Raw genomic sequence first — 107,497 nt, 5'->3', positions numbered from 1 at the left:
AAAAAAAGGGACTTGCAACAGTGTCGACATATTGGAAGTCTCCAAACCCTTGGTTTAAACGCGGTAAGAACCCATTATTATAATGTTTAAAACTTATAATAATGGGTATAATAAATAATAAAAGGGTAAAATAAACATATAATAATGGACATAATAATGGGTATTATGTGTTTTAATTCAAATGCCTATGATAAAAAGGGGGGTTAAAAAGGCCACATCGAAACAATGAGTGACTTTCCAGGCTACGTTCACTAAAAACAATATAGATGGCGTTGTTCACTTTAAACGTGATAATTACCTAACCATTTTCTCATTTATTTATTTAATAAACACACGTAACAGGTTACAGACACAAATCTTATGAAATAATACACTTTTTGAGGTACAAAAACATCATTACTTGTCACGGTCATTACTCGGGTACATAATTATTCCAAAATACAATGTAATGGCAGAAGCATACCTATATAAAAATATATATGTCGCTTGATATTTGGATCACTATTTTGTATAGAATTACGTTGCTACATTATTGCTTTTCTTTCTTTTGAACAGAGTAATAATTATGGGTGGAAGATTATACCCAAAAATAAAAAATAAAGATGTATATGTCTGTTAGCCTCCGTGGTTAAGTGGTTAGAGCATTAGGCTCACGATCTGGAGGTCCGGGTTCGATTCCCGACGGGGACATTGTCGAAATAATTTTGTGAGACTGTCCTTTGTTTGGTAAAGACTTTTCAGGCTTGAATCACCTAATTGTCTATGTCTTCATTGTTTCATTATAAAATATCTAAAATATTGTGACATAAAAAATATCAGTTTTAAAATAACAGTGACTGAATCCGAGTACATCACTGGCCGCAAGTGATCTCAACAAAGCCGTTTTTGGTGTGTTTTTGATTGCAGTTTAGTCCCGATGATAATTACTTTTGGGAAAGGGTTGCTCGGTTATTCCTCTACAGGGGGATGCCGGTCCGTTCCCAACTAGAATTATGAAAACACCAAAAAAGAAAAAACGTGCGATAGAAATTGGAAAAGTTCGGTTTTGGTTATTAAACTACCTAACTGGATGTCGCGACGGGCTGTTAGTTTGTGAAGCGGGACGAGCGGGCTAGCTACTGATATTTTTTGTGGTTTCATTATTGGGTTCCAAAAATAACCTCAAAACCAATATAAAAAAAGGAAAAACTACTATCTCAGCGATAACGAAATAATGTCGTTGATGTCGAGTTGTTGATACTCACCCCGCCGCGGCGCCGGCGTGGTCGACGATTTCCTTCATGCAGCGCTTATCGCTATCGACCCGCTAGAGTTGATTAATTCTTTCAAATATTCTTCCTCTCAGACGACGCGACGCCCTGAGCCAAGGTTCGCGCCCAACCAGGCCTGTGGCCGGTCAGGCCTGTGGCCGGTCAGGCCTGTGGCCGGTCAGGCCTGTTGTCTTAAATTTTGTACCGGGTGAGAGCCCTCAGCGCTTCTCATTTGTCCGGCCAAGTAAAAAAAAATGCCATTTACGGCAAATCTACAATAAGTCACGTCAAAAAAAAGGTCATCAAATGGATATGGTGCTCACTAGAGCCCTCCTATCATGCACCCAAGGTTCCTGAAGTGTTTGGTGTCGCGAGCTGATTGGCTGCCTCTATGGCTAGAGTAATCGAGTCGTCGGGATCGTATATTACGTCCTTCGGACGCCGATACTTTTCGGTTCCAGTTATGACCACGTGCCAGAATCATTGTCACTCTACACAGTCGTTTGAGGACACCCTGTATGTCAGGTTATTGTCGTAACTATACGGGGCAAGAGGCGGGATATACATAAGTTATGACATTACCTACTCTTGATGTGTGAAGTTTCTGTAAGACCCATGCCATGTAAGGCTAAATTAGTTGTGTGCCTGTCCTTAGACTGAGGACTTGGAAGTAAGGCTTAAAACTGTTATGTTAGAGCAAGCAAGTACTTGTAAAAAAGAATCCGTTTTAGTACTGACGTACTATAAACAAATAAACTCACAATCGCGAAGGATTTTTTCTAAAAAAATAATGTAATTCAGCCTGCAATGTCCGAGCTACACAGGACAGTCTTACAAAATCATATTGACAATGTTCCCATCGGGAATTGACCCTGGATCTCCATATACGGAACTCAACGCTCTAACCACTTGACCACTGAAACTGTTGTAATATATATTTAAAGAAATAGGCTCGCGTTTGACCACAATCTCACCTAATGGTGTATGACGATGTGGTCTAGGGTGAATCACGTTTACCTAGTAAATGCCAAGCTTTAAAGACTCCCAGATTTTAACGAGTTGCAAACATATTAAATATTTATAAATAAACCTATGTAACAGCTTCCGTGGTCGAGTGGTTAGAGTGTTAGGCTCACGAACTGGAGGTCCGGGTTCGATTCCCGATGGGTCGACATTGTCGAAATCACTTTGTGAGACTGTCCTTTGTTTGGTGAGGACTTTTCAGGCTTGAATCACCTGATGCTCCGAAATAAGTAAGTCGATTCCGTGCTTCGGAGGGCACGTTAAGCCGTTTGTCCCGGCTATTAGCCGTAAAAACACCTCCACAAACCCGCATTGGAGCAGCATGGTGGAGTACGCTCCATACCCTCTCCAGTTGATTGAGGGGAGGCCTGTGCCCAGCATAGGGACGTATATAGGCTGTTTATCTAAAAAAACCTATGTAAAAATTAAAGGTATGTTATTCTTTCTGTGCTAAAATTCCAGCGCGACGAAAGGGTAATAGAAGAGTGTGTAAAAAAACAGAGTTCCCGATCACTCGGTGAGCGCATGAAGTATTTGTCGGATGCGATGGACATTCGGGACACTCTACTAGGAAAAAAATGTCCTTCACAGAAGTGCATAGTTCGTGAAGCGATGTCACAACTATTTACACCGTGGATGCGGCATCATACCAAAGAGTTTTAAAATTATTTAGGTTAGGTTATCAAAATAGGGGTTAAAAAGGCCACATTGAAGCAATTCATCTTAAAAAGCAATATTGCTATTTGACATTTGTTTGTATTGCGCACTTAGTTGTAGGTATATGCGCAAATGTCGAATTGCAATATTGCTTTTTAAGATGAATTGCTTCAATGTGGCCTTTTTAACCCCCCTGTCGTTCCGTTTCGCTCCTATTTACTACGTTATTAAGTAATAGGGGTATTTGACTGGGTCAAAGATAGACAAAAGTCAACCTTATTACTTTTCGATTTATTATCGAAATTATTTATGAATTACTTAAATAATAATGAGTAAGAAGTGTGACCGGATTTATTGATGACCACAGTGACCTAAAACGTTAGAAAGTCTATTTTATTTCTCTAGAAAACAAAAAAAAATATTTCATGGGTTCCTCAACATTTTATTTTCTACGTTTTGTTAATAGGCTACTTGACAACCTAGACAAATGAGATACTTTTTACGAAACGTTAAAACGACAGTTTTGGAGTTTGTGTGTAAATGTGTCTAGTACACGACCCTTAAGTAAATAGTTTAAGATATTATTATGAAATTCTAAATAACACATCTAAACGTGACAAAAAAAAAATATGATGATAATGATGTGGTAAAAATGTATACTTTTTCTATTTAACTTATTTATAAATTTTAATAAATAAAAATTAAATAATAAGTGCGACATTTTGTCACTTTTTCTATGACGTCACACGGTTGCTTTTTCGTACAAATTCCATAGTAATTTCATGTTTTAAGTTGGAAACTACCCTATTGTTATGGGTGATATGCTGATCCCCTGTCACCATTAGATTCATCACATCTGCAAGTGCTAATAAATGGTTGCAAGTTGTATTTTATTGTCTGTGCTCTATCTACCCCAATAGGGTTTAACGGCTTGAGTTTATGTATGTACCTATGTCAAACCATCAAGTCCATGTTGAATCTTAGATCCGTCATCGTGCATTCATCACGGTGCGTTCTGACGCCAAGGCACTTAGGCTCAATGTACATAGAGGCGTTGCCGGGACAGAACTGGAGGCGAGGTTATTTTTTTAATGATAATTTTTTGGGGTTTAGTAATGTTTGAGTTTGTACGCAAGCGTTCACACAGAAATGGCGCGCCGCGGCGCGATTTCATACAACCTGTATTCTTGAGACCCGACTTTCGTCTTTCGTTTTCAAAACGCTCTTTGCGATTCCGTGTGGATTGAGCTTAAACCGGACTAGTCTTTGATGGGATCAACACACGTAACCTAATGTACCCGAACGTACAGAACGTAAAGCTAATTCTGCCGTGGGTCAGAGAGTGACAGACGGCTGGAAAATAAACCGCCTAACTCGACTTGCATAGGGTAGGTTTCCCATCAACCGAATCGCAAAACCGAAAGACATGAAATATACTTAAATAAACAGTATTTTGGAGCTGTAACTATTACTATTTCTTGTTTCGACAATACGATGCGCAGAGGTGATGACAGTTTAGAGAAACTGATTGTAGGTAGTTGGGAAGAGTGAAGGCAAAATATCGCGTGGTCGTTCACCAACTATATGGACTGATCAAGTGAAAGACTCGTCGTCATCCAAGTTCTACACAGTAGTAAGGGAAGCGCTGGACAGGAACCTGTGAAGGCAGATCATCCGCTTCAAGGTGCAACCCTGATGCTGACCACGATCCTCAGATATGAGGGACCGACCCAAGAGAGAGAGAGAGAGAGACTATTACTCAGGCTGTACATATTCCTAAATAAGTGAAACCCAACTGTGACTAAGTAATATTGATGTAGGTAGATTCTTGAGAGTTCCTACTTTACAGACTACTTAAACATCTTATGCAAAAGATCTCTTAGCTGTAAGTTAACTGTATTTTAAAACATAATAACATTAAGTGAACTCCACTCCCACAGACAAACCGAGGAATTGGTTTTGTGTGGTTTTTATTGTACCAATATTTTCAGTATTTTTTATGAAAAATTATCATTTTACTTACTTAAGTTTAGGCTATGATTGGCAAGTTAAAAGACGTTTCGAATTACAAAGAGGGACTTTTCAGACTACGTTGCCTAAAAACAATATAGATGGCGCTGTTCAGATTTAACGTGATAATTACATATTTTCTCATTGTTCGGGGCACATAATTATACAAAAACATAATGTAATGGAAGAGATAAGTATAAAAATAATTGTTGCCTGATATTTTGATCAGATATGGTATAGAATTATGTTGCTACTTATATTGCTTCTCTTGATTTTGATCAGAATAATAATGGCAGGAAGATGTGTTGTGCTTGGGTGTAATAATAAGGGTCATCATTTCATAAAACGAAGATAATCCATAACGGCTTCATAACAGCCTCCATGGTCCAGTGGTTGAGCGTTGGGCTCACGATCTGGAGGCCCCGGGTTCGAATCACGGTGGGGAAATATCACAAAAATCACTTTATGATCCCTAGTTTGGTTAAGATATTACAGGCTGATCACCTGATTGTTCGAAAGTAAGATGATACGTGCTTCGGAAGGCACGTTAAGCCGTTGGTGCCGGTTACTACTTACTGATGTAAGTAAGTAGTCGTTACATGAGTCATGTCTGGGACCTCAGTAATAACCCTGACACCAGGGTTGATAACGTTGGTATTACCCACACAATAAGATCCGAGGAAGTCGCTCATTGAATTTAATTTCGTCTGCTTATATGACATTTCTTTATTTGGTTAAATAACACGTGGAGCAGTACACATTTGTCAGTAAAGATCCCCCAAGTGCTTTCCTTAATTTACTCAACTTCGTACGCCCAAAAAAAGTATAAAGATAAAAAACAACAAGGTAAGTAATTAGTTACGCGATAAATTACATGAAAATTATGTAATTGAATTAGATCTGGACCGCGTACCCTAGCATGCGGGGTACGCTGGGGTACGCCGAGATATGGCGAGGGTACGACGAGGTATGGCTAGGTATGGCGGGGTACGGCGAGGTACACTGTGGCGGGTGGCCATGTAATCGGCATCCTATGGCCTCTATAAAATCACATTAAAGCCACTGCATACGCCTCGGGGGCCCCGGGTAACCATCGAACTGTAAGTTACCGGAAGAGCCACGATCCACATTAATTAACTGTAGGGTTTAGCATTTGGTTTTCTTGTAGTAAAATTGTAAAGCTGTTTTTTGAAAGGCTTTATTTAAATATGTGTATCTCAGTTAAAATTTTTAATAGTTAAAACTTTGTATTAATTTTTACCCGGACTAACCGAGGTTTTGTTGAAGATAATCACATCTGAATATGAATTTTCAAAAAGGCTTTTTTCGAGGTGACTTATTGTAGATTTTCCGCAAAAGGCAGTAACTACTTGGGCGGAGTTTCAAAAAGGCGCTTATGTTGTGCTTCTTCTTCTATCGTGTGGGTTGTGAGGTGGATTACCAACCTCAGTAACCCTAGTGTCAGGGCCGCCAACGGCCTCTGACATGGCTCATATACTACTTACATCAGTAATTAGTAACCGGGACCAACGGTTGAACGTGCCTTCCGAACCACGAATCATCTTACTTTCGGACAACGTTACGTTGTGCTACTATTATATTACACGAGATCACTTCCAGTCTTCAAAGATCCATCCAATCCAACTTGTGCTCACGTTTTTGTAGATTAAGAACATAATTAATTTTTTATTGTGTGCTCTACTGGCTTGGGTAAATGTTGTTTTTATTTGGGTGTGCCAACACCCTCTGGGCACGGCGGATTAGCGAATTTGTTTCTTGCGGGCTCTGATTAGAATAGAATAGAATAAAAATTGTTTATTATAAAGAGACGTCACAAAAAGAAGACAATAATATCACTTAAAAATTTCACAAAACAATTACAAAATTGTAAAAAGGTCATCAGTCGTTGCGTGAAGTACCAGACGGCATCAGACATAATCAGATCAGGGGATCAGTGGAAATTGAATCAGGGAAGTTTTACCCATTGAACAATATCCACGAAGCAACAAGCTTTTACATCACCCCTCTAACACTAACAAATAAAGTCGCTAGTCCCGTCAAAACTCACTAGCTTTATCGACAATCGAAAATGAATGGTACACAAGCTGATATAAAGTAAACTTTACATCTTTTTTATTAGTTAGTTTAAATCGAGGGGAGGCTTGCAGGATCAATGTTTATTTCTCTCTAATGGCAAACAAAAAATCTGCAGATGCACATTTCACGGGTCGCAATGTACTTAGCGGCTTATTGCCTTTGATCTCGGCGCGGTCCTTTTGATTGACAGGTGGCTGGAAGAACTTGCAATTGGCTTACTGGCTACCCCGTGGCCGGAGTGTGACGTTGCGATGACGTAATAGACTTTATATCTATCACGTTAGTAAGGCCGTGATCTAGTGACAATGTCGTGTCATAAGGGTGGTTGTAAAAGGATTTGGATATTAGTGGCTTTGAAATAAAATTTAATGTGAGGATATCAGGATGACATAACACATAAACATAAACAGCCTATATACGTTCCACTGCTGGGCACAGGCCTCCCCTCAATCAACCGGAGGGGGTATGGAGCATCCACCACGCTGCTCCAATGCGGGTTGGTGGAGGTGTTTTAACGGCTAATAGCCAGGACCAACGGCTTAACGTGCCCTCTGAAGCACGGAATCATCTTACTTTTTCGGACAATCAGGTGATTCAAGCCTAAAAAGTCCTTACCAAACAAAGGACAGTCTCACAATGTCCCCATCGGGAATCGAACCCGGACCTCCAGATCACATATACAAACTGATACATACATAAACTGACGCATATTTCCCACCGGGGTAAGCAGAGACTATGGAATTCCATTTGCTTCGATCCTGACACACTTCTCTTGCTTCCTCTCCATTTATTAATCGTTTCATACACGCACGCCGGTTCAGAGTAGATCGTACTGAACCTTTTTAATGACATCTACAGTTTGGTGAATGTACGTCCTTCTAGGTTCGTACGCCTAGGTTCAATACGTTCTTCCTCTGCCAGCCCTACCAACCTTCGCTTCATATACCGCTTTCGTAGTCTCAGGATGAATATGTGGGGTTTACAGTTCTGAAACGGATACATAGTAAAGCGCAACTATTTCTTTTTGGTAATATAATTAGAAACTGGCACAAACCACTACGGGCGTAATACATGTATGTATGAAAGCAAAAGCAATCATAGAATTCCTTGCATAACTAAATAAAATAAATAATTGATTTATTTTATAAAATTGATTTCTACAATTTAGGTTTACAATTTGGGTTTACACATGATTGCACTACGTAACTACAACTGGGTAGTTAAAATGGCCACATCGAAGCAATTCATCTAAGAAAGCAATATCGCTATTTGACATTTGTTTGCATTGCGCGGTTACTTTTATATGCGCAAATTGCAATATTGCTTTCTTAGATGAATTGCTTCGATGTGGCTATTTTAATACCACTGCACTTGGTAATGTGTTAGTTAGGTTAGTGATTATTTAGAAGATATGAAAGCATGGGATTGTCTGGAAACTGATATAAGGAAGCCAAATTACTAAATTGCATAACAATACTTAATTATGATTTTTTTTAAAGAACGTCTAGAGCCCTATGGCGTGGTTTTTCTTGCAGCTTCTTTTCTCCGGCTAAAAACAGGTTGTGAGAAGCTGCAGTAGTTTTAGGCGGATGACATGATTCAAAGTGCAACTATGTTACATACTGAATAAAAATTTTGGAATTTGAATGATATAGTGATGGCGATTTATGAGTATTTCTATCTTTCTTTATATGTAGGCAAGTACTTATATTTGTTGTCACACAGTTTAATTAACTACAGTATATAAGTACTACAGTACAAATGGGCGGGCTTAATGCTCTGAAGTAATTTCTTCCAGGCAACCACTGCCAGGAATCAGCGATAAAAACTTAGACGCCGGGTGGTGTAACATAGGAAATTACAGTTTATTAATTGTTATTATATAGAGGAGCTCGGTGGCGCAGCGGTAAACGCGCTCGGTCTGCGATTGTTGAAGTTAAGCAACTTTCGCAAAGGCCGGTCATAGGATGGGTGACCACAAAAAAAAAGTTTTCATCTCGAGCTCCTCCGTGCTTCGGAAGGTACGTTAAGCCGTTGGTCCCGGCTGCATTAGCAGTCGTTAATAACCACCAATCCGCACTGGGCCCGCGTGGTGGTTTAAGGCCCGATCTCCCTATCCATCCATAGAGAAGGCCCGTGCCCCAGCAGTGGGGACGTTAATGGGCTGGTGATGATGAATTGTTATTTAAGAATATAAAGACAAATAGCATTATGTACGTCCCACTGCTGGGTACAGGCCTCCCCCCAATCAACCAGAGGGAGTAGCAAGCATAATACTCTACCACGTTGTTCCAGTGTGGGTTGGTGGAGGCATTTGGGTTAGTAGCCCGGGACCACTGGCTTAACGTGCCTTCTGAAGCGCGGAATTATCTTACTTTTTCGTGGTGATTTGCCAGCCCGCTTTTCTAGCCAAACAAAGGACAGTCTCACAAAGTGATTTTGTGTCCCCATCGGGAATCGAACCCGGACCTACAGATCGTGAAGCACAAGTGTTCTAACCACTAGACCATAGAGGGTGTTAGAGAAATAGACTACACACGGTTCGGCTTATTTAAACTACTTGTTTTCGTTTTTATTGCTATATGTGTAAAGCTATGATACTATTAGCGAGGGAGGATTATTTCTATTAAATCTTCTATAAGAAATTAATTCTAGTTAAGTATGTAGAATTGTTCGGCACTCTTCCCCTCGACAGAGGTAACGAGTAATGTAACCTAATCGATTTCCAACCCCCTTCTGCATGGCCGTGATGCTGCATTTGCTCATAATCATAACAGCAAAGTGGGGTATGTTCGTTGATGTTATTTGATCTAATATTGCCACTTTCGAAATAAAAATGTGAAAATTACTAATTGAGATTTTTATTTACGGATATTTTTTTGGATAATTTTCTGTTTAGAAACTTATTTGTTGGCCTATAATAAACAATAACACTCTACGTATTGGTACAGACGTGGTAGCGCAGTTGAAAGAACGCTCGACTCTTATAGTAAGGTCGCAGGTTCGAATCCAGCACAGGCCTAAACCTATGATTTTCGAAATCGATTATCGTATTCACGTTTGGATCATAAATGATTATCACGTGCTCAGCGGTGAAGGAAAACATCGTGATGAAACCCACATACCTGAGAAATGCGTTTCGGAGGTATACGACCTAACCTGTATTGGGCTGGTTTTCCCTTCGCGGGTTGGAAGATCAGACAGGCAGTCGCTTCTTTAAAAAACCGGACCTGTCAAATCTTAAGGTTCGGTTACCGGACCCTATGAAAAGGGGATAACGCTAGGAGATGAGTACCTACGTATTGGTAGAAAGGACACTCTTCACCCCGCACCAGTAACAGCTTGTAGCGAGCTTGATTTACCTCACCCCCCCGATAGGAGCCGTTTTAATCTATTTAAACCAAAGAAGCGCGCGCGCGAACTGCGTGTCTCCCTCCCACGTTCGAAGTAAGGCACACGGTATTATCTTTTAGATAAGTTGTGGATAGGCTATCAGATACTTATCAGTAAGTGGTGAAACAGTCTTAAGTCACGTCAAAAATAAGTGCACTCGAAGGCATCCGTGTTGCTCTATGACTCGAAGGTGACTTATGCTTATCCCTAATCCCCACACTACGGCTTACATTTTATTGCATTCTACCGCCGGTCTATTCACCCCACATAATTGCGAAGGCGTGTTGTTGTCAATGTCACAGTCTAATTTTATTCCCATTGTGATCCCATTCCCGTGGACCCTAGCCCCACATATGAGGCCCCATATCGGGGCCCCATACTTGGCCCTTCGGGGTCCATTTTTTGCTAATCATTGTTTGTTGACATTTATTGTTCTTATCCTATAAACTTTGCGTTAGTCTTTTATGGTGTTTTTTTATTTTATGGACAACTGTTTTGTTTGATTCTCGTAATCATTTATTTGTATTACTTACTTACATTATTCGGGGCGTTGTGTTGTAACGATAATCTTTCTAGGTTATATTCTTCTTCTTCTTCTAATCCTTTTATCCCTTTCCATTCCTCGCGATCTTTTTCAGCCTCTGTAGCTTGCTCCCATGAAATGCCGAGACTTTTCAACTCTCGGTCAACCGAGCGTCGCCAGGTCTCTTTGGGCTGCCCCCTTTAGCTTTTGCCACGCGCACACCAGGTCACGGCACGGTACACAGGTGCGGGACGGCACGGGACTATTATTTAACATATTATATAAAATATTTATTATTATTTGTTTCCCTTTGTGGGTTGGAAGTTCAGACAGGCAGTCGCTTCTGTAAAAAACCGGACCTGTCAAATGTTCAGGTTAGGTAAGCGGAACTTGTGAAATCGGTATGAAAGGGACATGATGATTTATTATTATTGGACGCCATGTAAAATTTACACAATATCTAGAAACAATAGAGTTGTCGGTCAATATAATCATATATCGGGTGGTAGACATTCTAATAAATGTATAATATTATGTGTATGTTGTATTTAGGTTCCGAAGTTATAGGTACATATTACATTTTGTTTGCATGTTTTATTGTGTAAAATGTCGACTGTTTTTAACTAGGTACTTACTGTAAAGAAACTCACCGACGAAGTTTTCTGACTGAATTTTTTGATCGTTGAACAAAAATGAATTCAATGAACAAATAAAGTAGAACGAATATCGTGGGGTCCAAATTAAATTTTAAATTCTCTGCTTACATCGGTGAGAAATAGGCGTGTGTATATTTACTTATGTATGTATCGGAGCCAAATCTATAAGTAACGTCAAAAAAAGTGTTTGAAAAGCCAAGTTGTAACGGCTTATTATTTTATCATTCCGGTGGGTTTGAGTCGGTTTATAATGTCATTCCGGTGACAGACGTACTGCTGGACCGTTTCAATTTACACGGTCTTGGCAATTTCTCACCAAAACTTTTCATCCCCTCGTCCATTTGTTGGAAAAAAAAAAACAATTGCCGAAGTTCAGTTGCTCCCGGCTGTCAACGAATGGCACTGCTCAACAAAAAAGGAACGACGGAAAAAGTAAAATTAAATAAACGTTATAAATAGCACAGTTAATATTTACTGTGGAAATGATTCTAGTTTTCTCTATGGTTCTAGGAACAGATTAGTATTTTTCCGAGAATTGGGTAGTTTCCTAGGTCAAAGATAAATTATGAAATTGTTATTACTTACTAAATAAAGACAGATCTAAAGGTGACAAACACGTTTTCTTTTTTCTATTTAACTTATCATAAGTGCGACATTTTGTCATTTTTCTATGACGCCACAGGTTGCTTTTTCATACAAATTCCATAGTATTTTTGTGTTTTTAGTTTTGACGTTCAATAAAAATGTACTGATTTGACTAGTTGGAGACTACCAATTGCAAAAAAATATTACACTTTTTTGTATTTATTGAAAAGATATTCTTTTAGTTACTAAATAGTGACTATTATTTTCTACTTCTACTAATACTAAATACCTATACTTAGTATGTTTATTGAAATTCAGAAAAAGCTGAGGTAAGAGTAAATACTACTAGCTAGAATGCAAGAAGCGATTGGTAATGAGACCAAAATATCTAAGTATTAGTAGTTCATTTTAATCCCATATTTTAAAAGTTCCAATTGGTTCAAAACGTTCGAGAGAAGTATGATGTTAATTTGTGCTAATACCGGTTACCGTTGAAATAAATATTTTTTTTACTTTTCTTTCAAATCTTGAAAATACTATTTCGAGCATCTCCCAGGTCCTGGCAAAGCTTGAATTTGCCTCAGAATGGTATCATAAAGTGACGTAATGCGCGAAGAGACCTTAACGATGCGCCGGCGAAGCCTTAATCTCGTAAATAAAATATTAAGAAGAAATCAGTTGAGGGCCTACTCTGGGGGGAGAGCCCAGATTGGCGGTATTTATATGTACTGTAAACTTCACGATCTATTGTTATTGCAGCTCACTGTGTTTTCTTGAAAAACTGGCATTGTGTAGCAAAATAACTAATTTTGTTAGGCTTACACTCGGTAATAAGTTGTCGCATTGTGTGCAGAGAGAAATACTTAACATACCGGTAAAAAATAAAAAACAATTAAGGTGTTTACAAATGGTTATATCTTCTCATTTATAATACGTTAAGCATGTCGTTTTCAATTTTTTATTCCTTTTATTAGTGGGAGTCTCCCCGAAGGCGTCGTGAGCGTACGTCTCGCTGCTCGGAGTCATTCCGGCAGCGCTCCACCACTTCCCTAAGGTTTTTTCTCATGAATTATTCCCGTGTCTTTTGCCTCCACAAAGACATAATTAAACCCCACGGATAACGATTCGGTTTAAACGACCTCTTATCCGTTATTCCCTTTAGACTCCAGTCGCTTAAATTTTAAATGCGCGCGCGTTGTTTCCCAAGAATTTCTGCATAATGACTCGAGTATCGGGACTGCTGCGTGCTGGTATCACGGCCACTCACCACTTACTAGCTCTCAACTTTTACTTTGTAATTAGTTAATAAACTAATGAGATCACAGGCTAACTACAGGCGACTCACAACCGTTGCAAGGACTATGAGCTTTTAATCATCACAGCCTGAGGACGTAGTTCGTATAATCACAAGTTAAACGCTAGGGAGTAGTGCCCGCGTTATGATAATTATATACGATTTACATTAAAAGGTTTAGCATAATACCAGCAAGTTGATGACGATAGCCGCCCAAAGAAACCGATGAAATTGCTGGAAAATTACACGAAGCTGTGTTATTAAGCTATTAGCTTAAATAGGTAAAAGAAATGCAAGTAGAAATGATTAAAAAATGCCAGGATTAAATCGCTGAAAACGTGCGGAGTTCGTCGAAGTATCAGGGAAAAGGAATACGCTCTAGAATAGGACTGAAGAGGGAAAAATGGGATTTGAACCAAAATTGTAAGAGCATAAAGTCTAGATTTCTTAGAATTATTTAGGTGTTGTTAACCCTAAAGTATTCCTATGGTGCAACATTGTTGACCCTAGTACGTTCCATCAATACACAATCAACTACACTACACATCATTAATCGTTCCCAATAGGGAAAAAGTCAAATAAAATATTTATTTTACTGACAGAATAAAAAAGAAATACATTTCAAAGATATAATTTTTGTAACGCAAAAGTGAATATTTCAATCCGGAGCGAAAAAAGTAGACAAGCATTTGACGGCCGACGTCAAATTAGTGAACTACAAAGTAATATACTTGCGCATTCTCATGAACGCGCCAGGAAAAATTATAATAATGAAGAAATAAAAATAAGTGGACTAACTTTGAGAGCGGCCGGGACACTTTGACCTGATTTTGTTAGGGAAAATGAAGGCTGGAGGGGTCTGGGTGTGGTGGTTAGGTTGAGGGTGGAGTTTGGATCGGCGGCGCGTGCCCAACACGTGCCTACCCTATCAGGCAAAGTTTACATCACAATTAATGTCAACTCACTAATAGTTGATGGCGGTTTGACGGTTATTGGGAGGGAAACGAGATTCCCACTTTTCAATGATTAGAAGGACTCTGAGAAGTGTTTCCTGGGAATTCTAACGTTTCAACCTTCAGTAATATTTCAGATTGAATCGAACCGTCTTTGAAAAGTTCGTCAATTTGGATTGGTAAACAATGTGTTTATTAATTTAATTCTCTGAAAGTTCAGCTCTACGAAAATAAAACGAATTAAGTACTTGCGAGACGGAGAGATTTATTTCTCAAATGATATTTTGATACCGCCGTCGATTATAGGACGTATCCTGTCTAGAGATGCTTATTTACGGAGGTTCAGAGTAAATATTCTAAGGGAAAATAAACGCCTAAAATGTAGGCGTTAAACATTCATAGGTATAAGTACTGACAAGAAACGTTCCAATACTACAAATGTTTTAGTTTTTATGTACGTTTTGATGTATCAATGCGCCCAAAATAATTTTGGAATTGTTTGAGAAAGTAGCCAGAAAATCGACATAGCGAAAAAAGGCACACTGGGCACAAGCCTCCCCCTCAATCATTCGTAGGCGGTATGGAGCAGGCTTCACCACGCTGCTCTACTGCGGGTTGATGGACGCATTTCAGCTAGTATCCCAGGACCAGCGGCTTAATGTTTTTTCCGAAGCACGCGACCATCTTACTTTTTCGGGTCGGGATTCAGCCTGCAATGTCCTAGCCAAATAAAGGACAGTCTCACAAAGTGATTTTCTGTATTGTCCCCAAAGACAAAATTGTGGCAATGTGTGGTGATCAACACATCGCCTACAAGTACAACGCATGCTTATGCGCATGATAGGTACGAATACTTATATTACACTTTGCAAACTGATACCACTACCTACATGCGTATTAATTTTTTTCTAAAAAAAATCTGTTTAATCCAAACGAATTATGGGCGTGAGTTTCACTATACAGTTTCTCACACTATTGCAACCGTTCATTATTTATTCATTCATCCAATTTCATGTGACAATAAAAATATTGGGACTAAATAGTTTTTTTAATCCCAACAAAAGCGAAGGGGTTAAGTGAAGTGTAACTTAACACTGGTTCTGTAATCTATGGCTGTTTAATCTATTTGCGCATGTCCTTTGCGTCACGTGCGTGTCGTATGCGCCTCGAGAGACGCGCATATATTTTTTGTTTATATCATGGTGTAATGGGATCCAGACCTACGGGGTATAACGTGGATCCCTTGCCCAGGGATACAGGTGAAGACCTCAACGGTTGCAGAGGCGGAGATTGGAGCCATCGGTACGGTGTGTTTTGTTTGATTGTAAGTTGTGTGTTACTCCGTGTTTTAAATTATATATTTGTTTTATATTTGTAACTGTGGTGTCCCTTTATAATAAACGTTTCTTTCTTTCTTTCTTTCTTTCTTTCTTTCAATGCGGGATGGAGCTGGCAAGTCACAGGGACTGCAACCTGGTACCTGCCAAGCAGCAGTAACTGTCAGTACTATTCAGAGGCGGAGGACAGATGTCCTAGTACGGCTTTGAAGTAGACTACTCTGGGCGCCATTCCATTCACGTCAAACAGAGTACTGCGGGGCGGAAGGCAAGAGGGAAACCACTGCACTATTTTTCTCTAAAGAGTAACATGGAGAATTCTACACCGACAAGAACGTGGCTCTTAAATTAGTGATGATGATTGTAGATTTGCCTATGTGGCCGGACAAATGGGGAGCGCTGAGGGCTCTCTCCAGGAACAAAATTTAAGACAATAGGCCTGAGGGTACACAGTTGGGCGCGGACCTCGTCTTAGGGCGTCGTCTGAGAGGATAATATTTGAAAGAATTAATCGACCATAGCGGGTCGATAGGGAAAAGCTCTGAATGAAGGAAATTGTCGACCAGGGAGGTAGGTTCGCGGTCCTGTTTTTTTAACGTGGCTTATTGTAGATTTACCGCAGCTGGCATTAATTGCTTGGACAAATGGGAAGCGGTGAGGGGTCTCACCCGGAAAATAGGGCCCTACATTGCAATCGTTAAAGTGCTTAAGCACTAGTAAGCGATTGCAACTTGGCTACCTCTGGCCCGCCATCTCACCCTCACCTAAACAAAATGTATTGCCTCTCGTATCCCAATGCTCTAATATCAGTAATTCACAAATTGCTATACAAATTATTTTAACCCGATACAGCGGTGTAACCGAGTTAGCGACGCGTGCGCGCCACGCGTCCGCCACGGTACAAATGCTATAATCATATAGATTGAGACATGCTCGCTTGCACTCAAGAAAAAAACAATTAAATAAATCGCCCCAGGGCTGGGGTGCTTTTAAAATATTACACTGAGTTTGGGAAGTCAGAAGCGTCGGTATTTGACAAAACGAGCACCCGTTATAGCATAATCGGTACTACGGTACTTACAGTGTTTGATTGCCAGGCTAAGATGGAAACAATGACAAGAAAAACTGCTTAGTTCTCTATATGATTTGAGTAAACATATAACATATTGTTTTGGTCATATGATTTACGGAAGAACTTATTTTAAATTTTCAATAAATACTGCTTTTTTCCTTTTCATAACTCATCCTTCAGCCAGGATTCATAGTACTTTGCACCACATTTTGAAATTGGAGAACTGTCAAAATTTATTTTGAGCTTCTAGTTTCTATGCATTGGCTACTTGTAACAATAAAGTATGAAATATGTCGGATATGGTAGTTTGTCATTTAATCCTTTCACGGGCAGAGACCATGGGTTATTGATGGTTCATAATAGATAGTATACCTTGGAATCGGAACGTCATCATTAGACGTTCTGTCCTTGAAAGTGTTAACGATAATTATCCTATAGCTTTTATATTAAGATAATTTTTAAATATTTTATTTTTACAAATTAAGAATGCGATTTCTGTGTATTACAAGACTCGACACATGGGCGGCTATGGTCGAGTTTCGTGTGACGTCACATATCACAAAATAAACAAAAACTATCTGTCAGGTTTCAAGTTATACTATTTGACAGTTTCTTTATTTATTTAAATGGGACGTCTCTGGGCAAAATATTACGTGACCTACCGCTTTCGCGCGAAATTTGAAATTAATGAAGAAAGATAATATATGTTTTTTCTATTATGTAAAGCTTTCGAGAAATTGTTATTTCACTTATTTATGAATTTCATTAAGAAAAATGTAATAATAAGTGAGACATTTTGTCACGTTTTTCTACGTCACATGCTTTTTCATAACTGATTTGACTAGTTAGAAACTCCCCTATAAGGTACATTTATTGCCAATGCTTGTGGCACTTGTTACTGACAACGAGAGAAAGTGATAGAGTAAAAATAAAATAATACAGGTTGGTGTAGCCAACATACATCACCCATGAAGACTCCATACGCGCTGCTGTTATCATTCAGTGGAATACTTGAATTTAACAATACTTACTATAATTATTATTAAAAAAAATAACGGCTTTCCAAAATCACCGCCGGAAGCGTGCCCTTTGGCAGTAATTCGGCATTTTATTGTAGTAATGTTTTGATAATTTGCGGTGAGGTGCGCGTGCGACCCACGTGCCGACATCCGCCGCTTCCGGCCTGTTGACCTGCGGCACGCGGTGCTTTGTGCTTCAGGGAACACGTTAGAGAGCTGAAATTATTTAAATATTGAATCATTTCTTATTTAAATTCGTTTTTTAATAAGTATTTCATAGAATAGAGTATCTACTATTATATTGACCTTTCCAGATGAAGTTCTTTGAAAATCACATAGGTGGCGTTGAGTTTAGAATGCTAACAGTACGGCTAACGGACCAAAGTAAAAAAAAAAAACCATGAAGTTCTTTGGCCATAAAGTATTGGTTTTTTTATGGAATTTGAAGTTTTGTACTCTGTTTACCGCTCTACATGAAGATCTAGCTGCTACAAACTGTTTTTTTTCTATGATATTTTTGAGCTATGGTTTACTGGCTGTATGGCCTATGTTCCCTTTGCCTGTCGGAGGGACACAATAACAAAAAAAGACTATTGTTTATAACAATATTGATTTTTAAAGAATTAAGCTGGAATGTCTCTCATTAGGACATTGCAGGCTGAATCCCATGATTGAAAAGTCGGTGGCCCCTAGGTAGTCGGAAATGTCATCGCAGATGCCTTTGGTGGTTGACGATTTTTATTCTTCTGACGTGACTTATTCTAAATATGGCGCATATAGCATTAACTACTTGGCCGGAATAGACTAGTTTCCAACTAATCCAATCAATTACTTTTTACTAAACGCCAAAACACGAAATTACTATGGAATTTGTATGAAAAAGCACACTGTGACGTCATAGAAAAACGTGATAAAATGTCGGACTTATTATTACGTTTTTTCTTGATTAGAATTCATAAGTAAGTTAAATAGAAAAGAGAAAATGATTTTCGTCAGTTTTAGATCTGTCTTTATTTAATCATCAGAATTTCATAATTTATCTTGAACCTAGTACACGACCCAATTGTCACAATTAGCGACTTTAACACAAAGTAGTCGTTGGTAAAATCGATCACAGACCTACAGTCTCGGTTGGTTCTTCTTTTTATCGTGTGGGTTGTGAAGTAGAGTACCAACCTCATCAACCCTGGTATCATGGTTACTGTTGAGCCGCCAAAGGCTCCTGACATGGCTCATGTAACGACTACTTACTTACATCAGTAAGTAGTAACCGGGACCAACGGCTTAACGTGCCTTCCGAAGCTCGGATCTTACTTTTGGACAATCAGGTGATCAGCCTGTAATGTCCTAACCAAACTAAGGACTTCAAAGTAATTTTAGTGATATGTCCCCACCGGGAAACCCAGGACCTCCGGATCGTGAGCCCAACGCTCAACCACTGGACCACAGAGGTCGTTAGATTAGGGTCGATAGATTCAGTGTTCAAAAAGACCATGGAAACTAAGAGTTTTTCGAACCGTGAGCGCAGTCGAGGGAGGTCGCTTGTTTCTATATACAAACCACAAATCCGTATTTTTCACATACGCCGGAACTTGAAAGGGGTGTGGGAGGGTTATAAAAGGGAGAAAGGGTAAAGGGGGATGAAACAAAAACAAAAGAGACGGGTAATTGAGATTAGCGCGCGCATTTAATACGGCAGTAATTATGATTTTAATTGAGGGGCAAATAACATGTAGCCGGTTCAAAGCTTGCCACATGTAGGGTTAGCAAAACTGTTAGGCGAGAATGTATTATGTGGTTGTTTTGTGTGATTGTAATTACTGAGTTTGTACTGTGACTGTGGCGTCCTCTAATAATAAATACTTTCTTTCTTTCTTCTTCTTTCTTACTTAAGAATTTTACTATCTTCTTCTATCGTGTATTATACAGGGTGTTAGTGACATCGTAATTAAAACTTTAGAGGTGTATCATATGGAATTTTTCACTGCAAAAGTATAGATTTGAAAATAATTTTAAAAAGTGATAAAAAATAAAGAATTTTGCGACGGATTTTTTTTATATTAACTCATTCAGAATCATGGTCTGAATCATCCCTCAAAGTTTTCGTGACGATGTCACTAACACCCAGTATAATATTATTATTACAATTTAGCCTACAGATAACCATGATCGAAGTCTACATGATAATTGTTCATAATGTGGTTTGACATTGTTGACAGTGATTACTTACTTATTTTAATATTCTTGACATTCACGACAAATGCGTTTCGGAGGCATGTGACCTAAGTGTATTGGGCTGGTTTCGGTTTCGGTTTCGGGTCGAAAGGTCAGACAAGCATTCGGTTTTTAAAAAAACCGGCCCAGACAAATCGGCACGCTTAAGCGGGCCCTGCGAAAAACGGATGTCGCTGGGAAGATGATGAAATAACATGACATAAGCACACGATTATATCCCAAATGGGGTGGTCAGAGGTACATACATCGCAAGATGAACTAAGTACTCACACCTCATCTATCTTTCTGTTACTGTTACTCAGACCATCGTGGTTGGTGGTGAGCTTTATTGTTGAAAATCAAATGTGTGTGTGTGTGTGTGGATTAATTTAATTCCTTTATATTTTTTCTGTCCACCATATTGTATCTGCGTCGGAAGGGCTCGGCAGCTTCCGCTCCCCACCCCCCCCGGGGACCACATCCGCCGGATACTGCAGTACCGTAACGGACTCTTGTCTTCGCCACTTCGCATTTATATACTACATTATATCGCCATGTTGTTGTTTTTGTTCAACAATAACGTGTATTCTTATATTTACTTATACATATATTTACATATATACTTAATTTAACTTTATTTTTAAATCAAATCAAATCATTTATTCATAAAATATTATTCATTATACGTCATACAGGATTATTTTTAAGACATCCTGCATTAGACAATAGTCTTAAAAATAATATCAATAAAAATAAATAAATTAATAAGTATTGAAACCAATAGGTAATAAATTAGTAATAATATCTATATTTATCGTAATTACTAACAATATATAAGTCCATCAATTCAGATTTATAAATTCATCGTAGCTATAGAACGATTGTTCAACGAGCCATCGTTTTGGTTGGACTTTGAAAGATGCCGTGCTCGGAGCTTTTTTAATGGATTCCGGAAGCCTGTTGTAAACGTGTAATTCTTATCCTTAATTGTATAACTTATGTACGCCGTAATTGTCATATATATTAGGTTTTTCTTGCAGCTTCTTTTCCCCGGCTATACAGGTTGTGAGAAGCTGCACAGTAGTTTTAAGCGGATGAGACGTCGTTATGTAACAATTGACGATTTAAAGTGTAACTATGTTTCCTACTGAATAAAGATATTTTTGAATTTGAAGTGGAATACCGTTATCTTCTAAATGTAAAAATGTTTTAATGTATGTGATGTAGCTGTACTTTATAAATAAATCTTATAAGCTAGCATAGGATTTTATAGCTCATACATCACGCCTGTACGTTCAGGGATACTTGAAGGGTTAGGCAGAGATGTATAGTTACAATTTCCTTCTTGAATTGTAGCGTTGACAGCGACTTTCCGAACGGCGACCCGCGCTACGGCGACTCTCTTTACGGCGAGTGGCCTTGTTTTCCCTTTACGTCGAGCGAGTTTTGACGTTATTGTACAGTTATGGTAAAAACTGTTTTGCTGTTTTCTTATACTTTTCAGTTTGTTGTTTTTATATAAGTAGTAGTGTTAGACCTATTCTTTTTATTTATAATTTGGTTTAAATAGACAAATACTTACAATTATTTTTCATCTTATTATTTTCCTAGTTACTTACCTTTTAAGAAACAAAATAATTATAGGTATGTGGAGAAAATGGCTGCAACTAATGAAATCCATTTTGATATAATAATTATACTTTTATAAACATTGTTTTAAAAAGACCAATACCTTCTTTATATTGTGAAATAATACAATAGTTCTACGGTAGAACTGATCAGTTAGAACTACAGGTAATAAAGGACATAACATAGCATCACGTCTGTATCATCGAAGGGGTAGAATATTGAAAAAAATATTTAAGTACATTTATCATGTAAATACAGGCTGGCGTAAACATAGGCCTCGTTAAGTTAAATTCTGCTTTAAAAATCTTGTAATGGATATTTCGAAGGCTGAAACTTCCTGCGTAGCCTATGTGTGGGGATGAGCCCACCCTACTTCTAGGACGCCGTCGGCAGGGCATTGAGAAAGGGTTGGTCCCAGGGCATGGGTGTTAGTTGCCGAACTCAGAGAATAAAAGGGATCTTAATAGAGTGCAAAAAAATAGAGAGTAGGATTGGGCGCCTTGAACAGGATACTCTCCTATTGCAAGCAAAGCAAAGGGGATGGAATTAAAAAAATCACTTTTAAAAAATGTATACTAACATTACTTCTTCTTATAAGTACAGGAAAGAGTTTAGCACGTCTAGGTTATTTCATGATAACACAAATTTAGGAATAATCCTGTTATTACAATCAAGCAAAGATTAGTCAAACCACTTAAACGCTAAAGTTTCACCCAAAAAGTGATATATTAAGTGCCTGGACGGCAGGTCTTAGGCAAAATCATGAAGCAAACCGCTGGATAGCAGGTCCTAGACGAAAAGCATGATGTAGATGTAGAAGACAATTACTCCGAGTGTAAACACAACATGATCTTAATGGGGAAATCCCCAGGTAGCCCTTGAAGATAGACATCCAAGTTGGACTTTGAACCCTGGAACAAAACGACATATTACAGATCTGTCTACCCCGTTAAGACGCGGAAGCATAGGTAAACCACATTACGTGTGACGGTATAACAGCATGATCGATAGTCAATGTACTAAGCCATTGTTTTTAGGTGGTTTTACACTTATTATTCTGAGGGTTTTACACTGAAAGAAAGATAGTGAGGTTAAGCCATTGTCATGGACATGTGGAACTTATTTTTAGCCAAAGTTCAGAGATAATAACCACAAAAAAAACTCGCCAGAAGATCTTAACATCATTTCAATATCATTGACGTGGCCTATACACCACTTTAAAACATAAGGCATGCAAAGGGAACTTAACCCATACAGCCTAGTCTTTGGTCATCTTAATCTTTTTTAAGTTGCCATCGTCATTCGATAATGTTAATTTGACACAACTTTTTCCAAGCGCGGAGGCACACACTCGCATGCGATTCAGCCTTGTCGGAAATCTAAAAACAGGTGTTACAAGAATACCAAACTATTATGTTTAAGTAGGTACCGTGATTATAATCATTAAACCCGTTGCCTGAATAATATAAAATGAATTTTGATTTAGATAAGTAATACTTACCTAATCAGTAAGTAAGTACCTAAAATATTTGTCCCTGGCTCCAAACGCGTGGAGAGTGTTTCTTCTATATGTAGTACTATTTATTAGTTATTGCTGTGCTGTAACGTAACACACAATCAAACTCACTTTCGAATTTATTGTTATATTTATTAGTTAGGATCAAATAAAATTGAACAATTTTAATAAATTATCATATCATGTAATCTTCTTTCAATTTAATTTACAGTTTTTGGTATGTATGTTTGGACTGTTTAGTATATTATAAGTAATAAAATTAGAAATAATAAATAATGTTCCTGTCATGTCCAAGTCATGTCAAGCATTTGTCATGTCTATTGTTATTTTTATAGAATAAATTTCAATTTCATTGTAAAAATTCAATAAAAGTGTCAAAAAATTGTGAAACAAGGATGAAACAAAGTACTCCTATTGTGTGGTTATCAGTGTTTGGAATTATTCGTTGATATTTTTTGCCAAATAATCAAGAAAAAGATTGGTCGATACTGGACTGGTCGAGTTACCTATAGGCTAAGGTTGAACGAAATTCATAGAACGTTACTCTCTGATGTGAAAGTTACCTATACATAAAACAGTTTTTCAAAAATTTTCGAAAGTTGGAAGACAACGAATACCGTTTACCAATTTGAGAGTTGATCAGAAGGAAAGGTTTGTCAACAAGGTAATTCGGCTATACTTACCTTTGCTATTAAAATATATATGTAAATACCTAGGTATCCACTTTCATTTATTTTTACATAAAAATACTCGAATAATCGAAATAATCGAATCATTGCTGCTTATCATCGTTATGTATCATAAAGAGTGTCACTCTTCCCTAGTAACACAAGTTGCTATTGATCTGTTAAAAGCCACCAAGATTGCTCATGATCCAACTTAGTGCGAACTTACTTGTATGCTGAGGTAGTGAGGTGAAAAGTCTTAGTCCGGGATAAGAATTTAGGCAATGCCTGAGAGTAACCACGTGGGCGCAGGATGATGTTGAAGCGATATCGGGCCTGAGTGGACCTATAGCAGCAAGCACCTAACAAGTACGGTAAAGCCGTCTGTTTGAGGAGTGCTTCAGGTGGGATTCATCTATTTTTACGTGTATAAGTAATTAACGAGGTGATGTTCTCCCAGCGAACCCGCTGCAGAGTTTATAGGTTCTTCGAGTACTAGAGAGATATGAGAACACGCCACACAGTGTACGAGAAGAACGCGAAAGGACGTCGAAGCTTATGTGTTTGCGCCTGTTCTATAGACACAGATATTGTACTAAGAATTATTAAAAACATAAAACGTTATATGTATAAATAAGAGTCTATTGGTGACAATGTGTTTTATTAGTTTAAACCTCTCCACATCGGTTCTTAAAAGTTATCACATCATCATCCATCATTGCTGCTACTAAAACTATCATTTATATATTATTTGATAAACTTAATTATATTCTTAATTATACCTAACAGTATAAAGTTCTACCTACGCAATAAGGCCGCTTTTGTAACAACTATTACTCTGAAACTGTTTAAATAATGTGTTTCTTCAGTATCCAATAAGCACTTCGTATTGTATTAATGACAGACTTAAATGAGTTTGGGCTGGACATGTTTGTCGCATGCACGCTGAGCGGTACGCACGGATCGTCACGCGTTGTGTCTTATGATGGCGCAACGACATGGACGCTTGCCGGAGGGACTGGCCGGAGTGCGCTCAGGATCGCGATAATGGGAAGAGGAGAGGAGGCCTTTGCGCAGCAGTCGGATCTTGTAGGCTAGATTAGGTTAGATTGTATTGATAATTGAAAGTAGGCGCCAGTAACCAGCCATCCGAAAAAAATATCGAGTTAAGATGTAAGTATAAATACCTAGTAGCTTTGTATCACATATTTAATCCCATAAGATTACTGCATTTATAAAAAAGGCTGGAAGGTTTCCAAAAATATGAAACAAAAATGAACCAAAAATGCAATTATAAGTTATAACAGTGGAAAAAAATATTGTATGTAGCGTGATTAAAATTGTGTTTTGAACTGTACATGTAAATGACAGATGTGATGTCAAGCAGTCGCCGTGCGGGGAATCGCTGTCCACGCTACAATTCGTTTATATGCGTCGCTTCAAAGTGAAAACCGTGTAACTGCTGTTTTAAAAATCACTTTCACGCGAAAATTAGTGGAGTTATTTTTTACCCCCAGGACCGCAAAAAATGGAAAGAGGAATAAATCATCTGATGATGATCATGTGACAAAGTTTGTATTGTATTTTAAGTCAGATATAAGCATAATTCATGTAAGCAAACGAAGTCGCGAGCATTTAAGCTCTTCAATATAAAAGAAGAAACCGAATGGCTGATTTATTCAAATTCAAATATATCTTTATTCAGTAGGTAACATAGTTACACTTTGAATCGTCAATTTTTACATAACGAACGTCTCATCCGCCTAAAACTATATTGATCAACGCGCCGAAATTATTGCACCTAGCATTGAAGTTTGGACAAATGTTCCTTAAGTAACACAGGTGAGTTGTGAGGGGAGATTTTAAGAAGTTCATCCTCTAAAGTATGGATCAAAGGGATGTTTGTACAAAGTCTACACGGACGAAGTCGCGGGCAGTAAGCTAGTAGATAATAAAGTGGCTGTCGATGCGTGATTAGCAGTGTAATTTGGCGTGCGGCAACTGCAGTCGTTCGGGCCGACTGACGCTCTCATACGCCCACGGAACCCTAAAAAGGGTATACAGTCAGTTTATGCTTTAGGCGAAGAGCTGAAGCGGATTTGAATTGAATATCAAATATTTTCTTTAGTAAAATGAACCGGCATTTGAACATTACTTACAAACCAGTTGAATAGGTACTTAAAATACAAGGAATAAAAATAAAATACACTAAACATATTACCGTTTCTTACTCCGTATGCTGCTATATTTTATAATTATTGGTCTGTACCTTAGCACTAGAAGTTTCCGGACTCGCTGACCCCTCAAAATACAGGTTTTCCTAGTTTGGGAGACAGAAAATCACTATCTGTATCAAAACTCTGTACGATCAACTGCTATTGTGACTTTTCGTTTGTGTTATTTTTGGAAATAAAAAGCTTATTATTATTATATTATTCCTCCCTCCCGCTTCAGCGTCTGCGCCCGCTATCTCTCATCACTTGCAGCACATACGTCAAGTCCCGAAGGAACCGCAGTCCGCGATAAAAGCATCATGCATAATATACGGCCGTCCGAAATCGAAAAATTAAAACTCTACCATCTGTCGCCTGACGGACGGGTCTGGTGCCCTACTTGCGTGGTCTGTTGGTCAGTACAGTACCTACCTGTACAATAAGTCAAGTCACGCTACCCGATATTTTGTCCGGCCAAGTAGTTAATGTCATCTGCGGCAAATTTACAATAAGTCAAATAAGTCATTCAGTCATTTGTGAAATAAAGAATATATATTTTTTTAAGTCAAGTCAAAAAAAAAGCTACCCGATAAGTCGCGTAGCCCCGTCTTGCGCTTGAATTCGAAGGCTTGCAGGCCCGCCTATGTAGCATAGCATATCGTAATGAAATATATGCAGAAGGAAATATATGCATACCTGCGTTTGTAAGTACGTAATTTATTCTTAATTTTATCTAAACAAAGTCGTCAAACCATGTCGTTAAATTGTTTCTAATGACGGAAAATGCGATAGTTCGCGTGAAATACATTATACATCTTACCTTGCAGATATCTAGCAGTGAGACGTATTATATAAATAAGTAGGCTGTATATCCGTGTTATCTGCTTTCCTCTAGTGCTATTATGTATCTTTTTTCGTCCTTTATTAGGGAAACATGTTTTATTGTTTGTCAACAATGCACCTCTACAGTTTGCTCACAATTGCACGCATTTAGGAACCTTACTAAGTACTTAACTCGTTTTAAATAGCGAATTTCACCTTAGAAATAAATGTAGAAAACAGCCAAAATCTCACTGGCACAATACAGTATGTTCTAATCAATATTTTCGCAAATATCTCGTCAGACTGTGTGTAGACTGTGCGCTCGACGGGCCGTGTGTCTCGGGAGGTTAACGCGAAGGTCTGTGTTGTGACGTGCGCGTACGAAGCGCGCTAATTATGCGCTGTATCGCATATCATCACAGGGATCCCCGGAGACCACGCATTTGGCGGGATTTAGACAAAAATAACGGGGCTCCGATGCACTTTGTTATCGTTGTGTACTATATATATGTAGTTGGAATATAATTAAATTAGTCTATGTATATTTAATTTAAAAAACGCCTATAATATTAATATTGTCTTATTAATGAAATTGTCTCATAATAGTGGTCTCAGATTACGTCAAAAAAAAATAATTCACCGCGGATTCAGAGGATAATAACTGCCTATTTCTCCCATCAGGTGTCGCTACTGTTGAGTGTTCCGAAATTTTGACAGTTCCCCATAGTATTTAAGTAAACAAACACACTTATTGTTTGGTTATATTTTTACACTATAACCCTTTGCGCAGCGTTTCACTGTAAAATCATAGTGATATTCGTTTTCTAAACATCGAACAGAAGAAAATTTTGAAAATCTTATTTTCAATTGATCCTTTTTCCAACTGGCTGCTTTTTTTTTTCGTAACTCATCCTACAGACGGGATACACTCCACGTTACTCCACATTTTATAGCAATTTAGGGGGAGGCCTATGCCCAGCAGTGGGCGTCGTACGGCTGATGATGATGATATCACGAATTTTCATAGATCCACACGGACCTCAAATTTTAGCTGCACAGTATGGAGAACTGTCACAGTTTAGGAACACTCAACCGTGCTGCCGCCCTACATTTGAGCTTCTAGTTTTTTATCCCCCGTGAATTCTCCTTCTGGAATGAGCTAAGCGGTGACGCCTTAATAAACATTGACTTTAATTTAAATAAGTATATTAAAGATTTCTTTATATGTACAACGAAGAATAAAAAAGACTAACGATTTTGGTAGAGTTTTTCAGGTAGAGTCCGTTGATTCCGGTAGACTGTCGTTATATACAACTTATAAACATAGCTGGGCACAATATCAGATTAATTAACTAATATATGTTAATTTTTCATAGATTAAAAAATAAATTATTTTAAAAAAATGTTATAGGTTTCATTAGAAAACTTACCACAATTCCGTTAATCGTTATTTATATACTTAGTATTTGCCAAGCTATTTTTTTATAAAGGGAATAAATTATTTGATTAACGGTGCTCAGCTATGCCTAAAGACTACTTTTTTAAGGTTATGGCAATGGGCCGCTTAGATATACGACCAAAATCCTATAAACAACTTAACACTTTATGATTTGCGACTTGATATAGGTACATATATAGACTTTAAAACATTCAGAATGCAGTTACAGTTTTAGATTTCATGTGCGTTATAATAAAAGACCTGTCGTGTCGTCTCCTGTATGGGGCGTGGATGTGACACCTCAATTGAGGTCCAAGCGTTCAATAGTTTAAATATTTCACAAAATAACGCCACGAGTGACGTTTTTCCAATAATTTCCTCCATGTGAGGCCTAAACTAAACTTCTCTGCGAAACTTCACGTCAATTAATATCAGACAACTTGATTGCGGTTTACCACTTGCCACCGCTATAGAGAAATAAAACGAAATGTTATTTACACATTCTGCACGACGAAGATACGATATGATCAAATGAATAACCAGGATTTCTAGTCTCAAAAAAATTTGCAAGAACGACATGTTTAAAAGCTATCACCATGAGACATCACTACATAACAGTCAATCATGTTAGATCATTTCCATATCGTTGGTTCCTAGGCGACGGGTTATCGCCTGTCACTACGTAAATCAAAGGAAATTGAAAAAGCAATTTCCGCTCAGCTCGAAGCTCATCGGAATTAATTTCCAGATCATTACCGAGTCCACGTGTAACAACCTTCAATTTGGCCATTTACTCGGAAACTTGTAAATTTGTTCCCCCGAGTTATCGATTAGGATATAATTAGGGAGCGTGCCAATCGCGTCACGGGCCATCCGTCAACCTTTTTGGAGTTAGAAGCGTGAAAAGGTAGTAGGCACGAGAAGTGAATGGACCAATTACATAATTCAGTAATTCGTGGAGCGCCGGCGGCGGCAGCGGCGGCGACGTAAACATGCGTGCGGGGTTGGGGAGGGGCCAGTGGCGCGCGGCGGGGCGAGGGCGTGGCCGGTGACGTCACACGCCGCCGTCACTCAGTCGGTCAGCAGCCGGCGCTGGTAGCGGTCGTGCCGCGTTTTCGCCCCGGAGTACGATAAATTCGCCAAGATTTTCGACAGGCAGTACCACTCGCCCTCCAAGGTGCTGAAGTTGGAGGACGACCCTTGGGGGTCATGTGCCATGTACTCCCCGGAGAAGATGAAGTCGGGCGGGGGCCTGATGGCGCCGCCAGGGTGCTTCCCTGGCCGCTACAGCCCCACGTACCGCACCTCCGACCCACGCCGCTGCGTGCCCAACCCCTCTGTGAGTACCATGCTTTATACTCTATGGTTGCCATCACAAGACATCACCAGTGCTTGTGCGTCTGCCTTAACCGGCGACGAAAAATCGACCCTCGTACTTCACTCTCATCGAAAGATAAACATGTTTACATCGACCATGATACACTAACAATGACGTATTATAAGACCACGTCTGGTCGGTACGGTGCCAGGAAACGTTCAATCTTCTCGTCTCTTCTTATTTACGCCACGTCGTTCTGATAGCACACGTGTCTACCCGCATTTACACCGTTTTGACGTTGACGTGATATCTTTGAGACACATTGATCATATTTTGACGTTTATTCGGATCAACACAAAACAAAATCTTTAATAATACTTTCCGTATTCTGTTTTTAAAACACGTAAAGAAGACCTACTACAGTTTTCTGTAGGACAAGGTTTTTCAGAAAGTGTACTAACATTATTTTTTTTCAGGTTCTTTAATAATTATGTTTATTTTCTTTGCAATGCGATTGTTTTTCGCTGGCTGCTGTGCGATCGTATTATGGAGCTCCATAGAGGTTAGTTTTCACTTAAGCGATGTTTATTTCAGTTCTTAATGCACGGTGTTCGAGTCTACGACTTCAGGGAAAAATAAAAAAAAAACCTCCATTATAAAAATGTAGCCTAACCAATAAAATAAAAAGAAAGTTCTATAACAAAGTCGCAATAGTTCAATGGTTTAGAGTTGTAGCTGTTACTGCTGTGGTTGCAGGTTCAATTCCCCGTTGGGCTATTGAGTCATGTTAAGAGTAACTTTAATAAATAACTGTAAGTAAATGGCAAACGACCAATAAAAAAAAGATGATAAAAATATTAGATTAAAAAATAACACTTTACAGTAATAATCTTAAAAGACACGAGTTCAATAATTTAATTCTTTAATTATAGACAAAGTAAATTTACTTCGATTAAAACAAAAAATTAAAACGCTAAACTAAGCCAAAATTTTATAATCGACAGAATCAACCTACCTATTTAACAAATTCTACATCTATTGTAATTTTAATTTGTTGTTCTTATAATTATTGTATAAATGATGCCTTAAATATTTAAATACTTACAATAAGGATTAGGTTCTTGGCGAAGTAATTACTTCTATTTACAAAATGTCCGAGAGTCAGAAGCATAGAATTGTTAGTTATACCTAATCTTAAATATAATCAAATCATTTATTTAATCCTTATCATAAATATTTTTTGAATAAAGAAATTTAAAATAAATGCGATTTTAATAAATAAAAATGAAATTGATTTCGTTTTAAAAACAAATAAATATAACCCAGGTTAGGCCTAGTTAAAAGTATAATCAGTTTGTTCGAGTTGGAATTCGTATATTGAATTACAGGCGCTGAGGTCTGTAATTCGTATAATAAATAGGCGCGTAATAAAAAGTTACCGACGGCGCCGGCGGCTCCCTTTGATTACAGTTCAATTGTTTTATATTCAACGTTTCATTTTACGTAATGTCCCACATTTCTCAGTCGGACTTTTGCTGTTTTTGTTTCTCTCTTTTACTTCTTTTTATTAATAGGGTTTTGTTTTAAAATAAAACAATAAACAATATTATTATCTAGTTTTGTAACGGTGTTCTATGGCTTTGAAGTTGTTTATGGGTCATATCAGTGCTTGACTTAGTAAAATAAACAAAAACGTTGAAAATTATTTATGAGAATAGTCTGTTATTTGAAAAAAGACGTTATAATTTAAAAAAAAGCATTTATAATTTATACAAAATTGATATTAGTGGCCGCGAGTGTTGAGTGCGGACACGGACGCGTAGAGCGCCTGCTACGGCGTAACGACGTAGAACGTAGCAACCCCGTTACGCATTTATGCGTAACTTCTGTGAAATACAAACAAGATCATTTTAGTTTTTAATAAGTTTATTTAATTATTTTTCTTTTTTAAAGATGATATTATTTGTTAATTGCTATTTTTTTAATTAATATATTTTCACTTTTGGAAATAGACTTTATATTTTAAATTATATCATAGTAATTGTAACGCAAGGATATTGTTAATTAAAAAAGAACAGTGTTAAGAAGTTGTACACTACAATAATCATTTAAATACAAATATTTCCGACGGTAAGGTACTCCGGAAATTTATTTGAAAATAATAAGGAAATACATAAAATTATTAATTAAAAAAAATAATTTAAAATCAAACAAATAGGTAGCGAAAATTTTTGTTAAAATAATTGAATTAAAAGAATGTATTCATTTTAATTCGAGTAAAAAATAATCTTCGTGTATTTTTATAACAATTTGACAGAAGACCGTGCATTAAGACATTTTATTTGCTTCCTTATAAGGTATGTTTCAGAATACGGACTGAAAAAGGTGTTCAGACTGCGGCGGCGGCGATCACCGACGGCGGAAGACATAAATACAATAAAAAACAAACCCTTTTATAAACATAAAATTAAATTCGTTTTGAGAAATTGAAAAATTAAAATAATTTTATAAACTTTTACTTAATTATTTATAAAATGGGCGATTTAAATTTTATTTGTCGAAATAAAAAGCGGCGGATTAATACGTGTAACGGTATTCAAATTACTTATATTAAATTATACACGCATAATACATTGAATGCAATAAACACACATTAGTTATGTTTTTTTCTAAAACTAATAGATTTACAATAAAACTTAAAATAATTTTAGTAATATAGATATTTTTACCATACATATAAGTGATGGATAGGATGATGCCCATCGCTTTAAGGTACTTATATTGATTTATATTTGAAAAAGCATCCTTTATGTCCATCTGCCTGTCTGTATAACTACGAGTAACTTTGAAAAGTACCGGTAATATCCGCAATCAGAAATATTTTGAAAATTAAGAAAAATGAACTGTTTGGTTCTGTGGTACACCGCGGCTTGCTTCTCAACCAGTTAGCACTGGTTCAAACCCCGCGCGGTATCGGACTTGCATCAATGAGTTATTAATTTATCTTAAGTGCTGTTTTCACTAACGCAGTTGGCTCGACTACTACAAATAGCGATACGGCTCACCACCTACCACCTTGGTCTAACAGAAAGCTTGGTACTTAGTTCATCTTGCGATGGATGCGCCTCTGACTACTCCAATTGGGATATAGTCGTGAGCTTATGTTTATATGTAATAAATGAACTTCCAGAAGCTTTTAGAAAACTAATCGTATTCTATTGCAGTAAATATGCAGTTTCTCTGCAGTTTAGCAGCTGGCTTGCAGTTAAAAAGCAGTCCGTTTTTAATACCCTTAGATCCATACATACCTACTTACATACATTTATAATATACTATCTCCGAACTCCATACTACATCGATCTATTTACGTGTTCTTTCTCGAAATCCACAGACTTAGTTGTAAAACTTTTGAGTTTATAATATTTAAGTATAATTGTATTACATAGTCGAATTGGGATTGCCTTTTATGTCTTTGTAAATTGTGAATAAATAAATAAATAATAATAAACTATTGGGGTGAGCAAAGCCTTAAGTAGTTAAAAGATAACTTGTTACCACTTACATTTTGTCACCGGGATAAGCAAAGACTATGGAGTTCCATTTGCTTCGATCTTGACACACTTCTCTTGCTTCCTCTATATTCATCAATCGTTTCACACACGCCGGTTCAGAGTAGATCGTGCTTAACCTTTTCTAAGGACATCTTCAGTTTGGAGAATATATGTCCGTGGATGTATTCCATCACTTTAACCTCAGGAACCCAAACCTCACCTCAGGCGCAGGTATTCAAAGTTTTATTAGGTGATCACAATTCATTGTGGGACACCAAACGATGCGTTAAGTATTTCAAACACCATTACCGAGTGATCTAATTTAAAACTCGCGAGCATTAGGTCGTAACTTGAGATATACGAGTACGTAAGCACGTCATTATCATAATCGCAATGCAGTAAAATATATTTTTTATACTTATACAGTGTTTTAGTGACAACGTAAAGGACCCCGATACCGCCCCGCCGGCTTGGTCGACGATTCCTTCAATCAGCGCTTACCGCTATCGATCCACTAGGGTCGATTAATTCTTTCAAATATTTTTCCTCTCAGACGACGCCCTGAGCCGAGGTTCGCGCCCAACTGGGCACCGTCGGGCCTGTTGTCTTAAACGTTGTACTGGCTTAGAGCTTTCAGCGCTCCCCATTTGTCCGGCCAAGTAGTTAATGCCATCTGCGGCAAATGTTTAATAAGTCAAATAAAAGAAATGTGATAACGTAATTAAAACTTTGATGATTCAGACCATGACTCTAAGTTAAACCCGTCGCAAACTCATGTAAGTACTTTTTGTGTATTTTAAAAAATATTTTCAATTCTATACTTTTGCGATGAAAAATTCCACTTGATATTAACTCAGAATCATGGTCTAAATCACCCCTCTCAATATCCGTGACGATGTCTCTAACACCCTGTATATTGATGTATTGAGACCATGTTTTTCAACGACATAATTATAAAAGAAGAAAATTATAAAACGTTTTCATATTCTTATTAGTACAATAATGCGGGTAAATACATATACACGCCTTTATTACCAATCGGGGTAATTAGAGCTACATTATAGTTATATAGTTTTTATACCAAGTAGTAAGGGCGGAAGGCAAGAGGGAAACCACTGCTCAATTTTTCCCTAAAAAGTTGCATGCAGAATGCTACACAGACAAGAGCGTGGCTTTTAAATTAGTGATGTGACCAAATAGTATACTTTCGTATACGGTCACGAGCATTAATATGTATACACTTTGGTACCATGTCATATTAACTTTTTTGACAAACTTAACTGTAAGTCTCTAAATGTCAAATATGTTAGTGCGACAGAGTCCTAAAGTGGGTACATTATATTGCTCATGACTGTACATTATACATTTACTAACACTTATCATAAAATTAATTTCTCTAAAGCAATTTCTTCCAAGTAATATGTTTTGGTACATGTTTTTTCCGAAAATGCTTCAGGAGTAAAATGATGTATGAGGGTTTTGATCGGAACGTCATCATGGAAAACTGCTCCGCAGCAGGGAGTCACCCTACGGCCTGGCAAAACTATAGCACCTAGAACTTTTTTGATTTCACGAGACCTAATTAAGTCTTGGTCAAATTCTATCCCGGTAAAAAAACAAAATTAGTTACGCGTTAATTATTCAGTGACACTGAAATAATTGATTTGATTTCCTGCGGTTTAAGCTTTACATACAAAACCGTTCGACAACAATTACAATTAAATTACTTATGACTTCCTTCTCCGATACTTCAGATTCCATTCGAACTTAATAATAATTTATTAATATTTACCATTCGAAAAATATAATAACTCATGATATGAGTATCACGTGTCCAGCGGCGAAGGAAAACATCGCGAGGAAACCCTCCCGAGACATGCGTTTCGAAGGCATGCGATCTAACCTGTATTGGGTTGGTTTTCCCTTCACGGGTTAGGTCAGACAGGCAGTCGCTACCTAAAAAAAACGGCCCTGTCAAATTTTCAGGTTAGGCAAGTGGACCCCTTCATAAGGCTAGAGAGAAGTTGATGAAAATATAAATATATAGCTTGATAAACTATCATATTTTACAATAACGTAAGGGAATCAAATATAATACTTATAATTTGTTATCCAAAATTAAATGGAAAATTAACACGTGCGCCAACCGTTGCGTTGGCTGTACAAATAAAACAACATATTTACAGTATAAAGCTCCCGAACTATAACCTTCTATATAGCAACAAATCTCCCGTATAGCTCCGGTTTTATTGCATTTCACTCGTATCGCCTTCTCTTTCTCTCTAACGGCCGAACTGCCGGGCCAGAGCGAAACAGTTAGCGCCAGCCGTAGCCATCTTATTTTATTCATGGAGGCGCGAAACACACCGCGGCTGTGAGACGGGTATACCCAAACGTCCTTGTGGCAGACAAGGAGAGAGAACGGCTCTCAAGACCGTCTACAAACAAAACGCAGACGGGGGTGAGCGGCCAACGATTGTTATTCGACTTATATAGTAACGGTGTCTACGTTCATAAAAGGAGGAATGATAATAATAATAAAAAAGGAAAATGCATCTATTGAATCGTTGCGTTCAGAAATATGTAAATATGTAAACAGCGGCCACTCGGCGGAAACATTCCGGCTCGTTAGGTTTAGAATGAAATTGTGAATGTTGTATACTTATATATAGTAAGAGGTGAGTAAAAAGTATTGTAAATAGAGTCGGGTGGCTGTACCTGCTATGTGGACGAATGACGGGAGCGATCCCGAATATTGGAAATGTATTTTGAATTTTAAATTGTATTGTAGAGCAGCGTTGGATTTGTTGTTATAAAACATTGTTCTCGTGGAATTATCTACTTAAAATTACATATTATTATATATTATTGGTCATCATTAATTTAAGACCCACGCTAAAAAATACATATCCTAGAACTACCCTTATATACGTGTAATTAATTATTATACCTACTTATTGTTAAAGTTTGATATTGGCCCCGATTCCTGGAGACACCGTCTAATTTTATTTTAAGTTATATCTGTCATTTTCATATCCGTCGAAAAGGAAAGGGACGGATGATTCACAGCTCTTAATTTTAGGAAGAATGATTAAATGAACGTGTCGGGTTATTGACTGATGTAAAATTTTTAGACGGTTGGTTTAGATTTGTGCTTAAAATTGACGTGTGTTCCATAAATTTTATGCTTGTCGATTACCCGTCCCTTTCCTTTTCGGCGGATAAGAAAATGACAGATATAACTTAAAATAAAATTAGATGGTATTTACAAGAATTAGCACCATTATGCTAATAATTAATATTTGATATCAAATAATGACTGTGATCGGAACATGATAATGAATCGGGTACCTATTCATTATAAGTACACATAATACTTATTGAGAGTTGTTGGTTAGAAGTTCGGTTTACAGATCCCTTGATAAGCAAGTCCGACTTGAACTCGCTGGGTTTTTTAAGTTAATATAAAAAATTGATGACCTCCTTCTTTTTTGAAGTGGGTTTCAAAAAAAGTAAAATGACTTGCAGCTTACGAAAACTTTAATACGAATAATAAAAATTTGATCACTTCATTTATTGGATATATTTTTGATGAGTATGTAATTATAAATAATTCATTTTCTACATTTGCTGTAAAGTAACCAAGTGTTCTAGTTTATTTGAAAATATTTCGTTTCCTTTAATCTTACTCACCTTACAGTGTACGAGAAAGTTGTAGAGCGTACAATTCTGTACAAATTTGGTCTTGCACAATATTTACCATATTCAGCCGTTCTTGAGATACAACGCGTAGAATGGGGCGCGTACATAGCTGTTAGTATGACAACTCTTGAGGTACTGAGCCTTGTAACTTGTCTTAGTAGTCACTAGTAACATACATTAATGGTAATAGGCAAAGTAACATATATCATTATACATCAATGGTAATAGATGTCCAGACGTAATTACACATATACAACCTATATAGTACTTCCCACCACTAAATAATTAAAACATAGTAATTAATTAATTGAATGTTCTTAAAATTGTAAAATATGGGGCGTCTCTTACATGGAATGAGTAAAAAAAATATTTTGTATCTAGTCTATTGTGATAAGATGTTGTGAAGTATTGTGAAGTCTATTGTGAGTGAGTTTCAACTGACAAATTGCCAACAGTGAATTGAATACAATTGACAACATTTCAAATTTTTAAGCCGTGGTTTTTTGTGCTATTTCGAAAGTACTTGTTTAAATAGAAGACACGTATTTTTTCTTTTCAAGATTTTTCCACCAGAAGTTACAAAACATATTTTTTGAAAATTGGACTCTGCCATTGATAGAATGAAGGCAGTATAATGTAATGTACCTTTGCATGCGTATTTAAAATAAGTCGCAAACAAAGTGTCATGTCATGTATGACATTTACTTTTTTAATATTTTTTATGTAAAGGTCTGAACTTATTATGCCTTCCTCTTCTGACCTCGTGGATTTTTCAATATATTTCTATTATTACTGAATTAAAAAATCTGAAAAAATGTGTTTTGTGTAAATCATAGAAATATCTCGAAATGGTTTTCGATTTAAGGCACCTTAGTAAAAATGAAATGTTGTCAATTAGGGGTAAGTATAGTATATGAATGTAGGAAAGTGAGTAGAACGGAACGTAATATGAGTTTCCAATTAGTCAAATCAGTTACTTTTACTAAATGTCAAAACACGAAATTTGTATGAAAAGCAACCCGTGACGTCATAGAAAACGTGCCAAAATGTCGCAATTATTATTACTTATTAAATTACATTATGTCTGTATTAAAGATCATAAATAGGTTAAATAGAAAACAATCTCATTTTTACATAACCCCTTCTTCAGAAAATAAAATTATATTTTTGACAAGACAAAGATTATTAATACCATAGAGAACGTAATGAGTCCATGGATCTCATTTACATATACATATAAGTATATATAATTTATATATACAATTGTTAGCAAACTCTACAATAAAACGTAAATATTAGTAGGTAATCAGTAAATGTTAAGTACTTACCACAAATATCACTCTTATTACGGAAACCCAACATTATTACTACAAATTATAATAAGAAATATTAATACAAAAGAATACAGCAACTAGTCTTTCAGTTTTTCGCTTCTCTCGACAATAATCGTCTTCACTTGTTTTTTTCTTCGTAGTCCCAGACGGAACACCCGCCAAAACTCTTTTCTCTTAAAAAGTGACGTGACGTTCCTTTTTTGAAATTGCCAACACAATTTCAGTTTTATATACTATAAAATATTATACATAAAATTTCAGTAAAATGACCCTCATCTAAGTGACGCAATGATGGCATTCTCCATTATCCCAGGATTAGAGGGAGCTTTATGCTTTGCACTAAGACGCATTCACTCCATTACTCCATAGTACCCGTTATAACGATCTATGTATCCATACTACAGAACATATAATTACAATTATACCTTTCGCTACTCCAACCTCTCCCTCACAAAACCAACTATTGACTAACCAAATTGAACTATAATCAACTGAACCTAAAACACAATATTGCATAACTGAGACTAAGGAACTTGGAACTCAAACAGCGCTTTGTCTATGCAGACTATTGTACCCAAGCGACAGAGCCGAAACTCCTTTGAAAATTCATGCCATATCTCTAGCAGTTTCAAGGTGCATTATAGTACACTCTGCCAGCGATTTTAGTCCTTAAACAGTTTCGAGGGAGAAACGAGGGGGAGTAAAAATATTTTTATGAAAGGAAGAAGTTTATAAATAATGTATAAGTGCTTAGTTCTGTTTGCGAAGTAAATTCAGGTTTGTTATGCCTTTGAACAACGATCTGTGTTGTCTTTATAAAGAAACAAAATTACCTATACTTGTCAAAGAGGCAGTAACAATATAGAAAAGACTACGCAACTAGTTGAAACAAAATAAAAGTACATCAAATTAAGAATAAAAATCTTACACAAACCGACAGGAACTCAAAATAAAACAAAATCAAGAATGTGTTTATTATAGGTATTCATTACGATGTTACTAACACCCCGTATTCACTACTAGTCATCTTATTATTTAATTTCTAATCAAAGTAACTTGTGGAACTTCACTCGATCAAATGAATTTATTATTAATTATACATTAACATTCCTAAGTTCATTCAAAGATTTGTTTCCTTAACCTATGACATGTCAATGCTAATGACATTGACACTTGGACGCGGTATTACTTATTAAACATTGTAAAATACTAGGGGGGTGTTAAAAAGGCCACATCGAAGCAATTCATATAAAAAAGCAATATTGCTATTTGACATTTGTTTGCATTTTTCTTCTTCTCATCGTGTGGGTTATGGGGTGGATTACTAACCTTATCAACCCTGGTGTCAGGGTTATTATTGAGCCGCCAAAGACCCCTGGAACAGCTCATGTAACGACTACATACTTCCATCAGTAAGTAGTAGTGATGTGCCGGATCGTTAAAAATGTATATCCGCGGATACGGATCTGAATACGGATATTTAGTGTAAAGATCCGCGGATACGGATACGGATACGGATCTTTATTTTCTTAAACAAAAAGATTAAAGTTTTAGTTATTTCATTGTTATAAAAGTGATATTTTATCTTGCTTTCATTATAAAGATCTATCTATCTAAATGTTTGTAATATAAAGGTGCCAAATATTTGATTTTAAGAAATAAAAACAAACTGAATGGAATTGTATAGCCTTTTTATTTAATAATTCTATTTAATCACCTGAAAAAGATCCGAAAAAGATCCGCGTGAAAAGTAACACAAAAGGGACACGGATACGGATACGGATTTTTATTTTATCTCGGATATCCGCGGATACGGATACGGATACGGATATTCGGAACATCACTAGTAAGTAGTAACCGGGACCAAAAGCTTATTGTCCCTTCCGAAGCACGGATCATCTTACTGACATATTTTAAGTAGGTTTGAGAATTTCAAAAAATAAAAAATAAAAAAAATAAAACTAGTTAAGTAATGAAGTCCAATTGAACTGTTCTAAGACTGTTAGGACAAGCTTTTAATTATATATACATATAGGTACATACACATGCTTAAAATCACGCTTATTTCCCGTTGGGGTAGGCACAGATCACAGAATTCCACTTACTACAATCCTGACACACCATTTTCGCTTCTTCCACTCTCATCAATTTAAAAAAAAAATCTAATAACCTATAACCTGTCTAAAGGTACTATAAATACTACTATAAAAAACACTTGCTTTAAGGAGGGGACATTCCATCCAGTCTACGTTTATGGGTACTAATCACGTGAAATCTGTACACCGCCATCTATATTTTTTTTGGGAAACGTGACCTGGAAACTCCCTCATTAAAAAGTAGTTTTTTTAAATATTTTAATTATTGAATACAACGAAAAATTTACAAAAAAGAATAAAATAACACCGCTAAACCCCTCACGGGTTTGTCTCGGCGCTATAATCCGCTTACAATTACTTAGTGCAATAACATATAAAAAATAATAATAAAATAAATAGAAAAAATATTATTAAAAACAAAAAAAGACCGAAACGGTATAATAATAAATAAATATTAACATCGGAGGCATACACAAACTACAATGTTTGCGAAAACTTTACCTACGTATTGTTTACAAGTTAATATTCATCATCATCATCATCATCAGCTCATTAACGTCCCCACTGCTGGGGCACGGGCCTTCCCTATGGATGGATAGGGAGATCGGGCCTTAAACCATCACGCGGGCCCAGTGCGGATTGGTGATTAACGGCTTAACGTGCCTTCCGAAGCACGGAGGAGCTCGAGATGAAAACTTTTTTTTTGTGGTCACCCATCCTATGACCGGCCTTTGCAAAAGTTGCTTAACTTCAACAATCGCAGACCGAGCGCGTTAACCGCTGCGCCACCGAGCTCCTCAAGTTAATATTATTGATTTAAAATTATAACGTTATAATTTACAAAGAGTTTATAAATAAAGTTGATGTACCAAGGACGTGCTCTTCCATACTAATATTATAAATACGAAAGTGAATGTGTGTGTCTGTCTGTTTGTTTGACGAATGACTTTTTAAGTGGAGATAGCTAAAGGGATGGAGAGTGACACAGGCTGCTTTCTGTCTCTTTCTAACCCCCCACTTCCCTAAAATGGGGGGACGTTTATATAGAGCATTCTGCAAGTTTCAAGGTTCAAAGCTAACACTTTGTATGTGGACTATTTTGTGACTCACAAAAACATCGTGCGTCATTTTTTTGGAAATCTGTCCCCAACCCCTTCAAAGAGGGGTGAAATGTTATTTCGCAGTTTTCAGGTAGGAAGCGAAAAATTAGTACATTAGGAAAGTAGAACCGTGTTGCCCTTAATGTAACGCGAGCGAAGTCGCGGGTAAAAGCTATTAAGGATATAAATAAATAAAGCAACGGAAGTCACCCTCAGGTCCGCGGAGCTTACCTCGTCATAGGCAGATCATCACATCCTCAATCGTAGATCGTCACAGATAATCTTTGACATCATTTTTATCACTAGATAGTTCACCGACGATGTTTAGTTGGCGAACGAAGTCGTCTTACCACAGACTTATAACTTATTAACTTCTTTCACCCTAAGGTTGCCTTGCAGAAATTGCCGTTCAGCAATAAGGCCGCCTATTGTGCTTATTTTTATTCGAATATACATGTCCTGTGAATATGTTTTGTGCAATAAATATCGCGAATCGCGCAGCTGTTCACAGAACATAGCTAAAATAAAAATACGTAAGCGGCTAACAAAATCATTATACCGCCTACCACGTTGGTCTAACAGAAATCTCGGTGACGTATAGTTAATTTTGACTGACTACCCCAATTGGGGTATAGTCGTGAGATTATGTTATGTTAGATAGAAAGATAGAAGAGTTACAAATTTAAATTCAAAAATATCATTATTATTCAGTAGGTAACATAGTTACACTTTGAATCGTTATTTTTTACATAACGAACGCCTCATCCGCCTAAAACTACTGCAGCAGTACTACCGACTATACAGGTTGTGAGTACACAACCTGTATAGCCGGGGAAAAGAAGCTGCAAGAAAAACCTCGGCACAGGGCCCTAGACGTTCTTTAAAAAAATAAAAATAACCTTAAAATATTGGTAAGTATACAATTGAGTAATTTTGCTGCCTAATATCAGTTCTCAGACAGTTAATCCCATGCATTCATATCTTCTAAATAATCACTAACTTTATAATAACCTTTTTTGTAAAGTTTTTGTTTAACTACTGTCTTAAAACAGTTGGCAAACACAACAGGCAAATTCTGAATGTCAATGGGAATCTTATTGAAAAACGTATACATTGCCTCTTAAAAGATTTAGTAATCTTATGTAATCGACTGACTTGTAAAGCAAGTTTATTTTTATTCCGGGTATTAACAATGTGCCGATCGCTATTTTTTGCAAACAATCCCTATAAAGAATCAAATGCGCTGAATAAAGGCGCGTGAAACAATTAACGCGGCTAAGAAAACGATATAATTCCAAGTTAGTCAGTTACGTACACTCAATTATAACCGACTGCATGCCAGCCTGGATGTGTCGCTAACTGCGGTGTAAATATTAAACAGTTCGGGTCGGGTACACCGTCGCGGATATACGTATGACATTGTATGAGCCTTTAGTTGTCTGGAGGAAATTTCTATAGTGTTTTTTGTGGGTACAGGACGTTTTTGATAACGAGAGGCAATGTTTAGAGAGAGTTCAACAGTGGGACAGAGATTACTTAAACTTGACGGTGGTACATAATAAAGAGTTGATCTTACCGTTCATCGCCTTATCTGAATTTTTAAAATATTAATAATTTTATTAGTTTTTTTGCTAGCATACTTAGTGTACCACTGTAATGAATATGCCTTAAAGTGCCTCCACAAAAAATCTTACCATTTCAAAGCTATATCGTAGGATTAATATATTTAAGTAAGATTGAATTAGTGTTATGCATAAATATTAAAATTAATGCTATTTTAAAATGCCAAGTAGGTCGGTGAACGGTTATATCAACTCTATATTACGGACTACCGTAAAGTTTAGGTAAGTATACCATCAAATTTCATGTATACTTGCAGTCAGTTTTGATATGAACTCCTAAGATAGCTATGATGAGCCGTATAGTCCATACCTCTCTGTCGGTTTTTACGACATGACCGGAAAGATAATCACCTAAATGCGTTCCATGTTTTTATGCGCTTCCAATACAATATGGGGTTGTTTATTATTATAAAAAAAAACAATCTGTGATAGCCGTAGGAGATAGTGACATACAATGTAGGGTCACCGGGTGAGAGCCTTCAGCGCTTACCATTTGTCCGGCCAAATAGTTAATGCCATCTGCGGTAAATCTACAATAAGTTACGCCAAAAAAAAATGTTCGAATCCTGGCTCGGTCTTAAAGCTTTATGAGCTTGGATTTATGCTTGGTTCATATGTAGTTGATATCACGTGGTTTTCAAGATTTGTGCCCAGATAATGGGAATAGGCTCGCCCACCAATTTGGGATAACATAGCTTACGAGCAGTGGGTACTGGCAGTACGAACGTAGTAATTACGTATGGTGGCGCGATGTCCGTACTTCACTCAGTACTTAGGTCTCACGGAATACCAGCGACGCGGCTCACGCCGCGGCGTAAGCTGAGTGAGGACCTTTTATACGGGACACCATCCACTACACATGGGTAAGCCGACATGACGTCACATTTTAATTTAGGTATAAGTTTCTGTGTTCGTTTTCCATGTTCTTATATAGAAAAATTACATGTGTGCGATATTTGTCTTTTGATGTGATGTCATTGTAATATTGTATAATATATGTAACATATATGTAATCCGTGTGGTGTCCTAAATAATAATTGTTTCTTTCTTTCTTTGTTATGTTATTATAATTTGTTCACCAGGTTACTTGTTAATCGCTTGATAACAGAATAATATTAAACGGATAATATGAAAAGTATATTATCAACGTAGGTATTACCTACTGTATAACATTCCACGAGTAAAGAGCTTATGCGAAAACGTTTCCGATAATAGGAAGATGATTTTATATTTATATTTCATTTGAAGCCGTCTGTCTGTTACCTGTCAAGAGTTTTTATTCAGTTTTCCTATTATAAGAAATACGCCCGTTTTGTAGATTTCAGTCGAGCGAGTTTTATCTAGGTTAGGTTATTACGTATATTTACCTAATGATTTTTATTCGAAGTCTAAAATTATTCTAGAGACACCGATGAATAGGGTCTTCTTATTCTTGTTTTGTTTTCTTCAGTCACTCTTGCTAAAATGGGAGGTAGAATATTTATATAATAAAGAATATTCTCGAAGCATGTCATGGATATTAACTTTGAAGCTAACTTTTGCATTTAAATAAGTATAATATCTATTTCCAATATTATAAGGTATTCGTAATATCTAAGATTTAGAGATTCCGTTAACTTTATTCCACTTTTATTTAATTTTCCTGTTTTACTGCTCTAAATATCATTGTATCTATCAAACAAGGAAGTCTGTTCTATTCGGATCTGATCCCATTAGTCCGTAATGTAATGTTGCGTCCCTTAGTTGAGTTATTTTTTATTTAATATCGCTTACAAAAATATTTAGTGAGCATCATCTTATATAAAAGTGTTTAGTAAGCTGAATGCAGTCAAATGAACATAAAAACTCCTGACCTCGCGCGGGACCTTTAGAGTCACATAAAGGTATCGATTTAGCTACCTTTTGAGCTAGTCTATACGTGAAATGCAACAATTAGCCTCAAAAGTTACAGAAAGTCACTGAACGTTTATAAAGTCGCAAAATGTTGTACCACGAAACTAACTTCGGCGTGGATGCACCATTAGTTAGTTATTCCGAGTGAGCGATCTAATCTGGCTAGTTCTGTAGTTCGGTTACCCGGTTAGATAGCAATTGACGTTCAGTGTTGGTCTGCCTCTACATTAAAACTTGCCGACTAAAAGCCGACTACTAGCAGTTCACCTACAACCAAACTATTCTTGTAAACCATTGGACCCTGATTGTATATTCAGCTGAGTTTGTTATAACAGATTGTCGAACGTTTGACACATTGGGATTCCCGTTTCGATAAATAGAAGCCCAATCTTGTTCGAAATTAAGTGACTTAATAATACTTAGTCACCATGTCTACAGTGCCATAATTGGAAAACAACTGGCAACCGCTTTGCACTAAGATGGATTTAATAAACCTTGTATCAGAAATTTCAGGTTTGAGTCTGTATCACAGATCACAGAAGGTCGATTTTTGTTAAGTTACTTCACATAACATATTACTTATACATAAATGTGTTAGTTTTCCCGCCACATAGCGGAAAATTTACAATAAGTCACGTCCAAAAAAAAAACAATGAGTTATTTTCACGCTCTGTTACATTACGCGCTAAAATTTTCTAATGACGTGATCAGTTTTTGCAAATGACCAAAACAAATATTGGCTTTATCTGTTCTGTAAAATGATTATAACTTCGAATAAAACTGCAAATACTGACGCGCATGCATTGCGGAAGAATTTTGATCTACTTAGTTTCCGCCTTAAGTGGTTTATACCGGATTGGGAGGGAATTAAAAACAACTTGAAACAAACATTAATCCTGTTCAGAACATGGGGGTTAAAATGGCTACATCGAAGCAATTCATCTAAGAAAGAGCAATGTTGCTATTTGACATTTGTTTGCATTGCGCACTTACTTTTAATGCGTAAATGTCAAATAGCGATATTGCTTTCTTAGACGAATTGCTTTGATGTGGCCATTTCAAACCGATTCGAAGACTGACCGCACTCGAAGTGACGACTCTTCAACTTTGTTGATCTGAAGGCTTACATAGGGACGATTGTTATCCAAAAACGTTATATAATAAATTAAAATGATAATAACCGAAGTAAAAACTGTTGAACAAAGCAGGTCTCTTGCTTCCAACTTTTGCCGTTGGAACGTACTCCGCAAAACCTATTAAGCGGCAAGACGCCATATTTTAATAAGTGAGCGCAGCCACTAGGCAAACTTGAAATTAACTTAGGACTCGAGGGAGGAATTCACTCCGGTATGAATACAGCGCTATTGTTAGTTCCAAGGTGTTCTTCAGCTATACCACTATGTGGTGCTGGCGTGTGATTAGCTGCAAGGGTTACGATGTACTTTGTGCGCTCGCAACGTTTCAACGCCAGTATATTTACTTGATACATTTATAATAAAGTTTTGTGCGCACTTCAAATTACGTGACAACGATTTTAGGACGGGATTTTCGTTCCTCGTTTATTGATTTATTTTGAATTGTTTTTTTAAAGTTGAGATAAAGTAAACATAAACAGAACACGTACGAAATGAGAAGATAAAATGCAGATTAGTCGCGTCACTCTTTCCTAATTCATCGCTGGAATCTTAGCAAGAGGGTTAAAATGGCCACATCGAAGCAATTCACCTAAGAAAGCAATACTGCTATTTGACATTTGCTTGCATTGCGCACTTAGTTTTACATGCGCAAATGTCAAATTGCAATATTGCTTTCTTAGATGAATTGCTTCGATGTGGCCATTTTAACCCCTGAGATCACCGTATTATTATTACGTCTATATTTTACGATGTAAGATATCGCGAATCATTTTTACGAGAGACCGTCCGTACGTTTGGGGTTGATTTGTTTATGCACTCCGGAGTTTTATGTACTGTCCTAATCTAATCTGGCCAGGGAAGCGGACTGCTTTTTTGAAAAGAAATTCTAACGTATTAAAATGGTTACGTTGTAAAATTACTTAACAAAAAAACAGACGAAACAAAAAACTTTACATAACCCAGTTACAGACCCAGTTTTAATCCTAGATGACGTACGTATAGCGAATTCAGTGTAAAACATAAATAAATGAGTCTTTTTCTCATTTAAGTAAGTACTTACCATTATTTCTGAGCCTTTATTTTATTTTTGCCAATGTATTTTCTTTAAATTATTGATAAATATACTTTGTTTCTGTATTTTTTCTTATACTATTTATTCGTAGTATTTTTGTTACAAATAACAATAAGCTTAGGGGTCTTCATTTTATTTTTGCCACAAGAGGTAAAATAATAATGTATTTTCTTTAAATAATTGATTAAATATTCCCATACGAAAGTATTTATTTTATTTCTGTATTTTGTTACATATAAACGTAATGGTAGGGTTTTGTTGAATAATAATTAAGTATATAAGTCACACTTGGTAATAATTTCTAGCGTCAGAATATAATTCGCAAATATATTAAGTAAATGATAGATCTCAACCAAAACATAAATGTGAAAAAAGCCATAAGAGAGAAAGTATTATTCTAGATAACTAGGAACGTGTTGTATGTACGTGATATCGGTATCGGTGTCGACTTGAATCTGGACCTGGATAGTTATCGGATCCCGGATATAAATAATCTGAAGCTGAAATCTTGACACCGGGTTTGACTTCAAAATACCAATAACTTGTCAAAAAAATACACCTCGCACAAAATATAAATGTGAAAGAAAGCCAAGTTGGAGGTGTGATGGAATGAGTGGCACCGAATGGTTCTTCTTCTTCTTCAGGTGCCTCTCCAACTAGTGGAGGTTGGCCATCAGTTCTGAAAATGTATCTTCATTTCCCGCGAGGCGGAACAGTTCGACCGCACTCGTGATCCCGGTCCACTCCCTGATATTACGCAACCAGGCCAGGACTTCTTCCTCCGACCCACTTTTCTTTTTCCTGCGACTTTGCCCATCATTGTGAGTTGCAGCAGCTCGTACCGTTTGCTTCGCGAACTTGGTTGACATACTTCCGTCTAGGTGTGACGGTGCTGGCGCGTCGCTGATATTAAATCAAAACTCGATCGGGAATCGAGCCGATCGATGGTCTGGGTGTAAGCCATTCTTCTTCTATCGTGTGGGTTGTGAGATGGATGATTAACCTCATCTACCCTGATGTCAGGGTTATTATTGAGCCGCCAAAGGCCCCTGACGTGACTCAAATAACGACTATATACTTACATCAGTAAGTAGTAACCGGGACCAACGGCTTAACGTAGCACGAAGCACGGATCATCTTACTTCTGGACAATCAGGTGATCAGCCTGTAATGTCCTAACCAAACTAGGGATCACAAACTGATTTTTGTGATTTGTCCCCACCGGGATTCGAACCCGGGACCTCCGGGATTTCTATCAACGAACGGTGTAGCCATTACGAGTATACATGTTATCTAGGTACTTATTTAATAAAATCGTAGTAAGTAGTTTGTAGCCTATGTAGGTAGGTATCTGTATAAAAAAAACCGACTTCAAACGCAAAACTAAAAAGCAATAAATAAATTTACTTCGCACAAAGTAATTAGTACGTATTTTCAATTAGTTAATTAATTTATAATTCTGAAGCCGGTGCCAAGGAAATGCTACAACGAAGTACCGATTCATATATTTTTCAATACTGATTGTTTTGTAATATTTTGTTTGACATTGTTTTGTAATTGCTTTGATATAGGTATTAAACAATATTGTGTGTACATAGTAATTTGATATTGTAGTAGGGTTGTTGTAGCATTTACTTGGCACCGACTTCAGAATTATAAATTAATTAACTAATTGAAAATACGTACTAATTACTTTGTGCGAAGTAAATTTATTTATTGCTTTTTAGTTTTGCGTTTGAAGTCGGTTTTTTTTTGTTAAAAATTTTATTTTATTTTACGATTTTAAGTGATGGTTAGACCGAGCAAGGATGCAGACAGACAGATTTTCTGATTTATATTCATATATAATAATATAATATATTATTAGTAGTGATCACAATTATTATTGATGAACATGTTTACACACACACTCACACACGCGCTAACGCACACGAGCACACGCGCACGTACACACGCACACACACAGATACACGCACACACACAGACACACGCACACACACACACACACACACACACACACGCGCGCGCGCGCGCACACACACGCACACACACACACACACATGTGTATGTGTACATACACACATGTGGTTGTCAGTGGAAGCTGCTATCATACACACTCACGCATACATATAGATACAGTAGATTTCGCGTGGTTCGCTCGCTGCTAAAGCAGCTCGCGTGTCCTGTTTATTCGAAACTGTCCCTCTTCGTATGGCGGCCATCTTGTTTTTCAGCCATTTTGTTTTTTTTCACCGGCGACAGAATTTGACCAAGATTTAAATGGGTGTCGTGGAAACAAACAAAATCCAGGTGCAATAGGTTTGCCAGACCGTAGGATGTCTCCCTGATTGGGAGCAGTTTTCAAAGATGACGTTCCGATCACACCCCTATACATCATTTTTACCCCCAAGACATTTTCTGGAAAAACAAAATTTTGTATGGCGGCCATCTTGTTTTTTCGCCATTTTGTATTTTTTTCACCGGCCATTAAATTCGACCAAGATTTAAATAGGTTTCGTGAAAGAAAAATTGGTTCAGGTGTGATAGTTTCGCCAGGCCGTAGGGTGTCACCCTGATGCGGAGCAGTTTTCGAAAATCAGGAAGTATTTCCATACTTAACATGACGATCCAATCACAACCCCGATATATATTTTATATCCCGAGACATTTTCTGAAAAAACAAAATTGTGTATGGCGGCCATCTTGTTTTTCCGCCATTTTGTTTTTTTTTTACGCGCTATGGAATTTGACCAAGATTTAAATAAGTGCTCTGAAAGAAATATTGGTTCACGTGCGATAGTTTTGCCAGGCCGTAGAGTATCTCTCTGATGCGGAGCAGTTTTTGGTGACCAGAAAGTATTTCCGTACTCTACATGACGTTTTGAGTAAGCGCCCCATACATTATTTTTACCCAAACGGGCTTCTTCCAAAATCGACAAAATTTTGTATGGCGGCCATCTTTTTTTTCCGCCATTTTGTTTTTTTGCACCGGCGATTGAATTTGATCAAGATTTAAATACGTTTCGTGAAAGAAAAATTGCTCCAGGTTGTATAGTTTTGCCAGGCCATAGGGTATCTCCCTGATGCTGACCAGTTTTCGAAGGTCGGGAAGTTTTCCCGAAGCTTAAAGATCGATCCGATCAATATGACTTTACAAACGCACTAGTCGCTCCTACGATTTTTGAAAATTCCCCTCGATTTCTCTGGTCTTCCATCATCAGATCCTGACTTCCTTGACATGGGACCCCCTTGGGTATATCTCCTTTCAAACAAAAAAAGAATTATCAAAATCGGTTCATATACGACGAAGATATGCCCGAACAAACATAAAAAAAAAAAAAAAAAAAAAAAAAAAAAAAATATACGGTCGAATTGAGAACCTCCTCCTTTTTTGAAGTCGGTAAAAATTGCTCCACTTGATTTCGGTAACAAATCCCGCGCGAATCCAGGAAACTGACGCGACGTAGTTGTAAAGCCTCGTCATAAATATTTACAATGATTTTCATGATTATATGTGATGAACAGTCACATTGTACCCCTTCTGTATCGATTACGTGTTGGTAGCAAATTGGCGGTTGTTTGGGATCATTATAGGAGTATGGTTTCGTTGGACACGTGCCGGTTCTCAGGGGCGGTCACGCATTGTACACGTACTTGTACACTTGTACAACGCATGCAATTGGTACTGGACTTACATGGAAATTGCCCCGAATTAACTCACTTAGAGAGGCCACACACGCGTAGCCGATATGTTGTCGTACCGCTATGATTTCAACGTACAGCGGCCTTAGCATCGTAAGCACGTGACTCTTTCTCGTCGCGACAGAGATCATCTGTCTCTTTCTGTGCAGTCCTGTGGGAGAGTGACGGCTGACGTACGTCGAGGCGAGAAAGAGTCGCGCGCTTACGGTGCTAAGCCCGCTGAGCGCCAAAGGCGCAACGCATCTTGTAACATGTCACAGACATCGATTTTTTCGAAGCAAGGAGACTATATCCACAAGTCCACCTACTTGTTTCTTACATCGACTTACCACGTCACCACTGTCATGTTGTCAACGTCAGAAATTCCCGTACAAATCTAATATTTTACAATTTTATAAAAACATCTCCAATGAAAATTCTTAGTGTTATATAAGAGAGATAATGTAACGTTCAAAGACAAAATTAATACATTCAAAATTCACTATGATTTTTCGGAATACCTGGAACGCGGGGAAGTTTATGAAAGTGTGGCGGGCTCCGGTGCCGGGGCCGTGGCAGCGAGTGTGCTGGGGGCAGCGGCACACCCGCAGTGCCAGCGGCGGCCCGCGCGGGCCTGACCCCGACGCCCTCAAGCGGCTGCTCCAGGTGGACGCCGTCCCTTTATACACGCGAGGAGTACTATTCAAACCCCTCCTCTTCACCGTCGCAGTGTCCGCCGCCACTGTCGCCACATGCGCCATATGGGAATACGAGAACATATACAGAAAGTCCTGGGCCGGCTCCCAGAATAATCCTTTCTTTTCCCTGAACAAATCCGACACCCCCGCCAAGGGCTGGTGGGGCACGCTGAAGGACAGCGAGAAGGTGTTCTACACGATCCTGTTCACTAACGTGCTGGTGTTCATTGCGTGGCACGTACGCGACATGCAGCCGTTCATGGTGAAGTATTTCTGTTCGAATCCGGCGGGGCGCGCCATATACCTGCCGATGCTGTTGTCTGCCTTTAGCCACTACTCGCTGCTACATCTGTTCACCAACATGTACGTGTTGGACAACTTCATGCCGGCCGCCATGAGTGCTCTCGGCAAGGAGCAGTTCGTGGCCATGTACATGTGCGGGGCCGTCTTCAGCAGCTTCGCCAGCTTCGTGTACAAGGTGGTGCTGACGCAGCCGGGGCTCAGCCTGGGCGCGTCGGGGGCCATCATGTCTGTGCTGTCGTACGTCTGCGTGAGGTATCCTGACACGAAGTTGAACTTTATCTTCATGCCGTCGTTCACATTCCCGGCGAGTGTGGCGCTGAACTTCATAATCGGCGTGGAGGCGGCGGGGCTGCTGCTGGGGTGGAGGTTCTTCGACCACGCGGCGCACCTGGGCGGCGCGCTGTTCGGCATCGCCTGGTACCGTTGGGGCAGCCGGTACGTGTGGGGAAACCGCGACAAATTCATCCACTATTATCGCAGCGTCCGAAGCAATGACAGGTAGCATTTTGTGAGCTGTTCGTCTTGTGAACGTCAGTGTAACAAAATTTTGGATGGTTTCAAACATTTCAGTTAATTAAAAAGCAAGAAATTAGTATTCCTACCAAGTAATAAAAATAATAAGCACTGATTATACGGCGTTGCATTTTACCGATTGAATTACTTACTTAAATTTAATGAAACACTCTATGGTAAAATTATTCGAAATCTTAGATTCATATTTGTGAAAGTTCAGTGTTCGGTAAATATAATAATAATTATCGAATAAAATCATGATTGAAATTTTTAGACCTTGTGTAATTTGTAAGTCCAAATAAAGAATCATGAGACAAAATATATTATTATGGAGTTTATATTATAGATATTTTTTTTAAATTATAACGATTCTTTCATTTCCCTCACCCATTACAAAAGAAAATGCAAAAGATAATGTTCCTATTGGATTTTGGCTTATTGCTATTCGGTATTTGAATCGAAGCCTACTGATTTGAATTATTAGTGGAATTACGAGAGAGTAATTTTAAATTAAATATAGTAGCAAAACATTAATGATTCTGGTAGTCTCTCCCACATATGACACAAAAATACTAAAGGCTTCTAGAAAACGGGGATTCTTGTTCCCGGCTTTCTCTGTCGACATATTACCGACATAGTCGACTGTATAATAAAATAATTATTATTTAAACCGGCGTGTGAACTTTTCACACGTGATATGTTACCATGTCGTTTGAAATAGCCTCCATAATTGCACACTTAAGGGTTTTTAACGCCTACTTATACCGTCGAGTTATAACCCAATCCGCGACATGTTTAGTTTTCCGTGGGTTTTCCCAGGGTTACCCTAATAACAAGGTTTGTGTTTTAAACTACTTAATTTGGATATTTTGGAATACGTAATTATTCACTCGACTTGATCACGCAAAAACTATGATTACAACAAAATAACTAGAAATAAAACATAATTTAAAGATTCATCATCTTCTTCTATCGTGTGGGTTGTGAGGTGGATTACCAATCCCATCAACCCTGGCGTCAGGGTTACCATTGAGCCGCCAAAGTCCCCTGACATGGCTCATGTAACGACTACATACTTACATCAGTAAGTAGTAACCGGGACCAACGGCTTATCGTGCCTTCCGAAGCACGGATCATCTTACTTTCTGAACAATCAGGTGATCAGCCTGTAATCTCCTAATCAAACCACACCCCATACAAACAACCTCGTTTTACACAGACACTACACATTCTGTGTGTGTGACGTCTAACGCCGTACGATTCAAGTCTAAACTGTGTCTGAGGGGGGATGAGGCAAACCTAGCTCAGACTCTGGCGGGGAGCGGAGAGTTGCCGTTCTATACGTAGTATTATTAGTTATTCTAGGGATCACAAAGTGATTTTTGTGATATGTCCCCAACGGGATTCGATTCCGGGGCCTCCGGATTCATCATAAAAACAACAACATTTGGTTTTGAGGTTTTTTTTTGACGTGACTTATTGTAGATTTGGCGCAGATGGCATTAACTACTTTTCTGGACAAATGGGGAGCGCTGAAGGCTCTCACCCGGTACAACGTTTAAGACAACAGCCTGAGGGTGCCCAGTTGGGCGTGAACCTTGGCTCAGGGCGTCGTCTGAGAGGAAAAATATTTGAAAGAATTAATTGATCCTAGTGGGTCGATAGCGATAAGCGCTGAATGAGGGAAATCGTCGACCACGCCGGCGGGGTCGGTATCGGGGTCGGTTTTGAGGTTTGCGTTGTAGGATATTGGCCTCAATATATCTCATTTGTCGATTTTTACTACGTGTCTGAAGTCTGTAGACAAGCAGCTAAACGTGTTTTATGTATTCCAATCGCCCCCAAGTTCAGTATAAAAAACTTTTCTTAAGTGTGGGCGTATAACTTCGTAAAAAGCAACAGTCCGCTTAGTTTATTCAGTGGAATATTACGATAGTCACTATAAATGGTTAGTTAGTATACTTAATAGCTTGCTTAAATGTTCACTTTAAATGTCAAGAAATTTCCTAATAATAATAATTTATTGGACTGCCGCTGGTTGATTGCCATCGATCACCGCATTAAAACAACCTTGTGAAAGTTAAAGACCTTGAGTTGGTCACGTATGTAGGTATGTGCTAGTAGCTCTCCGCCCGAGAGGGAAATCCCGGCTCCAAAAATACCGGCTATCCCGGAAAAGAATCACCTAAGAACCGAGAAACCCCAGGATCTTTTCGTCTGTCGTTTCGCGTGGACTTCGATTAAATAGCGATAAGAATTGCTAATATAAACTAATTTGCCAATTTTCATCCTAATCGACCAGCCGTGTTGATGTAAAAAAAGTAAGAGACAGACAAAGTTTCTTTCTCAACTCATCATCATCATCAATTTAAGAGCCACGCTCTTGTCGGTGTAGCATTTTCCAAATACTCTCCATGCTACTTTTTTAGGGAAAAACTTTTTCAAACTTTCTCAACTATTATACACATTTCATAAAAAAAATCGATACCATCGAAGCAAGTTTATGTTTCGCAAGGATTAACAGAAAATATTAAATAGAGTACGTACGTTACGAATTTCTGAAATTACATTTTACAGTGAGTTTTGTTTTTTATTATAAGTGTTCGAAATTCAAATTTGAAAATTAAATAAATATTTCAACGTTAATTTACTTACTTTTGTTTTATTCAACAAAATACGGAAGTGTTTCCATTTATTTGTTATTTGTATTATTACTTAACAGGTATGAATATTGCAAACGTCATCGTGTAAAGAATCTTATGAGATCAAAGATTAGTACATCTAAAGTTTGCTATTGCAGCCTTCAATTTATGCACCAGATAAGAGCCCTCAGCGCTCCCCACTTGTCCGGCTAAGTAGTAAATGCCAACTGAGGCATACTTACAATAAGTCACTTAAAAAAATATAGAACTAGAATAGTCTTATGATCATTCTTATAGAGTAACAAACTGGTCAAATTAGTTACTTTTTAGTAAAAAGTTTTTACTAAATGTCAAAACACGAAATTACTCGTACCTACTATGGAATTTGTACGAAAATGCAACCCGTGACGCCATAGAAAAACGTGACACAAAATGCGCACTTATTATTACATTTTTCTTTATTAAAATTATTCTAGAAAAAATGTTTTTATTTAGTAATCAGAATTTCATAATTTATCTTTGACCTAGGAAACTACCCAATTTAAATAAAAAATACGAATTAGGTACTTACGTGTTTAAAAATAAATTCGAAATAAATCACGTAGGAACATGTCCACATGTACACCCGTTGTCCGATGGGCTCTGCGATTAAAAATCGCGGCGGTGCGCGGTAATTAGACGCACGTGCGCATAGAGGACGCCACTTCCGGAGCGGCGCACGCGATCGCAGCGGTTACAAATTTACATTATTGTTTTAAGGATATATATTTTTTAATTATATGAAGGAGCGGCCTTTGACCAGCAGTTTTTGTGACGAGTTTATGGTAGATTTGCCGTGTATTGCATTTATTAATTTGCCCGAATATAATGTGAAGCATTTAGATATAGGACTGTGTAAACATAGGAAAAAAGTAATAGAAATCACTAAGTACCTAATAACGGAAATCTTTGTATCAAATATGGACAGTAGAAAGAAGGAAGGAAGATACGGAATTTAACTGTATATAAAGACCAGACTATCAGTTTTTTTAATATTGAATCAACGAGTGTATTATTACAATTATTATTTGATTTCGCGTTCCTAAAGAACACTAAACAAGCTACAATCGTTTTTTGTTTATTCTCAAACAAGTAATCAGTAAACAAACAAACTCATCAATAAGACTATGTGGACGGGCACACGTTGTATTTTATTCATGACATTTGTGCCTTGGACGCGACATTCCGCCAATAAAGCCAATAAGTTCGTCTCAACTTTCTTAAGTAGCTCCCGAACACAATTTATCGATTTAAAGACGGCCTTTGCCACCCCATACGTCACTTTACACACGATATTGATAGTCGGCGACAGCATGTCACAAATATCCCCTACACTACCCACACTCGCAATAAAAAGGAATCTCTACTCTAACGTCACCACATACGGTCTATCACTCGCAAACTAACTTTGTACAGCAAAAGTTACGCGGCAAGAAAATATTTTACTTGATAAAATGTACTGAGGTTCCCCGGCCGGCTTAGTTGGATTTTCTTTTCTCTCTCTTCGAGATGCAGTCTTTTCATAACTGTCGAGGGTTCGATCACTTCAAGGATTTTCTATCTAAATCCGGTTTGGAGCGGATCCTTTGAAGTGTGGTGTGAGGTGTCACCGGGATTCTAGGATTTGTATTAACTGGATTATTTTAGTTGGTGGGAGCGAACTTAATCTCGCACTTCGGGCTTAGCGAGGGCGGCCTTGTAAATAAAGTGATACTGCTACACTTAACCTTGATATTGGATTAAAAATTTACCTTTTTTACAAGTTTATGAAACATTACGGCTCGTATAATACAGATCGTAAAGATTATATCGTCGCTTTATATCGAAAACTACGTAAGCGCCTTTTTTAACACCCTCACAATAGACAACATAGCTTTTTTCTAAGAAAACGGATCACGTCAGAATGTGATTTTATAAAAAGGCAAGGCGTGTATATTGATTCCTGTTTTGCGTAATCAGTTATTATTGAAGTAGGATAGGTATTTGATAATAATTATAATTCAACTTTAGATAAAAAAAAACTCATCTTTATTCATGTTATTATGTGCATTATGCAGTTTATTAGTTCTTTAATAAATTGAAACCATAACAAATATTAACTTGTATTTATAACAACACCAAAGGTTGTGCCCCTCTGCATTTTCGTGCGTGCCCGCCGGAAGTGCGTAGTTAAACAAGATGGCGGGCGTCACGTGACCGCGGATTCACCCCGCTTCCGGTCCTTCGCAAACATGTCAAGTGTACCGCGGGTAGTTTGATAATTATCTTGCCATTATGAGTGCCCTAATGTTTCCACAACGTTCATTATGTGGGTGCATCTGTTATCATTTTCGTGTGCGTTATTGCTCAATGTTTGTGTTTTTTTTATTTTTTAACTGATCATAAAACAAGTCACAACACTCAGTAGTAATGAGCTAGCCTGATTTATTATTTAAATAACCTTGAAGTAACCTATTTTGCCTAATAAGTAAATTCCCCAAATGTGTGCCTACGTCACAAAATAACTGCTGCCTTAACATGTAATTAGCTTCAGTCGTTGCTCGACATTGATCAATCAGTGGCTTCGTTCTGGTTTGTCTGGTTAGGTAAGCAGACCGCGAAATAAACAGAATACACAACAGTACAAAGTGAGGGTAGTCAGTGGTTTAGTTCCTTTGATTTTAGGTCTATCCTATTCGAATTAGCCCTGTTGTGAACTCGTGACTTATATCGTAGTGTCACGGGTTTGAATCCCGGTTGGGGCTCTAAACCACTGAATTCGACTTATAGATAATTGATATCACGTGGTCACCAGGATTTGTGCCCGGTCAATGGCAATGGTTCTGGAATGGCGACCACGTGTCGGACGACGCTCAGTGGGTAGGCCCGCTACAAGGTGGACCAACGATCTGGTGAAGGTCGCGGGAAGCCGCTGGATGCGGGCAGCGCAGGACCGATCGTCGTGGAGATCCTTGGGGGAGGCCTATGCCCAGCAGTGGGCGTCGTACGGCTGATGATGATGAATGGCAATAGACTCGCCCCAATCACATGGGACTTAAACATAGCTTGGCCAGGACTGGGTGTTTAAAGTATACTCGTCTGCCTACCCTCTTGGGGATACAGGCGTGATGCTATCCTATGTTATTGTTTCATGTCTATCTGTGGCCTGGTGCCTAGATATCGCGCGCTATGCGATAAACGAACTGGCTCTATTGGCTCATACTCGTTTATCGCGCCGATTAGGATATGTGGATTCCATGTTACAGGTACTACGTTCAGACTCGTGGGAACTGCGCGATTATAAATCGTTTAGTTTAGTTATTTCACTATAAGCATAGAATAAGGAATAGAACGGCAACTCTCCGCTCCTCACCAGCGTCCGAGCTAGGTTTACAAATTCAAATTCAAAATATCTTAGTTACACTTTGAATCGTCAATTTTACATAACGAACGTCTCATCCGCCTAAAACTACTGCAGCTTCTCACAACCTGTATAGACGGGGAAAAGAAGCTGCAAGAAAAACCTCGGCACAGGGCCCAGGCGTCTAGGGAGACGTTCTTTAAAAAAATAAAAATAAAAATTACCTCACCCCCCCTCGAATATAGTTTAGACTTGAATCGTATGGCGTCAGACGTCACACACACAGATGCGCTTACGATAACGTCAATGTATGGTGTCTGTGTAAAACGAGGTTGTTTGTATGAAGTGTCCGGGTGTGCTATAAGTTTACTTTTTGTACTTAGGTATTTAATTATTTTATGTGTAGCTTTCCTACTATATTGACAATTATCATGCGGATGAATTAGGTGGATATTACCTATCAAGGGGCCATGTTGAAGCAATTTATCTATAAAAACAATTTCGTTACGAAATTTGAAAATTTTGAAAATGACAAATTTGTTGACATTCCGTATTTATTTTTATATGCGCGAATGTCAAATTTCAATAAACATAGATATTGATTTTATAGATGAACTGCATTAATATGGCCATTTTATACTTCCTGATGACTAACCAACTTTACGAGACCGTAACATAGTATTTATTATAAAACAAGCAATGCCAACTAAGCAGCATTATACTAATTACGGTGCTAAAACTATGTAACAGTACATAGTTGTGCGATTATTGAATTTAGAGGAAGCAAGAGAAGTGTGTCAGGAACGAAGCAAATGTAACTCCATAGTCTCTGCTTACACCTATGGGAAATAGGCGTGAGTTTATGTATATAAGTGTTTGTTTACAAATAAAACGTTACATTTCAATTTTCTTTTGATATAACTTATTGAAACATTATAAACATTATAGTTAATCAAACAAACACATAAACATTAAACATAAACAAAACAAAAACAAACAACATTAAACATTTTTTAAACATTATAGAAGGAAAAATTAAAGGGAAGAGAGGAAGGGGTAGACCTAGGATAACATTTATGAAACAAATAAAAGAGAAGGTGCAGGTCGTGTCGTATCGGGAGGTGAAGGTTTTGGCGGGAAGAAGAGAAGAATGGCGAATACTCCACCGACAAGAGCGCAGCTCTTAAATAGAGAGAGAGATAACTTATTGATTTGCCGCATATGACATTAACTACTTGGCCAGAGTTGACTGCTTGTCCTGAATTAATTACTTGGTCGGATTACAATGTTGTGAAGCCACTAGTTAACCTATTGATTCGGTTGTCTCTCTAGCCTTGGCCGCCACGAAAACAGCATTAGTAATATTACGTTATAACATTAAATCATTGGACTATTCATAAACGACATAGCAATACGTAGTTTGTAGAAACGAACAAATCGTTAAACCGGTAATTGCACGAGATTAAATCACTTTTGCATTGATCGGACCTTGCGTCCGGACTGCCGGATAGTCGGAGGCTTCACAATAAAAAGCTGGAGCGCGCGTCTGGTTGTCAAGCCGTCTGTGTCAATCAATTAGAGGTAAAACAGCGCAGGCAGTACGCAGCGTCAAATCTCTGGCCACGCCTTCTATCGATCCGGCCCGCCCCCCTTGCGCTGAAATTCAAGCTACCCTCTATTGCTTGCGACTGGCCGGCCGGATACGCCGCATGTATGCCCGGTTTAGGCACACTACCGGCATTTTTGAGGTTATTAAGTTCTATGCCGTGAATCACAAACGAGATACAATCTAAAGCCGCAGTGAGGCGGTCGAAACTACCTATATACTCGCCTCTGTACTGCACTATGACGCTTATAGACTTCCCTTACACATATGGGAGATACTTACTATAATATTTTATCTATTGGTGTGTTGCACGCATTATGGCATGTTTTAACTAATATAGTTGGTTCTGGTGCTAGCAACACAAGTATAAAAATATTAAATTAAGAATATTTATATATGTTATTATTATTCCGACTTGAATGGTCGACGCCTCCCGCGAAAGAGTAACAATTGTATAAAATATATAATTAAATAGTGACAAGGCACAAACTGGTATTTGCACTCAGAAGTAGAACCTTTGACCTCTCGCCATCTACTACACCGACAGTCCACACAACAATATCAGGACAGGCTCGACTATTACAGACGGCGATACGGCTCACCACCTATCACGTTGGTCTAACAGAAAGCTCGGTGAGGTTACCTAGTTCGTCAATTGGGATACAGTCGCGAACTTATGTTGTTCTTACGCCCGATGAAGTCACGCTAATATTTATTTATTTAAGGCGGTAAGCCTTGGTAGCCCAGTTGGTAGAACGCTTGCCTCTCACTTTGAGGTCGCAGGTCCGAATCCAGCACAGGCGTAAACCAATAAGTGTCGAATTTGTTTTCGAATTCATGTTTGGATCATAAATGATTATCACGTGGCGACGAAGGAAACATAGTGAAGAAACCCACAATCCCGAGAAATGCATTTTCGGAGTTGTGTGACCTAACCCGTATTGCGCTGGTTTACCTATCGCAGGTTGGAAGGTCCGACAGGCAGTCGCTCCTGTAGAAAAACCATCAAATCTTCAGGTTAGGTAAGCGGACTCTGTGAAAAACGGTTTAATGGTAGGAACATGATGATGGTAGTCGCTAAGAGAATATCTATTAGACTTGCAATTACGTGGTCACTGCATAAAAATCTACTTTAATAAAAATAGATCTAAGTACTTACTTAAAAATTTTCTCGAAGCTGGTCGGTTTGTTATAAGATATTTCTGAACCATGTTCGGGTTAGTAGAAACCAACTTTATGTTCTGAAACTTTTTGAAAATTGTATTTGATCTATTTAAGCGGATAGAGATCCGATATAGATCTATAGATAGGCAAGCATAACATTACTTATGCTCAGTACATAAACTGCCTATATACGTCCCACTGCTGGGCACAGGCCTCCCCTCAATCAACCGGAGGGGGTATGCTTATGCTCAGTATTTTTCTCAATTGGGGTAGTCAGAGGTACATCCATCGCAAGATGAATTAAGTACCCCAACCTCACCGGGCTTTCTGTTAGGCCACCGTGATAGGTGGTAAGCCGTATCGCAGTCTATAATGGTCGAGCGAACTGTGTTAGTGAAAACTGTACTTCAGGTAAATTAGTAACTCATTGGTGAAAGTTCGGCACCGGGCTTCGAACCGATGCTCCCCGATTTAGAAGCAAGTGTACCACAGGACTACACTATGATTATAGGATACTTAGTAAAAGATGAATACCATCAACGCATCTGCTTGTCGACTAATTCTTGTTCTGCCCACCCCAATAGAAATGCGGGCGTGATGTTGTATGTCTTACAGTTTTATTGAATTTGGCACGGAATGGTTGCTTAATATTAATTATTAATATAACCGTTTAAGTTTATTAACTCTACATTTTCACTTACCTTTTTCAATGAGCCCAATTACTTAGAATAAAACAAATTAATTATCATTGGAGTGGTGGTTATTCTTAATTTACAGACAGTAGTCTTTATCTAGTCACTTTTATAGGCATTTTTACAAGTACATAGTTCAATATCTTGAACTGGAAATAAGATAAAAATCTTTATTGCTTAATAGAAGAGTCAATGAAGGGGTCCATTTTTCGTTGTCAGGGACAAGTCCGCTTTTTGAGGTGTGTTTTTAAAATCAAAATATTGGCGGCAGATCAGGCCGAACACCCCCCCCCCCCTTGCCTAGGTTTGTTGATTATATGGCGGATTAGATGGATATGATGAACCTTGTGGTGGTAGGTTGTTCGTCGTTCCTTGATTTTTACGGTTCTTACGACGTTATCGGGAAGACAAGAAGTTAGACGTGATTTATGTTTTTTATTTGCCCCCAGATCACGGGGGTTAAAATGGCCACATCGAAGCAATTCATCTAAGAAAGAAATATTGCTATTTGACTTACTTTTATATGCGCAAATGTCAAATAGCAATATTGCTTTCTTAGATGAATAGCTTCGATGTTGCCATTTTAACCCCCCAGTACAGAACGAAACAGTTATCCGGTTATATTTGGACATTACCCGGGTACGCCCGGATATATTCGTGATTCCCGGATCTGTGGGTGGCAATAACAATAACAGTTAATGAGTTTCATTGGCCACGCTGACCGTACTCATGATTGTTTAATTATAAAAATCAGAGTCCATTGTGGGCTGTGTAAAGTATTAATTTATTATGTGTGGGTATTTGCTAAAAGATATATTTAAAGATAAGTAATTTATTTGGGTCGTTCTTCTTTTTTATCGACAATGATCTGTCCTTCGTTCCGCTTCTGATAAGTTATGTTTTAGAATTTTGTTTCATGTTTCCATTGTCCAAAAATATAGTTATCTTATTATACTCAAAATACAAGCAAAATACTAATCGGTTCCTGCTTGATTGTTTTTCACAAAATTCTGTGACAGAGTGGTAAATTAAAATGCTGTCTCCGATGAAAAGGACCACTCTGTCACAATATTTTTTGGAATGTGTCTACAAAGAAAAGTATGTTACCAAGATAAAGAGAACCTCTAAATGGTCCTCTACAGACACATCTTTATATGATGTTTTAAAATATTTAATGCCGTTATAATTTTAAAGATGTTAAATCCGATAAATTGAGAAAATGTCTTTTTATTGTCGATAAAAAAGAAGAACGACCCATTTATTTAATGGGTGAATTTTTAAACTTTCTCTCTATATACGTGGCGTATTGTTAGCAAACAAAAAAACACAATTAATAATAATGTGAAAAAGAGAAAATTTAAATCGAAAAAAGGTCTGATTCGGACGGGTATTGAACCCGCAGATCTGGTCAAGCCGGGACGAGCGTGAACCATTGCACCACCGGGTCCTCCTCCTGTGCATGCGGAATTCTTTCGATTTATGTATCGTCATTATCATTTTTTTTTATTTCAATTTTCTCTTCGTGAGTTTTCCTAAGCAAATCATTTAATAATAATGTATTAAAAAAAAAAACAAATCCAATATTTGTAACCGCCTTATAAGGTTAAATGTTATCTCAATAAGCTACCTCAAAAACATAAAAGATAGACTTAGGCAGGTGGTAGACAACGACTTGGCAAAAGCGCGGTAGCCGGTAGAGTGGGGTAAAGAATCGGTTCAATTACCGTGTTTGCGACGTACCGTAGTCTCCCCTTACCGGTACCGTTACTAGAGTTGCATTAGTACCGGCAATAACGGTTACCGTTAACGTTAATTGTTATAGCTCCTGCAGGTTTCGCTGCTTGTGTAGATACCTCTATATATATACCTATTACCTGCATGTATATAAATAAGAGTGAGGCCCGACGATGTTGTATGTTCGTTGACTGCGTGGTGACGCTCCGTCACAATCACAATAATACAACGTGTCACAAGCGTTGCGACGACATAACGGACGAATTACGCTCGTGTGGCGCCTCACTTATAGGTAAAACATACGGGTCCAGAGACGTTTTGTGTGAACATAGAACGCAGATTTGAATCCCAGTGAGTTTTCTAAAATTATAAAGAAAGAAAGAAAGAAAGAAAATATTTATTTCCATATTGGACGCCACATTTACAAACTTACATTACAGAAATAAAAAAAATAGAAAAAAAAAACAAAGACAAAAAGACAAATAATACAGACATTAAATACACAATGGAGGCGCCCAAAATAAAAAAAAATAAAAAATAAAAAAAAATTGCCAGTTTCGTAGTAGTTAGTGTATTAGAGTTCTTGCAACAAAAATATATAACAAATAATTAACATAATACATACAATGTACAGCTCAAAAAGATATGTAAAGTACCTAATAAACTATTGCTATTTGACATTTGTCGATATTGCGCACTTACTTTTACATGTGCAATAGCTTCAGGATTAAGGTAATCGAAGGACAACTTGCTTTCAGAAAGTACTCGCCTCTTCACTGCTCTTGGTCTATGCTGACCCTTATTCGCTTTCAGTCCAGCATATTCATCCGGATATAAAATTATCCGGGAATGTTATTGTACATTACGTTCTGATATCCGGGCATATCTACCGGGTATCGGGTAAATTTGGATATGTGCACAAGTACAGGGTAGGGGTATGTTAATCTTTAATGGTCAGTCTCTGACCGAATTAGCCGCTGCATACGTTTTGAATCCAAATGAGAATCCAAATGTAAACGAAATCACCGCACTATGAACGTAGTTGTACACGTGTCAATAAATGTGAAAACTTTTGTAGCAAAGTCTTCAAGCTGCCTCCAGTGGTCTGTTAGTCCTATTTAGTTAGCTTTACGGGCTTTTATTTGAGGACTGAGCGAAGTAGATCTGGCATCGAACAAAAATCGGGATAAACCCGGATAAGACCATAAAACCACGATTAAACCTAAACTAAGTAACTAAACTGCCTTTATAATTAGAGATAATAGATATTTGGATCTGATTATCTATAGAATTATGTTGATACCTGTACAGATTGCCTTTATTTTGATCAGAATAATAATTGGTGGAAGTTGTTATCGTGCCTGGGTGTAATAATAAGTATTTATACCCAAATATAAAAGATGCACATGTCTATTAAAAGCCTGCAAAGTCCCTCATTGAAACGCAAACAATCTGTCAATAAACAGTCGCAACACGCCGTAGGTATCTACTGTGAACCAGGGAAATTCGTATTCTGTCCGTCTATGGCCGGCGATCACTAGCTATCACTGGCGATCACTTGGCTTAAAGCCTACTCTAGGCCGATATCCCGTTTGATTTCCGCTAATAAAATATTGATTGTGGCCACCGGAGCTCTGCGGCTACTGTCCGCTATTGTTTTGACGTACAGCGCCCTCTGTACATGAAACGGCGTACCAAACTGAACGTAATAATACGTATAGGGGGGTTAAAATGGCCACATCGAAGCAATTCATCTAAGAAAGCAATATTGCTCTTTGACATTTGTTTGCATTGCGCACTTACTTTTATATGCGCAAATGTCAAATTGAAATATTGCCTTCTTAGATGAATTGCTTCGATGTGGCCTTTTTAACCCCGTGCGCGTGATGGAAAGTAATAGGTAGGGAGTCGGACAAAAATGTTCCTACAAAAGTTTAAAATCTATTTCATTTATTTTTTAATAGGTACCAACAACAGTAATATATTGTAAAGTTATAAAATTTTAGTGTTAAGTTATTTTTTGAATATGTGTCCCTCAATTAAAGTTAAACACGGCATTCACAATTACAAAAAGAAAACTACACTATATGTATATATTTATAAATAAAAACGGTTATAAATCTTCTTAACAAAAATAAGAGTGTAGAACAAAAATAAGTCTTATAAATAACAAAATTAAAATTGGAAATGGAAAAATGATCGTCAGATGATTTTAGTATATTATTTAATTTTCTATATATACTTGTCTATTTCAGACAGGCAGTCTTTATTCATTCTGAACTGTAAAAAATCGAATCTGTCAAATCTTGAGGTTAGGTGTGAAAATGTATTAACGCTAGATGAATGCTCATCTGACATTTAATTTAAGTATTTGTTATTAATAATTAGGAAAAAAATATCTAAAATAATTAAAGTAAATAATTTTATAAAGACTTAATAGGTACACTTACGTACTCTGTTAAATACAGCTTGATTTATTTGACAACTGTCAGCTCAAAATATTTTCCTGATATAATTAGATAATTACCTATTTTATAGTCCAATTGGCTTGCATCCAACGCTTGACTTGCATTGTGAGGTCGCAGGTTCGAAAGGCCTGAAAAAAATAGGTTTTTACAAGTTTTGGATTTCATGTTTGGATCGTAAATTATTATTACGTTCCTATCTACTCAGCCGAATAGGGTAGTTTTCAACTAGTCAAATTACTTAGTTACTTTTTACTAAACGTCAAAACACGAAATGACTATGGAATTTGTATGAAAGAGCAACCTGTGACGTCATACAATAACATAAAAAAAATGTCGCACTCATTATAACATTTTTTTTTATTAAAATTAATAAATTAAAAGAAATTTAAACGTTTTTGTCACCTTTAGATCTGTCTTAATTTAATCAGAATTTCATAATTTATCTTTGAACAAGTCCCAAAAAAGGTTTGGATATGACCAAAATGAAAACCAATGTTTCGGTAAATCAGACAAAATTTACTGACAGTTGTTGTCTTCTCGACGTCCGCGAAGCGGACGTCGGGGAGGCACCCTCGGGGCTTGGCCCCTTTGGTGCGATAGCTCTCGCCGCCCGCTAAAACGGGCGGGGCACGGGGGCGGGCCACGGTGGGCGAGTTTCGCGCCTCCGAAGGCCCAATTTCTTGTCCGGGATGGTACCGCCGGCGAGTCAGCCCACCGGGTGAGACCCTGTTGAGGGAGGCCCAGTGAGCGACTCCAGCCAGGCGGTACGTGTCTCGTCATAGTAGGTGGCCGGCGAGCTTGACCCGAAGTTTCCAGGTCAGCTCGAGCCGGCGGGGTCAGTCCAGTGAGGTCAGTCCGATGAGTCCGCCGGCAAGGTCGAAACCGTCAACAATGACGGTTGCCCTCAAACCGGCGGCTTGGGTCAGTCCGTTGCTGGGTAGGTATCCTCGTCGAGCTCCTCCACATCAGCCAGCTCGCGAGGATACGGCTTCCAGTCCGGGGGTCGCGCGTGGTATGGAGCCAGATTTCGTAGGTGCACGAAATCTGACTCGTCCGCGCGCGCGAACATCCCAGTCGAGAGCCTGGAGATAAACTCATCCAAGGTCTCGACTTTTAGGTCCCTCCGAATTACTTCGTTGCGGACGAATCTCGGCGCGTCCGCGATGGTGCGCAACGCCTTGGACTGCTGTGCCCGCAGTCTTTGGCGATGGGTCTCAGAGACCAATGCGTACCACGCGGGGGCGGCATAGGTAAGCCGTGTCCTAATGTACGCCTTATACACGCCGAGCTTCATGCGCAACGGGAGACTCGAGCAAAGAATGGGGCGGAGCAGAGCAGTGGCAGCACCTGCCTGTCCGATCACATTCCTCGCATGCTGGGCCATGGTGAGGTGGCGGTCTATGGTCACACCCAGGTATTTAGCCTGCGAGGACCACCCGATCTCCTCACCATGCAGCGTCAGATTCGGAGGGTGTAGCCGACCACGTCCCACAGTGATCGCTTGGGTTTTCCCCACGTTCACCGTCAATCTCCACTTTGCCAGCCAGGCAGGGAGGGCATCCAAGGTTCGCTGCATCTTCTTCGCGGCGTGCTTGGCGTTCAAGGACGTCGCGAAGAAGGCAGCGTCATCGGCGTAAAGCGCCAGCTTGGACCCTCCCTCCACGGGGATGTCATCCGTGTACCTGGCGTAGCAAACCGGAGATAGGCAGCTACCCTGGGGAACTCCCGCAGCGATCCTTCGGACTTGGGAGAGGGCGCCTTCCACTGCCACCTGGAAGCGCCTATTCTCTAGAAAGGTGGCCACAGTCTTAACGACTCGACGTGGAGTCGTAGACGTGGACAGCTTATATACCAAGCCCGGGTGCCATACGCGATCGAACGCCTTCTCCATATCCAAGAATACCGCTACGGTGGTCTCCCTCTTGTTGAGGGCCGCCGTCATATCGTGCAGTACCCTTGTCAGTTGAAGGGTCGTGGAATGCTCGGCTCGAAAGCCGAATTGTTCCTCGCGTGGCATGATATGTGGGATCATGTGACGCAGAAGAAGTCTCTCAAACACCTTGCTGATGTTCGGTAGCAAGGTGATTGGCCGATAGCTCTCAGGCTTCAGGATATTCTTCCCGGGCTTGGGGAGCATGATAACTCGCCCAAGCTTCCAGCAATCCGGAAAGTGCCCCGTCCGCGTGATGCCATTAAAAATGCGCGTCACCGCTGCGACTGAACGCGGTGGAAGGTGACGCAGCATTTCGTTGGTAATGCCATCCGGGCCGGGGGCCTTCCGGAGCGGAGTCCGTCTTATCGCCCGGAGCACCTGTCCGGGCGTAAAGACGACGGGATCCTCATCAGGGGCTATCGGCTGACCGAAATAGCCCGCTAGATTTCGGGAGACTTCTTCTTCGTCGTGGTCGGCGCCTGGGTTCGGCCGAAATTGGCTCTCCAGACACTCAGCGAAGATTTCCACTCGATCCTCAGCTCTAAAACGGGGTGTCCCGTCCTGAGCGAGGAGAGGTCGCACTGGTGTCGGCTTCCCGGAGAGCTGTCGACACAGTCTATGGATGCCGGTCCAATCCTCGCCGGCTGAGTCGATAGTGTGTTGCCAAGAGTCGGCGGAGGCACTATCGAGCGCGGCCGAGATCTTCTCGGCCAGCGCATTCAGCCGGGACTTCATGGTGGGGCAACGCGTGGTATTCCACTGCTTGCGGAGTCGCCTCTTTTCCGCGAGCATATTCGCAATATGCTTCGGCGTGGGAGGAGCGGCTCCCGGTTTGGGAGCTTCGAGCGCGGCATGTTGCAATGCCCGCTGGACTGTAGAGGCGAACTCGGTTGCCAACTCGTCGACATCCGTGGGGGTCGAGACTGGTCGCATGGGAGTGTTCTCTACCATGTACTGGCCGAATTTATCCCAGGAGTACTTCCGCCGCGGCGGCAGCAGCCTCGTCCTGGTAGGATGGTTTGAAATAACCATCAGGACTGGTTGATGGTCGGAGCCTGTGTGATAGTCTAACGTCTCAACGGTGGGATCGGGCCGGAGCCCCTTGACCACCGCGAGGTCTATCACATCTGGGAGATGAGCGGGGTTGTGCGGGTAGTGGGTCGGGGTCTCCGGCCCCAGAACCACATACCCGCCCCCGTTGGCGTCATCGAACAGACGTCGTCCATTTGGACAGGTCCACGTGGAATTCCAACCAACGTGCTTGCAGTTCCAGTCACCGGCCGCGATCGTTGGCCCCGGGCTGTCCAGAATTTTCTGAACGTCCGCGAGGACAAGGCGCGCCGCCGGCGGCTTATAAACCGCAAACACACGTGTTGGGACGTCTCCGAGAGCGATCTCCACTCCCAGGGCGTAGATCGACTGAAGACCAGCGATAGGTGGCAGAGGCTGGTGCACCAACCTTCTTCTTACCAGGACGGCTAGGCCTCTATAAGCCTGACCGAGGTCACTGAGCTCGTCCTTCCGGTATACGAAGAAGTTGGGGATCTTCAGTCGGTCTGCGCCTCTCAGCTTGGTCTCTGAGATCAGGGCGACATCAATGTTCTGCTCCCTCAAGAGAACACGTAGAAGACCTATCTTTCTAGACAGGCCTTCGGCGTTCCAATGAAGGATTCTTAACGACATAAATTTTATGCCGTTAACAACCTCTTCATCCCGTCCAAAAGCACTGTAACAGGATCGAGATCCTGCTCCAGTGCCTTCAGGACATCTTGGAGTACCCCCATGGCGACCAGTAGTGCCGCCTTCTTGGCGGCGGCTGGATCGCCAGTTCCGGCCGACTTCCCCTTCCCCTGGCTTGGGGCGGGGGGTCGGATGGAGGGGGTTGTCTTTGGAGCAGACGATGTCGCCGGCTCCTTAGGCTGCTGTCGCGGCGGGATTTGGGGCAAGAAGGGACCTTTTCCTTCCCTGCCGCGCCTCCTCTTACGCCGTTTCGTAGGGCCACTCTTCGGGCCGTTGGCCGCCGCCATGAGCGACCCCTGGGCGTTCGATTCGCCTGTGGGCGCGACCAAGACCTTCTTGGTCGCTTGCCCCGAGGAGGTGCGGGCTGTGGTTCCGGCCTTCTTGTTGCGCGCCTCGCGCACGAAGGCCGGGCAGGCCACATGGTTGGCGGGATGTGGCCCACCACAGTTGGCGCAGGTCGCCGGTTGCTCCCTAGGTCTGGGGCAGTCCCTGGCCGCGTGTTCCTCCCCACACCGCACACACGCAATCTTGCGGTGGCACTTGTGCGAGGAGTGGCGGAACTGCTGGCACCGGTGGCACTGCGCCGGTCCCTTTTTGCCCCGCCAGGCCTCTATCTTCACCCCGGGCATGTTGAGGAGTTCCGTGACTCCATAAATGCCCGGGATGGTCGCAGCGTTACGCTCGAGCTGGGCATGGTAAATACACCCGGGTCGTCCGAAACGCGCCTGGATGGCGCGCACGAACTCAGGGGTGTACCCCAGTCGGCGTAACTCGGCCTCAATGAGGGCTGGGTCGGTGTCAACCGGCAGCCCTCGGATGGCAACCTTGAGGTTGCGCTCCGCCGGAAGGGAGTAGGAGAACCACGATATCGTGGTCTCCTTTTCCAGGGCCATCAGGTAGGACTGAATGGTCCTGTACTCCTCCCCTGTGCGCGGGATAAAGCGCACCCCCCGCCCGTATGGTCGGGCGTTAGGGGGGTGTCCGAGCTTCTCCCGGAGGGCTCGGAAGTGCCGAGCCCAGTCCGGGAGTACCTCCACCACCAAAGGGGGGTAACGCTCTCGCTTCGGCGGAGCGGGCTGCGACGCGGGCTTGGCCTGGAGCGGGGAATGTACGTCCCGCTGCGGTATTAGCCGTGGAAAAGTCGCGGGAGGTGTCGAGGCCACAGCCGCGTACGACGGCTGCGTATCCATCGCCTCCGGCGACTGGCGTGGCGCCGGCGTGGGCGCGACCTGTCTCAACCCTCCTCGGAACGGGGGGGGAGATAGGGCTCCGCGCACCGGCAGTCGAAGTGCATGCCTGCCCTCTCCCGAAGACGGGGACTGGGCGGCGAGCACCTTGGCCGGCGGCGGGGACGTCGAGCGGGCCGGGGAGCGGCTCGCGCGAGAGGGGCGCTGCGGCAGCGGGGCTGCTGCTACTAAGTGCGGCGGCGGCGCTGTCCGGCGCGGCGGCGGCCCCAGCTCCGGCATGGAGAGCGGGGGCGTCCGCCGAGGCCCCGGTGACGGGGGGCCCTCGCCCGCGGGGGCGAGGGGCGCGTCGAAGTACGTCTCCCCTGCTCCCGGCGTGGAGGGGGGGGAGGGACGCACTGCGTCACGCGCGGGTTGGCGCAATGACGCCAGGGTCTCCCGCAGGTGCGGAATCCCAAGTAGGGAAGCCGCCGCGCTCCTGCGGAAGACCCTGGGGCGCTTAGGGCGCCGTTTGGGGAGGGAGGGGGGCGGCATGACCCCCCACCACCCCAATTGACGATTCACCCGGCGGCGGAGTCAGAACTCCTTTCCCGCCGGGGGAACAACCGGGGGACACCTGGCGCACCAGGCGTCCCCAGCCCGCTGGGCAAAGACCTCCCGACCTCTCGGAAGCCGACCGACACCCAATCTTACCCGTGCCAGGCGATCGCTCCCGCCGGCTTCCCTCCCGGCCTAACCACACCCGGCAGACCAGTGCCGAAGTGTGGGGTTCCGGGAGCTCACCGGCACTTAGTCGCGACCACCTGTCGCGGGTCGGGGGGCCGAGCCGGACCTAACGAGCCCTAACCTCGAACTTTGTCGAGGGGTTTCGGAAGGGGGGAGATGCCCGCCACTTCCACGAACACTAAGTACGAGCGTGCGCAGACAGCTGAAGTGCGTGCGGAAATTGCAACTCCGACTATCCAGACAAAATTTATGGGTCATTAAATCTAAAATATAAGTTCCTTATGGACATCTCGATACCGCGTTTTAATTCGGTACAGCGCCATCTAGCGATCGTCTTACGGACTAATTATAAGTTGATAAGTTTAAACTTTTACAAACTTAAACAATCTTTGTCCTGGGAAACTACCACATTATATCACTCAAAGAGAATCTAGGCTGGTAGTGCTGTTGTCATATCAGTGAAGATATATTTAAAGGAGTATAATAAAAGCTATATTTCTGAACTTCTTGTAGCTAGGTAATATTTGTACAAATATACAAGCCAGGTGGCATTTCCCTAAGAACTGTTACCGTGCAGTACTGTCGCGTAGAAAAAGCCGAATGAACTCCGAAACACCGGCGGAGTGCACGTTAATTATCAATTCACAACCCTCCACTCCCCTGAACATTAAATACAATATCTTTAAATTGCTACTAAGTACTCCCACCCTCATCGAGTATTTTTATAGTCATTATCATAATCTCCCCCCATCTCTCTCTGACTCACGTTAGTGTCTATATATCTTTATATCTCCGTCTCTTTCCCCCAAAGCCCCTCTCCTGAAGATATTTAAGATTCATTCCCATGATTTAGGTAAGATTGTACGGAACTCTTAGGTAGTCGCGATGCGATTATGTCGGTGTAATTTCGGGAAGGCGCTTTGTGTTTTAGGGATCCTTCGGTGATAGAAGTAAACGTAGAATAAATGATTCATTGTTTGTTTGTTGAAATTCGGTTGGTGTTAAGCCACGCAAAATGCTTTTTTATTTACGCTACTGATAAGAATAGTAGAGCATACTAATATGTTGTGCTTCTTGTCTGTCTTAATTTTATTGGGTTATGTGGCAAGTCGCCCACTTACCTGTCCTGCGGGCGAGTTTACACTTATGTAAGTTAGTTTACAGTTTTCCCGTCTAGACTGCGAAAAATGGAAACACAAAGGGGAGTCCTTTACCCAGCAGTGGGATCTTGTAGGCTAGATTACATTAGACTCGCCTGAATGGTTTTATCATACTGCGTCAGTTTACTCCTAACGAAGAATGAAGGGGTAGGTTGGTCCTAAAATGTTGTAAATGATATTTTCTGCGCAGGAAAGCACCAAATTACTCCTTAATTCTTCGTTTGAAGTCCTAGTATCATGAAACAACTTGAGCGAGAGGTCTGCAAAAAAAAATAATAATATAAAAAGTGTAAACTCGCCCGCAGGAAACATTTAAGTGGGCGACTAACCTAACCTAACCCGATTTGGGCATTTGTTGTCTTGTGTGCAATTATTAAATAAATAAGATGTACATTACATAACCTATAACAAATTTTACGTTCCACTGCTGCTAGCTACTCAGCGGCTAACAAAAGACCATTCCGTAAATTGGACATTTGGTTTGGTAGCTACGTTGGTGATCTGGGCGGTTAAAAGTCCACATAGAAGGAATTAAAAAATATATATAGGTGTTTAACATTTGCGCATATTTATAATAAAGTGCACAATGGCCCCGATTCCTGCAGACACCGCCTAATTTTATTTTAAGTTATATCCGTCATTTTCATATCCATCGAAAAGGAAAGGGACGGATGATTCACAGCTCTTAATTTTAGGAAGAATGAGTAAATGAATGAATAACCCGGCCGAATCAAAAGGTACGTCGCTGGTATGCAATCCGTTTGACGTGCTGTCTACTTAACTGTGTCGGGTTATTGACGGATGTAAAATTTTTAGACGGTTGGTTTAGATTTGTGCTTAAAATTGACGTGTGTTCCATAAATTTTATGCTTGTCGATTACCCGTCCCTTTCCTTTTCGGCGGATAAGAAAATGACAGATATACTTAACTTAAAATAAAATTAGATGGTATTTACAGGAATTAGCACCATTGTCAATAAAGGTGCTTGCAATGATGAATTGCTTCAAATGCTGTCTTTTTGTCCCCTCGATCATAATTTTAGGCAGGATATGCTATTTTGTCATTTGGTTTCGTGCTATAAAAGTATATTTGATTTGATCAAAGGAAAACAAACTGGAGGTGGAATTCTCTGCTGTCTTCTGTATTTCCGAATGCATACAACCCGGGTGCTTTCAAGGCCAGAGTGAACAGACACCTTATGGGCGAGCTCGCTCCATCTTAGGCTTCGTCAATGCCTTCGGGCAAGTCTGAGGCCAAGAGCAAACCCATCAAATGTAAAAAAAACAAACTATTAAAATTCTTCGTATACCTACGGGTCCATGACGTCATAACGTCCGTTAAACAACTCGCTTATATTTTTAAGCTGAAACCGTTCCGTGAGAGCCACAGCAGGTGCCGTACAGTCACGCTACAATTAACGACTAATTATTGGCCATTGACAATTTTAATACATGTACTTACACGAGGGTTTTAGGTGCAGTTTTAGGTGCCTCTATGCAACTTAGTAAAGAATAGATACCGGTTGTACTTCTTATTTTAAGTATTGATCAATTCGTTTCCTGTAAAGGCCCGCGGTCTTTGACAAGGGCTCAAAGGTCCAAACTTCAGGTCTGCCAGCGAGCAATAGAGCGCAGCATGTTGGGTGTGAAACGGACTGATCGTGCCAGAAACACCGTGCTGCGTCCTAAGACTCAAATTGCGGACGTGGTCCGCGCACGCGCCAAGTTGAAGTGGTATTGGCCGCGTTGATTACCTACTTAAATTTAATCTTCCGCTGCTCTCATCAAAAAACTGCCACAATAGATAATTTACACAGATAATCGTCATATTACTAAAAAAGTGTCATTCCGTTACCCAAAACAACAACGAAAATCAGAGCAAATCTTTTTCTAAAAACAAAACGATTAGAAAACTCGTATACGATTGTCAAAACTTTCAGAGCGTAATTTCGGTGAGACAGGTGAGGAAAAAGTTGTCCAACGGCCCAGCGTCTAAATCGTACCTCGGAATATGCTCAGCGTCAACTGTAGCTTGCCGAATGCATAATTAATACCAGCCCTTTGCCGCTTCTACTAAATGGCGTGGCTAAGGGGTCCCAGCGCCCCTGCCTTTAAAAACTTTCTCTCTGCGTTTGTTTCAGGATAATTTTGAGTGGTGTCGGTCAGAGTTCACAGGCCTACTTTTATGGACATTAGAGGGAACAAACTAGGGGCGTGGTAGTTGTTTAAGCCTTGATACGAGGAATTTGCTGATGTGGGGCGGCTTCGCTCACTCCGTTTTCCCCTACTTCGATTGTGAGAAAAACTATCGGAATATTTTTGGAATGTACTGACACATGTGTTATTAATTCAGAAAGGCTTTTGTGTAGTTTATATAAAAAGTAAAAACAAGGATTGCTTACGGTTTGTGTTGTAAAAGTACAGTCTAAAATACTATTACTTATAAATAAAAAAAATAACAAACTTCTCAAACAAGCATAAATCAACTTCGCTTTTGGAATACCAAATTATACCTGGCAACAAAACGAAAATGTTACGGTACAAGTAAGAATTACGGTTAACCGATATTTGTCGAATCGTTAAGTTGTCTTTAAAGTTTCATTAATCCACACTGGGCGTGGTGATTGCATTGGGAATGAAATTGTAACAGCCACTGGCACTTGCTGTTAATCAAATTGAATTTTAAATACAATTTGACACACAATTTCCAGGTAGGTTTACGGGGTAAACTGTTTTAGATCAATCGTTATAGGTAACCGTCAATTTTGCTCAAGTTAATTGGTAGGAATGTAAGCTGTAATTTCTTCTTAGTGTGTTTTGTCATGGTATACTGAAAACACATATTTGTGTTACTATTGTTAGATCTACAATTAGTTTAATACTAGATCCGATTTTGTCTGTCTGCCTTCTTTTGACACATCCTTTTTTAATCACACTATCTATTAAATATGCAGATATATAAAAGTTATAAGTACTTGCTGCCACGTTGTTCAGGTATTGATATTGTTAATGAGCCACAAGTTCCGAGGCAGACCAAAAGCGGAATTGTACACGAGGCAAATCCACAAAACGGTTTCAGCCAGATCAGCTCGGTCGAAGGCTGGTCGAACTATTATTAGTGTAAATAATCCGGAATTGTAAAATTATATTCGAAATAGGAATTCGATTTTCGAGGTAGCAATTTCGGTAGGATTTATTGATAGCCTCCTTAAACGGTCAGTATAAGATTAATATCAACCGATTTGTACCATGAATTAAATATATTACATTTTATTTTAGAGAAAGTGAGATGAACGGAATCATTTCAAAATATTAAAAATAAGAACGCATACTGGAAATAATATAAAAAAGAAAAGAAAAAATATTTTATAATGTTAGTAAGTACTACACTTTGTCTATGCCGTACATTGTCTATGGTTAGTTCATTACAACTACTACGATATCAAAATAAAATAGGTATATTAGGTATACATTAATTCTATTAAATTTCTTAGCATCAGACACAATTTTCACCAAATAGGTAAACAAAAATGTAATTAATGCCAGAAACATAAACTAAACATAATATGTACCTTCCTAAAAAAATAATACATAGTTATAGCGGAAAAGTGTGCATGCAAAAAACAAATTTCTCTATACGAATGTAGAATTTTCTTTTCAGAGCCGAATACTGGAGGATGCGTCGTTGATGTGCAACTCGTGGTCTCCGAGGCACAATGTAAGTTCACTCATTCACTCTCCGCCATTTTACATTTTGTTCAAATTTACAGTTTTACCATTGCATAGCGAAAGCCGCTTGCGATCTTTGGCCAAAGATTACTTTTCAAACACACTTTAATATTATACACATTCGTACACTCATGGGCTAAGCGATGATGATTTACTTATTTGTTTTATATTTTGATTTTTGTAGCTCAAGGACAAAGGTTTGTACGCTATTAATCGAATTGATTTCATCGTGGTTACGTCACAATCTTTATAATTAAATTATCCTTTTAATTTTCTATTTATTAAATTAATTAAGTGTTATATGTTTGTGACAATACTGAGTTTCGGTGTTCGTTTTGACCTGGGCATTTTTGTATTTTTGGTTATCTAGGTAAATAAAATACAAAAAAAATCGTAATCCAAAATTATACTTTTAGACAGAAGCAAAAGTAACAGTGTGCTTCTTTCAAAAGAGTGACTGAATAAAAGAGCCGTGGAAACCCAGTTGGTACAACCCTCGCCTCTCACTTTGAGGTCGCAGGTTCGATGACAGCACAGGCCTAAACAAATAATTGTCGATTTTGTTTTCGAATTCATGTTTGGATCATAAATGATTCTCACGTGCTCAGCGGTGAAGGAAAACATCCTGAGGAAACCTACATTCCCGAGAAATGCATTTTCGGAGGTATATAATACAGGTTACTGTATTGGTCAAATGTTCAGGTTAGGTAAGCGGACCCCGTGAAAAACTGAGTGCTAAAATTCGTACTTGTTTTATTTTATTTATTCTTCTTCTTCTATCGTATGGGTTGTGAGATCGATGACCGTCCCCGTCAGCTCTGGTGATATGGCTCATGTGACGACTACGTACTAGAATTGGGTAGTTCCCTAGATAAATTATAAAATTCTGATTACTAAATAAAGGCAGATCTATAGCTGACAAAAAACGTTTTCTTTTTTCTATTCAACTCATTTATGAATTTTAACAAACAAAAAAGTAATAATAAGTGCGACATTTTGTCACGTTTTTATGACGTCACAGGGTGCTTTTTCATAAAAATTCCACAGTTATTCAAAATAGTAAAAATTAACTGATTTGACTAGTTGGAAACTACCCCATTAAGAAGGGTATATTCAAACAAAACACCCAAATAAACCGTCAGCGCTAAAATATTTTTAAATCGCTTGAACATTTACATGGTTCATTCATTCTCAAAATCAAATTAACACTGTCATACCAAATGAGTCGTTAGCAATTCATAGTCCAAATATAAATAATATCGCTGGCAAATTCTGCAAAGTATTATGAGTTCATAACACAATCATAGGCGGTTTTAATTAGCAGCAAAATTCGATTGTTATTAATAGTGGATTGTGATGTTGAAATGATTGCAGACAGTGAGGATGGAAAGTGTATTTATACCGGCTCTATGCAGTAAGTATAGAACAATTATAGGTAACTTATCATAAAACATTACAACAGTCACTGTGGTCCTGTGATTCTGCTTCTCAAACGGGGAGCGCCGGAACGAGGCGACCGGCGCATGGCGTGCGTAGCACATGCCTTGCCACGTAGTACACATATTACGAGGCGAATGGCGCATGGCGTACGTAGCGCATGCCTTGCCACGTAGGACATATATTACGAGGCGAACGGCGCATGATGTGCGTAGCGCATGCCTTGCCACGTAGTACACATATTACGAGGCGAACGGCGCATGGCGTGCGTAGCGCATGCCTTGCCACGTAGTACACATATTACGAGGCGAACGGCGCATGGCGTGCGTAGCGCATGCCTCGCAATGTTGGTATCCAACTTTAGATGATTTTTGGTGGATGATGTCCTTTCGTAACTATAGAAATTACGAGTGTTTTGTTTGTGTCTCTGTTTGTAAGAAGAAAAGTTTAGTCGTTGCTAATCGAATTATCAAAGTTAAACCATTGGTAGTTTTCTGAGTGATTTACTGACAAATCGAAGGGAAAATAACACGCGATGCAAAGATAGAAGCTATGTTTGAAGGTCAAACGTGAACATTTTTTCCTCAAAATATAAGTAAGTACTTACAGATAATATAGACAGACAAAAAATATGCCCGTTATCTGTACCGGGACGGGCAGATTCACAAGACAAAAGAATCGATGTTGATAGATATGATGACCCTCGACGGACAGAAAAATAAATAAGTAAAATAATTTACATAGCATAAAGTCACGAGTATATTCCCAATTGGGGTAGTCAGAGGTACATTCATCGCACTAAGTACCCACGCCTCACCGACCTTTATGTAAGACTAACGTGATGAGCCATATCGCCGTCTAGAATGAGAAACAGCTGTGTTAGTGAAAATTGTACGTTAGATAAATTAATTATTAATTTCAGTAACACCACAATGCCTCATTATCTTCTTCTATCGTGTGGGTTGTGAGGTGGATGGCCGACCTCGCAAACACTGGTGTCATGGCTGGCATGGCTCATGTAGCGACTACGTACTTACAAGAGGCAGTTCCTTGTAATAGTACTCATCGGGACTAACGGTTTAACATGCCTCCCGAAGCCCGGTCATTTTACTTTCGGACAATCGGTTGATCAGCCTGTGACATCCTAACCAAACTAAAGATCACGAAGTGTTTTTGTGGGACCCACGAAGCTTCGCACCTGGGACTACCGGATCGTGAGCCCAACGCTCAACCACTGGACCACGGAGGCCCTTATTATTACTTTTTTGTTTATTAAGATTCATAAATAAGTGAAATAGAAAAAAAAAACGTTTTTGTCAGCATTAGATCTGCCTTTATTTAGTAATAAGAGTTTTATACTTTATCTATGACCTAGGAAACTACCCAATTCTAGTATGCCCAATGGTCTACCACTGCAGATAGTTTTTCCTTTACGGCCAGTCAAAAAGAAAACTTAAATAAACATATTTACCGCTACCATTTTACTTCGCGCCTGTACTTTAGGTAGGAGAATGAATAATAAATGCTGGACTATAAGGTTCATTAAAACTTCTTTATATAGGCTTTATAAAGCGAGGTATGAATTTTTATTTCCGTTGTCAGATAACAACTTTCTAGTTTAAACGTACTAAATGCTACTTATTTATTATTTAGATATGTGTTTGAATATAATTTTATAATGTCAGTATATTTGAAGTTTAATTATATTTTTTTTGTTCTTTAATTCTATAATATTTTGCCTGTTTAGAAAGACTCCGTGATAGACCTATAGAGCCACGGCTGTGATTTCCAGCTCGAACTGTAAACCACAGAATTCGACTTTATGAGTTTGATTTTAAACTTATGGACGCGGATCGGAGTTGCAGACGAGTGGAGTGCAAAATTGAAGAACTATTTGTTATAACAAGTATGGCGCGCGTTTTGCGCTCACTTGGCACTTCCAACCTCTTCTATTCCACGGTCGTAACGAGTTACCGGCCTTACGGCTAGCAATGAGGGTAGACCTGTACACTGTATTGCTCGTGAAGCCTGACATATCACGACAAGCCACTAATTAACTTTTTTCACTGCCTCGCTGGGGGCTCGTGAAATGCCAAGAGTTCTTCTTGGGGACACGCGTTGGAAAATTTATAGGGAATTACGCTTTTAGGAGTTATATTTGTCGGTAGTGGAATAAATGACGACCTCCGTTTGTCTTTCGATTCGGAAGTCCCGGGTTCCATTTCCGGTGCGGACATTATGACAAACCTGAAAAAGGAATGTTGCTAGTTGACATTTAGTTGACATTGCGCACTTACTTTCAAATTGCAATGTAGTTTTTTTAGATGAATGCCCTTGATGTGGCCTTTTTGATTCCCTGGATGTGCTCCTGAATAGTACCTACATATTACTACCTACTGGCGACTTACAAAAGTTCTCAATTTAAACAAAAAACAATCAAGTTGCTTTTATTATTTTTAATTACTTTAAATGACCATGATTTTCTGGAGTTTAGGCTCCAGGCTCTACAGATAGTACCATGTATTTTTTGTTGAAGAATAAATACACTTCTCATCAAAAAAATCGAAACACCTTGCAAGTTTACGTTTTGTCAGGATTATCAGAAAAATGTGTACATTTAGGAATAAATGTTAAATGTCGTTTAATAGTGAGTAATATGAGCTTATCAAATCTTAATGTTAATGTTCTAAATTTAAATGAATTTTTCATAGGTTTCGTATTTTGTTAAATGAGTCATTTTTATTCCGTATGGAGTATAAAGGAAATGGATAAAACAACACACGTAAATGAAAAAAAAAGCTAAAAAACGTTTATTCAATAACTTGTATTCCCTCCCCGAGCTCGAATTACTGCTTCCATACGGTTCTTCATCGATCGGATGAGAGTCACGATCACATGCTGTGGTATATTGTCCCATTCCTCTTGGATTGCATCTTGCAGCTGGCTAAGTGTTTCTGGGGCAGGATCTCTTGCTCGAATTCGTCTCTTTAATTCATCCCACAGATGTTCAATGGGATTCATGTCCGGGCTTCTTGCTGGCCATTCCATAATAGAGATATCGACTTCGTTAAGATAATCTCGTACGACGCCCGCGGTGTGAGCCCTAGCATTGTCGTGCATGAATATGAAGCCGTTGCCAATAAAATGTGCATAGGGCATCACATGAGGCTCGAGACACTCTTCGACGTACCGATGACAGTTTAGTGCAGGCAGACGTGGCCCAGACACGAAAGCAAGCTCTGTCTTACCGTCGGCGCTGATTCCTCCCCAAACCGTCCACGAACCGCCACCATAGCTGACCTTTTCTTCAATGCAGCATTGTGCATAGCGTTCTCCGTCTCTTCTGTAGACCTTGTTCCTTCCGTCGTTACCATACAGCATAATTTTACACTCATCAGAAAAGAGAACTTTGCTCCACTGTAGGTATGACCAATTTAGGTGCTCACGTGCAAAGTTAAGGCGCGCTCTTCGATAGTCTGCAGTTAATTTCGGCCCATTTGCTGGCTTATGCGGTACCAGTCCACGATCCTTCAACCTTCTTCTAATTGTAGAGTCACTTACAGCCACCCTTCGTACAACACGAAGCCGCTGCTGCAGTTGAAAAGCGTTAAGGCGTCGATTTCTTAAAGAAGTTGTTACAATAAATCGATCATCTCGCTCAGAAGTGACCCGATTCCTGCCAGATCCTGAACGGCGCGTGAACAAACCAGTCTCCCGATAACGTTTATAGACTCTATGAACAGATGACAGGCTTAGATGCAGTCTTGCAGCCACAACACGCTGACTAAGGCCAGAATCCAGCAATGCCACAACTTGGGCGGCTTCTGTGGGCGAAGTATCCATACGTTTTAGAAAAAATACCTTTTTCAGACGTCCCAAAGTCACAGTATTGAAATAAAAAACAAAAAGTTTAAGGATAGGCGCCAATTTTTAGTTTTTAAACGCTAAATGTACTCCAACCCTAAACACACATTTGTCTCAAAACAGTGATTCATTTCGTTTATAAGATAAACAAATGAAATTCTAATTTTGAATTTAGAATTTTCGCTTATTACTGTAATGGCCAAACTGCCAGCTATACATTTATGTATTTTTTTTCATCGTATGAATTCTTTTTTGTGTTAAATTCGGACAGAAACAATGAAAACGGAAGTGTTTCGATTTTTTTGATGAGAAGTGTATTTAACTTACTTACTACTTTTTTATAAGTAGATGCCGAATGTGTTCCTTCTCCGGGGGTTTTGTCGAATTCTGAACTTCGCTCGTAGCAAGAACGCCAATCACAAGTTGTGGTGAGGTAGTTGAAGACAGTTTGAGTTCCGAAGTAGTAGCGTATAACACAAAGTTTTGTTGGTCGATAGTTCTGTCTGGTCCCTGGTAACTATCAAGATATATACATAGATAACTATGGAGATATATACATAAATATTGCATATTATAAGACTGAGTAATTATTTTTAAATTTTTATATTTGTTTTCCTGATTAGTCGCAAAAGTAGATTTTTTTTTGTCGTGGCTCACTGTAGAAGGGCCACTGTCCAGTAGTTGAGCATCAGTCTTACATTTCAGAGGTCCCGGGTTCGAGTCCTAGTTTGGTTAGGAAATTGCAGTCTGATCACCCGATTGTCCGAAAGTAAGATGATTCGTGCTTCCGAGCGGTATTACCCCCCGCTTCTTACCATTATACTATTTACTTCAATAAGTATGTAAGTAGTCGTTAAGTGAGTCATGTTAGAGGCCTTTGGTGGTTCAATAGTAACCTTGACACCAAGGTTGATGACGTCATTGGTCAACCCACACGAGAGAAGAAGATTGTAGATTTTTTGGGAAACTTACCCTGGAAAGTTCCTCATTGATAGTTCATCATACAAGTTAATTTTGGTTTCAAGGCCATTTCAATTTTATTTCAAGGATTATTAAATAGTTATGTTTAATAAATTGCCACATTGAATCAAAAAAGAAATATTGCTATTGCATTTAAAAAAGTAATATTGCTATTTGTCATTTTATTAACATTGTAGACCTCTTGAACATTTTACTCAATAGTAGGAGTAGGACCTTCCACTCTCAAAATATTTATTTCCACTGGAATTTTCTCACTTAGATTCTCACAGCAGGCAAGAATTGTCCTCTGTTCGCAATTAGCGACCCCCGGTTTTACCATTACCCTGTAAAGGAACGGATTATAATTTCCGTCTCGTAAACTCAGCCTGATGCTAATGGAGCCTGTAATCCTGGCAGTACACTCGCCAACAAAAACCAAATTTTATTTAAGTATTATATTTTTTACTGGGAAACACGTATTTATAAAATAAGTTCTTGTTACTTTTCAAGGGTTTTCTTTTATTAATTATGTTTAAATCTGACTTTTTAGTAGATTTTTTGTACTTATTTACATTAATTGTTTATGAATTTTTGATTTAAAAGATTTCTTTTACGTTGTTTTTTCTAGCTTCTTGTAAATAATTGAACCTAGCCTAATGGGAGTTGTTTTCATTTGTATGGAGATAGAAAAAGATTAAATAGCATCGTATATTTTCAACAAAATTAATATTAGATACCTAAGTGCAGCATGGGTGTAACCCTGTCAAAATTAGCTTTATTAAAATGACAGATATGTCGCTTTACGCTTCCTTTTGTTCTTCTGCTTTTTTCTTTTTTTTTCACGTGACTTATTGTAGATTTGCCGCAGATGGCATTAACTACTTGGCCGGAACTTTTTTAATCTAGCTATTTAAACTGGTTATAAGAGAAACTTCTTCACCAAACCTGTCGCGGTAACAAAATTATATTATTATATTATTTACTTATACAAAACACGCATCAAGAATTGAATCGTACGTCCTCCGTGTCGTAATGACCTTTATTAAGCAGTCCGTTTGAGAAGTATTAAAATGAGAATGTTAATTCAATTAAACCACTCTGACGCGGAGCGTGCTCTCAGCATAGCAGGGTAATCGTGCGAGGGATCAGCTTTTACGTTTGTGACACTTGATACGCACCCGACACGCTCACGTCAGTCTCTTCATATAGAGAAGGGATAAAGATGATGGTTTATCTGTGATTTATATAGTATTTCTGTTACAGTCGAAGGTATGCTTATTCATAATAAAATATAATCTTCTCACTCTGAAACTTTCTATACGGTTGATGCGAGGGATACACATTCTAACCTCAAACCTTCATACGAAGTAAGTTTTCGTCCTAGCAAAGGCGTCCCCTCAATCATCTGGAGCATACTCCACCACGCTACTTCACTGCGGCTTGGTGGAGGCTTTTTAAGGCAATAGCCGGGAACAACGGCTTTACGTGTACTAACCTTCGGATAAACTATTTTACCTAATAGTTACTCTGCCAACAAGTCTGCCAAGAAGTAATACTTAGTTACTATTTATTTATGTGATTCATGCTTTTTTGCATTTAATTGCAAAATCAATCCGTTGTTATTGATATTAGAATCAAAATGCTGTATTCTTAAGCTTTTCTTGACACCTAATAAAATAACAGTTAAAAATACTCGTAATAGGTACGGGTACCATCCCCTCTCTATCGCTAGTGCCAGTTGATGAGTAATAGTAATAATAGTAATGGATTAGAGGGGATTGCTACCTTTGTTTCAGCTCTGCCTAATCACAGCGCTGTGATCCCGGATTGACGTGTCAGTCAGACAGACAGGCTAAGCTGCACTTCAACTGCCTCCGTTATGAGCTAAATTTTATTTAGCATTTTGCACCTATTTAGTACCTCGCAAAAATAATTAGTACTTTATCCTCTCTGAACTGTGAGCTCTTAATTAATCAAAATATTTTGGTATGTTAGGTAGCGACTGGGTACGGTAACACTTAAAGGATCCCCGCTCAGAATCGTACCTGGTGCAACGCATTTCGCTGGTTATTCAACGTGGAAACTAGTGTAGAAAACGAAGCTAGTGGAACCCAACATTAATTCCTTAGTCGACAAAATTTGGCAGTGTGATAAAGTATTGTGAAATAAACTACTAGTACTTTATAAATATCCAAAAAAAGATACTGGATGCAAAAAATTGCTTCATTGCCTACACTAAACGCAGCCGTCATTGCTTACGCAACGCAGTGTTATGGGTACATTTGCATCAGGTACGATTGAAGGCGGGCTTTTTAAGTAAGGTTTAGTTTAACTGTTAACTGTATATAATTTGCTTTATTTTTTTGTTTCGTTTAATTATTTCAGTTTTATTTAATTTCATTTTTGTTTTGTTTGTTTAGTATATTTATGTACTGTAAGTACAGTTACAGTTACTTTTTGTTTATGGTGTAAAGAAATTTTTGATAAGTAACTTGTAAAAAATATATTCCTAAATTAAATCACCGGGTTTCGAATACAGTACTTATGCGAGAGGCTCTGTGCGTCTTATAGAAAAGCTATACTTACAATCACTTATTTGTCCAAGTCTAAACGCTAAAAGTATCAAAATTAGCATATCACACCACATATACGGCAATATTCTTCTATCGTGTGGGCTGTGAGGTGGAGTACCAACCTCAATACACACAGCAATAAAAATGATGCTTTCAATTGAACTTTGAATTTTTGACGTGACTTGTAGATTTGCCGCAGATGGCATTAATTATTTGACCGGACAAAAGAGCGCTGAGGTCTTTCACACGGTACTAAATTTAAGATAACAGGCATGAGGGTGCCCAGTTGGACGCGAACCTCGGCTCACGGCGTCGTCTGAGAGGAAGAATATTTGAAAGAATTAATCATCTAATCAACCCTAGTGGGTCGATAGCGATAATCGCGGAATGAGGGAAATCTCTGATAAATTCAATAATTTATATTTAAATGTCAAAATCCAGAGCCGCTCAACCTAAAGGGCCGCAACAGCTCCGATTTTATTGTTGCTCTAAAAAAATACAATTATAGCAGTAACAAGACACCAGTGCCGCGGGGGCTACGGTTCCCACGTTCAATAGTCACACTTGACACCTCCTGGGGGTCAAAAATGATACTTAACGTATTATCTCGATAATTCACGCTTTGTTACCAACGAGTGATTTAAAAATACACTTAGTAGAAAAGGGTGAATAGATACAGGAATGAATTAGATGCCGGGTGTGTTATAAAAGTTGACTTACGTTGAAACTTAGTGTTAAGCTGCCTACCCCTTCGGAGACAGGCGTGATGCTATTTTATCGCATCGTAAGCGCTGTAAGAATTTTCAGTTTTACTTGTAACTAAAATAAACTTAACTTAATCACTATTTTAGAATGGATTATTTATTTATATATTATTTATTTATTCAATTCTATTTTTTTTATTATGGTCGGTTTTTGTTTAATATACACAACGGCATAACATTTGCGTAAGTACCAAAAAGCACTTATTTTCGCAAATGTTTTAGTCTGTACAATCAATAACAGACGTTGGTCGGACACAGTTCATAAATAAGTAATGTCTTTTTTAATAAACGATCAAGATCAAATAAATACATTAAGTCCCGCGCTCGCCAATTGATTCACAGATTTAAATTAATTATAGGCAGCTTTTAGTCCCATCTGTGACGTGTACGATATGCTAATAAAATGAGTAAGTGTTGCTAAGTGTACTTAAGTGACGGGGGCTTAGTCATTGTCAGTCAATATACAATTCAAATTAATAAAATATTACTTGTATAAATTATTTATTTACTAATTAGAAGTATAATATGCACGCGTTGAATTGACAATGTTCTTATTTTTTGTCAATAAACACGTCTAAAAGTGTTATCCTGGTGGTTCTGCCTCAGAGAAACTATTTCGAAGACAGCTTACTGCCGAAGAAGAGTAGGTAGATACTGTAAAATAAATATGGTAGAAGCTCAATACTTGATGCATAAATAAATAGTAACAAATCCTATTCGACTTTCAAAAAAATATGTAGAGACCGAGCTAGCTTGTAGCGCAGTACTCTAATTTATTCAGCCTATAAGTACTTACTAAATTACATTTCAATTCTGAAACATGAATAAGTTGTCTTGTGGCGTGCATAAGTCACTTGTTTCTCAAACGCTTCCGTTGCAAGGCAGCAAGTTTTTCAAATCAATAAAACGCCGATACGGATGCAAAGAGTATCCGGGTGGGTGGGCAAACCCGGGTATGTGCCGGTAAATCGAGAAGAGAAACTATCGGTTTTAAAGTGGTCTGGTGCAAACTGCCTGCTTGGTAGTCAGGTCGCGATCGCGGCATCTGTCGGGGCTACAGGCCGGGCTCGGTTATCCGGATATAGGTACAAACTTTTACGGATAAGTTCCTGAAGTATATTTACTTCTTGATTCTTTGTGATTAAAGATGTAGCTGTTGTTATTTTACCGGTGGTATGTAATGCTCGGGTCTGTACACATAGTGAGTGACATCGTAACGAAAACTTTGAGGTATGATTCAGACCATGAATCTGAGATGACATCGAGGGGAATTTTCCGTCGAAAAAGTATGGAACTGAAAACAATAAAAAAAGACTATAATATTTTTATGAATTTTCCGACGGAAAATTCCACTTGATGTTAACTCGGAATCATGGTCTGAATCACCCGCTCGGTATTCGTTACGGTGTCACTGACACCCAGTATAGGTACGATTTGACGTAGGTGTATTGCCAGCTATCGAAAACGAGTATATCGAAGTATTTATTTTATTTTGGTGTGGAGGGCTTTACCTATCATGTATTACTAACTAAACATATGTGTTGCAATATAGAGCGAGTGAACACTTAAAACGTTCAACGTTCTGAGGCATACCTCACTATAGCCGAGAAACTCGAAACTTCCAGTCAATACTGTACGTCCACCGTTCGTTCCCCAAACAAAAGTTTTCCGTTGTTGATCTTACAAGCTCGCTTCCCTTCTCTAGCCGAGGAGTCGGGTAACGAGCTAGAGTAACTGGAGGTCAGAGGCGCTCATAAATAATTTAAAGTAATCCGGAAAAACCCTGTCCGCAGCCCGCAGGTTGGGCAGACATGATTATTTGATGCGGCCAACACTGCGCCTTCCGAATTAGTACGACGAATAACGTCTTTTCTACTCGCGCACTATTGTTTTACCTTTTTTAGAATTGAAACGATGTTATTACGACAGGAATACTGAGAACTGAAACTCGATCGGGATATTGCACGTGGTGAAGCGCCTCGACTGAACTTTGCTTGCGTATTTTTTATTTTTATAATAATATAGGCTCGCAATTAGTAACCACAATCTCACCTGGTTTATAATAATAGAAAAGTGCAGATCAAAACAGTAAAAACACCCTTCAGTGTAGGTACATAATATAGAACATATTTATTTGCTGATACTTCTTTTTATGCTTTCGAACTGTTAAAAAATATCCGGTCACGATGAGATCCTTTCAGTAAGTCAACATACCCGTTCGTAAAATAAACAGTTGATCACGTAATAAGTTCTAATTTTTCCCAGTTGCATAAAAACAATTTTATTTAAGCGACTTCCAAAATGGTAATAGTGTTTTTTTTCTCGTATTTGTACGATGATTAGTATTCGGGATGGCTTCCTCTTAAGCTGAAGGATAGAATAAGGAATAATACGTATAGAACGGCAACTCTCCGCTCCTCACCAGCGGCTGAGCTAGGTTTACCTCACCCCCTCGGTCTCACTTTAGTCTTCAATCGTAGGGCGTCAGACGTCACACACACAGATGCGCGTGTACGATAACGTTAATGTGTAGTGTTTGTGTAAAACAAAATGCTTTGTATGAAGTGTCCGGGGTGTGGCTGAAGTGTCGGTTCGATTCTCGACACTGAGTTGCACTATTGAGTTTGAATTTTGACTAGTTGGAAACTAGCCTATTGGGAATATAGTAGTGAGCTTATGTTATGTTATGGTCTCTAGGGCGACCTGTTCAGTGGGCTCAACGACGGTCTCCTCAGCCGGGCGGAGGCGCTGGCGGCGGTGGACATCAGCAAGCACCAGTCAGGGCCTCAGCCGGGGCCGCCGCTGCCTCAACTGAAGCACGACATGGTCTACCACCACGGCGTCGGGGGGCCCCCGCCTCACAACGCGCGCCCTCATCAGGTACTTTGCCGAAATCTTAAAAAAAATAACTTTTACAGAAATCTCATTTCTAGACCCCGTTATCTTGCAGCACTGACGTCCTTTTTAGGGTTGCGTGGCCAAATAACAAAAAACGGAACCCTTATGGATTCGTCATGTCTTCGTCAGTCCGACCGTCCGTCCGACCGTCTGTCCGTCCGTATGTCACAGCCACTTTTTTCCGAAACTATAAGAGCAAGCATAAGACATGCAGTAGAGTCTCCTCAGTAGGTACATTTATGTTTATTATGGACAGAAAACCATTGAGTTTTGTTGAACATTAAAAATTTAATTTCAATTTGTTTACGCAATATTTTCCACCCATTAGCGTAACCCAATTTTTTTGCGAGGTCTTTGGGTAGCAATTGAAAACTTCGCAGAGATTTACTAAGAAGTCTTATAAACTTTTGCCGCTATTCAGATCAAAAAATAAATAACTGTCGAAAACGGGTAATTAGGTCAGGCAGTAAATGAATGAACAAAAAAATGTTTCTTTTGTTTTTCCGTCGTAAGGACCGGAACGCTTTTTAAAATCCAACCCCCATTATGGTGTATCTAATTCTAGTCGTTACGATGTTTTATTCAAGGGTGCTTGAGTCATACAACAACGAAATTGTTGTCAAAATAAAATCTTTGAAATTGACTTACACAGTTTTAAGTTTACGCGGTTATTATAATAATTAAAGCACATAATAACGGGTTCTTACCGCGTTTAAATGGGGAGTGGAGTAGGTAGATCCATAATTTTCTATGGCCAGACATATGTATGTATGTATGTCTGCCCGTAGAAAATTATGGATCTACCTACTCCACTCCAATCTCATCAGTCATCCCGTGATCAAGGCACTTGCAACAGTGTCGAAATATCGGGAGTCTCATATCCCCATTTAAACGCGGTTGACTTACATAGTTACTTAGCTTACATTAACACATTAGCTTACATTAATTCTAACGTCAAAAATTAAATTACATATTGGTGCTAATTCCTGTAAATACCATCTACTTAATTTTATTTTAAGTTATATCTGTTATTTTCTTATCCACCGAAAAGGAAAGGGACGGGTAATCGACAAGCATAAAATTTATGGAACACACGTCAATTTTAAGCACAAATATAAACCAACCGTCTAAAAATTTTACATCCGTCAATAACCCGACACAGTTAAGTAGACAGCACGTCAAACGGATTGCATACCAGGGACGTATCTTTTGATTCGCCCGGGTTATTCATTCATTTACTCATTCTTCCTAAAATTAAGAGCTGTGAATCATCCGTCCCTTTCATTTTCGACTGATATGAAAATGACGGATATAACTTAAAATAAAATTAGGCGGTGTCTGCAGGAATCGGGGCCACTATGTAACTAGCTGTAAAACTATTACCACATCGCAAGCTGTATCACTGAGGGAAAGACGTGGCCAGAAAACCTCCAAGCACAGACCTGTATCTAATGGTCGGTCAATTATAACCCACCCTTTTTCATATTATGCTTAATTATTATTGTATTATTTCTGATAATACTTACACACATATTTTTTTTGCTTAGTAAAATATCTACATTGGTTAATATCCTAAGTCGAAAATAAAGTTAAAAAAAATGATAATAATTACAACGATTCTAAACCTAATAATCATAATTTTTTTTCTGTTTTTTTTCCTTAACTTTTAACGGTAAAATATATTATGGTAAACGTAGCCAAAAGTCATCTCTCATAATGTCTACTAAAAACTTACAAACAGGCATTTGGAGACACAATTTATAAGAAAACAACTTGCAGTTAGCTCAGATACGAAGTCTCAAGATGGATGACATCCGTCAAGTTAGCGAGGACACTGTTGGGAAGATAAACAGTTGAAAGCATAGACTGTAACGAAGTGAACCCTTCAACCATGTATCGATGCTTTTGATGAATAAAACACTTTCCAAGCTTTTGATATTGTTACCTAGATAGAAAATAATCGATCGGCCTAATCTCAACTCTTCTTATCGTGTGGGTTGTGAGGTGGAATACCAGCCTCATCAACCCTGATGTCAGGGTTATTATTGACCCGCCAAAGGCCCCTGACATGGCTCATGTAATGATTACTCACTTACATCAGTAAGTGGTAACTGGGACCAACGGTTTAACGTGCCTTCCGAAGCACGGATAATCTTACTTTTGGTCAATCAGGTGACCAACCTGTAATGTCCTAACCAAACTAGGGATCACAAAGTGATTTTTGTGACATGTCCCCACCGGGTTTCGAACCCGGGGCCGGCGGATCGTGAGCCCAATGCTCAACCACTGGACCACGGAGGCCGTTAATCTCAAATGATACATCACTATGCTAATGAACTCATAACGTCATATCGCTGGTTTGTGTACTAAGTTTTACCGCGCATTAAAGCTATTGTACTGAATTAGTCGTTCTGTTTAGTAATATTAAGATATAAGTATTTTCTTCCTTGAAACTTCTTAAACTTCTTTTTAGTAAAAGACACTCTTATGATCGAATTCAAAGCTTTGCTTACAAAAGAATGCAATATACACCACCGAAGCATTTCCATACAATAAGCTCTAACACTCCAGCACTGGTCGTCTTCGTACTTCCTCCAAACACATCTTACAGGAACAAAATATGGGCCCCCCAAAATCCATAGCAATCATATGAATCGAATTCTGTGCCAATAAAAATAAAACATAGCCGTAAAATTGTTGGAAAATTGACTCGCTCGACGCCCCGGCAGCGAGGCATAAATAATAATAATAAATAAATGCAGTGCCTGGACCCTCGATAAAACACCCTACTCGTGCGATTCAGATTTCTCACATCACTGAAAGAAATATACGGAGAAATAACGGGTTTTATAATATAGTGTTGTTTATGATTTTCCGTGAATACTAGCGTCTTATTTATTTTTGAATACTTACTTATAGAAATTGTTTATCATAAAAGGACGCAACACACGAGAACAAGACAAAAAGTATCACTTAATATTTTGACAAAATAACAATGAGTACATTTATGTTATTTTTATTTTATAGCGGTATTAAGTATTTATTAGGTATGATTCTCCAGATTTTCATGGTACATAAACAAAGTTCCTATAGGTACCTATTACTTGAGAGGTGAAGTGGCTTGATGTTTACGCATCAAACTTCACCTTTCGACTTTTACGTTCTGCTAATAGTTTTATAATCTCCACATTCTAAAGCCACACTCAGTCTTTATAAACAAGACTTCAAATTATGCATTTCTTTTTGGAAAAGCCGAACAAAAGCGGGTAGGTTGCGCAGAAGTAGCGCATTTCAAAGGAACCCCCGTTTAGAGATCCTCCGTGGAAATCTTCAACTTGAGCGTTCGTGGGGTTAATTCCGCCGGGACCCCGCTTATACATACACTTTGCTATAAAAATGAGGTTATTTTATGCACTATCCGATGTAATACAGACGATTGTACCGCCCTCTGTGTTGCCATATGCTACTGCATATTATGTAGGCACGTTCTGTGTAAATTACGCTCGATATTTCGACTGTAATGTTTTGAATTATCGCTATTGTATTAGTAAGTATTAGTTTTTGCTAGGGGAGAATTGATGGCATCAACAGTAGTGAATAGCTAAAGCACAGGAAATAAATTCCGGCTAATTCATATTAAAATTACCTGCCTTCAGGTCGCTGACACGAAATGTCTGTAACTACTGCGATCACTGTAAACGAGTCAAATTACTTACTGTGCGAGTAACTGTATTTAAAATCGATTTATACTCGTAGCGTAGGTATTTGTGTATGTTTCGTAGAGCAGGTACTTACAGTACTTGATGTTTACTCGTATTTATGGGTCGTTTCCTCGAACACCGAAAGTGAATCACAGGAGACGCTAAGGTAATCTTTTTTAAATAAATCTGAATAATTAAATGTTATTAGACTTTTTTTTATTTTATCAACTTATATTAACACTCCAATATTCATAAATCACTTACGAGTAGAACTCGTGATTACACTTTTTACAGCGTCAGGAACATACACATTATTTAGTACGCGGACACGTCCCCTTTACGTTGAAAAGTAAAAAAAAGATGTGTTCGGAACTCATAAATAATTTATAATGACATTTAGTAAGTTAGGACCGTGTTTCACGGTCAGCCGGTGCACAATATAAACCTATTCATAAATTATTCTGCCTTTCATTCAAACAAATGACTGTAGGTTTAAAATGATTGTTTTTTAATAGCGTAATGACAAGGAATACGTTCTGTTTAAAGTCTTGTTTTATAACTTACGTTCGTTGTCCCTATCGGGTTGGGCAGAGCCACAAAGGGTCAAATTAAGGACATTATAGCATGATGAATCGTATGTGGCCGATTATCAGCGAAGGGCCAAAGAATATCTTGAAATCGAAATATTTTGGGTCGCCAAATATAAGTAGAGAGCGCGTCACGGATTTCAATGAAAGTAAATGACAAGTTTTTAATTGAGTAATTGAGTCGTGTATTAGGTTCAAGATAAATTATGAAATTCTGATAACTAAATGAAGACAGATCTAAAACTAATAACATTTTCTATTCAACTTATTTATGAATTTTAATCAAGAAAAATATATTAATGAGTCCGACATTTTGTCACGTTTTTTCTATGACGTCACAGTGTGCTTCATACAAATTCCATAATAATTTCGTGTTTTGACGTTTAGTTAAAAGTAATTGATTTGACTAGTTGAAAACTAGCCTATTACATGCAGATAGCGACGCCAGCGCCGCGCCTCGTGGCCTCTACCATACATGGCGATAAATGTATGAGCCAGCAAATGGGTTGTATCTTCAGAGCAGATATACTTTGAGCTATACCTTAAACATCATCAATTTAAGAGCCACGCTCTTGTCGGTGTAGCATTTTCCATTCCAGTCTATCAAAGGTCAATTCCTTGACTTCCCAATAAGACACGACTTTAACCTTTTCTTTAATCTGTTCCATGTAAGCTCTTCTTGGTCTTCCCCTTCCTCTCTTTCCTTCTATGATGTTTTTAATAAATTCGTCGTGTCTTATTAGGTGTCCAATCATCTTGCCTCTTCTGTCCTCAATAATTCTCAGTATTTGTCTCTTTTCCCTTACTCTTACTATAACTTCCTGATTTATAATACCTTAAAGCTACACCTAAAATCGTCGTGAATCTTCCCTATCACTTGTTAAACAACACTAATAAAACTTAATGCGTGAATCGCGAGCGCAGTTCCTCACCCACAAAAGGTTCCAGAAATATAAAACTACCTCCTATCTAATTTTCCGGAATCCCCTGTCACAACGAGGGTACCGCTTTAATGCGTGCTTTATGGCCTACGGAACCCAAAGCCGGTCGTTTGGGGTCCCGCACACATGTGCAACCCCTTACGCGGTACCGTGGCCCCCATTTTGAGGCGGAGAATGATCCTTAAGGGATTATATTCAATTTGATTATGTTTTTGATCGTGGACTCGGTATATTGTTACTTGATAATCTCCCGATGGTATTGTACCAGGAAATTATCTCTGATCAATCTTGTACGTGCAAGTGTGACATGCTTTATGAGATTTAATATTGTTTATCTTTTTTTTGCTCCGTGCTAATGCCACTAATGCGGGGGTCATCTGAGCACTTATCTTTCCATCGTACCATTGTAAAATAAGTCTGTACTTACTTTGCTTTATAATGGTGCTCTAATGCCTTACTGTGTTGTGTAGCTTACGATCTGTGACGTGAGTGCCGCTTCATTTTCAGTCATTTGTTTCAGTCGTCTGTTTTCTGTTTCAGTCAGACATAACTAGTTCCCAAGCGATAGTAAGAGATAGGATTATATATAGAACCTAGTGTTTTGAATTTCAGTAAGCGTTCTCAAACAGTTCGCTTCTACCAAATAAATTATAAATTTATCAAATTTTACGTTAAAAAAAAATCCCGTTCTTTAAAATAATTTTAATCGAGTCGATAGTGATTAATGTTAAATGGGTTTTTTTGTCTCAAATAAATTATTTATGTTTGCACTGATGAATGCAAAGGGCATTCACACAGTTACAACAGATTTATATGTAAGAATAATAAATAAGTTGAATTTGGTAGGTTTATTGGGCAGGGCTTTTGCGCTGTTGTTTTCGAATTCTTTTTGAGTTTTTTTATACTATTGCAACACATTATAGCTCCATTATCAGGCTGAATATTCTATAGAAAAACCAAGTTAAAAACGTACTTAATAAATATGTGCATGTTCTTCAATTTCCCTGATACCTATTGTTAGATCCATCTACGATCTATCTAAGGAATCAATCGACTTAATCTTTATGCTATAATAAACGTTACAACACTAGACAGATCTAATGACAGATCTAATTCTTACCGCGCATTGTGACTGTTGTAAAATGTTATTTTTACTGAAATATAATCAGTAATTGTACTGTTGTCGTCGTTCTGTTGAATACTATTCAGAAGTTGCCACAACTATCCTTTGTTGAATATATTTCACCAAACATTTCAGTTTATTTGCAATAATACTCCCCTTCACTTTCCGTCGCTACAACAAAAAAAGACAAACATACGACTTAAACAAAAACTGTAAACTGTTAGAAGGGGGCAAACAAAAAATACGGTCCTTAGGGATTATGATACGTGAGCATTAGGGATGCCAATGCGATGGGTTTAGTTGATTCAATACGAACTCGCTAGAATAAATTTAGCTGAGTTACTTTATAATATAAACATATAAGTAGCAATGATAATACTTAAACAATTTTTAGGTAGGTACTTTAATATTTTCCAAAAACGGTTTTTCTTTTTAATACCATAAAAATGTAGTTTGCCTTACATGTGGTGACTTAGCTTCAGTAACATAAACTTACTATGGAAATATATGTTTTGCACCCTCCTGCCTCTTGACTTGACTCACTGAGTTAACTCAACAATTCCCACTCGCTACTTACGTATCTGTTAGCAATTAATAATAATAATAATAAAATAATAAAAAAGTTTATTTAGGTAAAATCTATGACACACATATACATTTACAACATTAAAATATACACACATTAATATTTAGTTGGAAAACATAAAGGTATACAAAAGGCATAAACGCATAATTGTTACCTTTTCACTCAGACATTACTTTCGCTAGATACTTCTAGTTACTCCTACCGTGAATTAGCACAGTGAGTCAACTCACCGAACCCCACTCTATCTTAATCGTCCTGTTAGCAATTGTCGCGTGTGTCACTGGGGACAGCACAGGCAACACTTGTTAGTTTTATAGCACTCGAATGTTGTTTAAAATCAACCGTGCCGCTATTTGATGGTATTATGGATATATAGTCCACCCTCAAAAAAGGGAGAGGGACTTGCAGAATTAGAACGGAAGTCAAGAATGAGTCTCTGGTTCTTTCAGTCAAAATAATCGAGAATAATTTCATATTTTTTTATGTAATTTGACTATAAAACAACGGTTTAAGTGGTGGTGCCCTCCAAATAGCATTTAAATAATAAAATATATAAAAAAATATATAACAGACTTGGTGTTATGTTAACTCAGATAGCCCTACCTCCCTAGCGCAGTATGGGTGCCAGCATAGACGTGCCTATTATTTTCTTATCCGCCTAAAAGGAAAGAGACGACGGGATAAAAGTTATGGAAAACACGTTTAGGCAGACATCTTAAACAACCCTTGCTTTTAACGTTGGTCTAAAACCTGACAGAATTAAGTCAAACACACGTAAAACATTAATTACCAGTGAGATGCCTATTAATTTGATTCATGCGGGTTGTTTCAATTACTCATTCATTATAAAATTAACAGCTGTCAATCACCCGTCTCTTTCTGGATTGACAGGTACAGTATATAGAGTGAAGGTTGGCGGTAGGGCCAGCAGAAGAAGACATAGTCCCTGCTTACCCCGGTGGGAAATAGGCGTGAATTTATGTATGTATGTATGTAAATGAAAAGACACTAGTATGTGTTTTAATGGCAACTATAATACGTTGTATCACCACCACCAACCCGCACTGGAGCAGCGTGGTGAAATATACCTGTGCCCAGCAGCAGTGGGATATATATTATTTATTTATTTATTTACACACACATACATAAACAGCCTAGATACGTCCCACTGCTGGGCACAGGCCTCCCCTCAATTAACCGGTGGGGGTATGGAGCATACTCCACCACGCTGCTCTAATGCGGGTTGGTGGAATTGTTTTTACGGCTAATAGCCGGGACCAACGGCCTTAACGTGCCCTCCGAAGCACGGAATCATCTTACTTTTTCGGACAATCAGATGATTCAAGCCTGAAAAGTCCTTACCAAACAAAGGACAGTCTTACAAAATGATTTCGACAATGTCCCCATCGGGAATTGAACCCGGACCTCCAGATCGTGAGCCTAACGCTTTAACCACTAGACCACGGAGGCTGTTAAGTATATTATATTATACAATTTATGTTTTTTTTTGTTGTTTTTAATGACAACATTACGTAGCTCGCAGGCCAGTTCGACATCTGCGGTAATATCATGACGGTATGTCCCAAGGGGGGTGAATAGCGGCTAATTGTGCACACACCACCCGTATCTATGTCGTGACCACTGCGTATTTATATTTTATTTTTCTACCCTGTCCTAGTTAGAATTCATATTATTGTCTGAATATTGCTTCCTCAGCGGAGTTAGGTTTAAAGATTATTTATTCTCACTTAAGACAATACAAAGTCACATGAGAAAAAAGATAAACTGGGATAAAACTAAAATTAAATAATTACATCGTTCACGTTCGTATCGATCAAATCGTATTAGACCAAAAATAAATTATTTCACTCACTGTCACTTTCTTGCTATTAAATTAAATATGAAACGGATTTAAACTAGGTACCTTTCCAAAATGTGGCGTGATATATTTTTTTAAAGCGTTAGACAAACTTATGAAACTTATGTAAAAATAGTCACTGTTGTCCTGTGGTACAATCAACGAGCAAAAGTGCAGTCACCGAGCCCAGTGAATTAATTGTAAACAGAGTTGAAATTATGAACAATTAGTTGTCATATAAAATTATGTTTTTGTAGGTGTTTTTGGTCTATTACAGAAACAAATTGTGTTGCTACCTATATTTCTTCTTCCGGCCAAGTAGTTAATGCTATCTGAGGCAAATCTACAATAAGTCAAGTAAAAAAAAAAAAAAAAATTCTTCTCTTTATTTTGATCAGAATAATAACGGGTGGAAGATGCAATTGTGCCTGGGTGCAATAACAAGGGTCATCATTTATACCGATAAAAAAAGATAAAAGATGCATATGTCTGTTTTCCATGTAATCAGAATGTTAAACGAAGGAAAATCTGTACAGCGCCATCTATATTGTTTTTGAGGAATGTAGCCTGGAAAAATTTCATCAGAAGAAATAGCTTGTAAATACAGTTTTAATCTGGATTCTACTAACCTGCCTTCAAGTTCTGGATATTGACAGATATTAGCATTTAACGGAAACGACTGCAATCAGACTTGTAGGTAAATTACAGGTTAGGTTAGACCATAGAATAAACGATAATACTATGTATAGAAGGGACACGCTCCGCCCCGCACCAATACGAGTCAGCTTGATTTACCTCACCCCTGTGGTCCAGTGGTTGAGCGGTGTGCTCACGATCCGGAGGCCCCGGGTTCGAATCACAGAAAAGACTTTGTGATCCCTGTTTTTTTAGGACATTACAGACTGATCACCTTATTGTCTAAAAAGTAAGATGATCCGTGCTTCAGAGGACACGTTAAGCCGTTGGTCCCGGGTACACTTACTGATATAAGTAAGTAATCGTTACATAAGCCATATCGGGGCCTTTGGCGGTTCAATAATAACCCACAACCCACACGATAGAAGAAGAAGACTTCACCTATGAGCTACTTTAGTATATTTAAGTCGTAAGCCGTTAAGGAGTGAGGGAGTGCGGCGACTATCTGTCTCGCTCGCACGTAAGGTGGCTCACGGTAACAAGGGGTTATTGTATGAAGTGTCCGTGCTGTGGGTCTACAACACGTGTCCGAATAACACCTTTCTCGGACATATGGGTTTTCTCACGATGTTTCCCATCAACGTTAAAGAACGTGATATCAATTTATGATTGACTAGCGGCTTGACTCGGCTTAGTCTGTCCTCTGTGTATTCAAGCTACTCTCAATTGCTTTAGGTTTCTTACGATACGATAAAGGGGGGTTAAAATGGCCACATCGAAGCAATACATCTTAGAAAGCAATATTGCCACTTGACATGTGTTTGAATTGCGCACTTACCTACTTTTATATGCGCAAATGTCAAATTGCAATATTGCTTTCTTAGATGAATTACTTCGATGTGGCCATTGTAAGCCCCCAGTTATAAATAATAGTTGCAGTTATAGTTGCAAATTACGTCTCACTTGCCTTTGCAGGCATATTATACACATTTCACACAGGCAATGAAATAACATAAGAGAGAGAAAACAATAAAAAAAATAGTAAAGAAGATATACAATGGATCAGTAGGACTATGAATTAGCTATTAGTTTTCAATTAAAAATTCTTTGACGTCATAAGAACATTTTTGTGCTTAAGAACAGTTCTGAATTTGTGCGTATTCATAGTTGTAAATAACTCCGGGAGTTTATTGTACAACCGAATACACATGATGAACGATTTTTTTTTGACAAATCATCATCAACATACTTGAAGTCTGCTTACTGGTTTGTGTAATTTACTTCTATAATAGCCCCGATTCCTGCAGACACCACCTAATGTTATTCATTTTCTTATCCACCGAAAAGGAAAGGGACGGATGATTGTCAACGAGTTAATTTAAAAATGAATGAATAATCCGTGCGAATAAAATAGGCATCGCGCTGGTATAGAATCCGTTTGACGTGCTGTCTACTTAATTCTGTCGGGTTATTGGCCGATGTAAAAATTTTAGACGATTGTTTTAGATTTCAACTTAAAATTGACGTGTATTCCATAAATTTTATGCCTGTCGATTACCCGTCCCTTTCTTTTTCAACGGATAAGAAAATGACAGGTATAACTTAAAATAAAATTAGGTGGCGTCTGCAGGAATTGGCACCATTGTTTGCGTAACGTTTTTGTAAGCCTTGTCGAGTCACAAGACTTGATTATAACACGTACTTACAATCATAACCCTTACTGAAGCTCTTTGCGAGCGTAATTATTATTTTACAACTATCTAATAATGAACAGGAAGTACTTACTAAGTATAAGTGCATTAGCAGAATGCATGAACATAATGCTACGGTCTCAATATTGCACCGACACATCAAATTGTATGTACTTATTACGACGCATCATATTGTGTACTGTACGGGGGCGCCGATAAGTGTGGCCAGAAGAAACGCGAGTGACAATTCAATGAGGTCCATTCTAGGCTACGTTTAAAAAAAAAAGACGCTGTACAGATTTATCGTGATAATTACCTATTTTCTCAATGCTCGGGAATTATTTATTTATTCATAAATATAATGTTAAAGGCAGAGGCATTATAAAAATAATTGTTTCTTGATATTTCGTTCAGATGTCTATATAATTATGTTGCTACCTATGTTGCTTCCGTTTTTGAATCAGAATAATAATGGGTGAAAGAAGTTTTGTTTATACAACAAATTTATACCCAAAAACAAAGATAAAATATGCTGTTTCTATTACCTGTGATCAAAATGGAGTGTGCGTGCACTAAATTATGTTGTGGTTATAGTAACTATACGAAGACAGTTAAGTATAGGTTTTTTTTGCATTTAGTCGCAATTGGGCAAATAATAAATAATAATAATTCTTTATTAAAGGCAAAACAAAACCCATTACAATATAAAATATAAAGTCCAATTGTACAAAATAAAATAGAGTTATAATGTAAAACATGAAATTTAAAAATAATAATGATAAAAATAGATCGTAAAATACAAATAGCAAAAAGAAGAAAAATATTGTCAACTTAATAACAAATAAAATTTTAATAATATATATTTTTATTTAACCATTATTAAAATACAATTAAAAATTTACTTATTTAAATTAAATTCAAGTTCACAGTTTTGTTTCAAGTACCTAACGTACCTAACATACAAAAACCGCGTACTTCACCCCTCCTGTTTCGTAGCCCAACTCACACCCTAGTAAATTCGGCCACTTGTCAAAATCATAACGTTTGATACAAATCACTATTAACGGAAAGTAATTTATTTAATATCCACTTGCAATCACCTAGCGCGGACATAGGGAGGAGACATATTATATTGTCGATAAAATTTTATTTATGTATACTTGTGTTAATGTAAACAGCCTCTGTGGTCTAGTGGTTAGAGCATTAGGCTCACGATCTGGAGATCCGGGTTCGATTCCCGATGGGGACATTGTCGAAATCACTTTGTGAGACTGTCCTTTGTTTGGTAAGGACCTTTCAGGCTTGAATCACCTGATTGTCCGAAAAAGTAAGATGATTCCGTGCTTCGGAGGGCACGTTAAGCCGCTGGTCCCGGCTATTAGTCGTAAGAACACCTCCACCGACCTGCATTGGAGCAGCGTGGTGGAGTATGCTCCATACCCCCACCGGTTAATTGAGGGGAGGCCTGCGCCCAGCAGTGGGACGTATATAGGCTGTTTATGTATGTGTTAATTTAAACAAACATTCATGTGGCAGGTTTGCCTAACTACCCGGATAGGGATTATGAGTGTTATTTTAAAAAAAAAATATATTTATGTAGTATATTATATATCTTGGTAGTAGATAAAACTGGGTAGTTTAAAGACGTATAGGTAGTTACTACTCGCAATTCAAACATGATATAAAATTCACATTGGAATACAAAGCCTATAGCCATTACCATTATGTCAATCAATATGTCAAACAATTTCTTTCGTTCGTTCCTCATTCAATTTCCAAGTTATTTGAAAGTGTACGTCATATTTTCCTTTTCCTTTTCCTGTATTATGTTAAAACAAATTCAAAATAATGTAGAAACCGTTAATTTTATTTTTCTTATCCGCCCAAAAGTAAATCGACAGCCTCTTTTATGGAACACATGATATTTTTTGGCAGAATTTAATTAAGTAAATAACCCTCTCACAATTTTTCTTTTTAATTTATAGTAGTACTTTATCAATGTTATAACCCGGCAAAACAGTTGACAGTTGCATATGTATAAGCGAGATGTGCCTAATTTATAGGCCCGGGTTATTGAGTCATTTTTAAATTTCGGCGGATGATAACATGACAGGCATAACTTAAAATAAAATTAGGTGCCTGCAGGAATCATGTCAACTTATGTGGGTAAGACGAGCAAAGCGAAGCGCAAGGGCAGAGCACTAAATACCACCTACTTATACCTTTAATCAAATAAAAAACTTGAAAATTTTTAAAAATTTAAATATGGCGGCCCCGTCAAAATATCGACACGCTACGCTTTCCCTCCCTATTTGTCGAAAATGACATGGAGGGTGGCATCCCTTGCTGCGCTGCACCACAACCCTTCAATTCGAGGGGGTAGTGTCACGGCTTGAATAGGTTGAAAGTGGCTTGAAACCTCTACACCTGTCGGCTTGAAATACCTGACATTTCACTAGAATTTCGCATAATAATTGGTTATACTAGTTAGTGTTGTTAATGATAATTATTGGAATAATTATCTGTTGCATTTTTGGGTTATGCATAAAATACTAGCTGGACTGGGAGCAAATAAAAACATCTTTATCCGGACGGAAGTGAGTTAAGGATGGAGATCTGAGGTCAGACTGAAAGCAGAAAGTGAGAATACTATGGAAGGATAATGAATGGGAATATGATTGTTTATGGTATAAAAGGAGGATGGTTAATGAATGGGACGTAAGGCGGTTTTAAAAAGTAAAAGAAGCGGGTCGATGGTGTGATGTCGGTCGGGTTTTGTTAAAATATAAGGAGTAAAGATATTTGAAATATCCCGTGTTATTTCTATATCCCACATACATACAAAACTTTTACTTTAAAAGTAACGGAAAAGCGACAGACCTGTCCTTTGTGACATACCTATTCGGCCATTGTAATATATTATTATGGGCAATGGGCTTATCATATGCCACCATACGATACATTATACGCTCAAAAGTAGTCGTAAGTCGACTTATTATTTTCTGTTCTATGCGCCCCATTAACCAGGTGTGCTTTATTAATAGAAACAGTGACCATAAAGATCTGCACTAGGTAAAACAAATATCTAGATTGAGTTGTGTTTTATATCATCATCATCAGCCCATTAACGTCCCCACTGCTGGGGCACGGGCCTTCCCTAAGGATGGATAGGGAGAACGGGCCTTAAACCATCACGTGGGCCCAGTGCGGATTGATGGTTATTAACGACTGCTAATGCAGCCGGGACCAACAGCTTAACGTGCTTTCCGAAGCACGGAGGAACTCGTGATGAAAACTTTTTTTTGTGGTCACCCATCCTATGACCGGCCTTTGCGAAAGTTGCTTAACTTCAACAATCGCAGACCGAGCACGTTTACCGCTGCGCCACCGAGCTCCTTTATATATATGTATGAGTGTTTTATATATAAAGCTTATATCCCAGAAATCCAAGTTTTTTGTCTTTCCAGACAACAAGGATAAGAAAGAGCAGTTTTTCAAGCTCAGAAATCTTACAGTTATGATTACCTATGATATAGCGTATGGAATCACACCCCCTCCAGTTGATTGAGGGGAGGCTTGTGCCCAGCAGTGGGACGTATATAGGCTGTTTATGTATGTGTGTTATGTATGGAATCACGATAATCAGATGTTAAACCCTTTCACGTAGCTTTGTTCATTTTTCATGTTGATGTAAAAATGTATTACCTACCCATATCTCTCTAAAGAATGCACTTTTAATTTGTTGATCATTGAACACATTTCATATCAGACGTTCATTAGCTGTATCGTATTTGTTTTTAACTTTAGAGTACTTTTGTAATAAAATGATGTGATGCCTACATCGTGGCCGTCTTGATAAAAGTCTTACAAAAGAGAAAAATATCACATCTCTGAAAATACCATTTAATACATCCCTGGAGGTTGGTATTCTTCGTACCTACTGTGGCATTGATGTCACTACACCCGAATTAACGTATTCTTGTATCTTTACACTTCGATCATATATTATATGATAGTTTTGACAGAAAACCTGTGTTGTGATTGGCTAAAATTAAAATAAATGGACAACAGTTGCCAATTTCAACCAATCATAGGATATGAATTTTATCCGTCAAGATAGTTACACGATTAGGCTTCTAGTAAAAGCCGACTACGAATTTCTCCCCAACTCCTCAACGTTAATAAAGCACCACCGACCCAGACAAACCGTTTTGATCGTCTCAACTGTCGAATAACAAAGGTTCTGTCGTGACTAAGCATTTACCCACAAGGAATAGAAAACAATCGTTTGTTTTTCTTTATATTTTTATATAGTTAGACGTGTGTAGAGGCAGTGTGTCTTGCCAACATGGTGCGGGCGCTGCAGTCTCGGGGGGGCTCTATATCACAATTACTGTGCATCGCAGAGCGAGCGAGCAAACACCACGTTCTTTTTGTTAGTTGTCCTTGGATTTCGTGAGCATAAAACCTTGTTTCTTTTTAAGAACGCCATGGAACGGACGGATGTTTTATTTGCACAAATGACGTATTTTCCTAATTGTGTAACTTTTAACCCAATAGCAATCAGTCGGAGTTATGAATGTGTTCTTTTGTTGAAAGTGATGCGGTATCGTATCGAGCGGCGCGGCGCGGCTGTGTGCTGTGTGCAGTGTGCACGCTCTCAGCCACTCGAAACATCCATTTTCGTAACAAAGCGGCGCCCGCGTGTGCATATTGGCAGAACACTCGCGCCCAATCAACGTCACAACAGCCGCCCCCCGTTAAAAAACAAGTGTTTGCTCTCATAAAGAATGAGTGCAAATCTGCACAAAGACGATTGTTTATGTTGCCATATCGTCCCCGAGTGCGCGCATTGTTCGCCGCTCACAATAAAACGTCCGATTTAACATGAATACAGAAGTTAATTCGCCGGGAAATAATAACGATTCTACCCCACCGTATACAATTTAAGCAGTAGGTAATCCTCTTAATCGCAGAGAATTTGACAGTAGTATAAAAACGAATTACAAAAGGCGCTGTTTTCGCAGATGGGCCACCACGGCATGGAGGGGCTGGATATGCTGGACCCGCTGACGTCATCGTCGATGACGACGCTGGCGCCGATGGGCGAGGCCGCGCCGCCGCACCACCAGCTGCACGGCTACGGCATGAACCACGTGATGAACCACCACCACCACCACGCGGGCGGGCTGACGCACGCGCCCCCCGCACACCTCGCGCACCCAGCCGCCGCGCTGCATCCCGACACCGACACGGACCCGCGCGAGCTCGAGGCCTTCGCCGAGCGGTTCAAGCAGCGTCGCATCAAGCTGGGCGTCACGCAGGCTGACGTCGGCAAGGCGCTCGCCAACCTCAAGCTGCCCGGCGTCGGTGCTCTATCGCAGAGCACCATCTGCCGCTTCGAGAGCCTCACGCTCAGCCACAACAACATGATCGCGCTCAAGCCTATTCTGCAGGCGTGGCTCGAGGAGGCGGAGGCACAGGCCAAGAACAAGCGGAGAGACCCGGACGCGCCGAGCGTGCTACCCGCCGGCGAGAAGAAGCGCAAGCGGACCTCCATCGCCGCGCCCGAGAAACGGAGTCTAGAGGCGTACTTCGCAGTGCAGCCGCGCCCATCCGGCGAGAAGATCGCCGCGATAGCGGAGAAGTTGGACCTCAAGAAGAATGTGGTGCGAGTGTGGTTCTGCAACCAGCGGCAGAAACAGAAGCGGATGAAGTTCGCGGCGCAGCACTGACCGGCGGGCGGGGGCGCTGCGCTGCTCTACCCGGGCGCCGGCTACGGGTACTGAGCGCCCCCCCGCGCCCCGCCGCCGTCGCCCCGTGCCCCGCGCCCAGCGTCCCGCACCGGCGCTCGCTATTATCTCGTCAGCAATAACGATCTCGTTTCGATCTCATTCTTTTAACACTCCCTTTCGAGTCGAATGGCAATTAGTACTTAGTGTAGATAATGTATAACGTGACCCTTTGCGTTCCTCTATACACAATATGATGACTTCTTATATATTTTTCGAGACACAGGGTATATAATTGATTATATACATATCATTACAGATAGAAGTCGCTTCACCTAAATACATCTTTATGTTCTTCGCGCCGTGTTTTGATGTTTTAAAGCATCAGATATGTACATGAAAAAAATTGAAATTCAGGATTTTTAAGAGAATGTGCCTTGCAAATAATCAATATTCTGTGTTTAATGTTAGTACTTGGTGGCTGCGCGTGCGGTTAGCCGCCGCGCGCCGCGGCCGGCCGCGCCGGAGTGCGGCGACATGCGCTGTGTGGTCTCGGGAGCTGTGCTGCACACCGTACTGAACGTACTGTGCCGCAGTCACACTCACCATAAGCCCTCACAACTACCTAACACACTTACACTATGCATGTTGTCCCGCTCACTCCGCGCACACCTTAATGTTTAAATTGTTAGGTATTTTGTTCTCATTGTATTATTAAACTGTACAAAATAATTATAAGAACATTTTAGTTTACTTTGTAGATAGTGTTATATAGGTTTCTGTTCTATTCATTTTATTAACCGACTTCCAGAAAGGATGAGGTACCTACTTTAGTAATGACTACATTTCATAATACGGCACAATTTAGATTAAGAAGTTACTAGTGACATTTAGCCAAAATAGTGTTAAAAATCATTTGTAAATAGTCACATTTCGAACTACAATTAGGCAATAGTTTAACTTTAGCGACTAAAATTGAATGAAACTAGTACAACACGGATGGATTCATGCATATTTCCTGTTTTGTTGTTACTTACTTCAGTTCCCATGTGTTGTGTGTAAGAAATGTTTTGTAAATAGGTCAATATCTTTCATTTCGCTCATTGTTGTTGCCAAATAAATTAGTCGAAGATTGTTAAGAGGCCAAAACGGTGAAAATTTGCGAATTATGACGGTACTTGATGAATTTATTACGCAATTTGTTTTAATAATTTGTGACGTACCTTGTGTTAGTTCTGCATGAATCCTATAAAGGTGAATTAAAAAACGGCTTAAGAATTAAAAAAAGTAAATAAAAATGTTTGCGAATTATAAATAATATTTTTAAAACATATTTTGTAAATATAGAATAACGAGACAAGTTAACGAACGTGCAATCTAGACCTCGGTAATTATAACTAATTGATAAGAATTTACTAATTACGATGACAATTATGGAAACGATAAATGCTTTAACCTCGACGCGAACCTAGTCATGGCTTTAATTTATTTTATTTATTGTACTCATTAATTAATATTATGGTCTGATAGACATAGATTTTACACCTACTTAAGTCTTATGTATATCGCGATCTCTTTAGTTTAATACATGTCCACTAACCAGAC

General features: G+C 39.0%; 1 protein-coding gene across 1 annotated transcript; it reads left to right on the top strand.

The window, feature by feature from the left end:
• The first annotated feature begins 29,600 nt into the window (after positions 1 to 29,600).
• Positions 29,601 to 105,895, top strand: LOC126380135 (inhibitory POU protein). Its single transcript, XM_050029391.1, has 4 exons — positions 29,601 to 29,705; positions 76,474 to 76,530; positions 88,837 to 89,019; positions 105,188 to 105,895. Exons 1-4 carry the CDS (start codon positions 29,601 to 29,603, stop codon positions 105,893 to 105,895), a joined length of 1,053 nt encoding a protein of 350 aa, XP_049885348.1.
• The last annotated feature ends 1,602 nt before the right edge of the window (positions 105,896 to 107,497 follow it).

The sequence above is a fragment of the Pectinophora gossypiella genome, chromosome Z (assembly GCF_024362695.1).
Source record: "Pectinophora gossypiella chromosome Z, ilPecGoss1.1, whole genome shotgun sequence".
Taxonomy (NCBI): domain Eukaryota; kingdom Metazoa; phylum Arthropoda; class Insecta; order Lepidoptera; family Gelechiidae; genus Pectinophora; species Pectinophora gossypiella.
The sequence above is the reverse complement of the archived record's forward strand: the minus strand, read 5'-3'. Positions and strand labels throughout refer to the sequence as shown.

What these genes read in the sequence shown, in the direction of transcription:
- LOC126380135 (XM_050029391.1), top strand. Translation starts at nt 29,601, where the DNA reads ATGAAGTCGGGCGGGGGCCTGATGGCGCCGCCAGGGTGCTTCCCTGGC. An exon ending in GCTGCGTGCCCAACCCCTCT is followed by an intron (nt 29,706 to 76,473) that starts GTGAGTACCATG and finishes TTTTCTTTTCAG; the next exon opens with AGCCGAATACTGGAGGATGC. An exon ending in ACAACGCGCGCCCTCATCAG is followed by an intron (nt 89,020 to 105,187) that starts GTACTTTGCCGA and finishes CTGTTTTCGCAG; the next exon opens with ATGGGCCACCACGGCATGGA.